The sequence below is a fragment of the Periophthalmus magnuspinnatus genome, chromosome 16, assembly GCF_009829125.3.
Source record: "Periophthalmus magnuspinnatus isolate fPerMag1 chromosome 16, fPerMag1.2.pri, whole genome shotgun sequence".
Taxonomy (NCBI): Eukaryota; Metazoa; Chordata; class Actinopteri; order Gobiiformes; family Gobiidae; genus Periophthalmus; species Periophthalmus magnuspinnatus.
In genome coordinates this window covers 12433592-12557385 of record NC_047141.1, presented here as the reverse complement: position 1 = coordinate 12557385, position 123794 = coordinate 12433592, and the positions used below count along the sequence as shown (strand labels likewise).

At 38.6% G+C, this 123794-nt stretch overlaps 4 protein-coding genes and 1 long non-coding RNA gene across 9 annotated transcripts; 3 read left to right on the top strand and 2 right to left on the bottom strand.

Annotated features, from left to right (window-relative positions):
* Positions 1 to 21275: 21275 nt before the first annotated feature.
* LOC117383979 (uncharacterized) lies at positions 21276 to 24883 on the bottom strand. The gene is made up of 3 exons (XR_004542445.2): positions 24817 to 24883; positions 23678 to 23771; positions 21276 to 22279 (listed from the first exon to the last, which is right to left on the bottom strand). It is a non-coding gene; the product is annotated as an uncharacterized LOC117383979 (long non-coding RNA).
* Positions 24884 to 32147: 7264 nt separating this feature from the next.
* dhdds (dehydrodolichyl diphosphate synthase) lies at positions 32148 to 37654 on the bottom strand. The gene is made up of 9 exons (XM_033981593.2): positions 37494 to 37654; positions 37227 to 37300; positions 36844 to 36960; positions 36631 to 36773; positions 35570 to 35686; positions 34748 to 34849; positions 33420 to 33534; positions 33235 to 33342; positions 32148 to 32956 (listed from the first exon to the last, which is right to left on the bottom strand). The coding sequence occupies exons 2-9, from the start codon at positions 37287 to 37289 to the stop codon at positions 32720 to 32722; spliced, it is 1002 nt and encodes a 333-aa protein (XP_033837484.1). The 5' UTR covers positions 37290 to 37300; positions 37494 to 37654; the 3' UTR covers positions 32148 to 32719.
* Positions 37655 to 38036: 382 nt separating this feature from the next.
* ago1 (argonaute RISC component 1) lies at positions 38037 to 60952 on the top strand. Its single transcript, XM_033981247.2, has 19 exons — positions 38037 to 38526; positions 42218 to 42404; positions 47500 to 47620; positions 48969 to 49150; positions 49821 to 49957; positions 50732 to 50866; positions 50980 to 51067; positions 51754 to 51901; positions 51985 to 52104; positions 52890 to 53012; positions 53085 to 53218; positions 53504 to 53688; positions 54160 to 54319; positions 54926 to 55016; positions 55799 to 55993; positions 56461 to 56595; positions 56877 to 56978; positions 58074 to 58273; positions 58353 to 60952. The coding sequence occupies exons 1-19, from the start codon at positions 38502 to 38504 to the stop codon at positions 58459 to 58461; spliced, it is 2577 nt and encodes an 858-aa protein (XP_033837138.1). The 5' UTR covers positions 38037 to 38501; the 3' UTR covers positions 58462 to 60952.
* A 183-nt stretch (positions 60953 to 61135) lies between these two features.
* Positions 61136 to 104471, top strand: LOC117383989 (protein argonaute-3). 2 transcript variants are annotated; one of them, XM_055228167.1, is made up of 19 exons: positions 61136 to 61841; positions 77422 to 77593; positions 77947 to 78067; positions 79056 to 79264; positions 81075 to 81211; positions 84742 to 84876; positions 85575 to 85662; positions 86969 to 87116; positions 87538 to 87657; positions 90496 to 90618; positions 91735 to 91868; positions 92630 to 92814; positions 93853 to 94012; positions 94888 to 94978; positions 95082 to 95276; positions 95845 to 95979; positions 96437 to 96538; positions 96987 to 97186; positions 97663 to 104471. In XM_055228167.1, the coding sequence occupies exons 1-19, from the start codon at positions 61823 to 61825 to the stop codon at positions 97769 to 97771; spliced, it is 2583 nt and encodes an 860-aa protein (XP_055084142.1). In that variant the 5' UTR covers positions 61136 to 61822; the 3' UTR covers positions 97772 to 104471. The 2 variants fall into 2 exon arrangements, with proteins under 2 accessions (XP_055084142.1, XP_033837137.1); XM_033981246.2 differs by having other exon boundaries at positions 90496 to 90639.
* A 6056-nt stretch (positions 104472 to 110527) lies between these two features.
* On the top strand, positions 110528 to 123192 carry LOC117384353 (protein NLRC3-like). 4 transcript variants are annotated; one of them, XM_033981654.2, is made up of 11 exons: positions 110528 to 110554; positions 111689 to 111799; positions 113580 to 113699; positions 114400 to 114516; positions 116779 to 116918; positions 117615 to 119358; positions 119457 to 119630; positions 119855 to 120028; positions 120479 to 120652; positions 122040 to 122213; positions 122622 to 123192. In XM_033981654.2, exons 2-11 carry the CDS (start codon positions 111696 to 111698, stop codon positions 122629 to 122631), a joined length of 2931 nt encoding a protein of 976 aa, XP_033837545.1. In that variant the 5' UTR covers positions 110528 to 110554; positions 111689 to 111695; the 3' UTR covers positions 122632 to 123192. The 4 variants fall into 4 exon arrangements, with proteins under 4 accessions (XP_033837545.1, XP_033837546.1, XP_055083817.1 ...); XM_033981655.2 differs by having other exon boundaries at positions 114409 to 114516; positions 122622 to 122875; XM_055227842.1 differs by lacking the exon at positions 114400 to 114516 and having other exon boundaries at positions 122622 to 122875.
* Positions 123193 to 123794: the final 602 nt, after the last annotated feature.

Below are 123794 nucleotides of genomic sequence, written 5' to 3'. Positions count from 1 at the left end.
CCCTCTGCTCCCATTGGCTGATCAGTCACGTCAGTCAAATAACAAACCAACAAGGGCCTTTTGAGACTGGTCGCCGCGGTAACTTGAGACAACTGACAAGTGTGGTGGAGATAAAGAGGGATGTATAAAGCTTTGATGACTGATCGAGTTTCAACTGCAAAAAAAAAAAAAACAGAACAAATTACTGCATACAAAGTGGAATTTCAAGTACTGCGATCCAAATGGCCAAAAATGTCTAACTTCACAAAATAATTTATACTTATGAACTGTTAAGTCTATGAAAAAATCTCCCCGATTCTGATTTATGGTCCATTAATTTAAAGGTATTTTGTATATCTTTTGATGATAACCTTAATTATACACTAAAGATATCCGATCCAACCTATAGCTCTTGTGTTTCCAGATTTGATTACCATACAGAGCGTAGCCAGCATAAGATCAACCATCTCCAAGCACGATGTGAATTATGAATGGGCTGTACGGGTGACATGTCTCCACACAGGCACATGCATGGAGGTATTTTGAGCAGCAGAAGGTTTGGTTGGAGGAGCTCACGTTTCTATGGAAAAGACACACCCAGGTATTTACTAGTGGCAACATACAAACCATGTGTTTATGGGCTATTATTGTTGCATGTACGTATTAATCAGTCATGTTTTGGGCTTGGGTTTCAAATAGGCCTTTTTTTTAATCAGCACGTCTACAGTCAATCCTCATCAAATCTGCACTGATGAAAGGCATTTTTATTAATTTTTGAAAAGTAAAAATAAAATGGACTAAAAAAATGGCAAAATGACAAATATGAGGAAAAAAAGTGATTAAAGGTGCACTGCATGTAACATTTCTGGTAGTGGGTAGATCACCTGAGAAGTTCCACAGTAAGTTTTTAAACTGACAAGCAGGTGACAAAAACAGGCCACTTTAGAAGGCCTGTACACACATCTTCAGTCAGAATGCATGCTTTTCAAGGCTTTTTTTCAGCAAATAAAAACATCTGCACTGAATAAACTGCACTCTTCTGTTTTAATGTTAATTTTATGATGATTATTTGTGATTATTTATGTTTTGATTTGTGAGATTTTAATGTCCTTCTTATTCTGTACAGGACTTTGAATTACTTTGTGTTCGAATTGTGCTATACAGATATACTTGCCTTGCCTTGACAAGACTCCACAGTTAATACCGCGGCCATACTGTGGTACATTCCAGACAAAGCAATTACATCTCCATGGAGACAAGCAGGTGGTTGACTCTCCACCAGAAAAGTTACACAGTGCACCTTTATTTCATGTTTTTCCCCAAGTTAAGACAGTTCTTATGTATGCAGCATTAGAAAAGGATTCCACATCCAGAATATAATATCACAGTTTTTACATTTATGTACTATATAGTTTATATTGTTGTCTTGTCCTAGTAGGTTTATAATAAATCCACGTGTCTAGAAACTGGACTTTTAGCAGGTAGCTATCGACCTGTTATTTACAGCCCATGCACTAATGTTGTAGGCCCACTGAAATTAGTTGTTGTCATGTTATGGTTAATTCATACAAGCTATACACTCTGACTTGGTTTATTTCGTTGCTAAATAGTTTTTATTTGATAGCAGTCCAGATGTTTCTGCTTTTCGTTCTTTTGAGACACATGTAGCAATGAAATGAACACGTTAATGAATTACACACACACATTGAAGCTGATGCACTTGGAGAAGGAATAGAAATCACCACCAGAGGGCGATCGAGTGCTATAAAATCACAGACTCTATATGTTACACTTAGGTCATGAGTTCCCTCTGGTTAATTACAGATTATTATAAAGTATCTTTTTTCATAATAAAGAGCCATACACTACCTTTTTTAGATGATTATTTATGTTTAATATAGATTATTTTCAAAGCATTTAACAAAAGACTGCATAAGAGGACACAGAACTGTTTTGTGACATTAAAGGTATCTTCTAAGAAAAAGTAAATTGAGTTTTACATTTCCTCCTATAGATAGAACCAGAGTAACGTCAGAGTTATGTCAAAATAAGTAGAAGTACCAAGTAGAGGCCCAAAAAGTGTACTCAAATAAGAGCAGTCTACTGTTACCTCAATAAAAAATATTACTCAAGTAGGAGTAAATGTATGCTGCTAGAAAAACACTCTGAAATTTCTGCTATTTCTTTAAAAAGGTACTCAAGTAAATGTAACTGAGTAAATGTAGCTTAGCCTTGGACTCTTAACCACTCTCATACTAGGTGTGTATTAGTTTGCATAGCGCTCTTACATACATTGCACTATCTATTTCACCCAGCGTTCAGGTCATGACTACTGACTTCTGACTATACCCTTTTTTGGGAGGCTGTTCATCCCCTGATGTGCCCCTCTTGACCACTAAGAGGAGACAGTAGAGTCATTTAACGCGGTGGGACATAATGTACAGAACACAGTGTACAAGTTCCTACAATGTGTTTAGGTTACACTTGTGTAGAGTTACTGTTTACATGTTCAGAGTCACCTTCAGAGACACCTGATGGATTTTAAACTTTATACATTCTGTACTGGGACAATGTAGAATAAGTAAATGTGTAGAAAATAAATGTATGTGTTGTTTATTTTTAATACATAATGCATATCTCAGTAGAAGTAAGTTGCTGGGAGGTAAAAGTAATCCTATAGTTAAAGTATGTTGTTGACAATTAGTAGTAATCCTGTCAAGAAAGAGACTTCATAGAAATATAAAAGGCTGGAGTAGAGCAAATGCCCCTTTAGAGGATTTTAAGGCGCTCAGTGGGGGGTGTACTGTGGGGGGTGCAGAGGGAGACATGTATCTGACCCAAGAAAAAGTTCTCACAGGGAGAAAATGAGTCCTAGAACAACATTTCATTATCGTACTGTAAACATGGCCAGTAAAAGTTTTAGGATTTTTGCAGTAAATTCTGTAGCACTTTAAAATATGGTTTCTTATTTGTTACTAGGTAAGCTAAGTGCAGTGGCACTAATAGTATCAGTCACTATTGCTCTAAGTATCACTTCTTATCCCACTATAAGTACCTCTACAAGTACCACAAAATACTGTATCTACACTAAGGGGGCTGATGGTGCAGATTGGCATCCTTTCTTCTGTCAGTCTACCCCAAGGCAGCTGTGGCTACAATAATACCTTATCACCAATGAGAGGTTTGCAGTTAAAAATGAATAAACACACAAAGACATAGTCCTGTATATCTTCTATGGAGTCAAAGTTGTCCTCAAATCCACTCACTCAGGGCAAATGTGGTCCACCTGTTCTTGAATTCTTGGAGTGTGACCCAACTTGTCCTAAACCAGTTCTCAGTTTCCTCCTGACCTGCCTATATGTGCTTATGAACACAGTATGATGTATGTTTATTAGTGGTAGACATGATTGGCTACCAAATCTTAAAATCTTAACAAACTGTCTGATGATAGTTTTGGAAGAGTATAAAAAGCAATGCCTTTGTACTGTAAAAATATATAATGTCAATTTTACATTTTTCACATCAGTTCTTCTGTGTTCTGTTGTGATACTACATAAATTCATTTTCAAACTATTCATTATCCATTCCACATATTTCCACACATAGAATACGTGCATTAAAATGTAAACTGTAACATTCTTGTAAACTTGACATACATCATCAGAGGTATAATACTCCCTACAACATGTGATGTTTTTTTTTAAATGTAGTAACTGTATTCTGAATTCTACCAAAACCAATATTCTAAATGTGTATTTTTGGTGCTTATTAAACTGACTGTAGTGTTGGCACAGTGATATAGCTCGCTTTCAATGAAACATAGCAGCTATCCATGAATACACCCTAGCGTAAAGTCTGGTTACTGTATATAGCACACCACACCTTAATATCCTTATGTACACCCGGAGATCATGCCAAGTGCATTGTGGGACATTTAGCCTGAAGTTCACATCTGTGCTTGTCTTTCTTCATGTTCACTGTCTTATCCAGAGATTTCAGTTTCAAGGTGTTATGTCCGACCTCCTGCTGAATCTTGGATGAAATGTTGAAATTCTATCAGACCGTGGCTTGAAGTGAGGGATCATTTTGTAAGAGATGGACACAAGGTTTTATTAGGAAAATATAACTAAAACATCCCTATTTAAAGATATGTCATAATAGGTATGATTAATCAATATAAAGTACAGCCATTACATATAGTGTTTTTGTCTAGAAGGTGTTTTATCTTGTATTTGTTAGCACTGCAAACAAACTGATAACATTGAAAAAAATAAGAAAATGTCAATAATAATAATAAAAACAGATGTTAAAGACGCTGAACCTGATTTATGTCTTAAAACGTTATGAACAGAACTAGTTAATTTTAAACAATTTGTAGTTGTCCAAAGTTATTCTTCAATACCTTATGTACTCCGATTATGCTAAATATTCCCCTTGATGAGTTTTTAAGCACTTTTCACTACTTTCAGAGACAAGAGTGGAGTTTACCGTGACAGTAAAGTTAGCGACAGTTAGCATGCCGCCTATCGAACAATGAAACACTTTATAATTAGACCCAGACAGAACACATTGGTCTTATTTTGACCTCAAGCTCTGCTTATACAATATCTGTATATCTGTACTGGGGCAAGACAGGTTTTGCTCAAATACCTGGAAAAAAAAAACATTATGTACAAGCTGTGCAATTACAGTTTCTTTGTCTGTTTGTATTGTGCCTTAAATTACTATATAAATGTCAGGAATGGAAACAAATGTCTGTGGTAACATAGCAACAGTAGAGTAGGCCTGGCATTTTTGATGGTTGCAAAAGAAACTAAAATATCTTCAACTGTTAACTCCCTGTTTTATTTAATTTTTATGTATTGTGAACTGTAAGAATAATAAATAATAATATTCTAAGGATTACCAAACAAACAAACAAACAAACAAAAAACAATGAAAAGTAGGCACAGTGTATCTGTGGGAGGTGAAGAAGCATTGATAACACATTGACATTATATATAGGTCAGTGGGTCAACAGCTGCAGCTTATGCAACTATGCAACACTCTAACTTCAGTTATGTTATGTGTCTATAGGATCTGAGAAGTCCCCCACTGTTGTAAAAAGCAACACAGATCTATACAGTACTAATGAGTATGGGCATGTTCTGCTGTAAGGACATACACAGGAAGTGAACTTTTATGAACAACTGTTTGCCTCCTGTTTGAGTTAAGAATGTATAACCTCACAAATATCTGAAACAGTATGCAAAGAATTTGGATTAATGCAGTCCAGATAAGTGTGTTTCAATTCAGAAATGTATATATATTTTTTTTATTCATATCCATAGCAAAAGCTGAAGTTAAATCTGTTGAAGTGAAGAAGCAGCTTGGGTGAGCAGCGAAACGTCTTCACTCCTACAACAATTTGTCCAGTTGATTCAATACATGAACAAAAAATTAAAATAACTGTAGACTGTGCTTTTATAGCTTTTAAGAAGGTACTACAAACGCAACTGAAACTGGGTTACAAGAGCCTTAACCTGTAGATAGAGGATGCATACATGTTTTTCTCATTCTCAGTATACGGACAGGCCTCATGTGAAAGCTCAAAACCTCCAGAATTCACTCCCTGAGCTGCAGAGGCTGCACTAGCACTGATTCATGATTGGCTGCATGTGCTGGGGTTTAGGTAGCAAGGATTCAGAACTGAGAGAGTCCTTTTAGGTTTAAACCAATTAGACCAATTAAAACACTAAATTATAACATAAACAACTTGGCCATCATGTCCAAAGTTTTTGCACTTAAGAATCAGAATGCTGTCAGTAAAAGGTATATTTGATTTGAACACATGTATCTAGTATCTGGGAACACTGGTTATGTTCATGGATTTTAAAATGTAATTCTTACAGATAATTTCAAGTAAATTAATATAGACTCTTACTAACACTAAACTAAATACTCTTAAATAGTTGCAGACATATACAGATAAAAACATCCCATTGTTCAGTCACTAGTTCTGTGTTTTACGTAGAGTTTTTACAGAGTTAGATTTAATAGATGAAAAAAATACATATTTTCAAATTTAAAGATATGTATTGCATAAGTCAAGGATGTTACTGCCGCCTGTCATGCTACTTGCTGACCAAATAAGGAAAAACACACAAAACATGTGTACAAGGTGTGGTCCAACACATACTTGCCAACTGACACATTCTCCAAACCTGGCCACAATAAGGCAACAAGTGCATTTAAACTAGGCTAATGTCATGCTGGCACTTTTAATGCCTATTTTGTCATCATATATTCTTTACAGACACACTTACATAAGGCAAACACATGTTATGTAAACCTTGTTCCTGTATTTACAAGGGCTTGCACGCGTGGCACTTTAACTTCCTCTTGAGCAACTTCCAATAAATGCGTCTTCACAGCTTACCTCCCAAACACGAAGACACATTTCCATCCTCGTTCCACAATTAGTCAACAGATTTATAGAATTTCAAGTTTACGTATTGACTTGCTCAGTGTAAAAGGCTGGGGTGGCAATAATCGCTTTCTTAGCTTTGACTTGTAAGACCCCAGAAACACTTGCCCTCACAGACCTATCCTTTGTCACCTGAATAGAGACATGGCAACCGTGCTAAATACATTTTGTTGTTGCACAGCATGTGGCCAATGGGATTTGTGCAGGCAGATTGTAAGGATTTACAGACCACGGGGTTTGAGTGAATAACTACCTGGTGGAGAAACATAAAATGCATATAATTGACTTTAATATAATGGCGCTCTTCAATACTCAAGTTATATTTCAATTGATACATGTACGTTTGAGTAATCCTGCATTCACCTACCCCCTATCCCCCCCCCACATCTCTTTACATGCGATGTGAAAGAATTGTAAAAAGGCTTAATGGGTGTACCTATGATGAGCTGCGTAAACTCAAAGCAATTTAAGCTTAAGCATATACATATAACATATAGCTAAGTGTTTTTCCAACTTATTTTGAGTTAGTGAAACCTTTTTTTTGCTAAAACACGACCACATTACACCATTATGAGACCAAAAAATGAGCAAATATTTTTCTTATCCCTGCGGCTGCTTCTTTCTATTTGGCAAAGATGATTGTTTTGCTTTCTCAACTGGTTCAGAATTTGCCCAGGACACTCCAAAAATGGTAAATTATGGTGTGCAGTGGTTTAAAGTTATTCCTCACTTGCCTTATGCATTCAGAGCATCCCAATTATTCCTTGCAGTGAGTTTAAGGTTTGTTCACTTTCAGAGGCCAAAGCAGAGGGATTTCACAGCAATGCAAGCAACAACTAGCTTGCTAACAGTGCACTTTTACACAGCTGGCATCTGACCTCTGGAGCTGCTCAAATACATGGGATAAAATTGGGTACAGGGATTAAATGAAAGTGGCAATAACCTATGTACTCAAGGCACAAGGAGAAAAGTTTATCATGATCAGTTTAGCATAAATAAATGAACTGTAATGTAAACATTTAATGAGAAGAATGCAACTTTTCCAACTATGAACATGAATCGAAACTTCATGATGCCTTAAAGAGCAGGTATTTTTCTTCTATAGGGTATTTATTGCTAACACTTAACATATTTGGATCACCATGTTACCTTTTATTGTTTTGAAAATGCAAAATTCACCAAAAAACAACGTATTAACATGTTTTATAAGTTTCCCTTTTGTTTTTGATGCTCTGAGTCGAAAGTCACTCCTTCAGAGCGCTACCCCATTACAGTTGGCGATAATGAAACTACTGCACATCGCATCAGGTTTGTGAAGCTGTAGTGTATTTCTTTCTTTCTTTATTCTTTATTTGTCAGGGACCATGTACAAATTCATTAATCTTACAAAAGAAGAGATGATTTGTACCAGATTTTGCTACTGCTACTTTCCAGCTGCAGTCCCTGGGCAAGTGAACACACATTAAAATACACATTTCATTACGATTATTAAACTAATAGTTCATCATTGACATTAGCAGTAAAATCCAATGAATGTCCCCATGTCCAATACAGTATCTTTCCTGCAGTCCATACCGATTAAAAAAATAAATTATGTGCCTGTTTTTACAGTGAGACAGAACAATACAACTAAGCTGGGGTGGACACATTTGATTATCTAAAATGTATTTTGCACAACATGCACAGATAACATCTAAAACCTCTTCAGGCACGCATTGGACGAGGAGCAATGTCATGGTAATGGTAGAAAACTCTAAAAGTCAATCTCGTATAATAAACTTTCTTTAAGGTAAACTAGTTCCTGAGGTCATGACCCTTGTGTTGCCTTCAAACACACAGACACTGCCTCGGGAACAGAGCAAAGTTCTGAACTGGACAGAAACAGTTGAGCTGTCAACAAACAGTGAGACATTCCTCCAGGCCATCACAGATTGTGGAGGGCCTGGACACAATGCATTCTTCTCAGGACAGGAAATGAACTGGCGAGGATTTACTGACCAGAAAAATAATGTGACTATTCATGCACAACTGAGCAAATAAACCAAAAAATGGGGCAGGTTTTTGTAAAATATTGTCAGATTTATAACTTGTTTAGTGCAACATTCAGATAAGGTTCTGTCTCTGCAACTAGAAGAACTAAAACATGGCACCACTACCTGCACTCACAATGCTTCAAATAGTTGTATCTTGTTGCCTGCCTATATTTTATGCACATAATAAATAAATCCCAGTGAGTTGTAAATCATTTTCTTTTACCAGTTCCCCAATAGCAGCTCTAAACATATTTCAGTTACTGTTGGTGAAAGAATTGTAATATAATATAGAAAAAACTGCTATTAGAAGAAAAGTTACTTCTTAATTTTTGCTGGACATAGAGATGTTATTGTGTACCCTAGAATTTTCCGCAGCGTGGCATTAACCTCCATACAGACAAGCAAGTGACAGCAGCAGGCCAAATTAGTAGTCAGATCTGCGCAAAGGCGAGCTTGCTCACAGTTTTAATGTTGTTTTAAAGCAGTAAAACACGTAAATGTGTAGATTCGAGCTACACAAGATTCAAGATAGATATGTTTAATGCCTTATTGTGAAACTTTCCAGGCAAAGAAATAATAGACCCATGGACAAAAGTGGTGGCCCATACACCAGAAAAGTTAGTTAGGTTAAATTTGAATTTGTGTTACCTTCTATTGCAAAAATACAATATAAACAGTATACATAGGACTGCATCAATGGACACAGGGCACTAGTCTGTGTGTTTGGGTTTGGGTTTGGGTTTTGGGCGGTGTAGGGGTTACATATGTAAACAGGTAAGCAACTTAAACTCTTCTGTCCTCCCAGCCCCCTTTAGCTCCTCTGCAACCTGTTAGGAAACCTGTTCAAACCGGTTAACTCTGGACTCACTTCAGAAGCAGCTCTGGCCCTGCAAGAATTCTGGGTTTACCAGCCGAAAGTGAAGACAGAGAAACAAAACAGTTTAGTGTGTACAGTGACATATGGAAAATGTTTGTTTAGCATGTTGGAAAGATATAGCCTACTGAAAAAACCTATGTGACATTTCAAAATAGATAAACCAAAGAACAACCCATACACCGATTTTTTATGCTAGATTATATTCAAATACTGGCATTTTCATTGCAAAATAGAATAAAAAAGACACTCTTATTTTGTTTCTATTCATTGGTAACACTTTATAATAACTACACCTTAAAGTGGCTGTAGTTGTTAGCTGTAGTTGTTCATATCCCAGTGCAGATGTTTTGCAAAAGCAGCTCTGGAGGTAAAAAATGAGACTCCTGTGTACTGTTTGCAAATTATTATAATGTTTTTTATTGTTTGAGAACCAGGAAGTGCACTGCTAATGTGCTAATGTGATGGCAAAACACCACTTTGGCCTCAGAAAGTTATCAAAAGTCCTTATAAACTCGTTGTGGTGAATAATCAATATACTCGGAATGCATAAAGTAAGGAATAACTTTAGACCACTGCAAACCAAGTTAAAGTTGTTTTGCACTTTTTTTTTTTTTTTTTTTTTGTGGTGCAGCAACTGTAATTACCTTTAATGGTGCACGAAGAAAAATCATAACAAACAAATAGTTTAATAAATAGTAAATAGTTAAAGTATAAAGTAATTGTGGTCTCGTCAGATCTCAGAAGCGAAGCACAACTGGGCCTGGTTCGTGCTTGATTGGGAGACCACTGGGAATATCAGGTGCCACAGTGGGGCGCCAGTGGCAATGCACATCACCCACATTGCCCCACATGAAAGTGTTAGTGGTGGTCGAGGGGCCAATTGCGCAGATTAGCAGCCTCACCTCTGTCAGTCTGGCCCAGAGCAGCTGTGGTTACAAGCAGCAGGTACAGAGTAAATGAATAATGCATGAAATTGTAAAGCGACTTTGAGCTTCTGTTAAAGTGCCATATAAGATGAATGCATTATTATTATTATTATTATTATTATTATTATTATTATTATTAATAATAATAATAATAATAATAATAATAATAATAATAATAATAATAATAATGATAATGATAATGATAATGATAATGATAATGATAATAATAATAATAATAATAATAATAATAATAATAATAATAATAATAATAATAATAATAACTTTCTGTACAAATAGAGCACTCCAAATAAATTTTCCTTGCCCATTATGGTCCCTCTTGACTGCTGGAGTTTCTCTTTAGTTGAAATCTAATTGCATGATGGGAAAGAGAGAATGGGAGAGAAACGAGGTGCAGTCTTCTGTAATTATGTGTCACTGAGGCGTCATCGTTTACTACTCCTCAACATCACAAGGTAGTGTCAATGCCTTGGTGGAGGTCTGCTCTGCTCATTCTCCAAATTACCACAGCTAAATTGATTACCCAATTTGAAGTTCCTTTGTTTTATAAATTAATTCCGACATCAAACTGCAGATTATCTTTAAAGGTGTTTTCGTGGTTCTAAAATACCTTAAAAAACATGTATCTATATAAATGTGATCTGCAACTTGCCCTAGTGCATGGTGTTACCCCCTGATTGTCTCCATGGATAACCTAAAGCTATACTGTGGAACATTCCTCACAAAGCAATAACATCTCCATGGAGACAAGTGGCATAACTTCTACCAGAATAATGTCCCTTTAACTCAGCACTCCTATTTTTTGCACATTGCATATCACTCCACATAAAAATAATAAAAAGTTGCAATTTTCATTATCTTTTGTGTAGTATTATTATGCAGGCAGTCACTGAAATCCATTTTCATCATCCTCGACTAAACAACAACATTCATGCAACATTCAACTGCTTAGTCACTAAACCCTGTCAGAGAGGTCCCTACTGAGCATGCTCCAACTCAGAGCATCAACACAATAAAGGTCACCACGGGAGACGTATATGTGTTAATCCAGAGTATGGTTTTTATGTAATCTGGACTGTGGGGCATCCTTGCATCATCTGAGTGTTCATGAGAAAAAATAAAAATACACGCATGACATGACAAAGCACTTATGTAACATCAGTGACCTCGGCTACAGCCAATCACACGCTCCCGTCCAGCTGTTACCGGGACTCTGAAGGGGACATGCGGTCATATATCAAGTAACTGGCAGAGTTTTGAACCAATTAGGAGCCTCGGTTAGTGACGACAAGCAAGAGGAGCAAGACAATAAAATTTTATGGTGAGTCAATGGGTGTCTTTAAATGGACAGGGGGTGAACTGTGGGTGTCAGTAGCACCAAAACATAGGATTACGCATACATTAAAATGACATAAATTCACAGTACATTTTGACAAGCTTGGATCCATGGATGTACAGATAATCATAATTCTTCTAAAAATATTTATGACTGGATTTAGCATGTGGCTCACCTAAAGTTGCACAGCCCTCCATGGATCTGACCTATAACCGGTGGTGTTACCTGCTTGTTTAATGCCATATTGCAGAACATTCTAGTCAAACCTATAACATTTCCATGGTGACAGGCAGGAGAGATCACTCCCACCAAAAAAAGTTAAGCAGTGGGCATTTAATCTGCAAGTGGAATAGAAAAAATGCACTTCAAATGAGAACAGAGTTTGAACAAGACCAAAAAAACAAAACAAAAACGGCACATACAATAGATTAAATACAAAGTAATATTCAGGATTACTGCAGTCATGGCCGCTTCAAGACCTTTCAAGAGCTCAGTGTTATAATAGGCCACGGGAGTGCAGTTTGGAGATGGTACAAACGGAAGATATGTGCAACTTTATCAGGGCCTGTTTCAGAGGAGGCTCTACATGTGACAGAAAAAGAAACCTGCCAAAGACTGTAGTAAACAGCACATGGGGCAGGAGCAGCAAGCCAGCACTGGTTCATGCCATGGAAAGGAACATTCCACTACACTACTACATGCAGTTATATAAGTCTGAGGGTTAATATTAAATAAATAAATAAATAAATAAATAAATAAATAAATAAATAAATAAATAAATAAATAAATAAATAAATAAATAAATAAATAAATAAATAAATAAATAAATAAATACTGACTGAGCTCTCTTGTTACAAAGACCTACACCCTCCTAAAAATAACTATATATTCTGGTAAATATACGATAAAGTATATTTAATATGGCCCCATACAACATGTAAGTTATGTTATCATTTTTATCATGTAATGTCCCGTTCGTCGTTCAAAAGTAGGTCATCGGAGGCAGACATGATCTGTATGTCAATATGTTGTGTATATAATTAACTGTATCTTATCTTTAACCTGCTCTCTCGAACTGAACAATTTCCTCTCTGACAAAATCCATGTGTGCCCCTCCCCCCAACGGCACATTTACAACATGTGGGTCAGTGCGCAGATGAAGTGAAGTGAACTTTGTTGCTTAGACCTAAGGGAAGTTATAAAGGGAGGAAATTAGAGTTTTATCACATAGAGAGGCTGAGGAGGACGGAGGTTCTGCTGCTGTGGATGTGAACAGGCAGGGAAGAGGGTTGAAAAGGGCAAGACAGAGAAAGATACATGAGAGATACATTTCTGCAATTTTTAAGTTGAATTTACACTTCTTTGACATATGGTTTCCACCTAAAAAAATCAGATGTCAGTTGCTGTATTGAGGTTTTAAACAGAAAAAAAAAGAACTAGTTGATATTTATACTGTCCAAACGTATTTCCCCTTACCTTATGCATTCCTATCATCCAAATTATTCACCTCGATGAGTTTATAAGCTTGTTTCACAACTTTCAGAAGCCAGAGTTTTGCCCTGATGGTAATGCTTACAGCAACTAGCACGCTAACAGCGCAATTCCTGGTTCTGGGAGGATAAAATGACAGCATACAGTGATCTCATTTTTACCCTAAGAGCTGCTTTTACGGTATATCTGAACTGGGACAAACACCAATTTTATTTTATTATATGAAAAAAAATCTGTAACAAAAAGTGAAATAAAAATTTAACTGTTTAGCCTCTTTTTTTGGTTGTCGTTTGAAGGTCGGCTGCTCTCTGTTCTCATGGGTATTGCATTTATTACAGACAGGAAATCACAAGCTCAGTGTGCCTCTTGCTTTTGTCCATAGGCTTAGGGAAAAATGTGCTCGTCAAGGCTTCGCCCGTAATTAAAACAACATTGTGAGGTTGCGCGAATCCAAAATCATTCTACATGTACAGTCTGTGACAACATGGAAGGTGGATGCCCATAAATGAACAATTACTCAGTGTAATTTAACTTTCAAAATAGCTCAAGGCAACAAAACATCGGCACCGACAGAAGTTTAGAATGTCAAGTAATTACATGCTGAGTACTGGTAGTAACTTGAAATAACATTATAGTCTTAGCGTGTGGGAGAATGTGCTATCAGAATCCATCTTACCATCCTAAAAAATGTATTAATTGACTTCTTTACATTTCGTTAACATTAGTCACTTGGTGTTTCTAATGTTGATAGCATGTCGAAGCAAGAGGATACGGCATACCTATTTATTTTAGCAAAAGTATAGGCCTTCATCTCCAATAACCATTCATTTGACAAAATGACAAACACAAATCTGACAAAACAAAACAAGACTGAACATGCTAGTGACTGGAATCAAAAATTTGAACTCAATAAGCTTTAATTTTGAATGAAGACCCTGGAAAAAATATTGAAATTTGATTCAGCCGTGCCACGTCAAAACAAGACAATCATTTTATTTTTTTTTATAAATAAGGAATGTCTTGATGTTCTGAAATCTGGTGTTATGTTGTGTCAGATCCAGCCTATAAGTGGAATAAGCAGCTGCCCCAAAGAGCCCATACATTTATACTGAAAATAATATATCGTTTTACTGGACAGGGCTTGTGTGTTTACAGCAGCCTAAATATTCCTCTAAAACAATTACATTTGTTTTATGCCTATATAATATGTGCTGCTGACATTTGTTTTTGAGCCAGACATAGGTGTGGACACTTTATAATGTAAATGTAAGCCCACTGTCGTCAACCAGAAACTTGTCTAGAATTCTTGCATGTTCTTCTTCTTCTTATATGTTTGTGTTCTGTTCTTGTGGCTGTGGTAGTTGAGACATTCTGGATGTTTTCAGTCTGATGTTGGTCATATAAACACAAATACAACTGGTCAAGGTGATGAGAGCAGAGTCTTAATGTTGTCAAATGTGAATCATCAATAGCTGAGCCAGGATACATCCGCTGACAAGGCCCCAGAGACAAATTCAGCTTAGGGCCCCTTGAAAGCTGGGGCCGGCCCTGGCCACAGGGTTCAATAGATTTTCTCAACAGAACTGACTTATGAATAGTATAATCAATGTCAGAATGATCAGAATCAACTCTTTGTTATTTATTGTTATTTATACTATCAATTTAATATTTGGAAAACTCCCCGAAATAATGGTTTACACTGGACCATAATAGTAAATAAAAAGAGAAAACATCGAGGCCAGGGCTAAGCAGCTTTTCTATAAATCCTGATAAATGGAAGCTACAGGGAGAGATAGTACAAACAGAGCGAGATTAACAAACAGAACACAGCGGCCTACATCACAGCACCACGAAAATCTACCAAGTATATCCCAAAAGAACGTCTGTAAAATCAGAATGTGAATGTGTCTTTTGGATTGTGTAGTCAAAGAAAACATGTATTTGTGTTCTGTGCCCGCCCACATCTTGGCCTATGTCATCAGAGGTATAATGCTCCCTACAATGGAAGGACAGACTGTGTGTTGTGCGTGTTTTGTATGTTGTGTGTACTGTGTGAGTTGTGTGTACTGTGTGAGCTGTGTGCATTGTGTGTTCTTTGTCAGTTGTCTGTGTTTTGTTAGTTGTGTGCGTGTGTATGTTGTGTTAGTTATGTGTATTCTGAAAATTGTGTATTTTTTGTGTTGTGTGTGCTGTGTGCATTATGTGTAGTGTGTTGTGTGAGTTGTGTGTGTTTTGTTAGTTGCGTGTGTTTTGTGCGTGCTGTGTGTGAGTTGTTAGTTATGTGTTAGTTGTGTGTGTCTTGTGTGCTGTGAGTGGTTGTGTGAGTTGCGTGCGCTGTGTGAGAGGTGTGTCTTGTGTGCAGTGTATGTGGTTATGTGAGTTATGTGTCTTGTGTGCAGTGTGTGTAGTTGTGTGAGTTGCACGCATTGTGTGTCTTCTGTGTCTTGTGTACAGTGTGTGTGGTTGTATGAGTTGTCTGTTTTGTTAGTTGTGGGTTAGTTGTGCGTTAGTTGTGTGTCTTTTGTGGCTGTGTGAGTTGTGTGCATTGTGTGAGCTGTGTGGTTATGTATATTGTGTGAGCTGTGTGCATTGTGTGAGTTGTGTGTGATTGTGTGAGTTGTGTGCATTGTGTGAGTTGTGTGTGGTTGTGTGAGCTGTGTGCATTGTGTGAGTTGTGTAGTTGTGTGTGTCATATATATTGTGTGTGAGTTATGTACATTGTGTGAGTTGTGTGTGTCATATGTATTGTGTGTGAGTTGTGTGCATTGTGTGAGTTGTGTGTGTCATACGTATTGTGTGTGAGTTGTGTGCATTGTGTGAGTTGTGTGTTTGTTGTCCTGTGTGTCCTTAAATAGAGACACGGCTCTGGGGCAGTGTCTCTTTTGACATAAACTGGACTGGACAAACTCGTCTGCTGCACGTGGAGCCTCTGCTCTAAATCCACACGTGAAGAGTCAGGAGCCAAAATGTACAAAAGCCTCTGTACTTTTACTTTAAAATAACTATAGATAGATCTAAAATGTTATAGTTAGATTTTGTGAAAATACTACATCCATAATTGCAACGGGGAGAAGGTTGTCAAAAGCATCCAATATCAAATACTAATCAATATTAAAACTAATATTGAAACTAGATACTCATTTGAGCAAGTATTGATAGTAAAAAAAGTCACATTCACAAAACAGAAATGACTCACTGTCCACTGTCCTGGATAGTGGCAGATGAAGTACTTTTTTTTTACTAAAAGTACAGATGTCAGATACGTTTACTTAAGTACTTTGCTTAAGTAAAAGTATCACCCGGAGGGGGGTCTGGTTTGGGAACCACAGGATTTCATCTCTGCTGTTTGCGGATGATGTTGTCCTGATGGCTTCATCGAGCCAGGACCTGCAGCAGGCACTGGGGCGGTTTGCAGCCGAGTGTGAAGTGGCTGGGATGAGAATCAGCTCCTCCAAATCCGAGGCCATGGTTCTCGACCGGAAAAAGGTGGTTTGCTCTCTACGGGTGGGTGGAGAGTCTCTGCCCCAAGTGGAGGAGTTCAAGTATCTCGGGGTCTTGTTCACGAGTGAGGGAAGGATGGAGCGGGAGATTGACAGGTGGATCGGTGCATCATCTGCAGTGATGCGGTCGCTGTATCGGTCCGTTGTGGTGAAGAAGGAGCTGAGCCGGAAGGCGAAGCTCTCGATTTACCGGTCAATCTACATTCCTACCCTCACCTATGGTCATGAGCTCTGGGTAATGACCGAAAGGACAAGATCCAAGTGACCGAAATGGGCTTCCTCCGCAGAGTGGCCGGGCGCATCCTTAGGGATAGGGTGAGGAGCTCAGTCACACGGGAGGAGCTCGGAGTAGAGCCGCTGCTCCTACACGTTGAGAGGAGCCAGCTGAGGTGGCTTGGGCATCTGCTCAGGATGCCTCCTGGACGCCTCCCTAGGGAGGTGTTCTGGGCATGTCCCATCGGGAGGAGGCCCCGGGGAAGACCCAGGACACGCTGGAGGGACTATGTCTCTCGGCTGGCCTGGGAACGCCTTGGGATCCCACCGGAGGAGCTGGAGGACATGTCCGGGGTGATGGAAGTTTGGGAGTCCCTGCTTAGACTGCTGCCCCCGCGACCCGACTCCGGATAAGCGGAAGAAAATGGATGGATGGATGGATAAAAGTATCACATGAAAAAATCTACTTAAGTAAAAGTATTAAAGTCCCTGTTTTGTTTTGGGGGTTTTTTTTCGAGCAGATTTTGTGATCTTAAAAGGCTTCAGATAAAGTGATTTTGAAGAATTGTGCTGAATTTTGTTCAATAGAAACAATGTATCTTTTTATTCTAGCAGTTTTTATTTCTTTATTTGTTATTTTATTGTTTGCTCAAATTATGAATGTGTTAAAACTCTCAGCCTTTTTCTGCAGGTCTCAAACAACAATAAAAATACTTACTTAAAAATATATACTTTTCAGTCCAATGCAAAAAAAATGTAGTGGAGTAGAAACTACAGATGCCAGCTCTCAGTGTTAATGAACTAAAAGTAAAAAAAAGTATCCACTTTAAAATTTACTCAAGTGAAGTCCAGGCACCTAAAATTTATACTTAAGTACTGTACTTTATTACTTTTACTTCATTCCATTCCATTCATTTCTACTGGTCCTAGATTATTCCTGGTTTGATCCCAGTTTAGTCCTGGTTTAGTCTGATTTAGTCCTGGTTTAGACTGATTTAGTCCTGGTTTAGACCTGTTTCATATGTCCCTCTTTTCCTCAGAACCGTGTTTTAATGAAGTATACGAGGGAGTCAAGTTCGGTCCAAGGCCATATGCCACTGTTCAAACTGACAACCATGACCAGTGTCGAGAAAAGTGCCGCCGAGACCAACTTCCAATTCTACGCCTACAACACCAAAAGGTACAAAGCAAACACTACTTACTACACAACACCAGACATGAGCAGTACTTACTTGCGTTTACTTAACTCATTTTTCAAGTAACTATATATTTAAAAGTAGTTTTCAACTTTATTTCTAATTCAGTGCAAGGTTTGATTACTCAGTACTTTTTACTGAAGTACAAAGAAGTGGTCCTAGAAATTCCTCAAGAGTACAAAATTAATTAGGGAAACTCCTACTCAAGTAAGATGATTTGAGTAAGTGTGACATGTGATGCAATTGGAAGAATAATGCACAAAATGTACCTCAGTAAATGTGATATAATGCCTTTCCTACGTTGTGTGCAGCTCCACGTGTGAGTTCAAGTTCACGATGCCAATTCCCGTACCTCCTTTCAAACACTTGAAGAACACCTTCACTGGATTCTCCCGCAACGTGGATACAGACGTTGGCTCTGGAGAAAGTCTGCATATGTTTATTTATACATTAACTACATTTAACCTATTCACTCTTGAGGTCAGAATAAGTCAACTGTATTGTGTACGCATGTAATTACAAAGCATTTCATTCTGCGATGATCAGCAAGTGCATTGTTAGCATGGTAGTTGTTGTTAGCATTGCCATGAAACTCCACTCTGGCCTCTAAAGGTTGTGGAAATAGTGGTGGATCATAAAAAGATGCTTAGAATGCATAAGGTAAGTGAAGAATAACTAATGAAATAATTTTGCTTTTCACGTTTTTAAGATCAATTATGCCTATTCAAAATATATGTTTGAAGGAGTGTGGTTGGGCAGGGTGTTAGTGCAGATTAGCCATATACAATGTGTTAATAAAGGTTACAGAGATCATGAATACTGTTGCTATCTTGTGAGTGAAGGAAAAGCAAAAGTGTAATTGAAAATAATGTAAAAAACGACCTGAAAATTCATTGATTAATGGGCTTAAATTGACATATAATGGTCCTAAAAATGCAACCACTGATAAATATTCTGTTGACTTTTTCGCCCAGCCTCTCTAGCCTTTATTAATACCTCATTAGCCATATCTCTGTCAGACCCAGTTGTGCTCTTTTTAACATACACAGAGTCAATGTCAATGTCAAATTCTTCTTCCCTGTGCCAGAGTGCCCTAATCAGTTGTATGAAGACAAGCAGCTGGAGAGCGGACGTTATGGCATTAAATTCAGTGCCATATCTGCCCTGCACTGCCAGGCTCTGTGCAACATTTACCCCCAATGCCACGTCTTCATGTACTTCAGGTGGGATTCAGATCACAAGGACATCTCAGCCGTTTAGAGGCGCGTTTACGGGTCTGATCTGCTTCTTTCCTATGCGGCAGGAGTTACACAGAGAATTACTCACTCAACTGTGTCATGAAGTCAGACACAGGGGCGAGCTCTGAGGAAATCACAGAGAAGCAAGGAGTGACCTCTGGCAGGGTCCAGGCGTGATGTAAAGTGGACTTCAGTGAGTCAAATGATCTAAAGATGTTATAACTTGCCCAAAAGACTATTCTAAATCCAACTGCGATCCCTAAATGCACAGGTTGGATAAACGATGTTGTGTAGGGAGTGTTGTATAGCCCAAATCTGATTGTTAATTTCAAACCTGATCTTGACTCATGTATACAATCCTGCGATGACAACTCCAACTGTCTTTCCTACCTCTATGTCCCAATGGATTATCCCAATGTCAATATAAGGTAAGCACATCATTTTCCCATCCATTCTTCTAGGTTTATAATTTCACTAAAATGTTTAAGTTTATGTTTTGTTTTTGATTCTTCCAGGGGGCAATGTCACCTCTCGCGGGAACTGACTTTGCCACGGCCCTCTGTCTTTCCAAATGCTGATTCAGTATCAGGATTTGTGCAGAACTGCTGATGTGAAATGAATTATATCAAATGAATAACAAATAAAACAGCAGTGGATGTTTATAAAAGAGCTGGTGTTGTTTTTTTTTGCATGCAGGACTGACATGTATTTTAACGAGTACACTATCATTACAAAACTGGACTTGATCTTGAGTAGAAATGCCACAGACATATCAGAGGTGGGTAGTGCTCAGTTACATTTGAGTAACTTTTTAAGGAAATTGTAGCATAATTTGACTCCTACTTCCTACTTAAGTAATATTTTTATTGAAGTAACAGTGCTCTAACTTGAGTAAAAGTTTTGGTTTCTTTTTCCCATTGTGAATAAGTCTACAAGTGAGGTTAAAAATAATCTGAACATGCACTACTCCTTCAGATATGATTTAGTTGGTCTCATTTTTACGTCCATCCTTTGAAAATACCAGATGTTTTGCCCTTAAAATTACATTAACTTATATGTCAGATGTTACGTACCAACAGTTACTCTTTAAGTTAAAACTCTCTTTTAGTCAAATTTTCTGGACCACTACTTTGTATTTCTACTTTAGTCATTTTTTTTTAAGTAACTTTACTCTTTTTGGCTTCTCTACCCACCTCTGGACACTTGGACACTGTAAGTCACATGTTTGTTCCCACACAAACTACACTTGTGTGGAGAACAATGTTGGTTTAAGGGTAACATAAGACACAAGAGGCAGACTGAAATTCCTCTCTTTATTTTAAATCATTTGCAACATGATTGACAGCAGGAATGGGAATGCCTTCCTCCCCTGTATCAGAACAGTTACAGTACATTTGATACAGATTACAACACCATGGCTGATATAGCTTGCTCATCAACAGAATATTGCACAATTATCGGTAATCTATACATCCACAGTCCATTTAATTTAAGGTGCTTTCAGAACAATCTTATCCTTACACTTACATTTTTCCAACTGTTTGGTTAAAAGAGACCCCGATTCAACACTCAAACCTTTATCATAACCATTACGTTATTTGGACAGTCCCACTTTTACTGTGATGCTAAGGGAAAAAAAGGGAAAACATGAACTACCATCACGCCTTCACCCTACGTCACTCCAAATTTCGATTTCAGTGACGCATCCCAAGCTCAACCAATAGGCCCACTTGGTTAACGCCTGCTCTCTGGGTACCGTCGAATAGAAAAGCTAAGAATGGTGTTATATGTGGTGAAGAGGAAGGGGGAGGAGTTACATCATAGCCATAGGGTTACGCGGCACCCAACCGGGTCTCAGCTTGTCACAAAGCATCACATCAGCCGGTGAACAGGAACGCATGCATCCGGTTAGACAATGCGCTCGGACAACTTCGTCAGACATGGATTATACTTGATGTGCAAAATAAGCAAATATTATAGAGTGAAAAGTCATATCCTAATATCAATTCACAGCTTTATTTAATAATTACAAAAGTCATTACATTCATCCATCATCAGTAATAAAAACAGAAGAGATTCAAAAGGATAAAAAGTTAGCACACCCATGCAATGTTGAATGTTTTCAAAAAAGGCAGCCAACTAAGGCAAAAAAACAAAAAAACATTACGGTGATAAAATAGTTACAAACTGCCGAGCAGATATACAACATGTGAACAAAAGAAAGTAGGTAGTGAGTCGTTGAAGTCTGTTTGACGAGTGATCCAACATGAACAATGACATATGTGCAAATAAATTCAAACATTACAATACACAATAAACATTTTAGACAGTATAGCTCTGTTCAGACAGTGCTGCAATGTTTTCCTACTTAGGGAAAAATAAAACTAAAAAAGGGTTCATCTAATACTTCCTGGACTTGGCACCACTTCGTCTCAAGGTCGAAAAGCGAATGACTGTTCATCTTTTTTAAAAATTCACAGTAAAATCTAAATTTGCCCCTTTTTCAGATCGGAACAGTATTCGCAGTATCTTGAACTTTAGAAACAACTAATGCACTGACCCAGTTGAGAGTAGATGGGCTTAGATCATACATTTTTGAATTGCCTCGAACTAAACCAGGCACCCAAACCTGGCGAGCGTGCCAAATCCCCACACATCCCTTGAAGTCCTGACAAGAGAAACATAGGGAAAACGCTAACAGCAGCAACAGCAGTTCAGAAATCTGCGTATAGTGAGGATGCTTTGATAGTTGACTGTGGAGGAAGTAGAAAGTGCAGTCCGCCATTACACTTCCGATGATCTCTTCCACATCTCCGCTCCTTCACTTATGACTTGCTCATCCGTTTAAGGCGAACATTGTGTTCAGGGCTGCTGGGCCTGCACCTTCTCGGTCATCTGTTTGGCACTGTAGTAGGACAGGCTCAGCCCCATGATGGCCAGCATCATGGCGATCTGATTGACAGCGCGGTCCTGCGGCTGGGTCTGGATCTCACCCGCAACTTGCCTCTGCACAGAAAACAAAGAGAGAAGGTTAAAGGTTAGGATGGTTAGAAAGATTAGTAAGAGCTTTCTGCAACAAGTCCAGTCAGGTCCGAGTTTGAACAATAAGGAAAACTGTTTGGACAAAACCCCATCCTACTAAATACTTTTAATTTCAGGTTTCAAACTTTGACTTGCAGCCAGTGAAAGTGAAGATGGTCCCTTTAAATCACATGTGTCAAACTCAAGGCCCGTGGGCAAAATGTGGCCTGCCATGTCATTTTATGTGGATGGTGACAAAGTAAATTAAAAGGTATGACTAAAATAAAAATATCAGTTTATCAGGAGATACAGTTACACAGCCATTTTTTCATACCTATGCAAATCCATATGCAATATTTGTAACTTGAATAAGTAATAAATATAAAAACAGTTAATTAACAAGAGTAAAAAGTAGGTGTATTTATTTTACATTACATTTTGTTGATGTGGCACTCTGTGAAAATGAGTTTGATGCCCCTGCTGTAGGTCTATATAACCTCAGCTTTGACCTGCCATTAAAACAATGCCTCTGGACAACCTGTCAGAGAGTGAGGATTAACCTTCTGGTCAAAATTTTTAATGCCCTGTAGATTTTAGACCCTTGTGTGTAAAATTTGGGCACTTTAGGAGAACACAGAACTCCACGCTCACTGCAGCATAAAATGTAGGCCATTCACATCAGGCTTATCTGAACTGCGTATCTTTTGTGGTTCCCCCCGACGGCCTGCAGCACTCACAGAAATGTTTGCATTTGAAATACTATCAGACAGCTGAAGAGAAGCCATTTAGGAGATAGTGGGTGTAACTAGGAGATTATTGACCTACATAGGAACTCCTATACACTATACTAAGGTTGGCCATTTTTTTTTAACCAAAAGCTGCCCTACTACAGTGATATAGTGAATAGTCACTTTCTAATACTTTTTGTGCACATATTATATAAAATACTTTTGACAGTCTTGATACAAATCGGCACGACGCTCATCCCTTATGCAACGCTGAGTCACTTTTCATCGGCCTGTTGAGCCGAGTCCATGTACAAACGGACAGGCTTTGTTTCTCAATTAGTGTAATATATGTGAACAAGAACTGGCTTGGATGTATGGAGGAAAAATCTATTGAGAAGACACACAAAGGAAAGATGTGACAGCAATTAGTGTCAGTACTAATTGAATTATGGATGAAAAGATGTAGCTGGTAGAGCCTCTTGACTGTATAACCAAATGCATTCAAGTGACCGTAGAGATTTGGCACTCATCGTTTAGGAAAGCTTATGGTTATAAACACCTGTAACTACCTTGCACTGCCTCTTTATGATGTTCTTTAATGTTTTACTTTCATGTAGCACTTTGACTTTCCTTGTATAAATGTGTGATGGCATACCTGGAGAAGGCGGAAGTATCCAGGAGTCAGTCTGCCCAGTCTGATGATCATAGCTGCTGCTGTGGAGGGTTGGAGCTCAGGGGGCTCTGGGGACCTGCACAGAAAAGATGGAGATGTTTACAAACTTAAGCAGTGTAAACAATCTCAAAATAAGTAGCACTGCATCTTGCTAAACATAACTTGATATGGATTTTTTGAGTCGATACCGGTATTCGTCTTGTTGCTATGACTGATAACTGATATTTACCAATGCCGATACACATACAGCAAGGCCCTCAAAAAGATATGACGATAGGATGTATTGTATTGTATTGCATGACTGTGTACAGCCATGAAGCCATATTTTTCCTCTAACTGCTTTTTTTAATTTCCATTTTTCCTCATGAGTCTGTTCAAAAAGAAAATTGGGAATGACACAAGGGCACACGGAAACTGAGGCAGCAAAAACAGTGCCGAATATCAGTCAATATTGAACTAATACTGAGATCTGGGAAAACCCTCTATCATAGTGGAACTGATGTATCTCTCATCCCTAGACAAAACATATAAATATACAAGCAGGTCTGAAGTTAACAGAGAACTGCTGACAAAAATGGCAGCTAGGGTCAAAAGGAAGGCAAAAATGCCAAATCTAAGCATAGGGAAGGATTGTTCCCGGCAGCATGCATTTTCAACAGTCAATTTCTTACCAAAATATTTTCCCAAATTCACATCTCAACCCATTCATGATATAAACACATTTGCAGCCTCTTCTAAAGCCACTGAGCTCTACCTTATTAAATTATCAAGTTTGAGCCAGATTTAGACAAGGGCAACAAGGTCTCTATTCATGCTGCGCCATCAAGTGAATCAGTGAGGCAAAGATAATTCAACTCTGTGGAATCAATTGGCACAAATGACAGCTGTAAAGTGTTGGAAACAAGACTAAAGATAACTCATCTGAGAGACAAGGAAAAACCAAGGATTGAGGTTGCAAGAGGAGGAGGAACACAACGTTTGGGATTTAAAGGGAAAGATCGGAAGCACATGTAAAAATACTAGTGAGCAAACCTGACAAAAGTCGAATGAAAGTCCAAAATTTTGTTATGCCTGACGAAAAATCTGAACTATCAAAACCAATTTCAACCCAAAAATCTTACTTTCCAAGACTTGTCACAAATGCATGACCGCTACGTTATGAATCCCAACAGAGTTGTGAACTTGAACTGAGTAAGCTGCGGCTGGGAGCTCCGCCTTTTATACTACCTCGCCGGTCTTACCCAACCAGATCGGCGACATAGCCTCAAACGCACACCCTCCGTCCCACACAAACGCACAGCTGTCCCAAAGCATTACTCTCAATGGGCTGCCTCCAAAACACACGCCCCTCTCCAAAACACAGGGTTGTCACATATGGTTTAGTCACATGAATTAAAAGGTAAAAAGAGAAAAAAGGACTCAAATGGAAAAATATATTGTTTCACTAAATATATTACATAATACCTTTTCAGTTAATAAACAATTGAAAAAAAAGGTAATTTACATAACAGCAAATGATTATCTTGCAGTTTAGCAAATTTAATGTGCAACTTTAGGAAAGTAGTGAAAGGGCACTATAAAGGCCCTCATATAAATTTGGTACCAGATCAAAATAATGGATTATAACTGAAAGCCAAGAACTTCTCAAAGTCAATCCAAAACATGCATAAACAAAACAATAGTTTATCACTTAGTAGGCTATATGATTTTTGATATGTAGATTGCATAGAGAACACACAGTTATGCAAGTTGTTACGTTGAATGACAATGGGAACAAAATGTACAGACCACATACTGTTGTACTGAGCTTGTAACGTGTACGATATGTCAGCTCAAGTATCAGCTGCTGTGGATTTACAAAGTAAAACCTCAACCTGAGACATGTACATCTCAGTTAGAAAAGTTGCACATTTATAAATGTGTGTGTATTAATTTGAATTATTATTAATTATAATTATTAAAATCTTGGACTATCCTACTTTCAGATAAGTATATAGGCGTGGAGCACGTAATTCATGGCTCATAGGACTTGTTTATTACATGTTCGGGCAGGAGTCCAAACAGATCACATGTTGAGTATTCCAACTTTAAAAAGACAAAGGGCGTTTCCTATTTTGGGAGCTTTTCATGTTGACATTCTTAAAGTGCCAGGTGTTGGTTGCTCATTGCGTGCATATGATAAAAAGGACAGATGACGCAAAACCAGAAATATTGAAAATGGATATAGGCTTCTGTCTCTTAAGGTCAACATTTTGTGTGTGTGCATGTGTATATATACATATAAACATACACAATACACTCTGCCAATTTTCTATAGTGGTAAAAAACATAAAAAAAATAAAAACAATCCACACACATTTTATAGTTCATTTTACATTTAATAAATTCACTTGGTACAGCGTGTTCTTTTCAGTCAGCCAATGAAATTTCATCTCCACTCCTCTTTGCTCCCTGGCCCCTCCCCCCATGGCACATATGACTCCCAACAGCGGCACCGTGCCCAGAGCAGGGAATCTCCTACACGGGCATGTGGGTATGAATGAAGCCCGTAACAAGTTCAGAACAAACTCTTTCAAAAATCTACCAAGCAGCAACACTGTCATTCAACATAAATGACCTCCATGTGTTGCCGAGTGCACCCCCCCTTCATACATGACAAAAGCGTAATAGTGTCTGTTACCATAGAGACATAATGTTCCCATTTAAAACTGATAATGCTCATCAGTGAAAGCAAGTAAAAAAGAAAAAAAAATCCAGTCTAAAAGTTAAGTCTATAGTGACACATTTTATCAATCACTAAAAACAGTGTGATTTACATGTGACAAATATTAAAACTAATATTTTCTGTAATCTGCAAAAGAAGTTCACTCAACGAACACGGATGCCCCCAAACAAAGAAAGGGTAAGAAGTCTATCTAATCAGGCACTCACAGTTACATGATCTCACAACACAGAATGTTAACAACTAAGTTCTAACTAAGTAAAGACAAAGGAGAGCGCTATTGACACCTCATATTGGTGCTTCAGTGTAAATCTCAACAGAACACTAAGAACCAAAAGGATCAACAGCTGCGGGAGTCATTGCAACTTTTTATACTATATTAACTACTGCAATGTGTACAGTATAGACTTTGCACCCCTTTGGAACTCAAATGCCCCCTCAGTGAGTTTGGTCTGAACCTGCTGCTGCTGTGATGTTGTCCATACTGTCAGGGTACAGAATGTACAGCTGATCTGCCAAGCACTCTGCACTTCTCATGCAATATATGAATGGACTGACAAAAGAAATATGACCAAAACATGCATTTTCACCCATCAAAACCTTTTAGAGTACAGTAGAAGCACTTTGACTGTCTTAAGATTGAAAAAAGTACATAAAATGTATTTGAACAAAATAGCTGGAGTAGGATATAAAACGGCTTATTGCAAAAAAAAAAAAAAAGAACAGAAATCTGAAAATTATAGGCTATACCAAACAACCTACATCATTTTTTTTAAATGTATGGGCTATAGATTTGTATTCTTAGCTTAAAGCCCAAAAGGTTTGAATACATAGTTAAAAGCACAAAAGCTTGACATAAAAATGTAGATTTATAAAGTATGCCCAAATCTGACACCACTGAAACAATGCCTCAGTTTGTTGCAGCTAAACATTAGATGTTACTAAATTGGCGACTTTACACTTTTCCTGCACAGTCCCAAATGTTCTTTTCTGCTTTAAAAAACAAAAAAGTGAACTTACCTGGAGTTGTGATGAGCTTTGGAGCAGCTTATAGGACGGAAAACCTTGTCTGGGATGAATAGTACACTGTGTACACGCCACTCTGGTCTTTATAGGACGCCGGGAGAAGCATGTTCTATACGTAAGGGGGTGTGTCTTTGAGGAGGGAGCACACACAAGCCACTCCAGTGTACACGAGAACTACATGGACCCCCGCGTCAGGCCACAATGAGCTCGTCCTCCACATGTGCGCACGTGTACAGCGGGCTGCTTCTGAGTCTCTGCTGAAAGAACATTGTGTCCATTATAGTCTGTTATTTGGACGATTTGTCTCTGGATCAGAGGTTTAAGCTCAGTTTGAAGTGTCTAGAATCCGTATTTTATATTAATTTAGGGTGACTATAGGGTTCCTATTTACCCGGGACAGTTCCAGTTTTGAGCCATTTTTCCCATGTCCCAGAGGATTTATCCAAAACCAGTAGTTTGTCCCAGTTTTATAAAAGAAACGTCCCAGGTGTCCTTATTTTTGATCCCCCTTATTTTTGCTGTTGATCCCCATCAACAGCAAATCCCCATCAACAGCAAAAAAGGGCCATATACTGTCTAATGTTTTTGTTCCAAGACTACTTGAAAATCACCAGACGGCAAGAAAGTGCACTCAGTTACAATGACAGAGGTCTGTCGTGTTATATACCCTTCTGATTCACAAGTGTCCCAAAGCAGGAAGAGAGAAGTGTAATATTGCAGATAGGTGAAGTCAAAGTCACATAGAGCCATTGTTGTAGTCCTACGTGTTTGCATGTGCAGGACTACAGCCTGCGCATTCCCTGTTTGCATTGGCTCATTCACGTAGCCCACGCTCTACACGTAAAGCAATCCCATGACCCCCTGCGAAGACGTGTTTCTTTTGGGATGGTCTTTCAGCTCATGATAAGGGACATAATCACCAGTGGTAGGCCCACCAGTGCCACTATATTAACGCTACTGAGCCAAACTTTGGGTATGTGCCCTGTGCGCTCTGCAGCTTCTCTGAGGGCGCGTTCAGCTTTTTTTCCACAGTTTAGTCATCATTTTGGTGTTGTAGTCCGGATTGACCCCTCTGACCCAGTGAGTCGGGGATTGGGGATGTTCAGTGACATCCACATGGCTCTGGGTCTAAATTTGCCTCAATGCGCCAAAGTCTTTCTATTATTGAGAGCACGAACGCAAGACTGTAGCCTGTAGCCTCCAGCCCATGACCAAAGCCCTACACTGTCTCATACTGAGTACTACTGATGGCTTGGTAAGTAGCCTAGAGCTCTGTTTGGCCTAGAACTAGGCTAGCCTTGCAACTTTTTCTACATTCTCATATCAAATTTACTAAAATTATAATTTCCATCTTAAAATACTACTCAAATTCACCAAGGCTGCTTTAAAATTGAAATCCCCTTTTCCTCCCTGCGCTTCTGCAGAGCTGCGCGTTCACTTTGGGTGTGATCCTGCAAGAGAGACACTGCCACCTGGTGGTAGGATGAGGTCAAAACGTCTTTTAGTATGTCTTCAGAAGTGAAGCACAGTCCACCTGTAAAACCAGATATTTGTGGTTTGTCTCTTTATTACCCCACTGCTCACCTGTTATCCGTGATATTATCAGTGGGATAATCATAACACCAATCCCCTCAGCTACTGAACTCATCAGATGTGAAACAATTTGATGCTAATGTTCATTTACTGTGTGAAGAACACCCACATTATGGGACACTAGACCCTTCTTTTAGATAAGTACACTATTGTGTTTGGTTATGACAAGTTCATTCAATGTCAATCACTATGATTTACAATAAAATAGATGGTTCTTTTCCAGGTTTGATGTCTGTAAATTTCAACCAGTAATTTAATTTATCCAGACTTTTGTTCAACAAAAAATCCAGACTACATTTTTATTTTAATTTTATTCAAGAACATGAAAAGCAACCATTGTCAGAAAAGTTTCCTTTTCCACTTACATAATTTAACAGTTTTTCAGACAACCAAGGTCACATCATGTTTTTTTGGGATGTATCAAACTTGATCTACAGCTACTTTCAAAAAGACATCTGATGCATTTCCATTGACTAAGTATCATGTGATTCTAAGTAGTTCAAAACATTTTGAGCCATTCCATAATTAATTTGACATTAAAATATATAGGGAGTGTCTTGATTCCTAATGTCCCTACATTTGTAACAATATTTTAGCTGCCATACAATGTTTCAAATTACTCAACTTTAACTTACAAATATTACTCAGCAGTTTAAGTAAACGGGCTAATGTCATACAAGATATGGACGGTAGTTACTTTAGGTGGATATAAAATTGATATGATGGTGAAAACTCATGTTACATCAAGTGCAAGCTCAAAACAAACCTATGACATTTATAATATAAAACTTGGTAAAAAATACTTATTTTAAAACTGTACAATCACCAAGTACACAGAGTAAGCACAACAGTTATTCATTCCGCGGCTTCAGCCTTTGGCTCCTAAAACGAGAGAGCACACACTTACAATATCACAACACGTTTGACACAATCCATTTTACTTTCAGTTACAAACCTCAGCCTTGCTTCCATTCTCTGCTGTCTTGGCCTTCTTTTGCTTGGGTGGCCTCTGAAAGGTAACAATATTTTATGATTAATACTCTCTTATAAATTCAAACAAGATCTAATGCTCGTGAGCCTATTTAATTTTTTAGTAATGTTATAAAAACAGTTACCTTAACAGCTTTCTTCTTGGGCTCTGCTGGTGGTTTGGGTCTCTGCAAAGAAAAACAAAACAATTCTATTAAAACTGTACAAATGAGAAAAACAACCCCCCCCCCCCCCCCCCCCAAAAAAAAAACCCACAAGAAATTGTATAAAACTTACGCTTGCCAAACGTGCAGAGACTCTCCGCTGTTAAAATAAAATTTGTTATTAGATTTGTCTCAAACAAAGTCTACAGATTTACTTTAATGTGAGAGAACAATGTGGCAACTCATGCATGATTAATTTGAACTAATGCTGGTGGCTACATGGATTTTTTACTAAAAGCAATATTTGAATGACAAACCTCAGTGTTGGCTGGTGCCTGGAACAAAACAGAAAAGAGAAAAGATTAATATTTGTATTGACTGATAAAAGTTATTACTATGACACTAGTGATTTCACTTGAACATGAAACGCCCCTATAGTATCTGTAAAGCCAGTCTGTGTGGGGCCCGATGAGCCGTGGTTAAACTGCAGATGACAAAGACTTCCCGCTCATATTTGAATTCAAATGTGCACGAGCGTTGTGACGTGGATTTGGCGCCTTGACAGCTTCCTTTGTTTTGTATCAGTTCGCGCCGACGGACAGCTGTTGTGACACCGAGGATTATTGCGCTTTGAAAAATCACTATCTTCCCCAGACAATAAACCCCGGCCAATGTTCGACTGGAGCTCTAATGTCGCATTTATACATGTAGCAAGTTAGGTCTGCAGGTTGCGTCGCTGTAAATGATTTCTGCATCATTATCAAATGCAAATTCGGAAACAACTAATCCACTACAAGGTTATTACGCGCTCAAACATCCATTACACCAGCCCTGTGCAGCTGGTACACGACTGCTCGGGCTGTCTTAAAACACGATGTTATTATTATACCTCGGCGTATTTTAAGTAAACCATGGTGTGTTTATTCAAACCTACGTGGAGTAAAATGTTAGCTACTTATGATAATCTAAAGAGGGTATAAGAAGGGACGAGAATAGCCGCCCCTCCCCCAACCTCTTCCTCAAATAAGTCATCTGTCGAGTTGAAAATATCTTAAATCGATTTTTGGCGGGCTATGCAGATCCTCCACATTTCCCTCACGGTAGTATGGATAGAAACGCATGCTCTGAGGTGTAAAATATAATATTGCGTGTAACCTGTCAAGATTTACATCCCCCACAGCAGCTGTCCTGAAGACAGGCAAAATGTTTCACTGCTGCTTAACTAAACAGCTCTATCTCAAACACCTAGCTGACCATTTGCTAACTATTCAACTCCAGCATTTCATTAGTCTTTGTAAGCCTCGCCCTGCATAGATTCTCACAAAATGCAATGCATTTGACAAAATGAGAGCAGATCGGCGTGACCGCCATGGCTGTAGCATTTGAGGATGATGACGTCCCGCTGATGCACAGATCCATCCAATACAACACAGTATTTGCCCGAGTTAACGGCAAATTTCATGCAATAAATTGAAAATAAGTTTAAAAAAAATCTTACCTTTGCTTTGCCCATGTTGGCTGCAGTAATTGCAGAAAAAAATCACAAAAATATAACCGTAAAAACGGACTTTTTTCAAGAGGATTACGCACGACAACCGGCGAGCTGCTGCGTAAAATGGCGAATGTATAATGCAAACGAATGTTTTTGTAGTTTATACGCTGAAATATAAGAACGAAACCGGTTTGAACCGGTTTTGTGTTGAGACGGTGCTCATTGGACACAGAAGGTCACGTGATTTGTAAGGGACCGCCCATTTGTCAAAAGAAACAGAAGATCACTCACAATTTTACGCAGTGACGCAGGGTGGCGCTGTCTGTCGGCATTTGAGGAACTCTCGGAATTCTGTGTCGTTGACGTATGTGTCCACATTATTGAACAAGAAAAGTTAAATTCACGTGTCGGAGTTTACCAATATTAATATTATTAGGTCCTAAATGTTAAACTATGATGATCTGAAATATAAATGTGAAAAACACATCACTCTGTAACAGTTTATTTGAATTTATTGTCTATTGTTAAGTCGTGTTATTTATTAGGTGTTGGCATGAGGGCTTAGTGCTCGTTTTAGTAAACATTGTTTTTTAAAAAATAGAACAAAATAATCCAGGGCTCACAATCAGAATCAAAGCCTTGAGGTGATGAAATCCATTTCACATTATTCATTATGTTCTCACTTTATTGTAAATCTGGTCAAAATCTAGTTAAATTCAAAAACACACTCAACATTTAACACTTACTGCTGACGTCAACATAAAGTACGAGTACAATAAAGCACCACATGTTTTGGAATACTTCCAAAACATATTCCTGTGACTCAAATTGCTCACACCAAAAGCATGCTTTTGACACATTATTATATAACTACACCTTGACCAGATATTTCCACATATATTTCTTTAAAAATCTACAATCATAAATAATTCCACATTTATTCTACAGCCCCATAGGGGTAATGTGCCCTCTTGTCTTGTACAAATCGGGAAGAAAAAATCAGTTTCCCTCAGAAGTGAGAAACAAATGACGAGGTTTAACATTGGACGTAATTGTTCCTAGGTAGAGACGGCTTGACTGCTTAAGTTAGTAAAAAACAAGTCTCTCTTGTGCTTGAGTTCCTGTAGGAAGTCCTGAACGCGCTCCTCTCTGCAGGCAGTATAATGCTGTACTGCTTCTTGTTGTTGCTTGCTGTCGGAGGGTTTCCCATTGCCCTGGTGCAACTCTGCCACACAGGCGCGGTCTGCTTCCAGCTGCTGTAATACCTGTTGATCTTGATAAAGATCTCTGGCTTTCTGTGATTGAAAACATTTAGAAAAAACTCTAATTAATCTGAAGTGTTATCAACTTATGAAATATACATAATTATTCTTTAAAACGTCACCCGTTACCATTCAGACACAAAATTAGTCCTCAACATTTGGACAATGCAGCCCCACTGTGCCTAACCTGAGAATCTACAGTTCTGCATTGTGGTTGATTACGTTTTACCAGCCACATGAGTATAACTAAGTATTTCTACAGCCCCAGCTACAGGTGTATGAGATGCTAGACCAGAAAACCAAACACTTACCTGAATAGATTTGTGATTAAGCTGATACTGGATAATAGCTTCACACAAATTCCAAAACGTGTACTCGGGCCACAGAACTGACTGAAACACTACACATGAGTGAGAGGTCTGTGTGCCAGAAGAGGAAAAGTATTAAATGACATATTTGATTTCATGTCTTATACTTTCATTGTATCGTTTCGTACCTGCCAAAGTAGAAAGTCACTAAGCCGCACTTCTCCAGATGTTCGAATGAGCAGATCGGGATTAGGAGAATTATTGCTGTACAGGCACTCACTGAGCAATAATTCAGAAATGTCACTATGGACCAGAAATGCAAAACATTTTAAAATAACTCAAATGTAAAACATGCATGTTCAAGCCCTAAAAGGGGAGTTTTAGAGCTTGAATGCAACACAAAGTACTAGGGCTGTAGTTGACTAAAGTTCTTGGTAGACTAAAAACATGCCCTGCTTATCTTGATTAGTCGACTAAAACAGATGGTGGCAAAACTCACCAAATTACTATTAAATATCTCTATAATCTGACCATGTATCTGACCAGAACTGCACTCACAAGGCTACAACTACATGAGAGTTCATGCAAAAACAACTATTTATGCAGAACAGTACTACGAAATATACTTATTTAAAAAAAATGACTACAACCCTACAAAGTACAAAATATTCTGTAATTGTCAAACATGTCTTTATACCTAAGGCTAGAGTACAATGATCAAACAGGTAAGAAACTCAGAGGAATGGAGCTCTTGAAAGACCTGTGGTTCAACTTTGGATTGAGGACTGTGGAATGTATAAAAGTTGTCTGTGCAGTCTGCTGTTCCTTTCTGCTCATTATGAGCCTAATCGAAGACAGAGTCCTGACTTAGTCTTGCTTTAGTCCTGATTCAGATCTGGTAATCAGACTCTTGGTTAGTCAGTTCTGGTGGAATCCTAATTCAAACCAGTTCACAGATTCCTGAACATGTGGGTTGTAAATATCTCCGCAGTTTTCAGAGTAAACATGATTGACACAAATGGTAAACTCCGCACATTGCCGCTGATAGATCAAGTGATGCTAAATACATGCTCAAATATGCGCCAATCCTCCACGCGCATATTTGAGTATGTATTTAGCATCAGTCTGGGTTTGAAGACAATAGTGGGCCGTTCCGCTGTGATCACCGACTCTTTTTGATGGTTTAAAAAGCTCAGATGGACCTTAGACCATGCTCTCTGTACAGCAGGGCCCTCTTCCTCATGTCCAAGGCACAGGCACAGTAGACCCACCCTATCTGTGAGTGTATGTGCTGAGTAGAGAGGGGAAAAGGCAATTTAAATACCGGTGCGAGGCTTCAGAATAGGGGTTTTGACTGATACATGTAACATGCGTTAAGGTGCAATAAAATAATTAATCGCGATTCTTTTTTTGTTTTTAGTTAACCAATAAAACATGTTAATGTGCCCAGCCATAAAAAAAAGAAAAATACGCACACATATACACCACTATGCATTTCACTGAACAAATGGAATACCTCGCTTTGATCAGGCCACTTTCAACTCCCCAAGCCATTTCTCTGACTGCATTTGTGATCTCATATCTTGATGTGTATGCAAAACATACATTAAGGAAACATCTGTAACACAAAATATTTCAAGACAATTATAAAAATATAATTACTAGTATGCCATTATTGTTACAGTCATGGGTTACAAATACAATCTGTGGACATGCAATACATTGCACGCGTGCATACATATTTCATAACAACTACTTAATACAGAATAAGTAATTAGTGATAATTGATCTTTAAAGGTGCACTAAGTACTTTAACTAAGTAAACTAAAGTAATAAAACAGTTATAATTACACGAATGCTAGATGTTGATCTTTAAGGAGACAAGCGTGTGACATTCCCTCTACCAGAAAAGTTACATAGTGCACCTTTTGAGTGTATTTTTATTAACAAATTATTTTTGGTGCTGTCTCTCCTAGTATCCTAGCATCAGTGTTGGGAAGAACACACTGACAATGTATGTTAGTAAATGTATGCAAGTTATAGCATACGTTATACCTTCAGTGAGGTATTGTAAATTATTCCATAACATGGTCCAATCAGAGTACTGTATTCTGTTTACTTAGAATACTTTAACACAGTTGCACTTTATAATAACCAATGCGACATAGGATTAAAAACAGCTTCATGTTTGTTGTCCTATTAAGCACTATAGTATAGCACTTAGTGATTTATGTGGTTTTGGCATCCTCACAACAATGTATTAAGATTGTAACATCATAATAATGCTGTGTTGTAAAATGTTGCAACTAAGAAAACTTGAATGAAAAGCAGGACTTACTTATTGTGATGTTTTGTTGCTACAACAGCTTTGGCAATTATTTGTTGAAGATCAAGTGGCAGCATATTCAAATCTCCTAGTACTCTAATACAAACTTCATGCTTTTTAAGATTATCCCTAAGAAAAGAGAATGTTTTAATGTTAAGAGCAAATATAACAAAACTACAAAAGCAGTCAAAGAAAAAAACAACAAAAAATGTCAGTGTCACTGTACAAATAAGGATATCTGATAACATCAGCACAAGGCAAAAATTAATCTGAATAATTGTGACAAATTAAAATAACTGTTGACCATTTTTAAAAGTACTTGAGCTGAACTATACAAACTTTGAAAATCTATTGGCTTGTCTTTTAATAGATTAAAGTAAAAAATAAATCAAAATGGCAAAAAAGTAACATTGTGATAAAAAGCTACTCTGTACCATAAAAATAATTTCACTAACTAAGCTAAGTAGTACACTACTAAAATAATTGTTAGTTCCCGTCCTTGCCTGTGATCATTAAAGCCCGATGCACATATTATAATGCTTGCAAATACATTTGTAGCACTTGTAATACGTTTTATAAATGGCAAAAATTGAACTCAGGGTAAAGTACAAAGAAAGTTTAGTCTCCTATGTAAAACTGTGGTTTGGCCTGTATATTACAGTACATATAGAAAAATTGTGATGTATTTGAAATGTTTACATGACAACAAGTGTACATTTTGATTGTTAGATATTTTGTAGTGAATTTAGAATACAAACATGAGTCATCTCTCAGTAGGTGATAGATTAACAGGGCTCAAAATGAATATTAAATAGTGTGTTTATCACTTTATCAATTGTTAAGCATATGAAGAGCACAGGAGTGCAAATATAGATGGAGCAAGCTGCACTTTTCCTTCTGAATACAGATCCAATGCCTAAGGCAAAAACTGAAACTTAATGAATAGCCAGCAGTGTCTGCAGAGCAGCAACTCCTATATTAACTTTGAGGAAGTTGTGAATCATGTGATGGCTATAGTAGTGTCAAGTGTCTCATGGCCAATGGCAACAAATGTATGTTATACATTTACTTACATTTCTTCCAATAATCTCAGAAATTTTTGCTTGGCCAGTTCCATCAATCCATCCACCTCATCTTTAGTGCGCTTAAAGTTCTCAATACTGAATGCATATACAGTGACCTCCTGGATGTCCAAATGTTTACACCACCTTAGGGTCTGAGACAGAAAAAAAAATCAATATATTAACATATGTTTTAGTTAGTTTGAAATAACAGGGCAATCTCACCTCTGCAAGTTTGTTAAATCCTTGCGTGTGTCCTTCTTGACGATCCATGTTTTTTTTCCGTGCAAAACGTCGGTTACCATCCATAATAAAAGCCACATGTTTAGGCATGGGTCCTGCCTGAAAAAAGTGATAATTCAAATAAGGCAATACAGCTTAAACAATAAGACATTAGATCATGCAAAACAGCAACAACAAGTCAAATTGCCTGAGGACCTGCTGTCAGCAAGTCCATTTAATCTAATATGCATTCCCAACATTGTGTACTTCATGAATGAGTGCAAGTCTTGTCATCAGATTGTGAATCATTCCATTGTCAGTGCAACCCTATAGCTGCAAGCAACAACTTCATGCTAATACCTAAAACTTGAGGTGTACAAGCTTACCTTGAGTATATTAGCTGCGATTCTTTCAAGGAAATTCAATTCACCTTCTTTTATCCACGACATTTTACACAAATCTGCGAAACGCAGCAAAACAGTGAAAACAAAGTGGTTTACTGTACATGGCACATTAGCCGTCCCATTAAAGCTTAAATACAGCGATCCCTCATAAGCGTATAGTGACAGTCAGGCTAAATATGTAACGTTACTGATACTTTGGCTAGGAGGAATGCAGTGCAATGAATGAAATGATCCGAGAAAACCACAAACCTAGCTGCAGCCGATCCGATGAGACTTGTAGTTAATAGCCAAAGCTTCATTCATTCAGTTTATTTGTTTAAATAGGCTAATCTCGGCACGTTTGACAGCTCTTCCAAGCGCTTCCAACTCACAGCTCTAACGATGACGACCACTTCCGCATTGGAGTAAAGTGACGTACTGGAATTCTGACAACATCCTGTTCACGTTCAGTTGATTTTCGAATCATGTGCACTGACTGTGTAGTACGTGGTATTTGTTGGTAGAAATAGTACATACTGTTTTATGGATAATAGCAAGCGCAGAATGTTTAATGTGTATTTTGATTATAATTTGAAATATATGGCCAGCATAGATCAGTGTTGTGCAAAGCGCTTGCAATGCAATGACCAACTATGAGATTGTTGCTACTATGTAGGCCTAAGGTAATGATCAGGAAAATTTGATGTCACTGTGTGTACCTTTACCTAAATTGAACTCTTGAGTTATTTGCATATCTCTACTGCAATTCTTTATACGGCCACTAGGGTGAGACTGTAAGTTCATTACCAATCTCGTGGCGCTTTTTGAATGGAAGAGAAGAAGTTTTTTGGTTTTGGGGGGTGAGGGGCTGATCTGATCCAGGGGCTGGCCTTTTTGTTCCGCTGGAAGAGAATCCTGCTTGAACGCTACGAGCAGGAGCACAACACACCATAAAGACCGCCCTGCGCCGCGGAAGAAGCGTCCCTCTGTGCGCTAGTGCAGGCTGCCCAGAGACAGACGGAGACAGCGGTGCGCCGTCCTCCAGCTCCGCCGTCTGCAGCGCCAGGGTCAGCGGGCTGCAGTCGCCTTTAGCCTGAGCTCCTTTGCGGGTCTAGGGGTTCGGGCAGGGGTAGGGGGCGGGGGTACACCGAGAGGGGGACGACTACACACCGAGAGGAGGGGGCTGGAAGTCTGAGACGCTTCCAGCCTGAAGGGGCCGGCTCTTTGGCCACAGCTGCACGGACTAGCTAGCCTGTTCTCAACGGCTAAGTGAATGGGATGGAGCCGGGACCGTCTGGCGCTGGTAGGTTTATTTTTAATTCGATGCTGAAGCGTTTGAACATGCTGGAGAGTCAGATACTCTGCAGTGATAAATCGGTTCATACTACCAGCAGGCTGTTGTACGATGCTTGGTGACAACACCACTGCATTATATGGTTTGGAACACAGAGTACACTTAGTACAAAATGAGACCGTCTGCTCAGATTTCCATCTGCAGACCGGAGCAGAGGCTTGTGGCCGTGCTCAGGGCTGGAGAGGTCGTGGGAATCTCCGAGAGGAAAACGAGGTGAAGCCCGCCTTGAGCAGCAGCTGCAGCTGTGAGTGTGTGCAGTGTGCACAGCCCACACAGCCTGATGCCCCTTGCCCACACTGACGCTCTGGGACCAAACCTGTCTTTTAACATATACATTTTATCATAAGATGTTGTGGTGAGTGAAAGTTTTTAGCCAACATCTATACAAGTGTCATAAATGATAGATAAGTAGAACACAGTGAAGTTTTCACCTTTGTAGTGACCCTTATGTGACAAAGCCACAGCGCAAACGAAAGATGTGCCGGACCTATGCCCTGAAATGAACCTTTGCTGTCATAATGCAGCACTTATTCAGCTGAGCGGATGACAAATGCACTCAGGTTTCCCACAGGTGCACACTCTGACCTGTTTACATGGCTCCGACAGGGCCAACTTTCCGTCAGGAAAGTTGTGGTTATTGTATCAAGTGGATTTCTATTCTTAGTCTGTTTTTTCTACGATGGGCTACAAATTACACTTAAACGTAAGCTGTGTGTGTGTGTGTGTGTGTGCTCGTGCGTGTTTGTGTGTCTTGTAAATAATTGTGTTTGGTTGATGCTCCACTAAAGTGGGTTTTGGGCAAACGGGCCAAATTGGTAGAAGACAACATGTTCAGTGATGTGACTGTCTTGTTGTAGCCTCATGACAAAGATAAAGAGCTAGAGATTGTTACATTAAGTGTCACTTTGCGCTTGACCTCACAGCATCACTTCAAACTCATAGACACAAAGTTTGCCCTGTACGTACGGCCACAGTCTGAGTTTGACTGAAATGATCCACATTCTCGTATAGATTCAACGTTACGTCATCGCCAGAGCCGTGAGCGGAGAGTGCTCCTGTTGCGATGCAGAACTAAAGCCCTGCTTCAAGACTTAGCACCAGGAAAGACAGCTATTGTCTTGGGGTTTGTGAGCGCCCTGGCTGCGCTTCTCACCATCTGCCTTCACTGGCACGGCCATGAAGAGTCTGTTAGCGCCGTGTGTGAGTGCGCTCGGATCACAACAAAGTCTGGACACACACAGCGTATGTGTTCTTTCGCACATGTGTGACGAGCGCACGCACACGCAGGGACCCCATGTTTATCGTGTTTGGCAGATGCATTGTGTCCAAGTGTGATTTTAAGCGTTGATACCCGGAGAACGCCGCCGCAGAATGCCAAGCAGAACTCTTATTTAAAGCAAAACCTGCTGTCAGTGTGGCATTTGAGGTTTGAGAGCATATTATGGTGAAACGTGCTCGACCCAAGGGTTTACTGTGGCTATTTAAGGCAAGGCTTTCCCTGTTTGGGAGGAGGGCAGCAGAATATTGCAGTATCACCACATAGCCTATTACTACACATGTTTCAACAAAGCTCACTACTGTCAAACCTATATAGTTAAACAGGTTTTAACAGTATAAACCATTGTGCACTGGAATAAATTCTGAAATCAAAACGGTCACAGTTACATTTTTTTTCCTGTCTGCCTGATATGAGAAGGACTGCAGTCATTTTTCAGAATAATCATTATCTATACACAGAAGTGTCCCTAAACTAAAGGTTTAGTTTAGTTTCAAAATTAAGAGTGTACGTGTCTGTATTGGTATTGAGTGATTAGTCAATTCTTGACTAATGTATAAGGCTGATATACGCTGATATCATGTGGCACACTCAAGCAGTCACTTATGCTTTTGCATAAAAAATAAACAAAATTATTATTTAATAAAATAATACACACTACACTACCATCTAAATTTTCATTACCATCATGATTTATCTATTCTCTATCATTTTAAAACCCCAAGCTTCATCTAATGAAAGTTTACTCTAGAGCCTTGTATACAAAACTATAGCCAAGCTTACACAAACAAATAAAATGGCAGAGGATGCCCAGTTCTAGATGATGACAATGTTCCACATTGCGTGTTGTTTTAATGCCCCTTTTGATAACCACAAGCATCCTGGACCGTAATGGGAACAAATTCACTGTTGTGCCTGAAAAGGCCAAGGTCTCTTCAACATGACCAAAGTAGCACCCTACCTCCTCCCCATCTTCAACAACCCAACACACACCACTCCCTGATATCCATGACAATAGTGTGTTGCCGTGGTGTCTCCATGGTGAGACTGGGAATGTGGAGGGAGGGGGCCATGTTTGTGTGTGCGTTCATCGGGGCGAGGGAGGGAACTCCCGCCTCCCGTACTACGACTGTGTCTGTGTGTGTGGCTGGGATCAGAGGAGCGGGGCAGCTGGGGTCTTTGTGTTGGAGGAGGGCCGCTCTCTGGGGACCCAAAGGTTAAGGCATGGGCCCCTCTCAGGCAGGAGTCACCGTGCGGCTCACATGTAGCACCCAGTCTGGGACCCCCTTCTAACTGAGTAGGACAGCTTTTTCAAACATGCATCATGCAACATGCACAGCCACTTAGAGCGCACCGCCACTGTGACGAAAGCCATGGGCCTCCTGGCTTCTCTGGGAGATTTATATCACGCAGCAAAGAAGCTTTGATAGACATAGTAACGGTTGGATGGGACAATAGGCTATTTGTAATTAATGCATCTTTTGAATAGAATTTGTGTATATAAATTGGACACAAACATGCATTTTAGGCTGTAATCTGTTATTCTGTACTCCTTTTTGAAAATAGGATGGCTTTCAATCTTAGTTGATTTTGTTTTTGTTGAATACAATTATCTTAACTCTGTTCCAAACCACATGTTTTCTCTAATGGAGGATTAGCTGATTAAGGTTAAGGTTATTGTCTCCAACTGAAAGTGTCCTTTGCATTGGTCAGGAAGACTCAGGACTACCTTAGTAGAGATTTAGTAACTGTCATAGCTGATATGCATTGACCCTCCTACTGGTTTAAAAATGACAGTACAATAACAGCTGAACTTGGGTGGATAGCTATTATACAACATCGACTACTGAGAATACATCACATCTTAAATGACCCTAAAACTACAAGTGCACTGGTCTGTAATGGTATTAGATTATATGAAATATATACATAAAATGATTGACTGATCTATGAAATTACTGAATAAAATCATGGTGTAGGGATGTAATAAAATTATATGGCAATATGTTGTGATTAAGTTCTTGATAATATGGACTTTCAAAGATGTTGTTTCACAATGCTTTAAACAGTATTAATTTATTATACACTAACTACATGCTAACTACTGCATTACAAAGCTTTATCTGTTCAGCTGAACAAGAGTCCTATATAAATGCCCTGTTATAAATGGTATTGTTGACATGAAATCCCGATGCAATTTTCTATTCCAAAAAATAACAGTATTTTTATAAACTTTGTAAAGAGGTGTGTGTGTTTACATATACCCATTGTATTGTGAGGATCTTGACAATACCCAGGCCTATCTTGCCGTATCATTGCTTTCACATCTTTAACTAATAAGATGTTTATATTTTTTATGTGCAGTGCCCATGGGGGTCTTCCCCCCGCCCCTGCAGCAGGTGTTCCATGCCCCCCGCCGGCCGGGCATGGGCACAGTGGGCAAGCCCATCAAGCTGCTGGCCAACTACTTTGAGGTGGAGATTCCAAAGATGGATGTGTACCACTATGAGGTGGACATCAAACCTGACAAGTGCCCTCGACGAGTCAACAGGTAAGCTTGGCCAGGGGCTTCACTCATTAGCCAGAGAGGCATTGACACCATCGGGAAAACTAGATTCATTGCGTCCTACACAAGATCATTAGTTCATCAGGCTCCTGTCTTGAGAACATCTGTATTTAGAATATGTTTTCACACAAGAGTCAAAAGTGAATGAATAACCAACTCTATAACCTTGCCCATTTTCGAGTAATAATCTAGTTAGGGTAGAGTTTATATTCAAACATGTATAAACTCACTCAGACACATTACATTCTTAATCTGTCTTAATCTGATGGCATCTTCTCATAGGTTCCTAACCAAAACTATAAATGTATATTGTTAAATTTGATATCTTTTAACTTACACTCACCTAAAGGATTATTAGGAACACCTGTTCAATTTTTCCTTAATGCAATTATCTAATCAACCAATCACATGGCAGTTGCTTCAATGCATTTAGGGGTGTGGTCCTGGTCAAGACAATCTCCTGAACTCCAAACTGAATGTCAGAATGGGAAAGAAAGGTGATTTAAGCAATTTTGAGCGTGGCATGGTTGTTGGTGCCAGACGGGCCGGTCTGAGTATTTCACAATCTGCTCAATTACTGGGATTTACTCTTACAGTTACAACCATTTCTAGGGTTTACAAAGAATGGTGTGAAAAGGGAAAAACATCCAGTATGCGGCAGTCCTGTGGGTGAAAATGCCTTGTTGATGCTAGAGGTCAGAGGAGAATGGGCGGAGTGATTCAAGCTGATAGAATCAGAATCAGAATCCTTTTATTGCCATCGTTTGTGAACACAGTTCATAAACTAGGAACTTATTTTGGAGATAAAGTGCAACATAAAACATAAAACACACTGAATAAATACAAATACAAATAAGGGCATGCACGAAGTAAAAAAAAAAAGATATGCTTAAAAATCAAATAAAAATACTTAAAGGTAGAAAATATATACAACAGCAGCATCAGAACAACACTGCAAACATGACTTATTAAAGTGGCCGGTGTTATAAAATGTCCAGTTTTGTGCAAATATTATAAAGTGTTCATGAGACAAACGGCAGAGGGGAAGAAACTGTTCTTATGACGAGAGGTTCTGGTCCCAATGGACCGTAGCCTTTTGCCAGAGGGAAGTGGCTCAAATAGTCCATGTCCAGGGTGAGAAGTGTCAGCTGCTATACGGCCTGCTCGCCCCCGAGTCCTGGAGATGTACAGGTCCTGTAGAGATGGAAGGCTGCAGCCAATCACCTTCTCAGCAGAGCGGACAATGCACTGCAGTCTCTGTCTGTCCCTGGCAGTGGCCCCAGCGAACCACACAGTGATGGAGGAGGTGAGGATGGACTCAATGATGGCCGTGTAAAACTGCACCATCATCTGGACCGGCAGCTTGCGTTTCCTCAGCTGCCGCAGGTGGAACATCCTGTGATGGGCTTTCTTGATGAGGGAGCTGATGGTTGGCTCCCACTTGAGATCCTGGGTGATGCAGGTGCCCAGGAAGCGGAAAGAGTCCACAGTGGTGATGGGGGAGTCTGTCAGGGTGAGGGGAGGCAGGGGGGCTGTGACTTTCCTGAAGTCCACAATCATCTCCACTGTCTTCTGGGCGTTAAGCTCCAGGTTGTTGCTGCTGCACCAGGACACCAGCGGGTCCACCTCCCTCCTGTAGGCAGACTCATCGCCGTCCGAGATGAGTCCAATGAGGGCGGTGTCATCCGCAAACGTAACCAGTTTGACGGAGTCATGGCTGGAGGTGCAGCAGTTGGTGTACAGGGAGAAGAGCAGGGGAGAAGATACATAGCCCTGTGAGATCCTGTGCTGATAGTCTGAGTGTCCGAGACATTCTTCCCCAGCCGTACGCGCTGCCTCCTGTCCGTCAGGAAGTCAGTATTCCACCTGCAGGTGGAGTCAGGCACATTGAGCTGAGCGAGCTTGTCCTGGAGCAGAGCAGGGAGGATGGTGTTGAACGCAGAGCTGAAGTCCACAAACAGGATCCTGGCGTAGGTTCCCGGGGAGTCCAGATGTTGGAGGATGAAGTGAAGGGCCAGGTTAATGGCGTCGTCTACAGAACGATTGGCTCTGTAGGCAAACTGCAGAGGGTCCAGGAGGGGCAGGTGAAGGACTTGAGGTGGTGCAGGACCACATGCTCAAATGACTTCATGACTACGGACGTCAGCGCCACAGGTCTGTAGTCATTAAGTCCAGTGATCCTGGGCTTCTTGGGGACGGGCATGATGGTGGACAGCTTGAAGCAGGCTGGGACGTGACATGACTCCAGGGAGGTGTTAAAAATGTCCATGAAGACAGGAGCCAGTTCCTCAGCACAGTGTCTAAGGGTGGAAGGAGAGACCATCTGGGCCCTTATGGGGATTCTGCTTCCTGAAAAGCTTAGATAGAAGAGATAGAAGAGCAATGTTGACTGAAATAACCACTCGTTACAACCGAGGAATGCAGCAAAGCATTTTGGAAGCTACAACACGCACAACCTTGAGGCGGCTGGGCTACAACAGCAGAAGACCCCACCGGGTACCACTCATCTCCACTACAAATAGGAAAAAGAGGCTACAATTTGCACGAGCTCACCAAAATTGGACAGTTGAAGACTGGAAAAATGTTGCCTGGTCTGATAAGTCTCGATTTCTGTTGAGACATTCAAATGGTAGAGTCAGAATTTGGCGTAAACAGAATGAGAACATGGATCCATCATGCCTTGTTACCACTGTGCATGCTGGTGGTGGTGGTGTAATGGTGTGGGGGATGTTTTCTTGGCACACTTTAGGTCCCTTAGTGCCAATTGGGCATTGTTTAAATGCCACGGGCTACCTGAACATTGTTTCTGACCATGTCCATCCCTTCATGACCACCATGTACCCATCCTCTGATGGCTACTTCCAGCAGGATAATGCACCATGTCATAAAGCTCGAATCATTCTCAAATTGGTTTCTTGAACATGACAATGAGTTCACTGTACTACAATGGCCCCCACAGTCACCAGATCTCAACCCGATAGAGCATCTTTGGGATGTGGTGGAACGGGAGCTTCGTGCCCTGGATGTGCATCCCACAAATCTCCATCAACTGCAAGATGCTATCCTATCAATATGGGCCAATATTTCTAAAGAATGCTTTTAAAACCTTGTTTAATCAATGCCACGTAGAATTAAGGGGGGGTCAAACACCGTATTAGTATGGTGTTCCTAATAATCCTTCAGGTGAGTGTATAGCTTTATTTACCCAGCAAGTCCTATTGAAATTCAGCAACACAGTAAAATATTACTTAAAAAAAATATTTTGGTGAATCATTCCAAGACCATAGTCCTGAGTTAGAAAAGGTGGAATTTCTCAGTTCTGCTAGGAACATTGAAAAGCAATTTTGAGGAGGGGCAAAGCCTCTAACTACCTGAGCCAACGTTGATGAGATGACTAAGGTAACCCTGAAGTTTCTCCAGTTTGGCTTTGTAATAATTCGGTATACTATAACCTGTTACACATGTACATCATTGTTTTACATTTTATCCATTGTAAACAGCATAGCAATATTAATTTAAAGTGGCCCAATAATATAAAGGTCCACTAACTTCCTGTTCCAAACAACACAACAGCAAAGAAGTCCCACCTAGTGTTGTCATAGTAATAACATTTCAAACTCTTTTTCAATAGTAAAGAACAAACTTGATACTCAATACTGATTCCGACACCACAATGAATTAAACACACTCTTTCTTTAGACAATAGACCGTGATTTTCAACATTAAATAATTTTACTTTCTTTTATATTACCATCTGTATAATCCGTCAGTGGTCCAGGTAGGTTCCATAGTGGTGCATGAGCATATACTGGTCCATGTAGTGTTTCACTTGTTCTGATACAGCTCAAGATCATTCTAAAGCTATTCAGGAAAGATTAATTTCTGTTCAAAGAATGTGACTTTTCTTTAGTATTGAGTATTTAGTTTTGATACTAGTTTAAATATAGATTAGTATCTGATTTTTCTTTTTTATTATTATTGAAAAGTAGGTGACATGTAAGAAATGTGTCAACATATAAGACCTGGAGTCTGAATTTTGGGATTTTTTACATTTTTTCAAGAACTGTGGGTGGGGATTGGAGGCAGGTGAAAGCAGGATTTACTCAAATATGCATGAATCAATCAAGATATGTAAGTAAGAAATGCCTCTAATATGACATCAATACACAAAATTCCACCTATAAAAACAGGGAGAGTTTAAGCATCAGGAGCACTATTTTCTAACTGTTTAAACATTAATTTGAGAAAATACAGATGTTTTTATATATATTTTTTGTCAAATCATAACTATAGTGTTAATTAGACATGTTTTTGGTCCTTGTTTACAGCATGACCTCTACGTATGTCACATGTGCTGGCCATGTCTAACCAGGAAGTAAAATTGAGAAAACTAGGCAAAGATTTGCAATAAATTATTTTTAAATATTAATTGGCTATTATATGCACGTTACACCCTAATACCAATCTCATAGTTGTAGCATTTCTTTCAGAATTGAAAGCTCTTGTTTAAGTATTCAGGTAGTGATAATGCCACTTGTCTTTTTTTTAAAGGGTCACAGCCGAAATATATTGCCTATTGGTGAACACCCAAGTAGAAACGAATGTGTTACTTGTAATTCTTGTCGATTAAATATAGAAATCTTGAAGAACTCACTACAATACAGTAACTGTGCGGTACATGTAGCAAGCTCTTAGTGTAAAAATATCATCCATAACAAGCCGAAAGCATTAAGCTTTGGGCTCTTTTGGCATTAATGTTCGAACAAAGCTTCCAAGAAGGCATTCACAGATCACCACCTTTGACCCTGTCCCATTCAGCGCACACTCATCCCCCACACTCATGTGAAGGCCAAGGCACAGCTTATTGAAAAGTCCACCCCTCCATCCCATTGTCCTTACATCCCCCCATGACCATGAAATATAGCATTCAGCAACCATACGCCCTGATCAATATTCGGCGACAAAGGGTGGTGATCGGGAGATGGTTTTAATTTGCAGATTTGCACCAGACTTTTGTGCATCAGAAACAATGGTGGCTCATATTAAATTGGTCTTTTCTCTCCCTCTCTCTCTCTCATAGGGAAGTGGTGGAATACATGGTACAACACTTCAAACCGCAGCTCTTTGGCGACAGGAAGCCAGTTTACGATGGCAAGAAAAATATCTACACGGTGCTAGCACTTCCAATCGGGAGTGAGAAGGTGGGTGTTTTGATGGTGTTACAAAACAAACCATGTGCAATACCAGTACATAAAATATAGGAAAATGGTATGATTTTGTGTTTTTGCTAGTGAAAAACCAACAAAAAATATTTCTTCTTGGGCGATAACAAATATCACAATAAACGATAATATTGAAACTACTTTATGCCACTGACACACTAACTCTAAAGCAGGATAATCCCAGTAAAGCCTTGTCTAAATGAGAAGGTTGTTTGAGGATCCTGAACGGTAATAAATGGCACTTATTTAGCATCCATTTAGCATCCATATTTAGTCATAGAATCTTATTCTTAATCTTATTGTACTACAAAGCCAAAAAATGTTAATATAGTTAGTAATTATTGTGACAGGCTTACTTTCTACTATAAATATACTTAAGAAACTAGGGTTTCGAGTGAGGAATATGCATGAAATTAATATCTTTATCTTTATTTGTTGCAAGTATCGTAATAACAATATTTAGACGATGTGTCTAAAACTGTGGTACAGCTCTTTCAGATAGTACTTAAGCTGTTAAATTCATTTTATCCACTTTTCTGTCCTACTTTGGATCATTTCTTGTTTGAAACTACAGTGGAAATAATTTTTAGAACTGGTTTAACCCTAGATAAAACCTGGAATAGTTTTATTATAGAACTGATTTTGCATAGTGGTACTTGGAAAGCTAAATATTATCTTTGTTTGAACTTGGTGTGTTAAATTTGATAGCCACATAAATGTTCTAAAACATGTTTCTAAACGTATTAGTTGAGGTTTATGTATCGGGACAAATGTGAATTGACTGCCCACAAAAACAGAAATATCACTCTGAGATTAATTTTTTTAAAGGTATTATAAATGATAAATATTCAATCTTTGGATATTTTCTGAACAACATTCAAGATATGAATAACATTTTGATATATTGCCCACCTCTTGCCACAACTCTGTAAATAGTTAATATTTTGTTATAAACTAAAGCATTTATTATTTAAATCATCCATTGGCTTCTCCACTTGAAAAGTGTTGTAGAACTGCTGCTGTTTGCTGGTGTAAGAGGCAGTGATGTCTATGGTTCAGCTTTGGCATGATTATTGCTGGGTTTCAGGGGACATAACAGCCTATCTGCCAATCATGTATGAGGGGCATTTGGTTAAAATACAGATTTACAGATTTTATCAAGTTCAAGGGTCTAGGCACTATTAGAAATGATCAGTTTCAACATTTATGCAGTACCGTAATCTTTTAAATATTTCAACAAAAATTGCAATGCTATCAATTGGGATAACTGTCTTGTGACAACAACACATACAAGTGACATTTAAAATCCCTCTTTTTCATTCCCCAGGTGGACTTTGAGGTAACCATCCCGGGCGAGGGTAAGGACCGTATCTTTAAGGTGTCTATCCGTTGGCTGGCCAAGGTGTCATGGCGCCTGCTGCAGGAGACTCTGGTCAGCGGGCGGCTGCAGGTCCCCCTCGACTCCGTTCAAGCCTTGGACGTCGCCATGCGCCACCTAGCCTCTATGAGGTATTGTTTTGTGAAGTAACACACACTCAAGTCTCAGTGATATTCTATTGTAGTTGACCTAAAAAGTCTGTATTTTATGTCAATGCAGCATTTGGAAAGGCTGTGTTTTCCTGCCTCGGGTGGTAGATTCACTTAAATGGTCAAATGATACCTGTGTGACTCTATCAACTCTGCAGTGCTGAGCACACCAGAGAATGTGTTTAATGTCCTGAGGGTTGGAAAATCCTTTAATCAGGAGATTCCAAATAACATCCAAAACTGCATTCTCCAATTTCACTTAAATTGAGCCTGAGCTATGCACTCCTTAAATGTCCAAAACACCCCATGTACGACATAACCCTACGGCAGGAGCAAATACCAATGTCCAAAAAAGTCATATTCTACTCCAAATAATTGTTCTTTGTGTTGGCTTTGATTATTGATACAAGTCATTTTCTGTTCTGATTCATAAGATGTCCAGATCAATTTTGTTTAATATTGGTTATAGGTTGAAAAGATAAAAATGAAAAATAGAATAATAAGATGAGACATATTCATTATCAGAAAATATTGACCAAGGATGCCAATATCAATGAAGGCAAATGTATCAATGTTTCTACAACCTAAACACCATTAAGAGAAGTACCAAACCTAAGAGACTTGAGACAATTATCTTTTCCTTCTTTCAAAGGTACACTCCAGTTGGGCGTTCATTCTTCTCCCCACCCGAGGGATACTACCACCCATTGGGAGGGGGTCGTGAGGTCTGGTTTGGATTCCATCAGTCTGTTCGTCCCGCAATGTGGAAGATGATGCTCAACATCGATGGTGAGTCAGCTAAAACCTGACACATTTCCCGTTATCACAAGGGTTAACTCAGTTCTGATGTCAGCCTCTCAAAAAGGATCACAAAAACATCTGTCATCTCTTTCCAAAAAAAAAACCCCCAAAACTAGCAAGCCCACTAGTTTGACACATTTGGTTATAGACCATTTTAAAGTTTGTAAACAAATGCATTTGAAATTTTTAAATGGAAGCAAGTTGGCAACTGAAAGCAATCATGAAGTGGAACATAATATGACTTGACTTCTATGGAGAAGTTGAGGATTAGCCTCAGAATATCATCAAATTAAGATGGCTGTGTATTACATTGTTTATTGAGTAGGCAATTATACACATTTGGCCTTTTTTTAATGAAGGCCATCTTTTTTGGGACAAATACTTACAGAAATGTTGACCCCACAATATTTTTCCATCTGTCTTCACTCACCACATATACTTATGAATCTCAAAAAGTATTTTTAGGCTAGAAAAAAGTATTGACGTTAACTGACATTTAAATTAATTGGAGAAGTGTGAACTCAGGACCCCAGGCAATAAAAATCCCTCAAAACATGAGCAATTTTGGATGTCAGCTAATGATTGAAAATGTTTTATGGGATGTCACTTTTGCCTCCAGTCACCTCCCTTCTGGAATTTTGAACATTCTGATGGCATACCACATTAAGGGGTTTATCTTGAAAATCTTGAAGTTATTCATGTGCCTGTTTATGCATCTTCTTTATGTTACTAAGGGCTTTTTTGCTCTCTGTCTCCCTCTAGTGTCTGCAACGGCCTTCTACAAAGCTCAGCCAGTAATTGAATTCATGTGCGAAGTTTTGGACATACGCAACATAGATGAGCAGCCAAAAACGCTAACAGATTCACAACGAGTGCGCTTCACCAAGGAGATTAAAGGTGAGCTGGTGGACTGTGGAAATACCTTCCAATAAAATCATGACATATGATTGAAAATGTGTTCTAGGAAGTTGACTTGTGTATTAACAATGTTTTATGTTGATTTTACAAAGGTCTAAAAGTGGAGGTGACACACTGTGGGCAGATGAAGAGAAAGTACAGAGTATGCAATGTCACGCGACGTCCTGCCAGCCACCAGACGTACGTATAGTACTATAACGCTCTAATTCAAAAAGTGTAGAGAATAAAGTTTTCAAATACAAGCAAACAGCCTTTAAACATTATGGTTAAACTGTGTAATTTGTTCTAAAAGCTATATCATGTGTATATTGTCGATACAGCACACTGAATATTTTGAAACTGTTTAGTAAACCCATTTGATCACAATTAATGCTGTAAGCCTTTGTCACTTTGTGGATTAATTAATCGATGGTATCTTAGCTGACCAAAGTTGGTATTAGTCGAGTTATCATTTTATTTAGATTATAAGGATTTATATGAGACAATAGCAGAAAGGAGAAGTTAGTGAGTTAGCTGAAGGTATGGGTATTTTTTGATGTTTGTATTTAAAAAGGCAGATTAAACTCAAGATTCAGTTTAATCTGTCTTTATATAAATACATAGGTTCCTAGTTTTTTCTGCATAAAAAGAACTCCCTTGCAGAGCGTGTAGTCTTGTGAGTGCATTTTGGGTCAATATAGGATAATAGTCTTTTCAGTCGAGTAATCAATCAGCAGGACATGTCTGTAATCGACCAAGAATCTCTTCGACTGCAGCCTTAATCAGCTGATCCATTATTTAACTAAATTCAATTCGACTTGTATGGTTTAGTTTAAAAAGGCAAATTTGTATATTTTTATTGATATGATTTTATTTTGACATTCAAGGTTTCCCCTCCAACTCGAAAGCGGGCAGACAGTAGAATGTACAGTGGCCCAGTACTTCAAGCAGAAGTACAATTTGCAGCTAAAATACCCCCACCTGCCCTGTCTCCAGGTGGGCCAGGAGCAGAAGCACACCTACCTGCCTTTAGAGGTACTTGTCAACTTAAATGTACTTTTAAAAAATGTGGTGTATAGTGCAACCATGGAGTACATGTCTTGTTTTTTTTGTACTAGGTGTGTAACATTGTAGCGGGCCAGAGGTGTATCAAGAAACTGACCGATAATCAGACCTCCACTATGATCAAAGCCACTGCCCGCTCTGCTCCAGACAGGCAGGAGGAGATCAGCCGCCTGGTGAGTGGTGCTTTCACTTTACTGCCTGTTTATTTGGATTTTTTTAAGGATTTGATCATGTCAAAAGCAGGAGAATATTACTGTATGAGTGAGAAAGAAATATGCGAGTGTACAAATGATATAGGTAAAGTGGCCACAAATAGTACTACACTTGGGGCACAGTTCTGTTGACTCAAGTAGAGGCACAAAGTAGTAGTCCAAAGCATTACTCAAGTAACAGTTACTCTGAGTACTAGCTTCCTGAAATGCATTTTTACTGAGTGTAACATCTGATGTAATAGTAGAGTAACCGAAGCTTTTAATCACCTAAGAGCATAATTATACTTCCACTTGCATCATATTTTTTTACAGTCTAATTATAAAGCCTGAAAACTAGTACAAGTACAATTTTATTTAACAGAGGAAACTGACTACTACCCACTTCTTGGCTTAAAAATCAATCCTACATATTATTATTTACCATGCAAAAGTGAATGCAGTGACATTGACCTGTACTGACAGAACATATCGACCAACCTTTGAATATTGGGTCCTGCCTAGTCAAGCAGAATTGGCACAGAGATACTATAGTCTCCTAGAATAGAAAATTATAACTTGACATCTATGCAACCTATTGAGAAGAGCAGTACCTACACAACACCTAAAATGTCTTTATTTTTGGTTTAATGGGATATCCTATGTGATGCACAATTTAACATGTTCTACTTCAAATTCTCATTCAGCATCAGGAAATCAGATATTTAACATTTGGTTGTTATATATTATATTGTTTTTGTCGTTTTTAGATGAAGAACGCAAACTTCAATTTGGACCCATACATCCAGGAGTTTGGGATCAAAGTGAAGGATGACATGGCCGAGGTGACAGGCAGAGTGCTCCCAGCTCCTATCCTACAGTATGGAGGAAGGGTAATGTCTGTTTCTTTTTGAATTATCAATCAAATGTGAAAGTATGCTAATGTTTAAACTTTGTGTCTGCAGAATCGTGCTATTGCTACTCCCAACCAGGGAGTTTGGGACATGAGGGGGAAGCAGTTTTATAACGGCATTGAGATCAAAGTGTGGGCTATCGCGTGCTTTGCCCCCCAGAAACAGTGCAGAGAGGAAGTCCTCAAGTAAGTACTAAAGAGTGGGAATACTCCAGTGAGAATACACTTTTTAAGGCAGGGTGTTTATCTTAAACTGGCCAATTTCAGACTATTTAGTGTATCCAGTTGTATTCAAAGATGTAATTAAATGAGATCTGACTTGTAACTTGGCCTGGTGGTGTCACTTGCTTGTCTCCATGGAGATAAAAGTTTAATGTGATGCTGTGGAACAGCCAAAACATAAAAAGAACCTCAATAGCGCATATTTAACGTGATAATAATATGTATAATTTATTTGGGTGTGTTTTGCAGAAATTTCACAGACCAGCTGCGTAAGATCTCAAAGGATGCTGGGATGCCGATCCAGGGCCAGCCTTGTTTCTGTAAATACGCACAGGGAGCAGACAGTGTGGAGCCCATGTTCAGACACCTCAAAAACACATACTCTGGACTGCAACTCATCATTGTCATCCTCCCAGGAAAAACTCCTGTCTATGGTATGCTCTAGTTGCACAATTCAATAGTTTATTTTTACATGCCTCTGTTATAGATTGCATTGAATTATCCTGCAACTTTTATGATGGAGGGTCTGCTACTTGTTGTCTTCATAGAGATGTTATTGTTTGGCCTAGCGGGTTCCTTACTGTGGCATTCATCTTATCTACCTTGCATTAATTCAATTTCAGGTGTTTTCATCTGTCAAAAATACCTTAATATGCATTTTTACTGTGAGCATGCTCGCCTCTCCTGAGATCTAACCTCTAACTTCTAACTTGGTAGTGTCCCCTGCTGGTTTCCATGAAGATGGATAAACTGTTGAACATTTCCAGAAAATCAATCTCCATGGAAACAAGCAGGTAGCATCCCCCCAGTAGAAAATTTACATGGGTGCCCTAATCAACAATATCTCAATCCCATTCCCCCTCCTTTATGGGATTTGAAGTAAAAAGTATAATATTGTATTTTAGCGGAGGTGAAGCGTGTGGGCGACACTCTGCTGGGCATGGCCACACAGTGTGTTCAGGTGAAAAATGTGGTGAAGACGTCTCCTCAGACCCTCTCCAACCTCTGCCTCAAGATCAATGTCAAGCTGGGAGGCATCAACAACATTCTTGTCCCTCACCAAAGGTACTTTCGCATTTTCTCTTCATTCCAAATATTTGATCTTGTTTTTGTGCTGTAAAGTGCATATTATTAGGTTTTACATTAGTTAAGTGGCAGTTTGTGAGGAAATAAATTGAGATTAAAAATAGGTGTAGAGTAGAGTTTTAAAACAGAATGCCTCTATCTATGCCATCAACACTTAAAATTCCATCCAAAATATTGGGATAATTCACGCACAAGGAAAGCAATATGACAGATTAAACATTCATCTTACAAAATAAAGGCGTTGTCATTTATTTTTATTAGTATAATCATCACTCTTGTGCAATGTAGGCATGTTTGGGCCCTTGTTAACATTATGGTGTCTAGACAGCAGCTATGAAATACCTCTTTGTATGTCATATCCACTGTCCAACCCAAAAAAAAAAAAAATCCATGAAATCTTAAATATAATTAAGTCAACTATGTTTTAGTGAAACTTGTAGTCTAACCTGTCATGTGCACATTTCTGTTTCTCATAAAACTACCTCAACATGGATTTATTAAATATTGACGTAAACAACTAATTAAAACCAGCCCTGTGATCTTTTTAATTAGCAAGTCTTAATTCCCTTTGTGTTGTGCCATCAGGTCAGCCGTGTTCCAACAGCCAGTTATCTTCCTGGGAGCAGACGTCACGCATCCTCCCGCTGGTGATGGCAAGAAGCCCTCCATTACTGCTGTAAGTGTCTCAGTAACTCCCAAATCAAACACTTGTTGACCTCCACTCCAGGGGAACAAAAGAAACAACATGCTGCTATATAAAGCCAGCCTTCTACCAATACTACTGCCAATATTGCCGTTGAGAAATTTGCCTATTCAAATGAGTTCACCATTGCGTTACATACAGTAGCAACCAGAAATAATTTTTGCATGGAAGAAAATGCAAATGACAAAAAAAATGTATTTGTTACTAGACTGAAACATGGATTTGTTTTCATGGGATTTCAAATATGACTACTTAGTAGATCACCTAAATCACATTTAAGGCATAGCTTTTAATTCATAAACATTAATATTGTTTCAGAATTTTCAACTTTTTCCCACTTTTATTTGCGCAGTAATTTAGTGACATCAATGTCTTTAAGTGTGTAGTTTTGCATACTTGGCAGAAAAACACATGCAAAACAATGACAAGCTCAGACTTTGTGAGAGACAATAAAGAGAGATGGTTCATCACTGACGTTCTCAACGGAAATGACGTAAACCTCTTGTCTGTCCTTGGTCTCAGATGGGCTCTGGTTGGTTGTGCTGTTGCTTAGCGACAACAAGAGATGCCGTCTTACAGTGAAAGAATGATCTGTTCTGTATAATGATAATGTGTTGTTAAATTTAATTTCTTTATTTTTATATTATGTTTGTAGTTTCAGAAGCCTTATCTTTCTTTATGCCTGTCATTGTTTGGAAGATTAGTGCAGTCATACTTATTCATTGAGGTTCTCTCTGTGTTGTGTGTGTGCACAGGTGGTAGGCAGTATGGATGCCCATCCCAGCAGATACTGTGCGACGGTGCGAGTGCAGAGGCCCCGGCAGGAGATCATTGAAGATTTGTCTTACATGGTCCGAGAACTGTTAATTCAGTTCTACAAGTCCACTCGCTTCAAGCCTACCAGGATCATCTTCTACAGGGATGGAGTGCCCGAGGGACAGCTGCCACAGGTACCCTATGCCTACTGTCTATTTGTGTTGTCAGAATACTAAAATTTCAACCTCAATTTCGCCACTAAATAGACTCTATATTCAATACAGAATTCGATACGACAATGATAATAAAAACACTCTTTTGTCAAAAGAAGGTGATTTTCAACATTAAATAATAGTACTTTATTTTATATTACCATGTGGTGTCCAGGTATGCTCCATAGTGGTCCATAGGCGCATACTAGTTTATGTGGTCTGCTTGTTCTGAAACAGCTCAAGAACTTTCTAAAGCTATTCAGGAAAGGTTCCTTTCTGTCCTGCGAATGTCACTGTTTTAATATCGATTAGTGTCTGATTTGTGATACTTTTAACAAACCTACTGTGTAGACTAATGTACAAAACCAATACAACGACGGTAATAATGCTCCTCCAGCTTTTAACAGCTCCCTTTTAATAGAAACCTTTTCCTTTGTAACGTTTTTCAGATTCTCCACTATGAGCTCTTGGCCATCAGGGACGCGTGTATCAAACTGGAGAAGGATTACCAGCCTGGCATCACCTATATTGTAGTGCAAAAACGCCACCACACACGCCTCTTCTGTGCGGATAAGTCTGAAAGGGTAAGACATCAAATTATTGGTGGTTATCAGTTTCTAGGACGCAATAATTTTACATTGCCAGAAGGGCGCCAGTATTCAAAAGGTGAATTTATACATGTTGAATCTGATCATTTCTGTTATTTACAAACTCACTGTATTAACAATTTAGCAATTTTTAGCTGCCCCTCATCTGTATTAGATATTATTGGCCTTTAGATTGTTGTAATGTCATCTGAAACCCAGCAATATAGTGGCAAGTCTAAAATTAAACATTTCTATCATGATTTCTTATCTTTTTTTAGATTGGAAAGAGTGGTAACATTCCTGCAGGGACCACAGTGGACACCAGCATCACTCATCCCTTTGAGTTTGACTTCTACCTGTGCAGCCATGCAGGCATACAGGTGACTCAAATGCTACACATGTTAAGACAGGCTTGAAATTGGAATTTTTCTTCATGGTAAAATATATGGGTCAATATGTTTGGGCTATTTTCACACTTGTCCTGGTTTGGTCTTGGTTTTTAGCATAGTTTAGCCCTGATGTACACTTTGGTTGGTCCTAGTTCAGGTTTAGTTCCTGTTTTTGTCCCCATTTTGATGTTGTATTTGCAAGTGTGACCAAGGATTATTATTAGATTTTTATTTGGCTATGGTTATGGCTAGGGTTATACAAACAAGAATGTGCTTTTCCAAACAGTGGAGAATGTGCTCCTTTTTACAAAATACTTGAGCTTTAGTGATTGAGCATGACTCAGGATGAGTCTGTTTCCTGGCACTACAGTGACACAAAATGAGCTCAGGTTTAAAAAAAATATATGCAAAATAAATATTAGTTGACTGTTAAGTTAAGTATGTTTAACCTCCCAGGCATGTTTTTTTCATTTCTCTCTCTCTCTTCGACTGATTTGGACCTGATGAGAGTAAAAATGATCTTTTTGACATTCATTCTACGTTTTAATCATTTTGATAGAACACAATAAAGTCACATTTGAATAATGATTTGTAAAAACTATTTATTAAATACCTGAACACAGCAACATTTTACCTGAGTGCAAAAACAAAATGAGAAACAACAATTGTGCCTCTTGGTAAAATGTGGCTCATTTGAAGTGCTGCTAAAAGGTGCAGGGTGACATATGCCTTTAACAAAGTCCATCTTGAATCTAAACTATAATGTGTTATACTCTTCTGTCACCAATACAGTGCAGCTTAATGACCTCATATGTGGACACCAGGACCTTGTAGAGAAAAAAATTGTATTGTGGCTTAGACAATCCAAAATGTGTTGTTCACATATGTGGACGCTAGGGCCTAGGAGGTTAAGTATATTATTGCAAATTTAATATTGTTTTTCTTGACAAAAAGTCCATTGAAACGTGACTATATTTTGTTTGAATTTACTTTGGTGGGGATATTGTGTACTGGGATAACAATCATTTAACTATATTGTGCAGCTGTACATAATATGTCCACTCACTTAATTTAAACTCCTCGCAGGGTACCAGCAGACCGTCCCACTACTACGTTCTTTGGGATGACAATCGCTTCACTGCGGATGAGTTGCAGATCTTAACCTACCAGTTGTGCCACACGTACGTGCGTTGTACCCGCTCGGTCTCCATTCCTGCTCCAGCCTACTATGCGCGTCTTGTAGCCTTCCGTGCCCGCTACCATCTGGTGGACAAAGAACATGACAGGTAGGTCTGAATTTAAGCGGAGAAGCAGATTATTTAGAGCAGTTTGTTAATGACATAGTTTTGCGTTTTTTCCCAACAGTGGAGAGGGCAGCCACGTGTCCGGTCAGAGTAATGGCCGGGATCCTCAGGCGCTGGCCAAAGCCGTGCAGATCCACCATGACACCCTGAGGACCATGTACTTCGCCTGAGCATCTTCATGACCCCTCCCACCTCATACTTACGTCTGTGGGCAGCTAGTCCACTGCCACCTCATCCCCATCCCTTCTCCCCAGTGACTGCCCACTACACACCCTTTATAGACCTGTCAGTCATCAGAACCACAAACAAGCCCTCACCTGTGCCACATGGGCACTCGACAGCCTCATGCACTCAAACGGTTTGAATTTTGTTGATTTTTACTTTTACCAGGACTATTGTTCTTTTTATGTTGACTTTTTAAAACCTGGGTATTAATATGTAATTGTATTGTAAGCTACCTTCTCACTCCTATCTATGTAAGTATGCATTACGGATAGGGGAGAAATGGGCAAGAAAAAGATAATATCTGAAAATATCTTTTTTACTGCCACCACGATGCTGCCTCCAAACCTATCCGAATGCCAGATGCCAGTGTTCTTTGTCCTTAAGTGTGGGCATCTTACGTGGCACTGGACGCACACTTACATGTGTCATTTCACTTATGATTTTGTCTTGCTTTGGGATTATGTTTTTAAATATTTTTACTGCATTACGGAGTATTTGGAGTATATGGTACATTAGCACTTAGTGATAGTATGTAGGTGCCACAAGTCCTGCACATACAAGTTTGTCAGTACGTACTGTACACTGAAGGCTAGTCTCCTGGCCAGGGACACAAGGAGCAGGCATAGCATATCATAGACACAGAAGAGATCTTCTTTCACTCTCTGTGCTGGCTGGCACGTCCCTTAGAGAACTAGCCTTAGGCATCTTAGAGTAACAGTAGAGGGACCATTTGTTTAGAGTGTGTCAAATATATTGTACTTGCACCCCATGCACCTAAACCAGCATTAACCAGCCAAAAGTGATGCCAACCAACGGAAACGGGCACTTAGACAGGAAGATAATCTTTTTCTGCTTTTTAGGATTTTTGAGGCACTTTTATTTACTTTTTGTTTAATTGCTGCAAAATGATGAGTTTTCTTCCTGAGTATGACATAGAGTATATATAGTTTCTCACACTTACACTTGCTTAGCTATCATAACAAAAATGGCAACTAAGGCAATAGATAAGGTCAACACACCTCAGTAGATTTGAATGCAGGCAACTACAAAAGTCTGTGACCACACAAGTGCTGTAAAGCTGAACTTAAGATTCAGCCATTGACCTTGCTATGATCATTGTGCACATTCCAGCCTGTATTAGCAGAGCTTACGCCACAGCATGCACCCTAAACATCCATCCACACACTCCGGCGCTCACGTGCACATACCCACTCTACTGTATCAACAGCATTATTCAAAGATACTTTCCCTCAAATATGTGTCACTCATAGCCTTGTTGGCAGAAGCACAGATCTTTCTGCCTTGAGTCTCTTCCATTGTATGCAGACTTTTTAATGCACTTGTCCTTTTATCCTTATTACTAAAAATAGTCGCTATGACCCACACATCATTTCACCCCATCACCTTATATGTTGTGACTTTGAACCAACCACACCTGCAGCACTCCTGGCCCGATCCCCAAGCCTGTGCTCGCCACTCCCTATTGGTGCTCTGTGTGCATGGGCAGCACAGGTAGGGGACTGCTGCATCTAAAAAGAATGGGCAGTTATCGCTACGGAACATGCCCTGCCTTTACATCTAGTCACTTTTAGGAGTCAATGAAAAAATGCATGTAATATTTTTATGACTGGATATTCTGAGCCACCTTATTCTGGTTTCTTAGAGGTAGGAGCTGTGTGCTCACCACTGCCTGTCAGTTGTTTTGCCTCGATTGTGTAATAGTTATAAAGACTGCTTATTTTCTTTTTTTTTTTTGTTATTAATTATATGAATATTGTGACTAGTGTCAAAGTGTATCCTCAAGAGGGCACTGTAGAGACTGTCTCAAAGTTCCACCTCAGATGCCCTTAAAGCGCCTCAAATCTTGTCTGATGGGTAAAGCCCTTTGAGTTGAAAGGGATCAAAAGAGATCAGATAAGTGTGATTTTTAAATCATCTTTATGAACTTGCGTAATCAAAATGCCTTTGTACACCATTTTACTGATTCTTCATTGTGTCCAAGGTGATTTGTATATATAAATGCATATATAATATTAACCTGTTATGTATTCTGGCTCACCCAAAGCTGGGCCTGTCACAGTTGGGGGCCAGTGTATTCTTACCCCCTTTCTGTACTTAAAAAATGAGTCTGGGGGCATTATCCAGCACCACTGAATCCAGATGCAGTTCTTCACTCACTGAAGCCACAAAGCACCTTGTAACCGGGGGAGACCAATGACAGTCCCCCCTTCCAATGCATCATGTGGACAGCGGAGAGGGCTCTTCTCTCCATGCAGCCTCACTGTCTGACTAAGCAATATCGAAGCCACTGATCAAGAACAGTCCTTGTCAAAGCACTTCCCAATACATTTGAATGAAAGGACATGGAAGCATACTATTTTGGCTCTGTATGTTGGGGAGGGTTATTTTTTAAAGAAAATAAAATTGTTTTTTATTACTTCTGTGTTATGATTTTTCATTTTTAGTGACGCTGTGGATACATTGTTCTGAAAAAGTGAGCGGACTAATGAATTAATAGCGATTTGTAAAGGTGGGGTGCTTCCACAGATCTATAATGGGCGCTTAAGTGAAGGCGGAGTGAGTTTCTGACGTGGAGAATCGGGTCCACCTCTTCCTGTCGGTGTCAGCGATGCAACTTCACCATATTTAGCTCCGCAGAGTTGATCTGTCATCCAGACCGAAAATTCGAACTCTTGTCGGCGCATTCTCCCTGGAGTTGACAGCTTTATTTTTCTACTAAAACAACGTCTACAGACTAAGGTGTCGTTTTGGATATGCTGCTACATAAACCGAATCGTGTCACGGGTTGTTTTTAACGCCACTAAACTACCTACCGTCTGTCAGAAGAACTATATCCACCAGCGGAGCCAGTAGAAGCTAATTACCGACGGCGCTAACCCGACTGTCGCTTGCCTTTACCGTCGACACGAATTTATGTCGTTCATTTTACGCACCGGTTTTTGCTAGTTATTCATCTGAACCAACTGAAGCCGCTGTGATGATATCCTGACAGCACCTCAGTTCTACTCCAGACACTTTCTAATCCTGGGCTAGCGAGCTAACGGGGCTAACTAGCTGCCAGTAGCCGCAGCCGTGGCACTTGCTCCCCCACTGGATACGTGCGTAAAAGTGGGGACGCGGAACAGCCCCAACCGGTGAAGCTACACCGTTACCACCGCTACCGACGAGGGGGGAACAGAGAGAGAGCAGGGGGCAAGAGGGCGTTAAGCCGAAGGTTGAACGGAGGCAGAGTGCAAGATATTTGACAAGTGTGAGCCGGGAGTGAACCGGGCACAGACCTCATGAATGGAAATCGGAACTACAGGTAAATCCGCCGTTACGCACTGACGACACGTTTACGACAGCATCACACTCCTTTTCTATACAGATTACTAACCAAACATGTCACATATTTGTTAGTTAGACGTGTTACGGTGTCATTTTGGTGCCAAGATTAACGATTCGTAGCAACTGTGTAACTTTTCTTGTGGGTGGTGGTCTGCTACCTGCTTGTCTCCATGGAAATGTTATAGCTTTGCGTGGAGTGGAATGGAATTAATGGTCGACCTGCCTGATGTTATAGTTCATGGTCCATGTTTATTTAAATAGTTGCTGTAAGAAACTACAAATCAGTGGGGCATTGCAGAGAAAAGCTGCTCTACTGTGACAGAAATGGTAAAATGTACAATGCATGAGTCAGGATTGAGACGGTTTAACAGTCTTTCTATGCAACAATGACTTCAGCTCTCTATTTGATACTGAGGATTTGTAATTACTAAAGTCTGGGTAATTTCCCAGAGGGTTCTTGATCGCTTTGTAAATTCCTCTTCACCATTAGGCAGGTGTGTGGGCTTCTGTTGCCACTAGCAGATGCCCCGGTATTCCCCTGTATTATCAGTGAGAAGCCCACCCACACTGTTTAATCAAGATTCTGTGGTGTCTCAGACAGCAAAATACATTTGTGCCATGTGCATTTGGCCCGGACCCCTTAAACCTGTCTTGCCCGGGGTCCCCATTTCCAACGGCCCAATACTGGCATGGATCTGTATTACAGATCTAGATGGAGCAGGAGCAGATCTGAGCTGCATCATGTTAACCACTATCTCACATAGATGCGCAGAACAGATGCACACCAGCTTTATAAAAATAGCACATACACATATAAAACACCTTATTTGATTACATCCATTTTCAATAAATAGGCCATTGTAAATCAGAACTCACACATTTGTATTATAAAAATCTGTTTTTATCATAGCAAAAAATGAATAGATGGGGTAAAATGTGATTTAAAGTTAAGTTTTTGCATTTTCTTAATTCAGATTCTCTTGTACCTAATGGTAAAAAGTTATCAGAACGTAGTTATAAATATAATATAACTCTTGCATCATAGAAAAGGAGTCATGGCAAATTTGTGAATAGCATTTTGCCAGTTGGTTGTTGCATCATTATCAAGGCAAAAATATGGAGTGCACTGGTCAGTATCATTATCATAAATTAAGATGACCATGCATAACACAAGAGAATGTGACTGACCTGCCCCTTATGATCAGTATCTTAATTCTTTATAAAAGTTCTAAGATTCTCATTACAGGTTCCAGGTTTCTCAGTAAATCCATAGCACAGCACAGACATGTCTCACTTTTGAGTCGCATGTGTTCAGGGGGTACAAAAAGAATAAATCAGAAACACAATTACAGGTTTGACAAAGCAAGTCTACAGAATTAGGGAACATAGGCAAATGAACACACGCCTATACAGGGAGCATTTTGAGGATGTGGTAGCATCCTCAGAATACAGCCTATACGGCAGCCGCCTCAGTTCTGAACTTGTAGGATTTCTGGCTAAAAAACTTGCACATATTACACATTATGCCTTCCAATGAATGCAAAGAAATAATATCTGATATTTTATTTGTACCACATACTGGTGCAGAGGGTTGTCCTAGAATTAGTTCAGAATGCTCTCAGGATGCCCAGCATAAGGAGATCAGGAGCCACAAGCAGAACAATGAAGTAAAGAGAGATGAATGTGGAATCTGAAGTCAAACTTCTTACACAATACATAGACCTATACCTCGCACACCTCTTTCTTAAATACAAAATTGGCTGTTTATTTAAATCTCTGAACATTCCAAATGTAAATTTAAACAACAAATTATGTAAGATAATTATTTTTACAATAGAGTTGAACTCCATGTAAGACATTTGGACATGGGGCTCAGGATTACTGAGGCCAGACAAAGCCGTCAAGAACTGCTCTCCAGGATAGCATCTTCTAGCTACTGTGCTGTGCTACTGGTGTCCAAGTTTGCGTTGGCACAGAGAATTCACAATAATACTCTGTAAAATTTTTCACCACAATATTAAACATTGCTACTTTAGCTGTGATAGTAGGCTACAGTAAATGTGTATCACTTCATCAAAAGTGCAGTTAGCTGACCCAGATATCTCGATTACACTGTCCAAACAGGCTACGATCAGGCAATCCTCACTAACCAAATCTCAAACAATTATTTATAAACTGGTGCAGATCCACAGAACAGATCTGAGTCCTGCATGGCTCACGAAAGCGGATTCGGCACAGATCTAAAAACTGTCTGTTGTTAAAAAGGAACTTGGGGTGAGCCATTCTTAGGGCTGCACAATATATTGCAATCAAATCTAAATTAGAGTTCGACCGATATCAGTTGGCTGATATTTGCAGATTTTAGCATATAGGCCTTAAATCTCTTTATAGAGGCAGATATTTTGTTTCCATCACACAAAACATGACCACAGCTCATGTATCCACTTTGTAGTAAAACAAGTCATCAACATCAGTCATTAAAAAAATAAATAAACAGCTTAAGAATTGCGTAGTATCAGATTTTCTATTCTTTTGGCAGCCCTACATTGTACCGTACCATTGGCTTCTAGAGTTGTTGGCTTTTGACCCCAAGATGACCTTTACATATCTGACCTCTGCACGTATAAAACACATTTCTGTTTGGGTGATTGGAAGAATATTTTTATTTACTATAGCATTACTTCATCTTACATGCTCTTGTCGGCCACTGACATTTGATCCAGCAGTAAGTTGGGATCACATCCTCCTTTTCTTCCTCCTCTTCCTCCTCATCTTCCTCTGTGTTCTCATTAGCACTAGAGTAGTTTTTTTTTTTTTTTTTATTTCCTCCCACACTGTGTAACTTTACAGAGTAAACCTGTCCCATGCAGCAGGTGTGCAAGTTTGGGTCAGAAAGGATCACATTTCAAACATTTAGATATTATTTTTTACCATTTTGTTCTGTGTTCCTTAGTAGGGCTGCAAAATATATTGCAAAAGTATCAACGTTGCAATGTTGGATAATGCAGTAATCAATATTGCAAGAAAAATAAATATATTGCAAGTTGAATGTCTTAGTTTCATCTCTGTTAAGTTTTTTTTTTAAATTTTGACAGAGTTTGACTAGTAAATGAAGGTACTATTTTAACTTAACATATGCCAAAAGTGGTGATCTATTGTTATGCAGTACACAGTTGGTAAGATTCATCCTGTATGCATATAGCAAAGCATAATACAGGCAAAACGTCAGAATCATCCAGTGTTTTTGTCCACAGATGTATCAGTGTGTGGGCGCTTGTGATGTAAAGCACTTTGAGAGCCCAGTGGCAATGGAAAGGTACAAAATAAATGTGTTTGACCATGCTATACTGCTTTTGAGACCACAATAACAAAAGACGCCATTATTTTGAGACGCCATTATTTTGAGATGCCATTATTTTGACACAATAGAATGAATTTTTAGCACAATTTTGTCCTATACTATAGATTTATAGATTTTTATTTTTTTTTCCAATTTTTCAACAGCTATTTTTTGTTTTTTTATTTTGTTTAGGTTTTTTTTTTGTCTTTAGACAACCTTACCATTTAAAGGAACCCTATGTAAGATTTTGCTTTCTAGGAACAAGACCTAATTGTGTCCCCAGATTTGAAGCAGTCTTGTTCAAATCAAATAAGTTAATGAATGTAAAGCTGATTTATTCATAAAATATTTGATATGATTCTGGAGGTTCTGAGCCTTCACATGAGGTCTTGTGCGTTCATAATTGTATACAATATCACTAGCTGCTGCCTGTAGGAGCTCTATATGCTGACCCGGAGTGTGGCATGAGAAAATGCGAATAGGCTCTCTGTGTCCTTAGAAACTGTCTATTAACTTCCCTGTAAACTGCCAGAGATGTCAATAGAATGAAATCAAGATATTTAAAGGTATTGTTACATAGGGTTATTTCTATATATATTATATTAACACTATGTGCACGTGTCAGATATATTAAAGGAGCATTAAATCATTAAAATGCAAAATGTGGTTACTGTGGTCAATTGAGCCCTTGTGTGGTGTGTTTGATCATACCGCGGTATTGCATTATTGCGGTTTTCGTGAAGTTGTAGACTTGTTTTCGTGTTTACGGGAATATAAAAATGTTGCCCGATACAGTAGAGCGTTGTGAGTGCCCCCTCCTTCGGTCTGCTTTCTCGATTCAGGGACCAGGTGGTATTATCAGTCAGAAGGAAATGACTCATCTGAAAAGCCCGGGTAGTTCTGTTGCTCATTCAGAACTGTAATTATTGTGTATTGAAAACATAACTTTCATTTGAAGTAGTGGCCCTTCCGTTTCGTTTTCAAGTTCATAATGGGGACTTAATTTTGTTTTATTTTACCCAGCTTCTTAAGGTCTGTAGTTGTGACCTGCTTGGCTTAAAAATTGGCAATGTTGTAATGTTGTCTTCCTGCCCTGTAGCCGTTAGTTGGGATTAAATGTTTTTCTAATGCAATCTGCAGCTAACTATAACTCTCTTACTAATGTTATATATCCGAGCACTGACACTGAACACACCGGCCCCAGTCTCATTTAAAAATCTGTCAACAGATGTTACAAATAAAAGAAAAAAATAGGCAGTTGTATGGTTCTTTCTTGGGGTGATGCTTGTTTTGCTGCTCTAGCTGATAACCAGTATTTGCTGATACCAATATTACAATTTTTAAATCTATTGCAAGGCCCACAAATGTGTTCATATAACTTAGTTCCATGGAGACAAGCAAGTGATGCCAAATGCTCTAATGTTCATACTCAGAAGCACAAAGAACTCTTCCACAAACTTGTTTTGAACTTGAAATTCTCTAAACCTTAAAGCTGTACTATTTTGAACCATAAGTGAAGTACAAACTGTTGCTATAGTTTTTCACATTTTAATTTAATAAAGCCCCTATCTTATTTGATTATTCTTATAGGTGACTATACACGATTAGTCAATTAATTGCTGCAGCTCTAGTTTACATATTAAAGAACTGATGGACTAAGATGCCATCGAATCGAATGACTAAACAACTGAAGTCTAAAGTGCTAGTGTGTAGTACGCATTACTTTCAGATTGCTCCCTCTGTCCCTCTCGGTTGTTGTGTTGTCCTTTCCCGCTCTTTTTTTGGATTCACAGACAGATGCCCCCCCGCTCCCCTGGGTGACCGCCTCTGCCTCCCCCTCCTCCCCCTCTCTGTCCCCCCTCGCCGTGCCCCACTGGGAAACCCTCCATTGTCATTGTCCTAATAGTGCGGGTCTATGAGGACTTTGTAGTGAGCTTCTGGGGAGGTCCAAGTGCTTGATTTGTAGTCTTTTCCCATACCACTCGGCACACATCTTCATCGGACCATAAGCCTCCATTATTGCCATATTGTTTTAGGTTTCCATGGAGAACGTACCGTGTTGAGTCTATGTAGGGTTGTTTAGGTTGAAAATGTTTTCAGTTTTATTTGCCGAAGTCTACTGCAGTGAAATTAAGGCATTATGTTGTCTATAAATATTTGTACAGTTTAGTTTTCATATACTTCAGGATACACATTTGAACAAGTATTAGTAGTTTTCAGATTGTATGTGATGAAGTCGTAGTACCAGATACGGGGCAAGAGACAGATTTCCCTATACATAATGTTGTACTTTGTCATAAAATATCTAAAAGGTAAATTTACTTTAATTTAATTTAATTGTTGTACATTTTCTATTACTGACTAGACCCAAGTATTCACCATTTTACAACCAAATTAGCATTTTAACAATATTCATTTTATCTCGATCTGTATTAAATATCATTGTCCTATAGAATTTTATGATGTCCTCTGAATAGCAATTGTATTGACAAAGGTTATATAAATTGACAACATAGTAAAACTACTTTTCCTGAAGAGTTTTGTCATTGTGTAGCTCTATATCAGTAATTGCGTAAGGCCACACTGTTCATTTCTGTTGAAAATTACTATTATATTCCTAAGTGGTTTTGTTATCGTTGTTGGCATAAAAATCAACACATTTTGCAAGTGGTCACATTTTTAAACTTCATACAATTTCTATTACACGGCCTCTTGTTATAGTATTTGTAAGTTTGTCACGTTACCATCATGTCTGCCACAGTATTTTGGACAATCGGCGTACTTATTTTAGTACTCCATATTGGCTCCTGATGATGATGATGGATGACGCATGTGAGGAGTCAGGAGGAGGGTTAAAAAGTCATAGGATTGTGTGGTGGGTGGGAGGATGGGGCTGATGTGTCACAGCAGCCAGGCCACACCCCCTCCACCCCTTGTGTGTGTGCGTGCGAGTGTGTGTGAGAAGGGGAGGGCCAAAGACTTGGATACATGGAGTTCTGTGTTTTCACTTGTAGAGGCCCACTGAGGGACAGACAGCAGTAGCTTGTTTGTTTCACCATCCTCAATTAAATTCTCTAAAAAAAAGTGAAGCTCAAACTTGGGACTAAAAGTGTAATATGTAACTTTTTCACTGGAGGCTCTGCCACATGCTTGTTATGAATGTTTCACAGTATGGCATTAATCTTTATCTGGCTAGAATTAGTTCCATTACAGCTGTTTTTATTGCTACAAAATACAAGCATTCTTACTTTGAGTGGGATTGCCTCTTCACTGATCTGACCTGTAATTTGGCCCATGAAACATTCCAGGCATAGTAATAACATCTCCATGGAGTCAAGCATGTGGCGGATCCTCTACCAGAAAAGTTACATATTGCTCCTTTAATCCAAAAAATGTTGCTGTGCCATGTCGTTATATTTCACCAGAAAACATTTGTGGAGTAGAGTTGAGTGATGTTGCCTGAAACGAAAAGCAATATACTGAGGATTCTAATGTTGTACACCATATAATGCCCAAGTAGTTTAATAGCTTGACCGTCCTACTTTCTCATTTTGTTTCATGTGTTGCAATCAAACATGATAGAGCCATTTGGTGTACCATGGTATTGAGTGCAGTCTGTGCATATTTATCTGTATTGTATAAGTAAGTACAACTATCAGATAATTAACCTTTCCTGCCAAGAGAAGCATTGATTACAGTTTGTGACCTGCATTGAATAGGAGGTGATAACAGGGTACCCTTTAAATGACTGTCTTGCTCTTGTGTAAGGGTTCAACTGCATTACAGGGCACAACATTGATATAATAGTCAATAAGTCAATGCAAATTTAACTTTTTGTGCCTTTTAACCATGTAGATTGTTGTTCCCTGATCAAAACATACCTGGAGTTGTATTTTGCTTCATTCATGCACGTTTCATTAATGCATTAATCCAAAGTCATCTTCTCTGAGTGTTCAAAATGCTTTGTTTGCATTTTGCCTGGATTGTTGCATCACAGGTAAAAATCCAGTCCATAAACCACCTCCAGAGAGCATCAATGCCTAAATGTCTAAATGCCTAAGTCTTTTCCAAATGTAGTATTATTTAAAATGAGAAAATGTGAAATAATAATTCCGAGGTGACTGATGATGGTGGATGGTTTAAATCTTTTAAAGGGAATTAAAGCCACAAGAATGCATCTGCTCTTTAAGTGACATTATCAATATTAACAAAAGGCAAATGATGGGGAATGATGGCTTAAAGATGCACTATGTAATTTTTCAGGTGGGGGTCTGCCACCTGCTTCTCTCAATGGAAATTTTATTGCTTCCACAGTATGACATTAAACGCCTGAAATTTAACAAATACCTTTAGAAATATGCGGTCTTACTGTGAGCATATTCACCTCTCTACAAATCTGACCTCTTAGCTGGCCTGGTGGCATCACCTGCTTGCTTCATGGAATTAGTTTAATGCCATACTGTGGAGCATTAAAGGCAAAGCAAAGCAGGTGGGTGACCCTCCACCAGAAAGGTTTGCATCTAAGATGGGATAAACTTGGAATTACTTGTACACAAAGTACCTGGTTTAAGTTAAGCCTAAGGGAACTGTCCACCTCCACTGTTCACTCTTGTGGTTTGTGGTTCCTCTTAAAAAGACACACTGTTGTCTTTGGCCTAAACTGGATTTTCTAGTACCTGCACTAAAGTTATTCTAGGATTAAGGCTTTAGTCGATAGTCTAAGGCTAATATTATACATACCACTTGCATCCTGTGCACTGGTTTGTGAATTTGAAAGAGTATCAGGAAAAAAAAAATTAAAATGTCTTTCAATAATAATTTCTTGAGCATTAACAATACAGGATTTTAATCATTTCCATTTTAAACAAAAAACACTGCTCCAAACCTTATACTTTTACTTATAGAAGTTTGGCTGTAAAACTTTCCAAAAGTTAAAAAGACCATTGACCACTGAGTAGTATACATGACTTAATCTTGATTAAAATTCCATTAATTGCGATACCTGAAATGTGACAGTGAAACACTATGCATCTCTATCTGAAGGTGACGTACACGGACCCTCGTGTGCCAGAGCTCCCCATGTCCTCAGTGCTTTAGCCTGAGTGAGCCTGAGCTGCAGTGACTGACGCCATTGTGCCTGGGCTCGGAGCACTTGGCCTGTTCCCACCACTCTGGCCCCTCTGGATTAGCACAACAGCTGTATTATGTGTATGTGCGTGTGCGTGGGTGGATATTCATTGCACTGTGGGGACTGAAATTGGTATACACACTGTCACTTCATGGGGACCAAAAATCGGGTCTACTAAGGTAAAACTTTCAAAGTTAAATCAACTTTTTTCTAGTATCATACTACAATCACAAACCTGCCAGTGCCTAAACCAGCAATTTAAGGGCACATTCAAGATTTTCTCAATCTCAGCATATGGCCATATCTCATGAGAAAGTTCAGAACCTCCAGAATTTACTCACTGAGCTGCAGAGCCTGCACTAGCACTGATTAATGATTGGCTGCAGGTGTCGAGGTTTAGGTAGAGAGGATTCAGATCAGAGAGTGTCCTTTTTAGGTTTAAGCAAATTGGATTTCAGCTTTGAAACTGGCAACCCAAATGGGAGACTCATGTGAGGCTCATTCTGCTTTCTGATTGGATAATCAACTTGAGAACCCTTATTTAGGCCTCATTGTTCAATTGTACAATTTCAGGACTATATACTACGACTAAATAAGGGTTTTGGTGCACCCAAGTGAAAATCTTAGGCACACCAGTGCACCCAACACATATTAGTCTGGAGCCTTGTTCAAAGAGCTGTGCCCAATTTTTTTATGTATTAAATGAGACTGATGTGTGCTGTGAGCATCTAATTTTGTGTTTTTCTCCTCCGCAAACCAGGAAGCATGCTCTTAGCATGCCATTTGTTCTTAGCTTTATTGACTATAAAGTTCCACTCTGGCCTCAGTGTGTGTTGTCCTTTTCAAGTTATGAAAAGAGCTTATCAACTCATCACTGTGAATAATTAAGATAGGAATGCAGAACACATCTGGACCACTGCAACCACGTTCTGTTTTTTATGCTTTTATGACTTTTAAAAATCAGGTAGAGAGGTGATTATTCACCGCAATGACTTTATAATCACTTTTTTACAACTCCCAGGGAACAGTGTGTAGTTTTTCCGTGTCTGTAATGCTAACAACAAGCGTGCTAATGCACACTGATTAACGGACAATAAAACACTTTGTAATTAGATGGAAACTGTACACAGCGGACATATTTGGACTTCAAGAGCTGCTTGTACAGTATGTCTGTACTAGGTCTGATCCCATTTGAGGAAAACGGTCTTGCCCAAGAACCATTTTGTTGCTTAAAACAACAAAATGCAAAAAATGGGCATAATTAAGATTGGGCTTATTCTTAAAAATATACAAGTATTCGAAGTAGTTTATAAAACCTGATTCAATTCAGCATCTTTTATTACCCTAACGTGAATATGCATGAGTGAGAGGAGCTTCATGGAAAAGCACTTAGCAGAAAGAGTTGACTTTGTCGATGTGAAGCTCCAACAACACAGGTTTCTTATTTAAGGACTGAAACAGAAGAGGTGGAAGACACTGTGACACTCCTCTTCACCTGTCTTTTCCAACTCCTCGCTCGCATGTCCATGTGTGTGCGCGCATGTGTGTGCGGTTCCTCTGTGCACATGCCCTGTGCTCTGTCATAGAACCCCCTCCGTGTGTCCGGACACGCAGCTGCCAAAGCGACTGGTGCTGCAGAAAAGGCCTTTACAGTAGTTTTCTCGCTCCATGCGTGTGTCTTTTGAAGGGAAAGTTTGTTGCATAGACTGGCGGTTTATTTTCACGTTGTATGCAGTCTTTACTAAACAGGTCTTTCTGTGTGTAAGTCAAATGCAAATCAGGTTGATGGGCTCGTTGGTGTTAAAAATAAGAGCTAATCTGACTAGTTTCCAGCAGTTTCTCAAATTTTTCACTCGATTAATTTTGGAAACATTAAAGAAAATTGTTTTGTTTTTTTAGACTATAATTTACTATAAACCACTAGGGGGTGCTCGGACCACAGTTTGAGTTCCACTGCTTTAAGGTTAGGGTCAGTCTGCTCTCCAGAAAATGGTCAGTGCAATGCCCCCACAAAGCATGTAAAGTTAACATGTGTGCACTGGTTGGCTGGGGAAAGTGACTGTATCTCTAGCAGGCTCTGGATGTTGGCCTCGCTCGTCGTCTTACTATCCACTGGCCCTGGCTCCGTGCCCTCTGTGTACAGTGTGTTGTGTTGTGTTGCAGAGCTGTGGAGTGGAACGGGTTCACATTGCTGAGATGTTTCTGCAGAATGCTCATGTGCTAACTTCAGTAAGGCAATGGATCTGCATTTGTGCTACTACTAGAGCAGCTCTGCATATTGTATACACTGTCACTGTACAAGAGCAGCCACTGGGCCTGTGTGCTGGAAATGGAGCTGAGCGATTTGTGAAAAATATCTGATATTGATTTTTATGACAGTCATTGCGATAGTGGTATGATTTGTGATTCATGTTTTAATAATGGGATTCTGTTCAAATATGATTTTACATATGCATCTAGAAGAATTGACAAAATGACCTACTAATACTAGAATCACATTTCAGAAGATGTGTACAGATCTAAACTACAGGGTTAGCCATTTTTATTTAGAGTAAGACAGAATATTTAGCTGTTTGTGGAGGAAATAAAAAAATTGTAGCCTGTGCGATTTGGTAATTGTATCCTTTTCAAATTTTGATTTAGTTGTGATTAATCTTGCAGCCCTAGGAAAATTATGTGATTTTTGGACTAAATTGTAAAATGGTAAAAAACAAGATTAATTATTAGATCCTAATTGATACAACATTTGAGGAGGAATTACCTAAAATTGACTAATTGTACATGCTGTGGATAGTTTTAGAAGGGTCTTAATCATGAAGGAGACTAGTATAAAAACACATGTTTAGAAACTATTATTTTGTGTTGAAAAGAGAGATTTTTTTTTTTTTAATTCTCATTGGGGTAAAAAGCCTGTTCCTTAGTATTGAAATTGACAATGAATTTGAAAATAATTTGAAATTGTGACAATACTACAAGTAGGAGTAATATAATTTTAAAAAGTGATAATATTATTAATTTAATGGCTTGAAGTACAATTAGGACTGTGTAGTGTTGGATCACAATGTATTTTGTGCCGCTTCTGCTCAAGCATGAATAAATAAAGAGGATCGTATCAGGAAGGGCATCTTGCATTCTGCTTCCTGAGTGAGAAATAACACATTTGATAAGTAACTTAAACACATTTTATTTTGCATCTCCAATGGTGGAAAAGAACCAAATCTCAGATATGTTTTAAAGCTAAAAATTGCCCTGAACATAGGCATGTCAGTACAGGAGAGTAAAGGTGACCCTGCCAAATATCTCTGGGACTGCACCTACACAACATGTTTCCAGTTGTTTACTTCATATTCGTAGAAGCCAAGGCTTTGACAAATGTTTTATATTTTACTGCAGTGATATTTTCAGTAAATCTTGTATAGCTTTTGAAAGTCATTTAACGCAAGAACATATTATATTTAGCACATTGAAAACATTACCATAACTGTAGTTCCTGTAGTATGTTGATCGTAAGAAAAAGGCTTGATACTTGATTCTTCACAATGAAATGTTTAATTTTCAACACAAAGCTAACTGCGGCATGGCTCTGTCTGAAGCTCTGTTACTCAAGTCATACTTTAATCTGAGCTTTGTTTAACACAGTCTGGCCATAAAGAATCATCATCGACATGTGTTCATAAGCAGGACGCCACACCGCGGGTTTCCGTGGTTACGCTGTGACTCATTCTCTACTGCAGCCCCGTCCAAGATGAAAGCCAGAAAACCACCCGACCATGCCCTCCGCCTAATCCCACCACTCCCTCCGCTCCTACTACTACAACTCCACTCCCATCACTTCCTAACACACAGGGAGAGGGGTTGTTTGAGGTCAGCGTAGTAAAATGAAATGAAACTGTCCAACTTTTCCAAACAGCCTTTTAAATGTCATTGTTGTTGTTGGAAGTTGGCTCGCTTCAAGTTACACTACTGGCCTCATGGGAAATTGAGTGATTGAGGAATTTGGATTACAAAAGTACGCACATACTTTTGGAGCAGTTTATTATAGGCTTCGCTCAGTTTATACAGTGAAAAATCAGAGCATTTTCAGGATTCCTCCAGTCTAAAATGTAACCAGAAAATCTCCAATTATTACTATTATTTTTAAAGAATTAATTCACTATACATCCATCATCTGTTATGATTTTTTTACATAAGGTCTCTTAACTTGCACATAGGTGTGGCATTTCACACTCCCTAATTATTCACCACAATGACCTCATGCTAACCACAACTAGCATGCTAACAGCGCACTTCCTGATTCCCGTACAATAAAACATCTGATAATTAGACTGTGTGCAGTCTGTATTTAATTTGGACCACACAGCTGCTTTTACAATATATCTGTTATTTAGCTTAACTGCATGGGAAAAAAAATCTTGTACAGGCACTTAAAAGCAGGGAGAGGGGCAATGAGTCTATCCTTCCACCGCCTCTGTAGTGTAAACAAACCTGCTTGTTCATGTCGTCTGCCCCTAGCGCTCTGTTCGGAGGGTGCATAAACATCCCTACCAAGGGACCCTAAGTTCACCGTCGCCCACTCACACGCCCGCAGTGAGTCAAAGTGACGATGAATCAGCCTGTGCGGTTACTTCCGGCGAGACAAATTTGAAATGGAGCCTTGATTGCGCCTAGGGTTTTATAGTTTAATTTGGACAAGCAAAATGAAGGGTTTTGTTGGTGTATTTTTTACTTCAAGTTAATTTAGTGTTTGGTTCCACTTTATTTTTCTTCTAAACTGTGTATATGGTGTTTTAATAGCATACTGTTGCTTACAATTTTTGCGCAAATTAGGTCAATTTGCATCTTTCTGGTCAAAAACTGTCAAAAACTGAAAGTGTGCTGTCTTCAGTGTTGACTCTAATTTCAAATACTATTTGACATTACACAAGACTGCTCTGATTACAGCCAGGGGTTTATAACAAGACTGCAGGGGTGGAGTTTGAAGTATGGATACTTGTTAGATCAATCACTATTGCTTATACCTTTAGACCCTGCTCCTCTCTCTCTCTTCCTTAATCCACAGGCACTGCCCAGTTTAACAGCTTTATTTGAATGTGGTTGTGGGAGGGGTTTAGGTGTTTAGTCCAACTTTAATATACAACTAGCAAGGCTATTAACGTTTTATGGAGCTTTTTCGGGTCACTAACCATCCTCTTGACAGTGTTAAGACGAGATAGCAGTTAGAGTTGGGCAAAAATACTTATGTTTATCAATGTTGATTTTTATTTCCTATTCCTATTTATTATGAATAACATAATTGATGAGCATAGGCCAGAAATATTTTAAGTGACCTAACTGTAAAGAAAATTGCATTGTTTTCCATTCCAGTAGAATTGCTGTGGAATTGTTGATTAAAAGCCCCAAACAGATAAATGATCGACAGACAATCCCATCACTATACTTACATCTTTATGTACAGGTTTCCAAACTATTATTAGTGTACATTTATTTTTTACATTCACTAACCATTTTGCAACTGATTCATATGTTTCTTAGTAGCATAATCTAGAGCTGGAACCATTAATTGACTAATCATAAGCTCACTATAAAAAATACTCACTGTATTTTGACAATTGTACTTGTTAACTGGACTATAAAGATAATAAAACAAAACCAAAAAAACAACTTTTTTATAACAAAGACATGGCATTTTCAAATCAAAATGTCAAAAAAATATTGTACAGCCTTAGTATAATCTACAACTATTGGTGGGTTTAAGATGATATCACAACATTTACCTTTTGGATATTGCATGGCAAAGTGCAATGTAATCCATAGAGAACTGTCTCTTGTCCCCCATTTGGCAGTATGACATCATCACACTCTGGAGTCTGAAAACCACCAATAACGCCAGTAGATCTCTTCAAATAGAATCCTGCTCTTTCCAAACCGGGCAATAACAATAGCGACTCCAATGACAGACAGATGTAGTGGATTTAAATTCCCTAATAGCACGCTGTACGCAATGTGATCCGACCAATCCTTGTTTATATTGGCTCAGCGGCAAAGCCATGATGTGGATGGGCAAGTCTCTGCAGAGCCCAGAATAGCCCTGACAGTAGCAGCACTACTGTGGCACATTAAGTTGAACAGGACTGCATGTATCTGGATCTAAGTGACTCATGGAAAAGACATGCAGGGCGTTTGGAACAAGAACCGATGCTCACCATTCAGTTTCACGGTGTTCAGGACAAAAGCAGTAGCAGTAGTTCTTGGCCGCTTACACTGTTGGTAAAAGTACAGCCGATAACACATATTGGGCTGGCTGGGTCTTATTGGTGTCAGGTGTTGTTTTTTATGGGCTCTGTGCTATTGTTTGTTAGAAAAGGGGAAGAAAATGTCCGTACCGGCAAGGACTGCAAGATGAATTGCAATCGAACCAAAATCACAGTTTGAATGGACGCAATTAACAAATTGCAAAGGGTGCAATTTTTGTACCATTATTTCCTCCACAAACAACAGCAATATCTTATTCTGCATTAAAATGGCTAACCTTGTAGTTTAGATCTGTACAAACACGTTCTGAAATGTGATTCTTGTATTCGTTTGTCAGTTCATAGTTCACTCTTTTGGATTATTCTTGTGGACATGTTTAAAATGTGAACACTGAACAAAATCAAATTATTAAAACATAAATCGCAAATCTAATCACAATTGCAGTGCTTGCCAGAAAAAAATTACAATTGGATCTTCACAAATCATGTAACCCTTGTATCAGCTCTTTTGAGACTCTCTTAATAATTCAAGGGTTTGTTATTATTCTGCTGCAGTATTTGGAACTATACAAATTTGTGTGGTAAACATGAATGTTTTATATTGGTTACAAAACATGTCTGTGGGAGTGAATAACTGGAAATGGGGCTTCACTGTGTGTATAGAAGAACTATGCAACGGATGTATTGAAAGCGCCCAATGAATGGCAAAGTAGCAGACATACTGTAGGTGTTTTAAAACTAACAATACTGTGGTGATATGAATATAAATATCTGCTCTCTTTTGTTTTATCTTAATATTAATAATAACAGCGTAACTAATCCAGGTGTGTTGTTCCAGGAGCCGTGGGGGCCCAGTCCCTGTTCTCCATGCCTCGGCGGCCTGGCTATGGCACCATGGGGAAGCCCATCAAGCTGCTGGCCAACTGCTTCCAGGTGGAGATCCCCAAGATGGATGTCTACCTGTACGAGGTGGACATCAAGCCTGACAAGTGCCCCCGCAGGGTCAACAGGTACACTCCATGTTGGGTTTCACAACAGTGCATGTCTAGAATACATGACTGTATAATCAACTGAATTTGAATCGAGATTATGATTCAGTCATTTCTAATCAATGATATTCTTCAGTATTTTTTAACCTCCAACATCTGAATTCCCCAAATCCCACATGTTTACTGACAATTTTTTGGTCAAATGGTAATGAATAAAAATCATTTGACTAAACTGCTATGCACCAAATGCTGTTGCATTGATGATTGAGGCCTTAGATATACATTAACTGACATTATCAATTAAAATGCCATTAATTCTATTGTTTATTTGTACAGTGTGTGGTAATAGCTCTAATGTGTATGTAACCATGTAGGGAGGTGGTGGACTCCATGGTGCAGCACTTCAAAGTGACCATCTTTGGGGACAGAAGGCCAGTATACGATGGGAAGAGAAGCTTGTACACGGCCAATCCACTCCCTGTGGCACCAGCTGGGGTAAGAACAGGGGAGTCGACGGGGGGACAAAGGGATCTGTTGTCCGGGGCCCCAGGGTCTTAGGGTCTCTTCCTATTAATTTATATTAGAGGGGTGCCCATGTGAGACTTCTTGCCCTGAGCCCCCAAATTTCTTTCGACAGGTCTGGGTAAGATACATATGCTCACAACAATCACAAAAAGATTGTATGAAGTTGTCATTAGTAAATACGTTTTGTGCCAGTTTACAATTAAAGCCCAACTGCTGAACATTTCATAAATAAACAACCATACAAGTATTTATAAAATGATGGGTGAAAATGCTTTGAAAAACATCTTTACTGTGTGCGGGCTTGCCTCTCCACAGACCTCACTTGTGATTTGGCCTGGGAGTGAGCCTCTCCCTTTTTGCTTATGTGGAGCTGTTACTGCTGTGATTTAAAGCACTGCCTGACTGTTTTACATCCAAATACTGTACATAAACATTTATGTATGTATTGATTTGATAATTCATGCAAAAAATAGTATTTGCATTTAGGCATGTGTTTCTTTATGTATCAGCAGTTTGCAGTTTTTGGATTCATAGATTGAAATGTTCTGCGGTATGGCTTTAAAGGGGACATATTCTGCAAAAATGACTTTTTAGAGCTTTAAGCCATGTTATAATAGTTATTATAAAAAGTGTCATTTACTCCAAGTTGTGCTTGGAATGATTCATGAATGTTTGAGTAATATTTATTCTCCTCCAATGAAACACTATTGCTCAGACAATCTGTTTTTCCTGATCTCTGAACACACCCACTGCTCTGTATTTACTTTGTTCAATTTTATTTTTGAAATGGTGATAGCTGTATGATTCAGCAGTGCCACATAGCAATTTTTGCACAAATGGGATGAAAAATCTGTTGCTCGCTACTGTGATCTGCAGTTATCCATAGGATCCACTTGTTGAGCAAGTTAATGTTTTATATTAAAACAAAATACTAAATTCCACTTGCTTTATTTATTAGGTGGACTTGGATGTTACGTTACCAGGAGAAGGAGGCAAGGATCGGCCGTTCAAAGTTTCCATCAAGTTTGTGTCTTTGGTGAGCTGGCACATGCTCCATGAGGTGCTGACCGGACGCAGCATGCCTGAGCCTCTGGAACTGGACAAGCCCATCAGCACAAACCCCGTACATGCTGTGGATGTGGTTCTACGACACCTCCCTTCTATGAAGTAAGTATTTTTTATCATGGAACAAAAATCAATTCCATTTATTTTACCTAATCATAAAATGGAGGGTTTCATAAAATAATTCATTTGACTAACAGAAAACAATTTGGAAAGCAAAAATCCAATTGTCAGAGAACGGTAAGATATGAACCAAAAACAGGTTAAAAATAATGAGAATGCTGGAAGCGAGATTGCCAGTCTGCATCATCAGCCCCTCCGAACGCTTATACACATCCATACTAGGCAAAGGTGGGTGAAGTGTCTTGCCTAAAGACACAACGCCAGAATTCATGGGTTGGTGGGTTAGTGCTCTATCAACTTAGCCACTGTAATTCTCAAGGTCATATTATTATTTTTCTTAATATTTCTATATAAACATACCAAGAAGATTGCTTTTGCTTAACATTCTGATCAGATGCAACTTTAATACAGTGGCTCAGTGGGCGACAGTGGCTCAGTGGTTAGAGTGTTGGTCCCCCAACCCGAAGGTCGGAGGATCGACACATCGTGTCCTTAGGCAAGGCACTTTACCCACATTTCCTTGTGGTGTGTGTGCGAATGATAGGTGGTGGTCGGAGGCGCCGATGGCGCAGATTCGTAGCCTCGCTTCTGTCAGTCTGCCCCAGGGCAGCTGTGGCTACAGTAGTAGCTTACCATCACCAAGTGTGGAAATGAATGAATAATGACTATAGTGTAGCGCTTTGAGAGGCTTTGAAAAAGTGCATTACAAGTGTAAGCCATTATTTTATTAATACATTGTTGCAAATTCATTACATATATTTTGTTCAGTCTGATATAAAAGTAGACTTTGCTAATTACATCCAAGCGAACTGCTTTGAGCATATACTTTCTTTTGTACACCTGCTGTTTCTCTAGAGATAAGTTCAGTGCATCAAATATAGCTGCTCTGCTCTCCAGTCTCATATTAATATAAATGCATTATCCTGTATTTGCTCACAGTGGCGTCAATATGAGGAGCCAGCGGAAATGAAAGACTGCTTGTACAGGAGCGCACACAGAGCCACACTTGATCCCACGTCACCTTGTACTTAATATCTTTTCTGTAGCAAGAGCAGGTCTAGAGTCGCCAGGGAATTAATGAAAACACTCTCCATTTAACACCTAGCTTTTTAACCCAGACCAGAATGTACAGCAGTAACAATTCAATGGAAAGTCAAAATGGGTCGCCAACAGACATTTGAAACTCAACTGTAAATAATACTGCAATCCAGACGTCTTTGAGGAAACTTGAGAATAGCACGTACATGTGTTGGTTTTATTTCAAAATCCACAATTAATTCCATGGATTGATCTTTTTTGATATATTACAAGGCGCCAGTGTGTGCTACTATAAAGCTATATTGTGCTTTACTGGACTACAAACTAAGAAGTTATGTTTTAAAATGTTATCTAAAATATGTAGCTTTTTTGTACTCATTTGTTAATAAAGGTGCATTATGGATACTTTATATGATATTGAGTTGCCTGGAATGTTCCCCATTGTAGGATTAAACTTCTACTGTCAATTTACCATTTATTTTTTAGGTGTTTTATTGCTCAAAAATTCCTTAGTGTGAGTGGGGTTGCCTCTCCAGAGATCAGACCTATAACTTGGACTATTTGACTTTGGCCTGTTAGACTTTATGATGTCAGATAAATGTAATGCCATATAGTGAAACAATCTAGGTAAAGCGATATCTCTCCGTAGTGACCAGCAGGTGGCAAAGCTCACTAGAAAAGTTGCATAGTGGACCTTTAGCAGTTAAATCAAACCTTTTGAACTTAAAATGTGCGTCTGAATGTGCACTTGCAGGTACACTCCAGTAGGCCGCTCCTTCTTCTCTGCTCCTGAGGGCTACGACCATCCTCTGGGAGGGGGGAGGGAGGTGTGGTTCGGCTTCCACCAGTCTGTGAGACCCGCCATGTGGAAGATGATGCTCAATATCGATGGTAAGATGAGTACTACCATTTCATTTTATAGAGCTGTCATGAGCATAAACAAGTATTACCACTACATGCGTATTTAAATATCATTCAGGGATGTTTTAGGATGGGCTGATTTCCCAAGCCTGAGCTTTAAGCCATGTTTATAATGTTATTACTGCATCAAAAACATTCCTGAAGCTGCATTTTGTTTCATTCACACATGTTTGATTAATCCTTTATTAGTCTGCCTGCATCTCCAAAGCTCACCTTAGCATTAGTTTTCAAGTTAATAGCTACCTTTTACCTTTAGTTCAGTAAATATTGTAAGTTGCACAGCTTAAATTATCCCAATAATTCTAATAAAAGTGTGCGGAGTTTAAAAACACAGTGAAGGACTTCCTCGACTACCACATGACATCACAAAGTGGAACAGAGTGTTTTCTGTTTGAGAGAAGAACTCAGCCTAAATATGCAGGGTTTGTGTGTTAAACATGTAGATGACATAGATCAGAAAATAGCATAATAATGGCATAACTTAAAATTTTTCTGTCATTGTTCCAAGAAATGTCCTAATTGCACATTAAAAAGGTTGAAAACTGTTGCGGAAGTGGTCTGAAAAGAAATGACTGGAAGTTTGTTCTCAGTTGCTGTTTTAAACCCTTTGTTCTATTTATTTATTCTTGGCCTGCTTTTTTTGGTGCTGCCTCTTGACCAGATTGTTGCTAAGAGAGTTGTTTCTACATCAACCTTACCTGGTTAAAAAAAGAACAATACATGATTGTAAACAAGTGGTTTGTGCTGTTTCCATGGCAATTCTTTTTCCTATAATTTGACCCTATCTATGACACAACCATAACTTAACCAGCAAGACCTTTCTGGTGGAGAGTCTGCCACGTCTCCATGGAGATGTTATTGCTTTTTCTGGAATCCTCCACAGTATGGCAATAAATGTATCTCCACGGAGACAGGCAGGCGACTCCACCAAGCCAAATTACAGGTCAGATCTGTGGATAGGCGATCATCACTTACAACAATAATGCACAGTTTTTAAGGTATTTTTGTGCTATACACCCACCCATAATAAGATGAATGCAAGGTTATACAGGTTTTATTTTATACTGTGGAATATTCTAGAAAAAGGAATAACATCTCTATGGAGACAAGTAGGTGACCAAAACCTTTGCCCAAAAAGTTGCATGGTGTACCTTTAATGCTTAGGTATTTCATTTTTATATTTAGTAATGTTAATGTGGGAAATAGTGTTTTTTTTTATGGTACTACCATTTCATTTTATAGAGCTGTCATAGAGCTGATTTATAATGAACCATTAACACCACAGACTGGATAATTACAGATATACTTTAACATTAATTAAAGGAGGGGTGTATCTAATAATATGGCTCAAGAATTATAAATTACGATGTTGCCTTGAGTTCTCTTGAGTGGTCTCACTCAACATTCAATACATCATACATTTCCTGTTGAGTAGTGGCATCTGTTTTGAGTTGCCAAAAATATGTGGAAGAAATTCAATGCACGACCATATGCACGCGGTAGGAGGCTGTTAGGGAGCTTTCTGTTTACAAGCCAGGAAAAAACGTGTTTAAAAGAGTGTCGGTGGAAGTTTGAGGTTGATGGGATTTCAGCTCGCTGGCTGGGAACTGGCGGGCTGGTTGATTGGTTGCCATGGATACAGAAAGCTAGTTGCGTGGGTGTGTGTGGTCAGACCCGGATGTGTGGGGCTTCTGGGTGTTGTCGGGGTCAGGAGGGGAGCAGAGGACACCTTTGTTTAGCTCCAACTGTTTCAAGTCCTCGCCAAGTTTCTGATTGGCCTCATTTCCCTCTCTTTTGTGCATGTCCATAAGGATGTATATTCTAGGGATGTCAAACGTATCGTAAATGAGATACTAATTGAGACTTAAACTAGTATCAAAACTAGATACTCATTTGTACAAGTATCGATAATAAAAAAGTCACATTCAAAGGATAGAAATGACCCTTTCCTGAGCAGCTTTAGAATGATCTTAAGCTGAATCAAAGCAAGTAACAATGTTGAAAATCTTTTTTTTTATTTTTATTATTATTATCATTATCATTGTGGTATCGAAATTGGTATTGAGTATTGACTCTATTTCTTAGTATTGAAAAATGGAGCTTACCAAGTCAAACAATAGAATGAGACCTCTGCAAAGGCACTACAATACAGTTCTTGGCAACAGAAAAATCTCCACTCAACCTTTTTAAGCCACAATATGTACCTTTTTAGCTATAAAGACTAAAATGAAAGCTTTTTTTTTTCATTTTGATTGTGTTTATTGCACTGAAAAACTAATCTTCCACAGTATGGCATAAAACTTCTAAAAAACTTTATATTTCTTATACAAATTTCTTACCCGCAATTCTTCATTCGTCCATAAGCTTTTCTGAAAAGTAAAATGTTTTGTACTTTGCAAATCTGGCAGATAGTTTGTGACTGAATCTGGTAGCCTATTAAATGTGTGGTTAATGCTCATCCGTAAACAACATGGCTGCACCAGTACAGTTTCAAAGGACAATCACATTAACTCATGAAAAAAAAAAAAATTCCTTTTCTGTCCTTTGTGGGAAAAGTTAACAACATTTTGATTTTGTTTGTGAGCTGAATAATTGTTTCCGCCTACCACTTCCGATACACAGAATGGGTATATTAGTCTGAATAAATATAATTATGCAAAATGTGAAACCTTTCAAATCTGCATTTACATGGATGACTCATGTTTCTATCCAAACGCGATATAAAAGAAGAAAGTGGAAATAACACGCAGTTGTGATGTCATATCCTGTCATAGGGTTTAAATGCTTCATCAAAATGTCCCTCAATGTCCCCCAAGCAAAGTTCAAAAATCATGCAGTCATATTGTCTGATATAGGTTTGACTGTTGAAAATGTACAAGCACTCATATTGGACTCATTTTGTGGATGGGTTTTTACTCATACCTTCAAAGTTGATTTTTATTTATTATTATTTTTTTTTTTGTTACACAGGAGTTGCTGTGACAATTTTGATGCTCAAATTGTCTTTTTCGCAGCTGACTTCTAAGCAAGCAGCTTCTACTCTTAGCCTTATTTACACTCCATCTTTAGTGACACGGCCAAATAATACTACCATAAATAAAAATATCAAATGATTTATTAAATAGTTTGCCAGGAAGTCATCCCATTCCATAACGTTTATCTCATAAGATCATAAATGATTGTGAAAGCAGCATATACACACACATACATTATATACAGTATGCAGGAAACGCAAAATAAAATTTTTGATTTTTGCTAGGGCTATGCAATTAATACAATTTTGCAATGAGTTGTGATTCACGCCCATTGATTGCAAAAATTACATAAGGAGGAAAGAATGTTTTTCTGTGGTTTGGAGCTTTCAAGAATGTGTTAATTTTACTTTCACCTCATTGGTTTGTTCTTTCTGTGGAAATAATAGTGATTTCTGTAAGTAATTGTGATTCATATATTTTCCATAATCAAGTATCCCTCATATGTGTGTTTTCTTTTACTTGTAGTATCTGCGACGGCTTTCTACAAGGCCCAGCCCGTCATCCAGTTTATGTGTGAAGTCCTTGACATCCACAACATAGACGAGCAGCCACGCCCCCTCACAGACTCCCACAGGGTCAAATTCACCAAAGAAATCAAAGGTGAGTACCACTGTCCACAGCAATGGAAGCATTCAGTCTGTTTGTTCATTTCTGTTAAAAAATCTGGCTCTTTCTTGTATTTATTTATTTATATTTTAGAAGCCAACTTTTGATTATTTTAATACTAATTTTTTTTTATCATTTTACTTCTAATTGGACATGGGCAGCAGATATGATGCGTGTAGAGGTAATAACATCGCTGTTATCTAGCAACCACACTGTAAACAAGGGACACATTTTTTTTGCAAATTCTACAATAGTTTTAATTTGAGTAATACAAATAAATGACAATACCTTTATTTTGTTAAATAAATATTTAAACTGTCAGAAAAATGCCTTCCTTGCGTGAAATTGTCCCTGCATTTTGGATGTAATTTCCCATATGGATATTAAAATAGGAAGTGGTATTCTGTCACAGCTACTTTCTGTATTTTTTACTTTTGGTCTCAATTTTTTTTCCATAATCTGCCTTTTAACTGATGTAAAGCTATGATAAATATTTACCAGGTACTCACTTACCAAACCAAGTAATAATTATAAAAAAACATGAAAACCTGTCATATGCACTTAAAGCTTTAGTCTACCCAGTGTGGTCATGAACATCCCATCACTTGAACTGGGACACCATGTCGCTCAGCTCGCTCTCCCCACACACCCCTCTCCCTGCGTTCACTCCAGCTCTTTTCATTATTGACCAGGTTTGAAAGTGGAGGTGACGCACTGTGGAACCATGCGGAGGAAGTACCGTGTCTGCAACGTGACCCGCCGGCCCGCCAGCCACCAAACGTGAGTCAGTCTGTGGGCAGGAGGAGGCACAGGGACGGAGAGAGAGGAAAGAGGGAGATGGAAGAGAGAGATAGAGGGAAGGAGGAAGGGGAGAGAGAGAGAGAGAGAGAGAAAGAGAAGGGGGCGGGGAAGACTAGGGTGGATGACCGGCTTTCCGCTGCCTAACTACAGAGGAGTGGCTGAATCATCTGAATCATCTGAATCATCTGAATCATCTGACAAACATCCACTCAACATTAGTCATATTTCAATGATATAGGAAGTAAACACATCTGCTGCCAGTTTTGGCCAGATTGCATTAAAAAGGCATTTGTATCGCCATAGCAAATATTAACAGTGTACAGTGTAACCTTTCAAGTGGATGGTACGCCACCTGCTTGCTTCCACAGAGAAGCTATTGTCTGTAATGTTCCATTTTATGGGATTAAACGTATCTATCTCCATGGAGACAAGCAAATGAACAGGTAGGGCACAGGTTGCAGGTTAGATCTATGGATAGGAGACCCTACTCACAGTAAGAATGCATGTTATTCAAGGCAACAAAAACACATCGAATTGAATAAAGGGCAGATATTGCATATACAATTAATGCTAACTTTGCATAGCAAGATGGATTGGATTTTGGCATCAATACAAACTATTTTATTTGGGAAAACCATCCAGAGGGAAGCACTTTTGCATTTGTGAACAGGGAAGATGTCTGTGTTTCTTCCTCAGCTGGATGTTACAAAAGTGATTTATCGTCTTGTCCTGACGTTGTGATGCTTCCACCAATCAGATTCAAATAATCGATTATTTGAATTGTGTTTTTGATTGAGTTTTCTGATTGCTTTCAGCGAGAGCATCCCAGATTGATATCTGATGTGCAAAACTAAATTCAGAGTGTTACACATATCGGCCTAATGTGAGCCAGGTTTAATTTAATGCCACCTTGTGGAACATTCCATGTAAAGCAATAACATCAAACTCAACTCAAAGCAGACAAGCAGGTAACAGAGCCTCCACCAGAAAAGATACATAGTGCACCGTTAATGCATCAGTATCTTAATAAGATTTAAAATTACTCATGGGATGACTCATAGTAGTTAGTCTAACACTTATAGTTGCAGTTATAGCACAGTTCCAGTCATTAAATTTACCAAGATAGAATATTTCAAAATGATAAGTAGAAAATGAGTGATCCTTAGAAGATCAAGAAAGCACTGATTGCTGATGAACTAAAACTTTTTGTAAAGCAAATGCACTTTTGTACCATTTCATGCTAATTTGTCACTATGCCAGCAAACACTGATTCTGTTCTTCACAGGTTCCCTCTGCAGCTTGAGAATGGCCAGACAGTAGAACGCACAGTAGCCCAATACTTCAGAGAGAAGTACAGCCTGCAGCTTAAATACCCTCATCTACCCTGTCTCCAAGTGGGCCAGGAGCAGAAGCACACCTACCTGCCTTTAGAGGTGAGGAAATGTCCTGTTCCCATCTAGTTTCCATGTATTTGAGCTAAATTTGTCTTAGCCTAGTGCAGATATATTGTATACTCAGGTCAAAACAAGTCCACTGTGTACCGTCTGCATCTAAATTTAAACTGTTATACTGTATGAGTATCAGATGCATGGTAACATGCTAGTTGTTGTTAACTTTACTGTGACTGCAAAACTCCACCCTGCCCTCTGAAGGCTGTGAAAAGCCCTTTATAAACTCATTGTGGTGAATAATTACAATGCTCTGAATTCATAAGGTAAGTGAGGAATAACTGAACTACTAATTTCATTCTGTTTTTCATGTTTTTAAGTCAGCAAAATCCAGGTACAGTGGCTTTAAGAAGGAATCGGATATCTTTTTATTGTAATTTTCTTTTTTATGTTTCCATTATTCTAGGTGTGTAACATTGTAGCGGGCCAGAGGTGTATCAAGAAACTGACAGATAATCAAACTTCCACTATGATCAAAGCCACTGCCCGCTCTGCTCCAGACAGACAGGAGGAGATCAGCCGCCTGGTGAGTTGGGAACTTAGTAGAAAATCTCTTAATGCAGTACAATAACAATGTTTTATTTAGTTAGCAATTTGAAATATTTCAAGTTCTTATCATTACTAATCTCAAATTTAAGACCCACACAGAAACAGACTTTTGGCTGTTAGGTTCAGACAAATTCTACTAAAATCAAAATCTACAAAATAAGAACCAAAAAAATTGTATCAGGTCAGTTTTCCAAAAAGTCATTTTGAATCCAATCAAAGTTTTAATGTAAACTTTGCCCATATTACATATGGAATTATCCAGTGTTAGAACTAGCTTAGTTTGTTCATCAAAGCAGTATTTAATCACAATACTAAAATGTCAAACTTGAGTATTGAGCATGTTCCTAAGTAACAAAATCAAGACCACAGTTATAATATAAAACACTCTTTTCTGTACCATATAATGTGAATTTCAAATAGTAGTTTTTATAAAACAAACATGTGGTTTTATACTAGTTTAGTTTATACTACTTTTCTGCTCTATTCAGGAAAGCTCCCAATTGATCCAGTTTATATAATATTTCAGTATCAATAGTATCGGTATCTAATCTAGATACAAATTTTAGTACTATCTAGAAATTGATGTAACAGCCTTGAACATAAACCCGTATATTTCAAAACTCCAATCCTCATTAGTCCGCCATGTTGTTTTTCTTATTTTATTGGTGGTTCTAGGCGTGTCATGACAATTGCTATATCAACTTATTGTTCAACAAATTATAGATGGGACACTGATTCTGTTAAAGTGTTTCATTCTGTTATTCATAGTACATGTTTTCAGCAGTATTGTACATTAAGAATAGTTTTTTGGGGTTGATAAGCCTGATTTAGGAGAACTGTGTCAGTAGCATATTGGTTTCAATATCAATGTTTATTGTCTGTATAAGGACTATTCAACCACTAACACAATTTGGGTTTGCACAAAATATCCCCAAAACCAGACTGGATTCAATTCTACTAATAATATAACGACAATAGCTGCTATTCTATTTATGTGAAAAATAAAATGCAAAAGGCTTCACCATCACTGTCCTGCAAAATTGCCAATCCAGTAAAACTAGGACTAGATTAATACTAATTGGCTCTAAAGCAGGACTAACCAGAATTAAAGTAGGACTAAACCAGGTCTAACTAAACTCATAAATAAGAGAAAATATCTGAATATTTGGAAGGTTGGACAGGCCTTGGTGGTTCTGTAACTCTTTCCTCCTCTCCTTTTATACTATTAACACAGGCATGTACATCCATCACATGTGCTGATTAGAAGGCTGCTTTGGGGTCAACAAAATGCCCCGGTTGTAATGGCCCTAATGTGTGGAAGGCTGCGTCAGTGTTTGTAAAGAGCCTGACGGAGCACACGTCTCCAGCAGCTATTATCAGATTAGCCAGGTTAGCGTACCTGTTCCATCTCTGCACTCGGGGGCAAAATGAGTAGATTGCGCGCGCTGCAGACGTCACTGTGTTGAAGATGATTAAGGTGTATTATTTTTTTCAGGGCTGTGTGATTAGTTGTATGAGAATGGCCAAACCCTAACAGTCTGAGAGCTATGTAATTAACGTATATTCTAATCAATGCACCAGTCCAACAAGGAAGCACTGAGTTCATAGTGTTGTCTTATTTGTACAACCGCAGTGAAAGATTTAAATTTTCTCATTCTTTCTTGACTTCTACTTAATTTTATCTGTCTTGTTTGTCTTTTTGACAACTAGAGCTTTAATACAATGTTAGTGCATTTTGTAGAGCAAGTAACATGACATATATGTATCTCTTAGGTTGATTTGGGTCAAGATGTTTTTGCAGTGTTCACATTTCACTAGCTTGGTGACACAGACCCTTAATTAGAGCTGGATGAAGACATATTGATGTGATTTTGTGCCAGATATAAATTTGGTCATATCTTAAATATAGAGATAATTTAATGTTGTGGCAGTAGTAGAGTTCCACTACATTTCTATCTGTTTTCCACCTTTCTCTGTCTCTGCATAGCCTCGCTTCACTCACTCTAGGGTAAAGGACCTGCAGCCTGCTGGTGTCACAGGCTGCTGTCAGTCCAAAACTAGCTGCATCAGTACAGATTTGAACGTCTACTCTCTAATCAGCCTATACTTGGAAAAAAATTGTTTCTCCTATTAAAAATGCAATCGGTATCAGAAAAAATGTATTGAAATATACATTCTGTCCATATATCCCAGCCCTACTTACTTCTCCAACTTTATTTTTCTAAAACAGAGCTGTCAAATCAATGCTCCAAATTTATTTAAAACCAATCACCACTATTTATCTTCACAGTCTCAGTTCTGGTCACTGCCTTTAGTGCATTTCCTGTAGATACTACAGTACATGATGTATTTGTCCTTTCTAAATCATTTATACACACGTAAGCCACTATTTTTGTTTTAATACAAGATGTAACATGTATATTATTGATCTATTATATACATTCATATCCAGATACTTTTATAGGAAAAGAATGTTCATTGTCCATTAGCAGAGTTTCTATTCAGTACTCAATACTACTCAATTTCTACTACTCAATAACTTCACGGTGCATTCACACATATCCTAGTTTGGTCCTGGTTTGAGACCAGTTTGACTCCTGATGTAGACTTGGTTTGGGCCTATTCTAGTCCTGGTTTAGTCCTGGTTTAGTCCAAGCTTAGTTCCAAAATGTAGTCAAACTTTAAACCAATTTAGATGGGGTGTTTGCATTTGTGCCCATTCTATGACTTGTGCTGATAGTAAGTGTAAATATTATCTGTCTCCCATACAAACCCTTGCCAGTACTGACACCATCCCTCCTTTTTTTCTTCCCAGGTGCGCAGTGCCAACTACGAGTCGGACCCATTTGTGCAGGAGTTCCAGTTCAGAGTGCGCGACGAGATGGCCCACGTGACGGGGCGAGTGCTACCCGCCCCCATGCTGCAGTACGGCGGCAGGGTGAGCACTGAGCACTTTATGGTACCTTCCTTTAAATCACCACCATTCTCTATGTTTGTGTGCCCGTCTGCCCCGTCTGCCATCTGCCCCACCACCAGCACCACTCAGGGGACTAACTGGCTTCTGTTAATGGAGGCATGTCTATTTGGCTTGTGGGGTTCAGTCTTGATATTACTGCTTTAAGGTAAATTTTTGTGATTTGAAAGTAAAAAGAAATATATCATAATTCTGCAGATTTAATAAAGAATGCAGTTTATTGAGACTGAACTACTGTGCTGTTTTAACAATTCATTTCACCCAACACATCTGAATTATACGTTTATTTGTAACACAATCAAAGCCCCACCGTGTAACTTTTTTTTTTTTTTTTTTTTTTGACAAAAATAAATAAATATACATAGACAGAAATAAAAGCATGTTTTATTTTTTGCTTTTATTACACTGAAATGAGTAGGAAATTATCCTTACTGTAAGCTTACATCTCTACAAACCTGGCTCTTTTTTGGCCTGGACGAGGGCCTTCTCCTGGTTGTTTCCATGGAAATGTTGGTCCTATGGCTATAATATTCCACAACAGATCATAAAATAGTGTAAAATCTATCTCCATAGAGAATGTTCTGAAGTATGGGTTTAACTCTCTATTTTTATGGAATGCAGGTCATGTGCTACCTCCAAAAAGTTACACGGTGTTGGTTAATTTATAACTTGTTGTATACCCCTTTGTCCTAGATCAAAAAGATTAAGTGAAATTTAATTGGCAATATCTTTACATATTTATTTGAAGTTCATCCATACATTTTATAACTTGATTTGTGACTTTCAATATTCATACGTCATCAAAATTGCTCTTGTTTACTTGCCATCACATAACTTCCATTCATTAAAAAAATCAAACTACTTAACACTTAATACTTTTATTTCCTCTGATTTAGGCACATATTTTCTGTGTTGTGACTAGTTTTGCTTGGTAGTAGTTTTGTAGATGTATTAAACAAGTCATTGCACTTTGTCTTATGATAGAATAGTTAAAATGTTCTTATGATTTGTTGGCCATGGCCAGCATATGAGTGAGTGCATGTGTAATGTTGCCCTGTGGCATTTGTGACATTGTTGCAGAACCGCACAGTGGCCACGCCCAGCCATGGAGTGTGGGACATGAGGGGCAAGCAGTTTCACACCGGAGTGGAGATCAAGATGTGGGCCATAGCCTGCTTTGCCACACAGAGGCAGTGCCGAGAAGAGATCCTCAAGTGAGAGCCAGCAGAACTCTATAGAACAAATATTCTCTCAAAATGATGAGCAAACATTAGTTGTTATTAAAGTATACAATCCCACCATCTGATGAGATAATAAGTGTGATGTCACTTTTGGGTCCATCAGCTGATTAAAAAAAATAGGAAATTGTAAACATGTTAATTGTTTTCAGTGGCAACACATCTCACTTTAAACTTTTTAAAGGTAATTGTGTCCTGTTTAATGAATAAGGAACAAAACAGCTAGAAATGAGCTGTGGAGTTTCTGGTTTGACCCGGAAGTGACATCAGCACTTAACCCTATAGGTGGCGTTTGCACAGTTATAGAATTTGATTTCATTATTTCAGTTGGAAGAAAGAGGGTTGTATAACTCTATTGTCAATTCACGTCTTTTGAAGGAAATTATGAAACTGAAAATCTACCTATGATCTATTCATTTTTTTTCTATTCTGTATTTTTATCAGCGAATACAGCATTTTCAGAACAATAAAAGGTAACATGGTGGATTAATTATGTTATGTGTTTGCGATTAGTACCCCATAGAAGTGGAATACCCCCTTTTTATAGTTTCCCGGCAGTGAAGACATTGAAATTTATGCTGAATTTAGTTCCAAATGGATAGGGCCGGTTATTATTATTAACCATAAATCAGATCAAAACATCTGCATTTTGACAAATAATATAAAAATTGAGGAGGGCAGGTAATTGTATATCAATTTGACATACATTTTTAAGTTATTGGTAATTATCTTGACAGGGGTTTCACAGATCAGCTGCGTAAGATCTCCAAGGATGCTGGGATGCCAATCCAGGGCCAGCCTTGTTTCTGTAAATACGCACAGGGAGCAGACAGTGTGGAGCCCATGTTCAGACACCTCAAAAACACATACTCTGGACTGCAACTCATCATCGTCATCCTCCCAGGAAAAACTCCTGTCTATGGTACAGTAAATGCCAAAATGCATCTTGCATACGTTTGTATTTTGATTAGAATATTTTCAAAAATCAGATACTCATCAATACTAAAGCTAACATTGTAACTAGATACTTATTTGAGCAGGTATTTGTGAAAAATCACATTAACAGGACAAAATCTACGCTTTCCTAAACGGGTTTTGTGCAATTTCCTAATTATCAAAATCGAGATTGTAATTTTAGTATCGTGATCATGAAATTTTGTTTACAGATTGCCAGCGTCAGTCAAATTGAGTGTATTTAGTCCTTTTTTTTTAACCACTAGACTGTCATAATATCAAATTTTAGAGTTCTGATATTAACATTGTCAATACAATACCACTCCAGTCTGTGAGCTTTATGAAATCAACATTTCTGACTGACTGAGTAAAGTTAATGTAGCATAAACGGCCAGACAAAATGATTTCTTTACATGTAGCTTACTGTTTTGGAGCATGTTTTGACTGAAGTATTTTTTAGTCCTTACCATTTTCATGTCTAGAGGTGGGTAGTACTCAGTTACATTTACTTGAGTAAGTTTTTTAAGAAATTGTACTACTTGAGTATTTTCCTAGCAGCATGCTTTTACTTCTACTTAAGTAATATTTTTAGTGAAGTAACAACACTCTTACTTGAGTAAAGGTTACTACGCTTTATGTTGACAATATTAAATGATTTGAGTTTCTTGTACCACTCCTTCAGATATAATGTAGTTTTTTCAATTTTTTGTGTCCATTGTTTTGTTGTTCAAATTACATTAACTTGAAATGATAAATTAGTTGTTACATCCCAACAGTTACTCTTTAATTTACTTTTACTTACTCACAAAATACTTTTGTACTCTTCCTTGAGTAATTTCTTGGAGCACGAATTTGCACTTCTACTTCTGTTTTGGAGTATTGCTAATCTTATTTGAGTAAAATGTGCGGCTACTCTACCATCTCTGATCCTGTGAATCGAATAATCACAATTATCAATTAACTGAATAATGTTGACATCTCTCTTGACCACCTGTTTGTATTTTAGCGGAGGTGAAGCGTGTGGGCGACACTCTGCTGGGCATGGCCACACAGTGTGTTCAGGTGAAGAATGTGGTGAAGACGTCTCCTCAGACCCTCTCCAACCTCTGCCTCAAGATCAACGTCAAGCTGGGAGGCATCAACAACATCCTCGTCCCTCATCAGCGGTCAGTTTGTGGGCAGTGTTAAGGGTGTACTGCAAAAATTCATATCACAGTTTTGCTTGAGTCTAGGTCATAAAACAATTACATTACCTCTATATTAACTTTAAAGGCACTATACTGGAATTTTACCGTCTTAAAAATGTGAAAAAAACCCTAGTTAATTTTAAGCGATTTGCAGTGGTCCATACTCCACTTACCTTATGCATTTCAAACATCCTGATTATTCACCACAATGAGTTTATAAGTTTTTTTCACTACTTTCATAGACCAATGCAGAGTTTTGCCGTGATCATAAAACTAACAACAACTAGTATGCTAATGAGCACTTCCTGATTATGACAATAAAATGCTTCATATTTAGATGCAGACAGCACACTGCAGACTTGAGACCCTGAAATTGGATACAAGTCCTTAAAAAAGCAAAGTTAAAAAAGTAAACAAAGCTATATGCGTCTTCTGAGAGCTCGTACTTTAGATTTTTTTTAAATAAGTAAAATTTGTTGGACCCAGTACAGATATAATAATACTAAAGCAGTTTTATCTGCTGTGAACCAGGAAGTTCGACTGATGTGCAGTTAGCATGCTAATTGTTGTTAGCAATGGTGTGCCTCTGAAAGTTGTGAAACGCACTTACAAACTCATCTTGTTGAATAATTGGAATGGGAGGAAAGGGAGGGATACCTTTGGACCACTGCAAATGGTTTTGAGCATAGAGCTGCATTAAATATAGCAGTGAATGACACTATAACCATCGCTCTAGATGGGTAGACCCCAAATTTTATAATAACTGTTGTTATAATCACCATATTACCATTTCCAAATTCCTAATTTCAAATACAATGCAATATGTGATTGAACTCTTCAACTTTTACCTATAGGCCATCAGTGTTTCAGCAGCCAGTCATCTTCCTGGGAGCAGATGTCACACACCCCCCTGCTGGAGATGGGAAGAAGCCTTCAATTGCAGCTGTAAGTATAGTTTATTTTCATGCAATCCATTCAATCCCTGACAGTTCAATATATTCTGATTTAATTTACTTTTTTTTCCTTTTTTTGGTTGGTTCTCGTGCAGGTAGTGGGCAGTATGGATGCCCACCCCAGCAGGTACTGTGCCACTGTGCGTGTGCAGAGGCCACGGCAGGAGGTCATCCAGGACCTGGCCTCTATGGTGCGAGAGTTACTCATCCAGTTCTACAAGTCCACGCGATACAAGCCTACCAGGATCATCTTCTATAGGGACGGAGTGTCAGAGGGACAGTTCAGACAGGTCAGCTACAGAGGTTTGGGATGAAGTTGATGTTAGAGTTTTGAAAACATATTTTTTTATCTAGGTATCAAAGAGGTAAACCAAAGCCTATTGTACTATTGTATAAATATTCCTTAGTGTCTATAAAGCCTCCACAATTAGTGGAGCATTAGCCACAAAACAAAACAACTGCGGCGCTATATGTCCTTCTCTAGAAAAATACAGTGAGGTATCAGATGGGTGTATTGGTTTAAGTACTTGCCGATACGATACCTGAAAATGCGTGTCAGTGCTTTTGCCAATACTGGTATCGAAAAAACCTTATATTACATTATATTACATATTTTTGTTCAGTTAGATTCTCTGCCTGAGCCAAGTCAAGACTTAGGTGGTCCATGTGTTGCTGGGCCATGCCAGGGACAAGAATTTTTGGACAGGAAAATTTAGTTTAGTCTAAATCTAAACATGAATCCACATTTGAATATGAATAAATGTTTTATGTTTCTGCCCAAAACCAATACCTGCTGATGTTTATGAACATGCCGTGCCCACACAATTATACCAGGCCTACAACAGATTTATTTATTAGGTGCTGTACTACGAGTTGCTGGCCATCCGTGAAGCCTGCATCAGCCTGGAGAAGGAATACCAGCCGGGCATCACCTACATTGTTGTGCAAAAACGCCACCACACGCGCCTCTTCTGTGCCGACCGAAACGAAAGAGTGAGTACATAATCCCCTCACCATATTTACCATATTTATGTATATTTATGTATTCATATTAAGAGCTCAATATTGGCCCTCATAAATACCGGATTGTGTGCTGCAACACTCAACCCACTCAGCCCATGTAATTATTGTCAATTAATTCATTCAAGCCTCTTGCAAAGTGAATGCTCTGGAGTGGCACTTAAGGCCCCTAGAGTTAGACAGGGCTATCGCCGAGGCAGCACACGCTTAATGTTACATACTGTCATACAGAGGAGAGCAGACCCAGGGGCATTAGGCTTTTAATTGGTTAATAGGAGAGCACTTGGTAAAGCTTAGCAGGGAAAAATGCATCGTAATGTAAAGTTATTTTTCAGACAATTATTAAGCTTGTTCTTGCTGACTTGGTGTTTTTTAAACAAAGCTGTGGTCTGGGGAGTATTAAGTTGAACTGCTCTGTGCTGTTTGTCAGGTTGGACGCAGTGGAAACATTCCTGCTGGTACTACAGTGGACACGGACATCACACATCCTTATGAGTTTGACTTTTACCTCTGCAGTCACGCTGGGATACAGGTTGGAGCATGCATTGTCTTTAAACTAGGAAACCTTTTTTTTAGATTTTGATAAAATAAGTGTTATAACGGCAAACCATCGGTTCTTTTTCTACTTCTACTACGTGTGGAACAGTATCACACTTATTATGAGGGATGGGAAAAGATCTTGTGCCACAAGATCTCACAAGACAAAATCTTTTCTTTCCCAATCTCGTGTCCCATCTCATCTTGTGGAAATTGTCTCATACCCTACCTAATTATACTCTACTTTATCAAAATATATGTATATTATTATAGTTTTTAAAAGTAACTACTGTGCTTGAAGGTGTGGTGCCACCATTTTTACCTTCAGTTGTTAAATCATTAAACACATAACCTATAGACACCAGGCTGAATATATTCCACACAGTAGGGATACACAGTCTGTGCTGCTTGAGCTCTGTTTAACCCTGGTGTTGATGCTGCAGGGCACCAGCCGACCCTCCCATTACCACGTCCTGTGGGACGACAATTGCTTCACGGCTGATGAGTTCCAGCTGCTGACCTACCAGTTGTGCCACACGTACGTGCGCTGTACCCGCTCTGTATCCATCCCTGCACCCGCATACTACGCCCACCTGGTGGCCTTCCGCGCCCGCTACCATCTGGTGGACAAGGAACATGACAGGTGAGCAGGCAGCTTCAAGAGGGGCTTGTCTGAAACATGCCAGGATCCATCATGTTTACTTTGGAAGGTGCTGTATCTCTAAGTACAGGATTGTTTATAGTTGAATATTGTAAGAGTCAATTATCATATAAATTTAAGAAGGTTTTGTGAATTTGATTTAAATGTGGAGTTCTAAGCAGCCAGCCACCCTCTGTCTTTCTCTCCAACGTGTGGGATTTCTGCTTGGCTCTACTCTTTATAGATGCTCTTATTACTGTAGAAAATATGTAGTTTAAATAGGTTCTACCTCATACAACTGCAAACACGTAGATATTTACAGAAGTCTGGAAATCAAACGCGTACATACATGCAATTTAAAAATGGCACAATTGCCTTTAGTGCATAACATTACATTACGCACTGCTACAAGCCATTTTAGACCCCCACAGACCTTCATATGTCCCATACCTCACTCTCTCCTCTGGTCTCATCCTCAGCGCTGAAGGCAGCCATGTGTCTGGTCAGAGCAACGGCCGGGACCCTCAGGCGTTGGCCAAAGCCGTGCAGATCCACCATGACACCCTGAGGACCATGTACTTCGCCTGAGATGTCCTCACCTCCTCCTCATCACCACCACATCCAAACACTCACTCGCTCTCATACTAGCGCGCCTGTCTGGTCCTGTGAAGCAGCTCTCATCCCTTTACGCCTACGTCAATCCGGACCGGACACTGTGCAGAGGAGAGCAGGGAGGAGGGGCCCCCACACTGGACTGGAGAATGCAAAACGTGGCTTTAAAAACGACATACGAGACAAACTCAGCACTATTATGCAATTTTGAACCAGCCAACCAGATTCCCACCATTTTTGCACCCCTCCGATCTGTTTCGCCCATCCGTTTGTCGCTTTGTGGTGCTTGTTTTTGTTCGCGTGACATCCTTTCTTTCCAAACTGTATTTATCGCAATCTCTCTGTAGTGAATCTGCTCCATTGCCATCAATAGTATGAGCAGCATTTTTATACTTTTGTTTTAGCGTGTGTTGTTTTGTTTTTTTTGTTTGTTTTTTTCAAAACAAAGCAGAGAATGCAAAAGAGTCTAGAGCCAGAAATATTTAACTGTCACATCATTGTTTATTTTCTATTTGATATTCTTCTTTGTATTTCTTTTGAGCGCACTGCCACCTGTTGGTTATGAGGTAAAAATGCCCCAAGCTGTCTGGTAAGGTCTCAGACAAGATTCTTTTAGCTGTTTTTTTTCCCCCTTTTTAAATGGGGCACAGTGGCTGATATATGAATTCTCGCCTCTTCTTTTTCACACTGTTGTTGTAATTCAATATCTTTGGTATTATGTGAAGCATTTTAATTCAATATTTAATCTTTTCAAGCCTAGATCCTTTTAGTATTCGTTTCCTGCTATGCTTTCTTTTACTCAATTATATGGTGAGTCAGTGCAACACAATAGTTTTTCTCTAGTGCAATAATCAGAATGAAGGGAAGAGTAATTCTTGGGGACTTAAACGGTTACAGAAACATTTCATTTTAAAGCAGATTTTGTAAAGTATATGGCCTTGATTATAAATGCTGACGGTGAATTATTTTTTATTGTACTTGAAGGACTTTCTATTTCGACAATATTACTTTGTTAACGGGCATATTGCGGAAATGTTATTTGAAGATTTTACCTATGATACTGGTGTAAGGTTTATAAAGATTAGTATTCAAGTGCCTGGTGGATTTTAAGCATTTAACGGTCAGTCCGATTCTAGTAATAATAAATGGGTATCTAGTGTGCTATATACAACTGACAGTACTAAAAATTTCTGTAGAATCATTTATTTATCTATTATATTTATTAATTTAACCAATGTTAGTGCTACGTAAAAGCAGCATTTAAATCTAGCTTCTCAACGTGTGTACTCCGCTGCTATCATGGGCTTTGAGGCAGTCCAATTCTAGGCGTGTATTTTTCAACTACTAAGCGAAAGTGCATCTAGATTGAGAACAAAGTACGTGATTGAGCTGCAGAAACCGTAAACTCAAAAGTGGAGAACTGTGCTGCCGAAGATCATCTCTAGTTGTGATGTTTTTAACACGTGAAACTGCACTAAAAGAAGCGTGTTTCAGGAGGGAACACAGGTGTGGTGCTATACTTCAGTCTGAATCTGAATCGCTCTGAGCAGGACAATGTTCTTTAGAGGCTTGGTGGGTGCTACTCCTCAGTCACTAAGCATCACTGGAGGATAGGGTAGGTGTACTTTGTGGCCAGTAGTTTTGGATAAGCTGAAAAAACTAATTTGAAAATGAGCTGAATTTGTCTTAAAATTGTAGATCTATGTTTAAATCCTGCACAACTGGCAGGAAATCCCATTAACATAATTCAAAAGTCTAATAATGCTGCTTCCAGTAGGATGTTAAGAATGAATCCTTAGAGCACTGTACTTTTCATATGCGCAAATGTGTATAATTGCAAATGCATTCATTTAAATTTGATAGAAAACGGGTTCAAGATCTTCTGAAATTATAACAAGATGAATGGAAATCGCAGTTTTTATCTTATGTTGGAAAAAAAACTGCTAACCTGCTCAGATTTGCTTCTCAGAAAATTTCCTATTTGATATTTTTCCATAATTGTAGTAAATACATTTACATTTTTCCTCATGGCACAAACCCATTGGCCAAAAAGTACATGTACCGTCCCATTGCTGGATTTGTTATTTTGCAGTTATGCTACAACAGAGCCACATGGGGGCGTTCTCACCTCTGTAGCCCCTTCTGCGCCGTCATTAGCTAGCCCTCCAGCATAGAAACCAGTGGCTCCCCCTAGTGTCCTGATGCCTTTTTGAAAAGCCAGATAGGTGGAAAGTATATTTGTACATTTTAAATTATGTGATGCACACCACTTATTTTTGCTAATAGAAAAAAATACCTTAATGTTAGTTATCAGTGTATATCATAAGTATAAAAAAAAAGATCAAGTTTTATTACTGCAATAGACTGTTCCTGTGTCGCTGTATAGCATTTGGTGGGTTGTTGAAAGTAGCCGTGCGTGTTTGGACTTCCGTACTGTTACTGATATAGGGATGTGGACTTATGTTTTTGAAATGTATCTTTTTTTCGTGCAGCCCATTATTTGTTATAACAGAGAGAAGTGTGGTTTCAACTTTTGTACAAGGCCTTTAAAAAACTGACTGTGTTGACAATAATAGTTCCAAGTGGACAGCACGAGTGAGAATCTACACTTTGAATGTCATTTTTTTTTTCCTTAAATTGGTGCTGAAGCTCGCTCCTTATTGGTCCAAGTGCTTTTGAAAATAGACTGACGTGATCAATGCAAACTGCGTCGAAGCTAGTAGTTGTTGCTTTTCTTTTTAGAGAATTTAGGCCAGATCTCTGCCTTGTTGCCACTTCATAGAAAGAGTAGAAATGTTCCTCTGTGCTTTGACGAAGTCTGTATATCGTATTGTTGCTCTTCGTATCTGTACTGTTTTGTTTTACAAGGCCCTCATGCCAAAAGTGGGCTACATTCCACAGCTATAGAATCCCATCCATTTTTTTAAAGAGAGAGATAAGTTAGTGGTCAGTAAGTGTGGTCAGTCAGATGTTATGAGGTGGTGTTATGTTGCAATGCTTGTTCTCTCTCTGCTGTGCCTAAAGGGTGTTGGGGTGAAGGCTCTTGAACACATGTTTACATAGCAGATGTGTTGGCCTCGTGGGGTATTCAGTGTCAGCGAACAGCTTTTGTGAGTATTTTCCAAGTGTAGTTAGGAGTCCGATGGAAGTGGCATTGTCAAAGAAAGGAGATATTGCTCAGTTAGCTGTGGGGGGAAGCAGCAGGGTCAAAAGTCCACAGGAAGTGCCTTTCTCTCGATGGTGCTGTCAATTGAACGATAAAATGTCAAATCAAACAATTCTCCTTTTCAGTAACATTTTGCAGCGTAGATTGAACTGTATAATGCACTCACTGTACATTAGTTTTCTTGGCACAGGTGTAACAGAGTTGAACGCTAATTTGTGTTTCGTATAATGGAGCTGAATGTTAATTTTTTGCTTCATGTAACGGAGTTGAATCCTAACTCCCGTTTCATGTAACGGAGTTGAATCCTAACTCCCGTTTCATGTAACGGAGTTGAATCCTAACTCCCGTTTCATGTAACGGAGTTGAATCCTAACTCCCGTTTCATGTAACGGAGTTGAATCCTAACTCCCGTTTCATGTAACGGAGTTGAATCCTAACTCCCGTTTCATGTAACGGAGTTGAATCCTAACTCCCGTTTCATGTAACAGAGTTGAATCCTAACTCCCGTTTCATGTAACAGAGTTGAATCCTAACTCCCGTTTCATGTAACAGAGTTGAATCCTAACTCCTGTGTTCAGTGTACCGGAGTTGAAAGTCAACTTATGTTTCATGTAGCGGAGTTGAAATGTTAGCTTGTTTCATGTAGTTGTAACTTGTGTGAAGTTGGATAAAACAGCGGAGTTGTCATGGTGGAGGTTCTGCTATTGCTTTTAGTTCCTTGGACCGAACGGTAGCGCTGGTACAGGAGTACGCTTTATGGGGGGTGCTGGGGACGAAGCTGACACTAGTGTGTTCTGCCACAGCCCTGCTCACAAATGACAAAACTTAGCACAGCACTTTAGAGACTGCCACTTTTACACACACAAAGCCAAGTCCCTCCAGAACTCACCTCACCAGACCAAGTCCCCCCAAACTACAGTCACTCAGCGGAAGTGTGACCCGCCCCCGTGCTCTTTGGGCTTTCCTCGGTTCTAAATGTCATGTATTACAGCTAGTGCAGTGGAACTCAAGATGTCCACATTTTTTATCTTTTTAAAATGTTGAACTAAAAACTTCCTGTATTATTCAGTTGAAGGTGAGCCAAGCCATTGGCTTCATGAGTTATTAAAATGAGTACTATTGCCATTACAATTAACAATCCAAAAATTCTAAGTTGTTGAATTGTAAAAAAAAAAAAAAAAAAAGTGGACCCAAAACAAGAAAATCCATAAAAACAATATTGTGCGAATGGGTTTCAGGTTGCATTGCTCTGAAATGTTGCAAAATTGCTAATCCTTTTGTCAGTTATAGACCCACTAGCTTTAAACCATGGCATTTTATTGTATGAACCGGTTGCTATTTGAGTCCAGGGTGTCTGTATAATCAAGGTAGATCCATGGGTAACTCTTCAGTTCGGGCAAAGGGGGGTCTTATTTTTACAAGAGATCTCAAAACACTGCACCTCACTTACCTTGGTATGCTGCATATGTTAAACTACATGACAAAAATCCTTCAAATTGCTTTTACATATAATGCTTGAGTAATGCCTGATTGCGATATTCTTATACTATTTTAGAAATAACTGTAAGATATTCTGTTTTGTCTTAACATTTATCCGATTTTGAGAAATTGTTCTTGAGCCGACTTTTTTTGTTGTCCTATTTAAATGTGTTGTTCTATAAGTATATATGAAAACTATATATATTCGGAATATTTTATGGTGTATTTATTGAGTATACGCGGCTGGAGTCTCCGCATCACATACTAGCTTGCATATAGCGTGGAAGGGGCGGAGCCAACAGGAAGCGGCCTTAGCCCCTCCCCCTCCATGTTGACGCCTTACAGATACACAAGCACAAAAACATGGAGGGGGGCGGAGTCGAGGGGTTGACAAACAGAGCCAAAAGTTCACTGCTCATTTCTCCTTTAAATGTTTCAAACGTTTACCGAGAACGCCTTTCCCACCAAACACAGCACTATTTGTATGTTCACATGCAACTAGAACAAATGAAACCCATCTGAAACATTACCTAATCACTATGGAAACCAGATGATGCCAAAACACTGCAAAAAATTAAATATGGGTTAATGAGTTATTTTTGGAGGACTCTGTTATAATCTGAAATAAAATGACTAATTTGAGTTTGAACTAGTTGGACTAGTTGGAGTTACTTTATTTAACCTAGATTATTTGAGCTCTGTTTTTGATTTGTACTTTGCCTTATATTTTAGGCAAATAAATTTTTTGTTGGAATTAAAAATATAAAAAACAAATTATTCTGAAACCAGGTTGTGAAACAAATCAAATAATGTCAACTTAATGTCATCTCTTGCTAAATATTCATTTTTTGCAGTGAGTGAATGCTAGCTAACATTTTTGATAAGCTAACATAATTTCTCTTTGTTTATTTCCTCCAACTTTTTAAAATTTCCCATCTGGATTCTAAAAAATTAAAACAAAATTACAAATAAATTGATAATTCTAACTGCATGTAAACATACCGTCTCCCTAGCTAACGGCTAATCATGCTAATAGCCAAATTAGCCATGTCAATTCCTGAACTCTGTAAGGGAGCATTTAAAAGTGGAAGGCTATTTTCTGTGTCACAAATGTTTATGAATTGCTTATTAAACGTAACTATGATTTCTATAATTTCATTTACAAAAACAGGAACTGGTCTCATTCCACTATATAGAAGATAAAACATGCCTCAACCTTAAGTGCTTTTCAGATTACTATGTGACTCTGCAAATGCCTAACTACAAAACCTACGTACTTGACCTGTCCACATTGTCCACTGGGTTTCACTTAAACAAACCACTAATATCGCTGCTGATCTACTCAAAACTGTATACGTTCAAAATTTTAATAACAATTTCTGTAAACTAATAATAATTTGACTTGGTACGTATTGTGTTGTGTGTTTCATGTATTCTAGCCATATTTCTGGTTCATTTTTCCCATTTTGTTTCCTAATTGGGCTTATACACTTTAATTCTACTTTATATTTTGTTTGTTTTTTTACCCAAAAGCGGGAGAACTGTGCCTGTGTCATGAATCAATGTGAGTACAAATGCTGTATTTTTGGCTTTAATTATCGTTGATCTGACAAAACAAAATAACTTTTCAATCCAAATAATTTGAAATTTGTATTCTGACAGTAACGTGTTTAATTTTAGCATTCCGTCTTCAAATATTGCAAATAAGAGATTAGTCCCGTGCCGCCATGTTTGGTCTACAGTGGTTTTCAAGGCAAGTGTCTGATAGTGGCCAAGGACCTAATAGAGTTTTTTGACAGTTTTTCAACAATGTAGCATGACTTGTGATTTCAGTCTTATTTGACCGGATGCACCTGAACGCATCACCATTACGTTACAAAGGCTCTGTAACACTGGCGGTTTGATTCCTTTCACTTTTCACTACACGTTTCTTTTTGTATCTGACTGTTGTTGGCCTTTTAGTGTTGCTTTGCTTCAGTTTGAAGTGTATCTTTGACTAATACTTGCAATAAAATGCCTTGCTTTACCTCACACGACCTTTTGTCATGTTTACAAAAGCTGTCTCTACACTACACTTTACTAGACAAACAGATCACATTTCACAGCAATAAATACATTTTTGCACTTTTGGGGTGGCAGTACTACATTTGAGTGGAACAAAACTCAAAATGCACTTTTTTCACTATTACTCATGTTTTGGCAACTTTAGTGCAAAAAGTAGTTATGTAAATTAGCAACTTTCTGGTCAAAACTGCCTAAATCCATGTTTGTGCTGCCTTCAGTGGCCCCTGTAATTTCCAGTAGTTGGTGACATCACAAAACACTGCCCTGATTACAGACAGGTGTTTATGTTTACAAACACCTGGCTGCAGGGGTGGAGTTTGAAGTGTGGATACCTGTTAGACCAATCACACCATTCTTTCTATTTCTAGACCCCGCCCCTCCTCTTTGCACTCTCTTCTTTAGTCCACAGGCACAGTTTGCTCACAACAAGATTTCAAATAGAACTGCTCAAACTTTAGGTGTTAAGTCCCACTTTAAAATACATGTAGCCCATATTACATCATTTTTTCTAATAGCCTGCATGTATTTCATCAAGTCTTTTATGTTGAAATAAAAAAATCTTTTGGATTTTTTGGATTATATTTTTTTCTAGGCTTAAATGTCTGTGATGGAAATTCCGGGTACATTTTCACTATACTCACTTGGCATTATAAAGTGTGGTATATATATTTGCCTGTGTTTCATTCATTCATTTCACGTCACTCCACAGGCTGCTCCCACACAGAGACTACCTTCTACATATTAAACATTTAATACACGTTCATATGGTTTTGGCCTAAACTTATTACATCTATGCAAATACTGGCCTAATATACCTCAAATTTACTTGAGAAGATCTCATTTTGTAATTGTATTCAATAAAACAACTATTGATGCATTAAATGTTCATGCCCCTGATCCACCAGCAGAGGGCGACATTTCCTTTAGTGTTATGTACCAGCTGCATTTGTGGCCCATGATTACAAGAAAAGTAAAATGACAGAGGACAGTAACGGAAGAAAAACAAGTAAAGTACTGCACTTAAGTACACATTTTAGGTATCTGTACTTTCCTCCAGTAAAAGTATCAACTTTAAAATTTACGTTACTTTCTACTCCAATACATTTCTGAACTGGACTGAAAAGTAAAAGTATAATTATGATTATTTAAGACCTTCTGAAAAAGGGAGTTTATTTTTAACATGTTCAGAATTTAAGCTAACTAAAATATACAAATAAAAAAACATTGATTGAATTGTTTCTGCTGAATAAAAATAATTTGGCACAAATCTTTATCAAAATCAATACATTTGAAAAAAAAAAAAAAAAAAAAAAAAAAAAAAAAAAAAAAAAAAAACCCTCTAAGCTCTAAGTACGTTTTTAAATGGGTACTTTATTACTATTGTTTAAGTAGTTTTTGTTTTTTTGTTTTTTCCACATGATACTTTTACTTTTATTTGAGTTTTTATTTGAGTTTATTTTGATTTTTGTATTTTGTTTTTTTTTTTTTTTTTGCTGTGGTATAACTGAATACTTCTTCCACCACTGATAGGACCACAATCCTCTATCATCATGGATGCTCAAATGGCTGGATTATTTTTGGTCCCTACATCATTACTTTAACTTTAAAAAGTAAAATATCAATGCTAAGGTGATAAAATAAAACATTTAAACTTGATTAACGCTAAAGGATCAACACTTAATTAATTAACATATTATTCAGAATTGACTTTTATGAACCATGTTGTAATTGTGTTCCCTCATCAAAAAGCTAGTCAGTTTTATTTCAACTGATTCATGTATGTTTGAGTAATCCTGAATTGTCCTGCATTCGAGTTTAGAGTGTTCAGAAAATTGCTGTTTACACCTACCCCCTATCTCCGCCCACAGTTTTATATTAACTCTGCATTATTTAAACAATACTGAGTCCAGGTCATACATGTAGGGTTCAAAACTCAAACAAATCAGGTACAGTGCCTTTAACACCACCATAGAGACAAGTATTATTCAACCTCCTACCAGAAAAGTTACGTAATGCACCTTTAAACACTGTGTCTTCTTCGTGCACTTCCTCTTGCCTTGACCATCTCATCCCTGGAATTCTGACCTCTGTATTTCTGTGCTGTATCTCACTGGTGACATTTTCATTTGGGCCTAACCTCGACAAGTGCTAGTGTCAGTGCAGGTGGGGGGTTGATATAGAGTGGGGCGGGCGTTTGACTTACTGCCCCACCCCCTGTGCCCTGTCCCGGGATGACTAATGTCCCGCGGTGGCCCTGGACTGGAGGGAGCATATAGGCGCTTGTCCCGAATGCAGAATTTGGCTGGTGCTGGGCTCGGTCAGCAGCCAGTATTGATCCCTATCATCTTTGTGTATGTAAGCATATATATATATATATATATATATATATACTGTGTGATGGAGGGAGTGCTGAGTGCAGGCCTGACACTGCAAGACAAAAGTTTTTGTAATTTTTTAAAAAGAATTTCACCTCAAATGAACAGCACAGAAAATAATATATATGGATGATGGTTAAAGGTTCTATATACAAAATTGAGCTTTAAGCCTTGTTATAATGTTGTTACCTCCTCAAAAACGGGCCTGGAGATGTTTTAGTTAGACTTTATTATTAGTCTGTCTACATCTCCAAATCTCAAAATGCTCTGTTCCACCTTGTGATGTCAAGAAGCTGTAGTTTTCAAGTCAACAACTATCTGTGTAATCCCTCAGTTGTCCAGCTCTGATTCATAGTAAAAGAAAATTATGAAATCTGGACAAAAAGTTGTAGGAGTGAAGACATTTCGCTGCTCATCCAAGCAGCTTCATCAGTTCTGATCAGATTTACAGTGGAGTGGAGTTACTCCTCTAAAGGGAGGAGCTAACTACACTTTAACTAACACACCTGTTGTTTACAGCTTCTGTATGAAGGTCTACTGAGCTAGTGTGTACACTGTGCCTGAGACATACTTAGCATCATCATCCAGGCTCCTAATGAGTGATTTAACCTTTTAGCATCCTGGCTAGCTCTATTGTTTTCTTTGTTTTGGATCTAAGAATGGAGATATAACGAGGAGGTAGATGATGCCTAAGGCCCTCATTCCTGTTCAAAGAAGGATTGTCTTTCCTAACAAAAATAGCTTCTTTAACTCCTCTCTCAAACCATTTCTTTTCTTTGGCTAAGATCTGAACCTCACTATCTTCAAAGGAGTGGTTATTGGCTTTGAGATGGAGATGTTCAGCACATCAAGGTCCTGAGGTGCTCTCTCTTATGGAGTGGCTGTTTAATTTCTCCAATGTAACGCTCACTGCACTCTTCACTAGACTGAATGGAATAGACCACATTACTTTGTGGCTCAGGGTTTTGTCCTTTGGATGAACCAGTTTCTGTCTTAAAGTGTTTGTAGTACAAACAGACAGTATAGTTAGCTCCTCCCTTCAGATAGATATAAGATAGTGTCAACCCGCAATCTAACCCGAACTGAAGAAGTGGCTTGGATGACCAACAAAAATGTCTTCACTCCTACAACTTTTTGGCCAGTCGACAGGTTGTATATTTATTTTTCTTTTACTAAAGTTAACAGCTCCTTTTACCTTTAGTTCAGTAGAGATTGGCAATTCCAGGACTAAAATTATCCAAATGATTCTAGTGAAGGTGTGTGGAGTTTAAAAACACACTGGAGCACTTCCTGTATTACCACATGACATCATAAAGTGGAACAGAGTGTTTTCAATTTCAAAGAAGAACTCAGCCTAAATATGCAGGATTTGTGTGTTAAACATGTGCAAATGAAACAAAAAGAGAAAATAGGTAATATGGGCCCTTTAAAGATTCACTGTGTAACTTTTGATAAGAATGTACTTGATTTGTCTACAATGTTCCACAGTATGGCAGTGTACAACTCATCAAGCTCCATGGAGATAAGCAAGTGATGCCACCAGGCCAAGTTACAGGTCAGATCTGAGCAGAGGTGACCAAGCTCACATTAACAACGCATGTTTTTCAAGGGTATATTTTTTAGAAATACAAACATCTGTAATTAAATAAATGTAAGAATGATAAATTTCATGCCATACTGTGGAACATTCCAGGCAAAGTAATGACAACAACAACATGGAGACGAGCAACTGGACAAAAAAAAGTGCCTGTGACCAAACCTCCAACCTTCCCCTCAGCTACGGTTATGACAGTCCATTCATAAAAACATTGTAGTAGTAAACTTGAACTTGGTGACAAAGTTAGAGCCAGAAACACACTACAGTAAACACAGTAACCATCATATGGCCACTTGAAAATAGCATTGCTTTTGGAGTTATATACTAAAATACTTTTGTACAATGGAGTTTCCGTGTTTTGTGATGTTCAGCAGGAGGCCGTGTCTGTGGAAGCAGTACATAAAAAGAGCTCGTACTGTAAATCCAGGTCACACCAAAGGATCCAGGTTTGAACTCCAGACTTGGGGGCTGTGAGGCGACCGAACCAGAGAAGCTTCAGTGGTGGAACAAGTACTCCATTTTGTTACTTAAGTAAAAGTACAGATACAGGAGCCAAAAAATACTTGAGTTAAAAATATACTTCTGGGTGAAAAAGTAAAAGTTTTTCACATAGATTATGAAAACAATTTGTGCTGATTTTTGTTTCACCGGAGCGATTAATGCATTAATGTATCACCACAGCAGAGTAGAGTAGCTAAAAATTGTACTTTATTACTCACGAGGTACAAAGTAGTGATCCAAGAAATTAGCCAAGTAAGAGTAAAAAAGAATTTTAGGAAAATTACTACTCAAAAAGTATTATTCAAGAGTAACAAAGAGTGACAGGCTGGGAGCAGGATGAGCCAGCACAAGCTTCGAGCGTGCACGAGCTTTTAAAGGCGCAGTGCGTTAGGTCCTTTGTACCAGAAGTGCACTACCCAACTCCCCCTGCACTAAATAATAGAATAACACACGGCAATGCATCTAAGGATGGGGGCCGTGACAAAAGTTACTCATGTAAATTAGTACTACCCACCTCTGTGTATTACATTATATTTTCTAGTAGTTTTTTATTTAGATATTTGGTTTGCTTAAGGCACAAATTTAAACTTAAACCCCTCAAGCAGAATATCATCATAAACAGGATCAAAAATAACTCCTACGTTGTCGCAAACCATAAAGAAAAGTGGGATACTTTGTGTTTTTTAGTCCAGTTTCAAAATGTAGTGGAGCACAAAGTACAGATACCTGCTCAGATGTAGTAACATTAAAATGCAAAATGGATTCTTTTAAGCCTTGTTATAATGTTCATCAAAAACACACTTGTTGTCTTTCATTCACACATGTTCGACTAACCCTTTATTAGTAGTCTGTCTACATCTCCAAAGCTCAAAATGCTCTGTCCCACCTTGTGATGTCATACAATGGCAGTTTTCAAGTTAACATCTACCTTGTGTTCAGTAGAAATTGGCAATTCTAAGGGTGAAATCATCCAAATGATTCTAGTGAAGGTGCATGGAGTTTAAAAACACAGTGGAGCACTTCCTGTATTACCCCATGACATCACAAAGTGGACCAGTATTTGCCTGTCTGAGGGAAGAACTCAGCCTAAACATGCAGGGTTTGTGTGTTAAACATGTGTGAATGAAACAAAACACAACTCCAGGTATGTTTTTCATGAGGAAACATCATCATAACATGGATCAGAAAATAGCATAATATGGGTCGTTTAAGTGAAGTACAAATACTCAGATACTTGAACCACTGAAAAGCGTCACAAAGAAATATAAATGTTGATTATGCAGTTGTTTTTTCCCTTCACAAAGACATATAATTTACGACATTCTTACAACAAAGAAAGCCTTAAAACATCTATAGTATACTTATTTGTGCAGCCTTTTGTTCCCACAGTCAGTAAAATGTTCTTGACAATGTTACATGACCAGTCTCATTCACTTTGGACATATGCACAACTGCTCTGTCTGATAAACGCAACAACCAATCACATGACTTCTTGTAAGTGAACGAGGTGAGCATAAAATACCTGAAACTGAAAGTATAACAAGCTACCAGTCATTCACCGTTTTAGTCAGCCAGAGGTATGTGAGCTGTTCCATGTGTCTTTTAAGTTTTTAGACATGTCTTTACTCTGAAAATACAATACAAATGAGTTAATAAGTGCTGAAATCAAGTAGTAGTGATCTTAACTTGAGCATTTGTCTCCTCTTATTTTAAGTAAAACAAGACATTCCACCTTTTTATTTCAGTTAATGCCAATCTTATGACAGTCAAAATGTGCTCAGATCAAGAGAATGACTACTCAAGCACTTATTAACTTATTATTTAATGATATAATATTGTATTTTTTCCAAAGTATTAGCCTATTGCTGTAACTCAGATAACATCACAATATTCTATAGGGCAATAATGTTTAATACAGACAGGGGCAGCTAAAAAGAACACAGTTAACATGCAGATTTTTTGTTGTAATACAGTGAAGTCTTGAGTCTAGAGAATATGGTACTGCTAGATACTTTAAGTACAATGTAATCAATGGGACAATCGGGCTCCTGTCCTGCAGCTGGGACATTCCTGAGTGTGTTGCTTATCTACGCCTCCTTCTTTTTGTACATGTTAATAATAATAATAATACATTTTATTTATATTTCAAGATACTCAAAGACACTTTACATAGAAGAACAATTTAAAAAAATACAAATATACAAACATTTAAAATCAACACTCATAATAATTAAAGATTAAAAGCAGCATGTTTTTAAACTCTAAAGATAAAAGATAAAAGGTTTTTAGATAAAATAGATAAAATATTGCTTTATCTTTTAAATATTTCATGGCAAAGTACAATGTAGTCAGTAGGGAAATTTAGGATATCCTTTCAGCAGGACTGGGCAAGCAGCTGGCACAAGAAACAGGTAACACAGACTCAAACACATAATTTATGATGATTATTTATGTTTTTATTTGTTTGTATTGTGATTTTAATGTCTTTCTTATTCCGTAAAGCACTTTGAATTACTTTGTGCTTTATAAATAAACTTGCCTTGCCTAGAATCTTCTTGTAGAGCTGTGAGGGAAAATATGTACTGGCAAAAAGTGATGCCTTCTGATACAATTTGGATTTAGTAGTAGTAGTGCTATTAGTAGTTTTCCTTCTTTCCTGTGCACTTCCTGTCCTGGCTGTCTCGTGCTGTCTAACTGATATATTCTCTCAGAGTCACAATGCAGAGCGCCGACGCAGATGCACACGTGGAGCAGGTTTTTAGAGATAATGGAGCGAAAGTAGTTCCCCTCAACCGCCACGACCCCGGACCCTCTCACAAACTGTAAGTACCATCAGTGTGTTTGACGTGTAGTCGCCCCCAGCTACAGAGATGTCATTCAAATTCAAAGCTTAAGTCCTGTCTGTTTAAAGTGCATATGACAAATTAAACTACCTCTTTCACTAAAACATAGTTAACCTAATTATATTTAAGATATTGTTACAAATTGTGCCTGTTTTCAGTAGTTTCACAATTTGGATGTTTGTTATTTCACTTCCTGGTTGGACACGGACAGAGGATGTGTCACATGTAGAGGTGATTACATAACTGTTACCCAGCAACCATATGTTAACAAGGGTCAAACTTCTAACTTGTCATCTAAATCACACAACAGTTATGATTTAAGTAATACAAATAATTGACAGCACCTTTCATTTAACACAGGGAATGTTTAAACTGCCAGAAAAGTATCTTCCTTGCGTGTAAATTTCTCTTGCATTATGGATGGATTTTTGTTTTGATGTCATATGGGACACGGCTGTAGTATAGTTGGAGGTACTCAGTTTTAGAACTCACCACTACTTCCTATATTTTTGTACTTTCATTCTCGTTTTTTTCCCCACAATTGCAACCAGACTATTGTAAAATGATGGTAAATCTTTACCACAGGTCCTACGCCACCAAACCAAGTGATAATTAACCTAAAAATATATATATATGAAAGCTTGTTATATGCTGTTTAAGCTGTGAAGTTGCTCAGTGTATTCTCCTTGAGCCTCAGCCCGTGTTCACTCAGATGGTTTTAAAGTTTATTTCATGCATAGTTTTTTGCTTTCATTTTGGTGAACTTTATCATTTTACTTCCTGGTTGGACCATAGACTATATAAAGAAGTGGACTAAGTGAGTGTGACATCACCCATAGCTCCAGCTCCAGTCAAAGGAAGCTCATCGAGGTTAGAGGTTATGGGGGCAAATTTGGAGCAGAGTTTCACATTTGGAATTCTGACCACAAGTATCATAGCAACCAAAGAGCCAATCCAGAGCAAAGATGTTGAAGGTAACACTCCTTCCTGCCTGCACTGCTGGTTTAGCAGGGAGAGGGCGCTTAGCAACGCTGTCAATCAAACCTGTTGCTAACACTAGTGAGAGCAACCTCTGGGGAAGAAGGCAGCTGATTTGTCTCTTATTAATGTTCATATGTTGAGTTCTGAACACAATAGCGAAATAAAAAAAAAACAGGATCACGTAGAGTGCGTTAATGCGAACATTTAAAACCAAAATGATGAGCCTGACAGCAGCAGTTACAGAGACAAGGGCCAAGATTTTCTAATGTAAAATGAATTGGAGCCAGAGTTGATACAACTAAAAATGCGCTCATGATCAGTTCAAATTGGGAGCATGGCAGCTAGCACTTTAGCTATGTCCATTTATATATACAGTGTTTGGGTTGGACAAGGGGAGCAGATGTGAAACAGGAGGTGACGTACGAAGTGCTAATTCCATAACTGATATCTAGAAATCATGATGTGCTAAAACTTGCCTAAATTACACAATATCTATGGCTAGACCAGATAAAAATGAATCACAACACCTTTGTTTTGTTAAATGAGTGTTTAAACTGTCAGAACAAGCATTGTGTAATTGTGTTTTGGATGGAATTTCTGCATTTATGACTTGGGTAGATGTTCCATTTAGAAGTCAGCACTACTTCCTGTATTTTTGTTCTTTTCTGCTGAACTTATTTTTCCACAAAGTGCCACTTAACCGATGTATAACCATGACAAATATTTACCACAGGTGCTGTCCCACCAAAGCAAAGTAGAATAAATGCTGTTGTTTCAGAGAGGAGAGTCTCACACAGAGATTAGAGTCTGCTGCAATGCCCAACCCTTTGTCCCTGAAGAGTGACAGCTCCATTTACCTGCCCCCAGAGTTCTCCCCTGAGCCAGTACAAGAACCACTGTAAGTTTTGTTTTTTTTAGCTTTCTGCCATGTTATAACGTCGTTCCCTCATCAAAAACATGCATGAAGAGGGTTTAGATGTCATCCACGCATGTTTCAGTAATTTAGTGATCTCTCCCGGGCCCTGTTTGAACTCTCCTTACTGTTAGCTGTAAGATTCTGTGCAAGGCTCCGCCCACAACCCTACGTCACCCATGCTCCCACACAACAATACTCCATAAATACACAAAAACACGATACAAAACTGTACACAGCTACTTGACAAACCTGATGCGATGTGCAGTAGTTTCATTAGCGGGATGTACGCTAATTGTGTTTGTGCTCTGAAGGGGGAGCGATTTAACACGGAGAGCAAAAGGAGAGAAGAGTCAGATTTCAAAAAACGAACGTGAAACTTATAAAACATGTTAATATGTTGTTTTCAATCAATACAGCATTTTCAAAAGAATCAAAGCTAACACGGTGATCTAAATGTTATGTGTTACCAGTTAATACCCCATAGAAGTAAAATTCAAACTGTCAGCTTTTTTGCCTCTACTATCCCAGGGAACGCCTGCGATCTCATATCCTGCCATTGTCTTTTCTGGCTTTTAAAAAAACAACTTTATAAAAACAACTCTATAACCTTATCACCACCGCACTGGACATGAATCTTACAGCATCATTACTACAATAAGTAGAATAAATGCTGTTGTTTCAGAGAGGAGAGTCTCACACAGAGAGAAGAGTCTACAGTCCCCAGCCACATGTCTCTGAAGAGTGACGGCTCCATTTACCTGCCCCCAGAATTCTCCTCTGAGCCAGTACAAGATCCACTGTAAGTCATCCAATCATTAACATATTTAAATTGGTGAATTTTTAAGTATACATTTTCAGTGTTAAAAATTTCAAAATAATAATAATTTAAAAAAAAATCTTTTATGCTATTTTTATTTAATTATTTTTATTTTTATTTTTATTTTTATTTTTATTTTTATTTTTATTTTTATTTTTATTTTTATTTTTATTTTTATTTTTATTTTTATTTTTATTTTTATTTTTATCAATGTTATAATGTTGTTTCCTCATCAAAAGCATACCTGAAGTTGTGCTTTGTTTCATTCACACATGTTTAACACACAAACCCTGCAGATTTAGGCAGTTTGAGAATTTAAGACTTTGTTCCACCTTGTGATGTCATCATGTGGTGATACAGGAAGTGCTCCACTGTGTTTTTAAACTCCACACACCTTCACTAGAATCATTTGGATAGTTTTAGGCCTGGAATTGCCAGTCTCTACTGAACTAAAAGTAAAAGTAGATGTTAACTACCGCTTCATGACATCACAAGGTGGAACAGAGCGTTTTGAGCTTTGGAGATGTAGATAAAGTAATAATAAAAGGTTATGCAAACATGTGTGAATGAAACAAACCACAACTCCAGATATATTTTTGAGGAGGACACTACATTTGAACATGGCATAAAGCTCATAAGAATCCATTATTAAGGTGTAATACTGTATAGCCTAGTACCATGAAATATTCAGTAGAAATATTCCAATCCTCAAATACAGCAGTCAAATTTCAAAGTGTAAAAAATGTAGGGAAAAATTTCACTTCCTTTTTGTTATGCAGCACTTCTAGGTTTTATATTATCGATTATCCAGCCAGTCCTTCTAACATTCTGTTCAAATGCAGAAGGGCCTGGAATCGGACCAGACTGTGAAACAAGTGTCCTAACCTGGGACGGTCCAACCACAGTCACTAATTTGTAGCACATGTACCTCAAATGCGGAAGTCATCTCCTCTGAAAAATACTCATATCATTCACAACCTCATTACATCAGATAATTAAGAGTTTCAGCTTTAATTGTTTAGTCTGCAAATCTGCTGTTTCTCAGTCCTCTGTATTATTCCCCCCTGTTTTAGTTGTAAACGACCATGTTTGTTTTGACAAGAGACTGCATAAAGAAGTAGACTAAGGGAGTGAGACGTCAACTATAGGGTCCGGCTCCAGTCAAATGAAGCTCATCGAGGCTAGCGGTTATAGGGGCTAATTTGCAACCAAAGAAGGCACCTGATTTGTTTGATATTAATATTCATATCTTGATTTATGGACAGAATAGAGAAATAAAAATACAGAAAAAACACGTTTCCCTATACTATGAAATTCTTACTTTGCTGACCACACTGGGTGCCAAAGTATAGAGAAAACTATGAATAAAATAGATAAATAATAAAATAAAGAGAGCATATATATATAAAAAAAATCAAATAAATAATAGTGCAGATTATTATGTACAAGGTGTAAGTCGATGTCTAGCAGGAGGGGACTTCTGGACTGTATTTATATTTACAGTCTGTGGTTTTGACCCAAACTGACCATGTGTCTCTGATTGGTTAATCCGCCTGTCAATCACGCCTGATGTCGCGGAGACAGGATACGGTTCCAGACCCACATATCTATGCTTAGTTTTGTCTAAGAGTGTGGTTTTAGCTGGTCAAGTAAGGTTTTAAGTTTGGGGTTGAGCCTACACGTTTGTTTTGTTTACTAAACCAGTTATGAGCTCACTCTATCATCAACTCATGTCAATATCCAGAAAGAGATTTCAGCTTAGCACGAGACCAAAAACAGATTGTAAAAGCCTTGGATTCCAATACTGTTCTTTTGTCTAACATAAAAGTACTGCCTTTTAGTAAAAAAACTGTAAAAACTAGGGCTGTGTGATTAATCACAATCAAATTGGACTCCTGTGGTTTAAATGTTCTGAAATGTGGCTCTTGCATTAGTTTTTAAGTCTTTTTACAATTCTTCTGGGTGTGTTTCAGTTGTGAATTTTTAACGGAATCCCAATATTACAATATAAATCACAAATCACAATTACAATGCTTATTTAAAAAATCCCACTAAGATATTTTTTCCCAAATCATTCAGCCCTGGTCAAAACACAACTTAATAGTCACAAAACCCACTGTTCTTTCCTCATGACTCATGCCTGTACTCCTTGTGAGTCCAAATGGAATAGTTTGAGTAGTTACTTCTTCTTTCTTCAGTGATCACAGTAAGAGTACATAATCACGAGTGTGTTGATGTCCATAGACACAGTCCTGGTGCAGCCTCAAGTTCGTTTTGCTGTGTTTGTGTGAGAACACTGTGTGATCCAGTCATTACCAGCAGAGGGCTCTACTGTCAACTGTGTTACTCTGAAAACATGGACCAGTCCAGTTCATCGCTACAAAGTAAGTCATCAAAAAGGTAGAAATTAAATCTCTGCTCGATGATAATCTGCCATTTTAAGATGGGAGTGACAAAAAATGTGCAGCCCAGACACAAGGACATTTTGCAACCAATATTTACCTCTAGTGTGGGGAAGTGACTGAACACACAAAAATACACACAAATTACATATTTAGAATACACATTTTGAGCAACTGTATTCCAATATAATTCTCTCTCATTGGTGAAAAATCAAAGTAATACATTGCAGTACTTGATCATACAAGTTTTGGATTTGTCCATAAGCACAAGGGTCACAAGGCCAGAGGTCACAAAGGTTAAAGCCCAGGAGCTCAGAGAGGCCATGGAGGAGGACTATCGGTCAGTCTTGTGGTCTTCAAGTAAGGGAAGGATGGAGTATGAGATTGACAGCCACATTTGTACAGCATTTGCAGCAATGTGGTCACTGTATCAGACTGAGGGGCTCAGTCTCACGAGAGGAGCTTAACACTTAGCTTATAGCTTTAGAGATTACATACAGTACAGTTCAAAGGACTGGAGATGAGAAATACATTTGCATCTTTCAAGATGGTAGCAGTGGTGTGAGTTGTACCCTGACTCTGTACTTAATATGTAGTAACATGTAATGCAGTGTGTGGGTACTCAAAAACCACAGCAGCTTTCATGCTTTTCTATTCAGTAATCCTTTCTTGTTACAGGTGGCCATAAAAGATATCTGATGCTGAGATATGAACGCGTACATGAAGGAACAAATACGGAAAGTAAAACTTTTCTGAATAAGATCTACACTGAACTGTTCATCACAGAAGGCCACAATGAGTCAGTCAGTACTCAACATGAAGAGAAACAGCTGGAGACTCTTTCCAAAAATATTGTCCCTTCTGCTGCTATCAGGATTCATGACATTTTTAAACCATTACCATCTGACCCCAGACCCACCAGGGTGGTACTGACCTATGGTGTGGCTGGAGTAGGAAAAACCTTTTCTGTCCAGAAGTTCACTCTGGACTGGGCTCAGAATTTAGAGAATCATGATGTGGATCTGGTGGTACCTTTGTCCTTCAGAGAACTCAATCTAGTCAGACAGGGCTGTTACAGCCTGCTGACACTCATACAAATGTCGCATGTCTCACTAAATGAGATCACAGCTGAAACACTGGCTCAGAGGAGAGTCCTGTTCATCTTTGATGGCCTTGATGAGAGCAGGCAAACTCTTCCCTTCCACAAATGTAAAGGCATTACCGAGGTAACACAGAGAGCAAAAGTTGGGGTGCTGCTGGTGAACCTTATCAAAGGTATGTTGCTTCCTTCTGCCCTTATATGGATCACATCTAGACCAGCAGCAGCCAATCAGATATCTGTGGAATTTGTGGATCGATTTACTGAAGTTAGAGGCTTTGTTACAGGCAAACAGAAGCAGGAGTATTTTAGGAAGAGGTTCATGGATGAGGAGTTGTGCTCCAGAGTCCTCACCCACATAACCAAATGCAAGAGCCTGAACATCATGTGCCAGATACCAGTGTTCTGCTGGATCACAGCCAGAGTCCTGGAGTACATGCTGAGGACAGAGGACAGAGGAGCCCTGCCCCAGACCCTCACTGACATGTACGCACACTTCCTGCTTGTGCAGACTCTCAGGAAAAGGAAGTACAGGCAGGAGGCAAGTGTTGTAGACCTGACACCGCTTGATGTGGATGTCATTCTGAAGCTAGGGAAGCTTGCTTTCAATCATCTACAGAAAGGGAACTTCATGTTCTACCAAGAAGACCTGCTTCACGTAGGTCTGGATCTGACTGAAGGCTCACTCTACTCGGGACTTTGTACAGAGATATTCAAACAAGAGAGTGTAACTTTTAATAATCCACAATCAATCTACTGTTTTGTCCATCTAAGTGTCCAGGAGTTCCTGGCTGCAGTTTACATGCACTACTGCTTTAACAAAAAGATAAAAAGGTTTTATAAGTCCTGGAAACATCACTCAACAATTGACATCTTTCTCAAAGTGGCTTTGAAAAAAGCTTTTGAAAGTCCAAATGGCCACCTGGACCTGTTTGTGCGTTTTCTTCATGGTCTCGTTCTGGAGTCCAACCAGGAGCTCTTGAAAAATCTGCTGGATCCCATACAAACTGTCCCAGAGGTGAGACAAAAAGTCATCAACAACCTGAAAGAAATGAACGCTGGAGACATCTCCCCGGACAGAAGCATCAACATTTTCCATTGTCTGACAGAGTTACATGAGCGCTCTGTCCATCAGCACATCCAGGACCTCCTGAAGACAGGGAAGAGGTCAGGAAAGCTGTCTGAGATCCAGTGTTCTGCGCTAGCCTACATGATGCAGATGTCTGAGGATGTCCTGGAGGAGCTGGATCTAAAGAAGTATAACACCTCACCTGAAGGACGTCTGAGACTGCTCCCAGCTGTGAGGAACTGCAGAAAGGCTCTGTAAGTCCTGTTAGGAAGTGTGTAATCATACATTATTTTGTCACTCAACAGCATTTTGACCATCATGCACAATCATTTCTCTAAATCTCCATTCACAGACTTTCTGACTGTAAACTCTCAAAGATTCACATTGAAGTTGTGGCATCAGCTCTGAAGTCCAATCCTTCTCACTTGGTGTTCCTAGACCTAAGTTTAAACCCTGAGGTGAATTCTGAAATGAAGGTCTTATGTGATGGACTGCAGAGTCCACACTGTCAACTTCAGACTCTAAGGTAAGTTGTCTTTCTGTATGCAAAGCCATTTGTTGCAAAGGGGTGAAACATATTCAATATATTTCAGAGGTTTAGATTTAAAAGTGTAAAAGACACCATTGATAATGTTTCTTATATGCACAACTTTCATAAATGATAGAATGAGCACATAGAGGTACTCATCACTGAGAGAATGAAAATGAACTTCTGTTATGAGAAATATGTTTATGTTTTTTTAATTTCAGATTAAACACTTGCTCTTTGTCAGAATCCAGTAGTTCTTCTCTGGCCTTGTCTCTGAAGTCCAACCCATCCCACCTTAGAGAACTAGCCCTGGGCGGTAATGTGCTGAAGGACTCTACTGTTGCTCACCTGTGTGCTTTCCTGCAGAGCCCACACTGTCAGATGGAGACCCTTATGTGAGTGTCTGGTACTGTATAGTCTATATATATATATATATATATATATATATATATATATATATATATATATATATATATATATATATATATATATATATATATATATATATATATATATATATATATATATATATATATAGATATAGATATAGATATAGATATAGATATAGATATAGATATAGATATAGATATATATAGATCTATCGATCTATATAGGTGTGTGTGGGTTTTTTTTTTTTTCAATATTTACTATAAAAGTAGTAAATATAGAAAAAGAAGGCATGTCCAAACTCTTGAGTGCTAGTGTACATACACACTGTTCTGCCTGTGAAACACTGTGGGACCTCTTCCTCTACAAAGGAGATACTATAAATAATGTGACTCTACTAGACACTGCAAACACTCCGTGCTTCCATACTGGCTAATACATCATTTTTTTCTGTTCAGATTGTACCGATGTGCTGTTTCAGAGTCAGGCTGTTTGGCTTTGGTCTCAGCCCTCAAGTCCAACCTTTTGCATTTAAAAAAACTGGACCTGGGGTTTATTGAGATGAAGACATCAGCAGTGGAGCATCTGTGCAGTTTTCTGCAGAATCCAGACTGTAGACTTGAGACACTGGAGTGAGTTGAATTCACCTGTGACACATGAAATGTTCCATTGCATCCACACAGGTAACTCAAAACATTTAAGCAAATCAATTCTAATGATCAGACTTTTTATACATTTTTATTCTCGACAACCACTTCACTCTTACTGAAAGTAGTAATGAAAGTAATGTCACATGGCTGCTGTATAACACCACTTCCAGCAGCACTGTATGAACAAAAAGCCAAATTGGTGCCATGTATATTTTTCAATAGTTAGTCATCTTTATTTTCCTGTTGTGGGGCACATAGAGGTTCTCTTATCTCATGTTATTTATCTTATTTATAACAGTTAGTTGTCTTGGGGTTAAAAAGTCTCCAAAACTACAGGCCAAAGTTACCTTCATCAGATAGATTTGATCATCAGATTGGTTAACAATATTAAATAGAATGAGTCTGTATTTACAGTTTATTATGGACAAGGGCATTGATGTAAATGCTTTAGTGTAGTGGGTGGATGGGTTTCACTTTTAGAAACATGGGTGGTACTTCCTTTCAAACTTTCAAACTAAGCCAACGGTAAGACATTTGTGTGGTTCAACGTGGCATTTATCACAACCAGATTGAATTTAGTATGTGTTCTATTTTAAAGGGTCATCGGTTCACTTTCTCCTCTGGGTCAGTCTGTTTATGAGCTTTGGAAAGTAACTCCTCCAAAGAACTGACTTTCCTCAGCAGATCTTCCTGTCTCTCCATTAAGCCTTCCCTCTCACACCAGGCCTGTTGTTTGACCCTCCACTGTTCCTTTCTAGACCAACTCTCTGGCGAGAGCTTCCTCTTTCCTCCTCTCTTCTCTTTCTTGGAAAACCTTTTTCTCAGTCATCCACTGTCTCCCTCGCTCTCTCCACTGATTGTTTTCTGGCTCAAAGGCCTCACTGTGAGTAGAGATTATTTCCAGTGTTGTTGACATAATGACTTTAGTCAAGGGAAATATTTCACACAGTTTGCAGTATGTGTTGTGTGTAGACTGTCAAAAAGTGATACGGTAGAGAAATGTTCAGGACACAGGTGTTTTTTATGGAATTCTGATCATTGTGTTGACATAGTGAATGAGTGTGGCATAATTAGACCCTGGTGATTGCTCCTAGGGCAAGATCCAAATAACAACTGTTTATTAAAAATATAATAAAAACATTTTTAAAGATTGAATACAACTATTCAATATTCATTTTATCATAGGGCACTCTATATATTAGCACTTTGCACAACTTTCAGAGACCGAAGTGGAGTTTTGCTGACAGTAAAGCTAACAACCACTAACATGTTAACATTGCATTTCCTGATTATCGGCCAATGAAATGCTTTATAAACAAATTAATTATAAATAAAAATATTTCTAATTTCTGGCTTGATGGTATTTCAGACTGAATAACTGCAGTTTACCAGAGTCCAGCTGTGCTCTCTTCGCCTCGGCTCTAAAGTCCAACCCGTTGTACCTGAAGGAGTTTATCCTGTGGGGGAACAACCTGAAGGAGGCAGACGTCCAGGATCTTCTGGAGCTCAGGCAGAGTCCTCACTGTCAACTGGACATACTACTGTGAGCATTTGAAATTAAAACAAAATGACTTCATTATAATGTTATCAAACTCACTGTATAAAGTGTTACCAAGGGGCCTATCCCCATTGTGTAAAGTCACATGTATAATTTGGTAAATCTCAGAGAGATTTTAGACAAAGGAGAGTAAAGCAGATATCTCATTTGTCCAAAGAAAAAAATATAACTGTAGCAGACTGACCAATGTAATATTAACCATTGTGTTCATAAAAAGTGTGTGTGTGTGTGTGTGTGTGTGTGTGTGTATATATATATATATATATATATATATATATATATATATATATATATATATATATATATATATATATATATATATATATATATATATATATATATATATATATATATATACCTGCTCTTTAACACTTGTTTTGTTTATCTCATTAGCTGGCGGTAATTATTCGACAAAAGGAGATGAGTGGTTAGAAAGCCTCAAACTGGACCAAACTGTTCTGGATGCCTCCTGAAAAAGTTCTAGGCATATCCCACCGGGAGAAGGCCATTGGAGGGAACAGGATACATTGGATGGTCTACGTGACCTGGGAATTTCTCCATGGCCTAGTACCAAAGTACATCTCCGACATGTTAGTGCCATATGAACCATCTCACACTCTGAGGACTTCAGGGACCGGCCTCCTGCTGGTGCCCAGAGTCAGGACTAAACATGGAGAATCAGTGTTTCAGTTTTATGCAGCTAAAACCTGGAACAATTTTCCTGAAGATGTGAGACAGGCCTCTACTTTGACAATGTTTAAATCCGGGCTCAATACTGTTCTGTTTAGCTGTGCATATGACTGAAAAGTTTTTATTCTGCATTTTTCTCTTTTAATGTTAATTTTATGGTGATTATTTATGTTTGGCTTTGTTGTATTGTGATTTTTATTTTTTCTTATACTGTAAAGCATTTTGGATTACTCTGTGTACAAATTGTGCTTTACAAATAAACTTACCTTGCCTTATAACAGTTTTACCATCACTGTAATGCTAACAACAAATAGCATGCTAACAGCACTCTGATAAAAATCCTTCATAATTTGATACAGACAGCAAAAGTCTGTCTCATTTTGACCCTGAGAATTTATTTTACAATATATCTGTACTGGGGGAAGACACAACAATTCATAACTATATTCTTTCTGTTCTTACATAGAGGCAGATCTCCATGTGCTGCCTGAGACCACAGTGGATTTTCACTCCAGTTGCTTTGCGCTGTAATTAAAGTGAAATCATATTTGATACTGTACATCTGACCTTTTTCAGACAGCCATTCTGGGCCGGTATTTTCACTAGGAACTGTGAGCTCTTGTACGTTAAACTCCAAACACCCTTACATTGGATGTTAAATTATCATGTGTTCAGTTTTTTGTTGTTTTTTTTGTATAATTTTTGCTTTGTGCTTTTTACCTTCAGATTGAATGCAATATTGTAGCTACTATAACAGGATAAGGTAAAAAAAAAAAAAAAAGAAAAAAAAAAAGAAAGAAAGAAAAGGATCCAAATTTGACTATAGAGAACAGTTTAATATCATTTATCACGGTATCACGTTTTGGGCCAGCAAAT

What these genes read in the sequence shown, in the direction of transcription:
- LOC117384353 (XM_033981654.2), top strand. Translation starts at nt 111,696, where the DNA reads ATGCAGAGCGCCGACGCAGATGCACACGTGGAGCAGGTTTTTAGAGAT. An exon ending in GAGCCAGTACAAGAACCACT is followed by an intron (nt 113,700 to 114,399) that starts GTAAGTTTTGTT and finishes CTGTTGTTTCAG; the next exon opens with AGAGGAGAGTCTCACACAGA. An exon ending in TGTCAGATGGAGACCCTTAT is followed by an intron (nt 120,029 to 120,478) that starts GTGAGTGTCTGG and finishes TTTTCTGTTCAG; the next exon opens with ATTGTACCGATGTGCTGTTT.
- ago1 (XM_033981247.2), top strand. Translation starts at nt 38,502, where the DNA reads ATGGAGCCGGGACCGTCTGGCGCTG. An exon ending in AGGAGGAGATCAGCCGCCTG is followed by an intron (nt 52,105 to 52,889) that starts GTGAGTGGTGCT and finishes TGTCGTTTTTAG; the next exon opens with ATGAAGAACGCAAACTTCAA. An exon ending in TCCTACAGTATGGAGGAAGG is followed by an intron (nt 53,013 to 53,084) that starts GTAATGTCTGTT and finishes TTGTGTCTGCAG; the next exon opens with AATCGTGCTATTGCTACTCC.
- LOC117383989 (XM_033981246.2), top strand. An exon ending in ATTCACCAAAGAAATCAAAG is followed by an intron (nt 84,877 to 85,574) that starts GTGAGTACCACT and finishes ATTATTGACCAG; the next exon opens with GTTTGAAAGTGGAGGTGACG. An exon ending in GTGCCGACCGAAACGAAAGA is followed by an intron (nt 95,980 to 96,436) that starts GTGAGTACATAA and finishes GCTGTTTGTCAG; the next exon opens with GTTGGACGCAGTGGAAACAT.
- dhdds (XM_033981593.2), bottom strand. Translation starts at nt 37,289, where the DNA reads ATGTCGTGGATAAAAGAAGGTGAATTGAATTTCCTTGAAAGAATCGCA. An exon ending in GATTTAACAAACTTGCAGAG is followed by an intron (nt 36,774 to 36,843) that starts GTGAGATTGCCC and finishes TTTCTGTCTCAG; the next exon opens with ACCCTAAGGTGGTGTAAACA. An exon ending in CTGAGATTATTGGAAGAAAT is followed by an intron (nt 35,687 to 36,630) that starts GTAAGTAAATGT and finishes CTCTTTTCTTAG; the next exon opens with GGATAATCTTAAAAAGCATG.